This window comes from Rhinolophus sinicus, chromosome 13, assembly GCF_057876585.1.
Source record: "Rhinolophus sinicus isolate RSI-liver-muscle chromosome 13, RSI-T2T, whole genome shotgun sequence".
NCBI classification, from domain to species: Eukaryota; Metazoa; Chordata; class Mammalia; order Chiroptera; family Rhinolophidae; genus Rhinolophus; species Rhinolophus sinicus.
The window spans coordinates 21583672-21725151 of record NC_142513.1 but is presented as its reverse complement, the minus strand read 5'-3'; the positions used below and the strand labels follow the sequence as shown (position 1 = coordinate 21725151).

The 141480-nt window shown below is 49.6% G+C and overlaps 5 protein-coding genes across 5 annotated transcripts; 4 read left to right on the top strand and 1 right to left on the bottom strand.

The window, feature by feature from the left end:
• Nucleotides 1-29412: 29412 nt before the first annotated feature.
• SUN5 (Sad1 and UNC84 domain containing 5) lies at nt 29413-45391 on the bottom strand. The gene is given in 14 exon segments (XM_019715880.3): nt 29413-29438; nt 29441-29567; nt 30517-30603; nt 31122-31289; nt 31843-31958; nt 32890-32968; nt 36852-36960; nt 37535-37569; nt 38862-38911; nt 42216-42277; nt 43461-43527; nt 44576-44650; nt 44863-44921; nt 45306-45391. Coding segments are annotated over 14 exon segments (1146 nt in total).
• Nucleotides 45392-49233: 3842 nt separating this feature from the next.
• Nucleotides 49234-65516, top strand: BPIFB2 (BPI fold containing family B member 2). Its single transcript, XM_088789482.1, has 15 exons — nt 49234-49342; nt 51663-51756; nt 53208-53312; nt 53987-54133; nt 54910-54970; nt 56400-56460; nt 60105-60196; nt 60438-60623; nt 60854-60907; nt 61478-61648; nt 62112-62179; nt 62356-62401; nt 63167-63230; nt 63603-63679; nt 65241-65516. The coding sequence occupies exons 1-15, from the start codon at nt 49234-49236 to the stop codon at nt 65280-65282; spliced, it is 1377 nt and encodes a 458-aa protein (XP_088645608.1). The 3' UTR covers nt 65283-65516.
• Nucleotides 65517-69320: 3804 nt separating this feature from the next.
• BPIFB6 (BPI fold containing family B member 6) lies at nt 69321-83969 on the top strand. Its single transcript, XM_019715878.3, has 17 exons — nt 69321-69608; nt 71238-71295; nt 71891-71998; nt 73291-73390; nt 74498-74602; nt 75067-75216; nt 75375-75438; nt 75904-75964; nt 76743-76834; nt 77642-77818; nt 79030-79083; nt 79450-79623; nt 80347-80414; nt 81880-81925; nt 82711-82774; nt 83194-83270; nt 83937-83969. The coding sequence occupies exons 3-17, from the start codon at nt 71899-71901 to the stop codon at nt 83967-83969; spliced, it is 1365 nt and encodes a 454-aa protein (XP_019571437.3). The 5' UTR covers nt 69321-69608; nt 71238-71295; nt 71891-71898.
• Nucleotides 83970-91323: 7354 nt separating this feature from the next.
• Nucleotides 91324-107822, top strand: BPIFB3 (BPI fold containing family B member 3). Its single transcript, XM_074318021.2, has 15 exons — nt 91324-91435; nt 92144-92300; nt 94116-94220; nt 94702-94842; nt 96332-96395; nt 98132-98192; nt 98945-99036; nt 99174-99353; nt 101026-101079; nt 102873-103043; nt 103947-104014; nt 105264-105306; nt 106052-106115; nt 106632-106708; nt 107536-107822. The coding sequence occupies exons 1-15, from the start codon at nt 91324-91326 to the stop codon at nt 107563-107565; spliced, it is 1419 nt and encodes a 472-aa protein (XP_074174122.2). The 3' UTR covers nt 107566-107822.
• A 5274-nt stretch (nt 107823-113096) lies between these two features.
• BPIFB4 (BPI fold containing family B member 4) lies at nt 113097-141023 on the top strand. The gene is made up of 17 exons (XM_019715874.3): nt 113097-113201; nt 114496-114616; nt 115587-115649; nt 115938-116451; nt 117429-117533; nt 118343-118486; nt 121398-121461; nt 121924-121984; nt 123105-123196; nt 124992-125195; nt 126596-126649; nt 129144-129314; nt 131533-131600; nt 133368-133410; nt 135145-135208; nt 137235-137311; nt 140650-141023. The coding sequence occupies exons 2-17, from the start codon at nt 114511-114513 to the stop codon at nt 140671-140673; spliced, it is 1854 nt and encodes a 617-aa protein (XP_019571433.3). The 5' UTR covers nt 113097-113201; nt 114496-114510; the 3' UTR covers nt 140674-141023.
• The last annotated feature ends 457 nt before the right edge of the window (nt 141024-141480 follow it).

Sequence of the window (141480 nt, the reverse complement as noted above, 5' to 3'; positions counted from 1 at the left end):
TGCCCACAGTTCCTGGCCACGTGGGATTCTCCACTCTGGCTGATTTCAAGGCTCACACCAGCTAGGGAGATAGGAACTCCACCAGGACGGGTGCTACAATCTTATAACACAGTCATGTAATCATGTACACATAGCCCTGTACATCCTGTCACCTTCGCCATATTGGTTACAAGCAATTCACAGGTCCCGCCACACTCAAGGGGGTGGGGATGAGCAATAGGAGGAGGCTATCATGGGGCCTCTGCCACGTATGGCTATGTGTGTTTGTACATGTCTCTAATTGTACTGTCTGTGTAATTCAGACCCTTCTTTTTCTCTTAGTGTTAATACTTTCAGGGCTTTTTCATATTTCATATTCCAAACCATCATTACTAACAAATGCAAGTGTTCTACTCGTTGACCAAGCCACTCCTTTATATTTGGACATTTAGGTTTTATTCAGTTTAAATAACATTGTGAAGCACATCCTTTGTGCATCAAACTTTTTCTCTCTTTAGAGCTTGATTTTTTCCCCTTGGGATGATACAAATAAAGTTAAATAATAGGAGTACTTAAAGGCATCTTTATTTATATCCACTAAACTATGAACACCAACGCTGGAGCCCTCTCTACTCGCCCCATCAATTTCTTTTGAGTCTTACAGCCACGCTGTGATGTGGGCAGGAAAGGATAACACATCCCCATTTATAAATAAGCAAAGTCAGTCTGGGGGGGACCATTTGTGTCTGACCTGCAGATGTTCCTACCTGGAGCTCTTCAGTGTTAGTGTTTGGCAGCCAGGGGTTGCTACCACTGTGTCTTGGAGGACCCCGACAGCACCAGGATGTTGATTGTGTTTGTGTTTGGTTTGAATAGATAATATATTCATGCAGTTCAAAATTCAAAAGGCACTTTTCCATGATACCTTTTTGGTATACAGAGAAATGTCTCCCTTGGCTGGACCCACACTGTCCAGTTCTGTCCATTCAGGCAGTGACAGCTTTCAGTTTCCTGTGACCTTTATAAACACTGAAGTGCAACTAGTTCCTCCCCCCTCTTGTTTATATGCAGTGGCAGCTTACTGCCCACACTTTTCTACTCCTTGTTTTTTTTTTCAGCTTTATTGAGGTGTAACTGACAAATAAAATTATGCTTCATTTAAAGTGTACAACATACTGGTATACATCGTGAAAAGATCCCCACAATTGTCTACTCCTTGCTTTTTTCTTTTTTAACTTTTAAAATTTATTTTAAGTGTGTTTTTCCAGAATCCATCAGCTCCAAGTCAAGTAGTTGTTTCAGTCTAGTGGTGGAGGGTGCAGCTCACAGTGGCCCATGTGGGTATCGAACTGGCAACCTTGTTAAGAGCACCGCGCTCTAACCAACTGAGCTAACGGGCCCCCCTACTCCTTGCTTTAAAAAACAATAAATTTTTATTTATGTTTTTACCAAGTTTCCTCTCTTGCTTTTTATCTAATATGTCTTGGAAGTCTTTTCACATCAGTGTAAAAAAAGAGCTTCCTCATTTTTAAAACACTGGCCATGATTTTAAATGCAGGAAAGGAAAACTCACTTTTAGCTGATTTAGGGTAAAGGAAAACAGGAAAGTCTTTAAAAGAGGAGGCTCTGAGCATCGGCTTGATACCATTTGTCGGGAACCCTGACCACCTATGCCTGCCTCAGTGGAAAAGGGAGAGGCTAGGGTCCTCCTCCCGGCTTAGTTTTTTGGTCAGTTGAACCGAGATCTTTGAGGTGGGTTCATGGTTCTTTAAGAAGAGTACCCACTCATCTCTGGGAAGTCTTGGAAGTGTCCATATGCTCAGGGCCCCACCACCCCTGGGGGCCTGCAGGCTGCTAAGGGGGTTGAGGGATCAGTGCTGAGCTTGGGGTCGGGGCGTGCAACTCCATGCCTGAGAGCCAGTGTGGCCTTCTGTGCAGGTGCTCCTAGGTGAATATCGGTGGCACACTGTCCCCAACAGACATTTTACCCAGCACTGCCAGGTGTGGTAAAAAATCCGGGCATGTGTCGGAACAGAGTTTTACGGGTTATAAAGCCCTCTGTCGGATTTTACTCGGTTCTCACAGGAGCTTTGCAGAGCTGGTGGCAGTGTTCTGACTGTGTAAGGAGCCTGTGCTCTTGGTTCATGTACATCGACAACAGGCTCAAATCGAGTGGCCTGGGGCCTCTGACACCGAAGTCAGTGCTTTCTTGGGCACCCCACACTGTGGGTGGAACCCCAGATACCACAGTAAATGAAGGAAGGGATGTGGTCACGCGGTGCAGTGGCCAGGCTCGGGGTTGTGTTCTAAGAAGATAGGTCTGCCCTCCAGGGCCAAGCATTGTGGAGCCTGTGCTTATCTCCCCCTGGGGGGCAGATGGGAGACTAAGAAATAACACTTTTTCCTTAAATATTTTTAATACAGAATTTATTTTTAAAAATACTTTATATAGAAAACAGAGGTAAATAGTCCATAATCCTAACTCCCAGAGAAAGAAAGAGAGAGGAAGAGAAAGGGACGGGGTGGGGGTGGATGGTAGTGGAGGCACTTGGAAATAGGACTGTGTAAGGTTAGAAACCTGCCTGGAAAGGTGAAGTTGGAGCTTCCCAGGAGGGAAGTTCCAGGTGGGGAGTTCCAGGTGGGCAGTTCCAGGTGGAGAACGGCATAGGAGAGGTGCAGGGGTGCTGCTGGGGGCAAGGTGGGAAGTGAGGGACCCATGGGGGGTGACTCAGGTCAGGAAGGGCCCTGAACTCCGGCAGCGGGGCTGATGGGGAGGTGACACATCTAGACCTATTTGAGAAAGGTAAGTGTCATGGTGGCAAGGAGGTTGAGTGGAATTGGGAGGCCAGGGTTGGTTCTAAGACCCCCGCCCCCATGTGCCTGCCCTGCACAGGGTAGTGGAGATTATAACAGAGCGGAGGGAAGCCTTCTGGTTTCAAAGCCCTGCTGTGCCACTGTGTGTCCTTGGGCAAATTGCTGAACCTCTCCATGCCTCTGTGTCCTCATCTGTAAAATGGGGAGAATGACAGTGCCCCCATTCTAGGATCATAAGATTCTTGTGAGGATTTAGGAGGGAGGGCATTGAAAACCCCTCTCATGTCTTCAGCCTGTGTGACTCAGGGCAGGTGACACCATTAGCAGAGATGGAGAACATAGGAAAGAGGGGCAAGTTTCAGGATAAAGATAAATTGGATTTTAAATATGAGTTGGAAAATCTAGGGCAGGGCTGTCAAAACTGCGGCCCACCAATCCATTGTTAATTGGCCTGCAGCAAATTTCAAAAACATATTTAGTTTACTTAAATAAACCAGGTGAGGCAATACGTACTTCACCTCAAGTGAGTGGCCCGGCTGTTTGTGTATTTTACCGCATATGGCCGTTGGTAAAAAACGTTGAAAAAAGTTTGGACACTCCTGGTCTAGGGGGACACTTGTACATAGAATCAGGGACATGGGAGAGAAGTTCTCTCCTGAGAGGTAGAGATGGCTGAATAGATGAGGTCACTCGAGAATGTCAAGCGGTAAATCAAGGGACAGTGACAAGAAGAGACGGATACCCAGTGACAGGGCAGGGCAGGCAACAGAGCCCAGAGGAGATCAGGGAAGTGGGAGTGGCTAATGGGGTTGTTGCTTATAGGGAGGGGTCCCCAAGACAAGGAAAGGCACTGTCAGGTGTGGTTTGAGGTCATTGGTGGCTCAGTGGAGTGGCTGGCAAAAGTCAGGGAGCCCTCCAAAAAGTTCTTCCTGCCTGATCCTAGTAGCCCCCTCCCTAGGAAGTGATGTTTACACATTTATGCTTTGAGAGCTACCAAGTAACCCTTTGGTGCGAGATGGGTGAGCGCTTCCCTTCAGAGGTCATGATGAGCAGGGATTTTTTCCAAGAGAACATTTCCTTTTCAAAATACCTTTGTGTCTCAAAAAGGGTTTTGATAAACTGTTTATACAAAGTTTATTAAAATAATATGGCAGTGAGTGATGTATATGGTTTCTTAAACACTGTGAAAGGACTCGATCCCTGAAGCGCGCTCTCGAGGAGTTTGTTCACTAAACGCTGCACAAAGGCGCTTTGACTCCCAGTTCCCTCCCGAAGGGAGAGCTGTGTGCTCGTGGACTGTCACCTGACCTCCATGGAAGGACCGTGAAGTGCCACTCAAAACGTGTAAGCCTCTGGCTATAGCTTCAGATAGGCAAGATGGACCCTCCTTTAAGCAGGACATGTTTGGTTCAAGCTTTCATTTGTTCCTTCGTCTAGCAGTAAATACTAACAGTCACAGCTGAAGCACTGTGCTGAGCGTTTTATGAGGAACATAGTGCGGGGTGAAAGCAGGACCTCTGGAGCTAGATAACTGGGGTCAGCCTGAGGCGCCACCACTTCCCAAGCACGTGAGCTTGGGCATGAGACCTTTCCTCTCTGTGTCACAGTGACCTCACGAGCTCCCCCTCATTAGGCGGTCAGTATGCATAAGCACAGATGTGACTGGCGTCCACTTTTATCACCACCACATCCTAGTGCTGACAGAAACACTTGGGGGACCCAGTCATGGAGGGACAGGCTGAGCTTTACACTCGCAGAACTCACAGGCTGGAGTGTGATGAGGGATGTTGGTGGACAGTGGAGCTGGGTGAGGGGTGGGCGGATTCCTTAGGTGGTCCCCAGGAGCGCTTTCTGTGGGGGGAACCCAGACAGTGCAAATGCCCTCAGGTGTGGGAGTGCGCTAGATGGTGTGAGAAACTGTGGGGACTTCGTGGCTGGGGGCAGCGGTGGGAGGTGAGGATGAGGAGAGCTGGGTAATGCAGGGTCTTCAGGCCATGGTGAGAACTCCAAATACTTGGAGAGGGTTTTAGAACCACTTTATAAATACTGTGATTACTTTTTAAAAATCTAGACAGGGGTTATTAACCCATTTGCAGAGAGAGTCCCTTAAGCCACGAAACCCAGCACAGGGAGAATATTTTATCCCCGCCCTCTCCTTATCTCCCCCGCCCTTCTTTCCCTACAGCCAGTTTGTATTTCATAACAATGCTTGATGTTTTTTCTTAGTTTTTTGTTTAGATTTTTTTTTATTGGGGAAGGGAAACAGGACTTTATTGGGGAACAGTGCGTACTTTCAGGCCGTTTTTCCAAGTCAAGTTGTCCTTTCAATCTTAGTTGTGGAGGGCGCAGCCCAGCTCCAGGTCCAGTCGCTGCTGCTCGTTGCAGGGGGCACAGCCCATCATCCCCTGATGGAGTCGAACTGGCACCCTTGTGGTTGAGAGGACGCGCTCCAACCAACTGAGCCATCCAGGAGCTCAGCAGCAGCTCAGCTCAAGGTGCCGTGTTCAATTTTAGTTGCAGGGGGCGCTGCCCACCATCCCTTGTGGGACTCGAGGAATCGAACTGGCAACCTTTGTAGTTGAGAGGATGTGCTCCAACCAACTGAGCCATCGGGAGGCAGCTCAGCTCAAGGTGCCGTGTTCAATTTTAGTTCCAGGCGGCGGAGCCCACCATCCCTTGCAGGACTCCAGGAATTGAACTGGAAACCTTGTGGTTGAGAGACCACTGGCCCATGTGGGAATCGAACCAGCAGCCTTCGGAGTTAGGAACATGGAGCTCCAACCACCTGAGCCACCGGGCCGGCCCCCACCCCTTTCTTTTTAAATATACAAATTATAGCAAATTATAATGCTGCTTTTCACCTTGCTTTTTCACTTAATAATGGATCTTGGCAACTATTCTTTATTGGTATGCACACAGCTCCCACATCGTTCATGTCTGGGTGGTGTCCTGTGGTATGGATTTATGTAAGCCGTCCTTCCAAGGTGGCCTCTGGCCTATTGCTGTCATAGTCATGTGGCAGCGTCTGCCCTTACTCTGTGAGTACATGTGAACATGTCCATAGATGTGTCTTGGAAATGGATCCTGGGATCACAAACTATACACACTTAAAACTTGCATGAGTTTCTCACACTGCTCTAAAAAGGGGTTGTGAAGATGTTGGTTCTTTGAGCCCATTTTACAGATGTGGAAACTGAGACCCTGAGAGGTTATGGCGTTTATCCAAGGCTCCAACATTAGTAGCTGGTGGTTGCACTGGGCCCCATTCCAAGTCTTTGCTTGACATCAGGGCCTTGGGTATCAGGAGAGTGTGCGTGGGGCCCCTGTGCTCCTGGTACACTCTCCTGGCCACGCCTTCCCAGCTCAGGTCTCCTCTACTTTTCCTCTGGCCAGCTTAACCAGATCCTGCCTTTCGACAATCAGCAGATGTGGGTCATCGACATGGTGTGTCTCCATAACCTGAACCTGGTTGCTATTGCGTCTTCTGACCAGAAGATAGGTGAGACCCCGCAGCTGCTCTGGCCTCTTCTCGGCCACTGGGAGTCTTGCATTTGCATTTGGACAGATCTGTTGCCGAGCCGACTGTGAGCATGGATTGCCTCCCCTTCTGTCTCTTCCCAGAGTTCTTTGATATTAGTAACTGTAAATGTGCCCGGGCCTTCACCTTCATCGATCTGGACAGCTGTGTCCTGGTCTTGGACTACTGGTAGGTCTCCTGGGAGATTGTTGCAGGGTCCTGGCAGCAGCCACATCACTTGGTAGGGTTGGGACCCCTAGAAAGCCTCTCTGGAAACAGCCCTGCAAAGATTCCCACCCAGTGTGCCTATATCCTTCCCCCCCAAGTTGCTTCTCTCTCGGGGTCACCTTTCCCAGTCACTCGGTCCTCAGAGGCCTTGACAGCCCCTCTCCCTTCCCAGCCCAGTCAGTCCTCAAATGCTGCTAGAGCTTTGTCCTGCTGTGGCGGAGCACTCTGGGAACGTCGCAGTCCAGTGGGAGGGGGGATGGACAAAGAGCAGTCGGAGGACGAGGGGTTCACTTAGTTTGGTTTAACAAGAAAATCCTGATTTCTTTTGGACCTGGTTCTCTGATGGTCTGGATCTGGGCAGCTGGGCTCACGTTTGTCACCTGTTGAAGGCAAGGCTAGAAAGTTGTGTAGGAAGAGCCCACACCCCAAGGTGGATGAAGGTGTCGGAAGCCAGGGAGGGGGTACACAGCTGACCCCATGGCCTCTTCTGTCTCCCTCTTTCCCAGGTCTGACTATCACAGGGGTGTGTTCTGCTTTGGGGACACCAAAGGCAACGTCATTGTCTTCACCTCCGACAATGTGACCAACGGGCTGTTCAACCCTCGAGTCCTCCCCAGGACCTCCAAATGGGGTAGATGCTGGGGAATGGTGGGGGGGACAAGGCCCTGTTACAGGGTGCTCTTCCCTCTCTCCACCTCCCTGCTCAAGAGCCCTTAGGAAGGCTTGCTCTTGCAGAAGCTCAGATAGCAGTGCACCTACATACTCAGCTCAGAGCAGCCTGTGGGGAGACAGGGAGATTGGATGACAGAAGGAGACGGGAGGGGGCTGAGGAGACAGGCAATCTCTCTGAAGGTGGGAGGTTGTACAGGTAAGAGTCAGGGAGGGTGGGGCTTCAGGACTCTCCTCACCCCAGGAAGAATGGACCTGTGCCAACTGTGTGACCCTGGGGAAGTCACTCACCCACTCTGGGCCTTGGGATGTTGGTGCTGACTTCTGCCATGCTTGTGAGAAGGGTTCTGCTCTCTGGCTGTGACTGCCTTTCGGGGGAGTAGAGGTGCGGTGGAGAGGCTGCCCTGAAAGGGGGCTCTGTGGAGCCTGGCTCCACGTATGCGTGAACAGCACAGCGACAATTACTGAGCTCTCATGTGCTGAGCACTTTGGGCATGTCTCTTACCATCACCCATCCACTGCCACCCACCCATGCTGACAGAGCTACTGTTGTCACAGCCCATTAGGAGAGGAGGAGCAGAGGTTTAGAGGGTGAAGCATTTGCACAGGACAGCTGACATCTGAGGCAGGCAGGCAGTCTGCCCCAGAGTCTATACTTGAACCACTTGCTGTGCTGTCTCCCAAGCCAACCAAAGGCTGAAGGATGCTACTTGCGACTACTCTGCCAAGGGGCACAGATCCTGAGGCCCTAGGGCCTGTCTAGCATGGAACCTTCAATGCACAGTGTTGGGCCGCCAGGCTGCTCCGTTCCATGTAGAGGAGGCTGAGGCAAGCAGAGGCCCCAGCCTACAGGGACACTGACCCCTCTATCCAGGACACCAGAGCGGCCTCTTGGGCTTCCAACCAGAGTTTCTGAGCAGGACACTCTCCAGGGGCTCCCAGACCTCAGTGACACTTCCTGCCAAGCTTGGTGGGGCAGCGTCCCCTACTGGTGGGCTTCCCGTATATTTGTTCAACAAATGAACGAATGAATGAATCTGATACTGAGGGCGTCTGAGTTGCGGGGTCCAGGGTTCCTCACGCTTATTTTTGAGCAGGTTGGGTCATTCAGGCCCTGGAAGCCTCTCAGGAAGAGTCACACACTAGCACTCTTTTTTTCCCATCATCTGTGGGAATCTCATCATGGGCTTGGTTTCCGTCCAAGTTGCTAAGTGTCCCAGGTTCCATTCAGTGCCTTGGATTTGGTGCCTTCACCGTGATACTCAGTGAGACAGCGCATACAAAACCTGGCTAAGGGCCTGACGACCCCTCCAACTCCTCCATTCTTTTCTCAGGGAGGAAAATCTCTGGATTGGGAGGCCAAGCACTGAGTCTGACCACAGGGATGGAGCTCGAGAATTCAGAGCCTGTCCAGCCAGACCACTCCTTGCCTTGTGGGTTTCGGTCATTTGTTGCCCAAGTCGCACCAGATAATATTCTCATGTCCTGATAAACATGGAGGGCAGCAGTGAGGCTTGGAAGCATAGGTTAATCTGTGGTGGGGCTCTGTGAATGATGGGGGACTGTGGGCTACGTAGACTCTAATCCATCCTTTCTCCCGCCTTGGGATGGGGCAACAGACAGTATTAGTAGGGGGCTGACTGACCTGTCCTGTAAGTTATAAATAAGAGTTCATGTGGTCAGAAGTCTTGAGTGCTTTTGAAGCCTTTTCATTGACAAGTGATGGCCACACACCCCTGGTCACAGGACCTGGGCTAGGGCGATCACTTGGTCAGAGCTGTGATCACGAGAAGGGCATTGGACTCAATCTCTGGGTGCCTCCAGCCCCCAACACCTGCCACATTCTGGGGGCCAGGCCTGAAAGGCTGTCTGTCATTGGGTTGGGTCTCCTACCACTGCTGCTCTCTTCCCAGGCTCTCCATTCCAAGTGGTGTCAATAGGTCAAGTTCATTCCCCAGATGAACCTGGTGTCCTGTTCGGCCACTGAAAAGTCCTCTCTGGTGCTGACAATATTGCCACCCAAAGCCCCCAAGAACCCCAAGTAAGAAGCACCTTTCTCCAGGCTAAGGTGGTGGGGCTGGGAGGGAGGTGGGTGGTGACAGTGCCACAGGGGTCTGGCTTTATTTCAGCCACATGTGGCCATTCCTGCCAAGGGTAGGCTCACCTTGGGGACAGTGGCATTGCCTGTGGGCAGTGTTGTATCCTGTAGATCACACCAGGTCCAAGGAAGCACTGTGTGTCCTGTGGGTCAACAGTGGGCTGTGGTAGTTAGAGCATGGGCTTTGGAGTCTGTTTTTTTTTTTTTTAAATCGAGACATAATTAACATATAACATATTAGTTTCAAGTGTACAACAATGGCTCGATATCTGTAGATATTGCAAAATAAGCACCACAATAAGTCTAATTAACATCTATCACCATACATAGTTACACATTTTTTTTTTTCCTTGTGAGGAGAACTTTCATGGAGTCTGGTTTTAATGATCATTCTGGCATTGCCACCAGCAGCAAAATTAAAACAGGGCCTCTTTTATCCACAAATTTCTATGCAAAAATCAGCATAGAAGCCGGTACATAGTGTAAGTAGGCAGTCAGAAAAATATTTTCTAAACAAAGGACTGAATGTGAGTTGCTTCACCTCTGTGAGCTTCAGTTGCCTTGTGTATAAAAGGAGTGATAACCGCACTTCACTTACCTCAAGGATTATTCTACTGAACGTGGTTTGTGGTACGCGCTCAATAACTAGCAGCACTTATTTTTTGGAGAGAGTCCTTATCTATTTCCTTCATTCTAGATTCCTCTATCCCAGAGTGAATTTTTTTCTTTCCTTTCCTTTTTTCCTCCCTCCCTCCCTTCTTACTTGCCTCCCTCCCTTTAAAGTCAGCTGTTAGTCACACAAGTATGTATACACACCTTGTCCATGTAAAAATTAAAATATTATAAATAAAGCTGCCCCTCTTCCCCTTATCTAACCCCATTGTCATTCCATTATCAAAAGTCCCATTTCTATTGTTCTAGTGTGCACCTTTACTCTGCACTTTGCAGTAGGTATTTTCTCCTGTGGTTTCTTTTGGCTGGGTTTCCCGCACCTCTGCAATTTCCTTACTGTCCCAGGTCTTTAGCAGGCTCCCAGTGGAGCCTTTGGGTCTGTGATGTTTTGCTCCTGAGCAGGCTGAGTAATGAACTGCATCCCCCCTTGTCTTGGGGGAACAATAGGAAATTTGAGGCTTGTGTTGTGGGAACAGCTGGGTGAGGTACAGTGGGAAGGCGGAGTGCCATTTAGGCCCCATCTCGGCCTGTTCCTTCCTGTCCTGGTTGTTTTCTAGAGGAAAATTCAATTCTGGGATGATAGGACTAAGTTAGTCCAACTCCTCATTTTACAGACTGGAAACTAGAGGCTTGAGGTGGGGGAGGGGACTGTCTTGGAGCAGACCTTTGACCTCATTGTAAGACCAGTGTCTTATCAACCAGAGTACTCTGTGCGTATTCCCACCCAAGTCCTGGAACTAACTGCAGGTTGGAGGAAGGGGCCTTGGAGAATGCCTGGTTCTATGGGGAACTTTCAGTAGGAAGCCATCTGTGGGATAGCTCAGTGTGGCCACGAGGCCCTCTGTGTCTGGCCCTGCTGCCCTCCTGAACACATCTCTTTTGCCTTCCCACTCCAGACACACTGGCCCCCTGTGGTTCAGGCATGCTCCTGCCCCAGGGCCTTTGCATTACTCCTCTCTGCCTCATATGCTCTTGTTTTTTATATTTTTTGTTTAACATTTTTATTATGAAAAATTACAAACACACAAAAGTAGAGAAAATAGTATAATATTTTAATATCACCGGTACCTAGTCTAAGTTAATCTTTTCCCAAGTATCTCAAAAATATCTTTTTACAATTATTTGGAATTAGATATAAACAGGGTTCTAGGACGGTTTTGAGCAGACGAATGGTGTAGTCTGACGTATAGGAGCACCTTCTGTCTACTCTGTGGCAAGTAAAGTGTGTGTGGGCAGGAGTGGAAATGGGGACAACAGTGAGGATGCCATTGTAGTCATTCAGAGTACATATGATGGTGGCCTGGAGTCGGCCAGTAAGGTGGAGATGGAGGGATTTGAGATATACTTTGGGAGTAGATTGAAGAATATACACATGTGCCCACACACCTTTCCTTCCTGTCAGGATGCAGTACACATAATGGCCGGCAGATGGCACCATTGACTGCTTGATGGTTTCCCGTTCCTGGTGAAGGCCTCTTAAGGCGTGGCTTCTGCAGGTGGGGTGTGGCATTGCCACCCCAAATACTGCCTCTGGAGTGGCTTCAGCCTCCAAGGCAGTGTGGCCCTGAGGGTCTGGCTTCTCCGCAGCCGGCCTGAGCTGAGTACGTCAGGTAGTCGGAGCCTGCGGTGAATCTGATGGAGGAACCTGTGTCAGGGTGCAAAGGACCTGTGCTGAATGTGTGGACTGACCCATAGTGTCTCCCCTGCTTCCCCTCTCTTCTCTCAGTTCTGCCACCACCACCGAGTTGAAACCACACTCATCTCCCACCTGAACTGTTCGCAGTGACCTTCTTCTTCTGACCTTCCAGGTCCTTCTCTGCACCGCAGCCACCTGTAGGCCTGCTTTCCTTCAGCTATGCTGCCAGAGCCACCTGTTTACTTCCCTGCAGGACTTGCCATGATCTGTAAATGTCCATTTCCCTGTCTCAGTTCATTTACTTGCTTATGCTGCTTCCCTCTAGAAGGGAAGCTCCGTGAAGCCTGGGACGTCATATCTATGCCCCTGATGATCCTGGAAGGGTGTAGAAGCCAGTTACTGACTGGCTTCTGAATGAGTGAATCAGCCTGAAATAATTTCTGGTAACGCTTTGTGACCATTCTTCCGAAGATGGCTCTGCACATATACGCGTGGAGAAGGATGTGTCTGTTTTGACGATAAATGAAATTCATGTAGTCAGTCGTTCTTCCTGAAATTTTAATTTTTCAGGGAATCCTGTCTGTGGAGGGGAGAGCAGTTGGAGGGGAGCAAGACTGGAGGTTAAGAGGCCGCGAGGAGGCTGACAACAGAAATGAAGGGGGGGGGGGCTTGAACTAAGCAGCGGCCAGGGCTATGGGAGGATGTGGAATTTGGGAACTGGCTGGATAACGAGAGTGAGGAGAGGGACCCTCCAGGATGACACCAGGAGTGGTGGAGGGGCCAGTTCAAAGGCAGGTTCAGTGAGGGACATGCTGCCTTAAAGGGCTGGGGTGCCCTACAATGAGGGCCTTTGAGCTGAGGGGTTTTGAAATGAAATGTATTGGGGTGACATTGGTTAATAAGATTACATAAATTTCAAGTGTACAATTCTATGATATATCCTCTGTATATTGCATTGTGTGCTCACCACCCAAGTCTAGTCTCCTTCTATCACCATATATTTGACCCCTTTCACCCTCTTTAACCTTTCCCCACCCCCTTTCCCCCCTGGTAACCACCATCCTGTTATCTGTGTCTTTGGGTTTTTTTGTTTGTTTGTTTTGATTGTTCATTTATTGCTTTCTGTTTTCTATCCCACATATGAGTGAAATCATATGGTTCTTGTGCTTTTCCATTTGACTTATTTCGCTTAGCATGATACTCGCGAGATGCATCCATGTTGTCGCAAATGGCAGTTGTTCATCTTTTCTTACATCTGAGTAGTATTCCATGGTGCGTATGTACCACATCTTCTTTATCCAATCATCCATTGAAGGACAGTTAGATTGTTTCCATGTCTTGGCCACCGTGCATAATGCTGCAATGAACATAAGGGTACACATATCTTTACAAATAAATGTTTTCAAAATTTTCAGATAGCTACTCAAAAAAGGGTGAGTTGAGTTTTGAAGGGAGAGTTGAAGTAGAAGGAGCCATACTCAGGCAGGGTCTGGGGTGTGAGCCAGAGCTGAACAGTGGGGTGGGGTCGGGAAATGCAGTGTCTATGTGCTTAGGGATCTGGGGGGCCCAGCCTGGCTCTCCCCAGGGCCTGGAGAGGTGTGGTGGAGATTATGGTCCTGTTTAGGATTCTGGCTTCAGGACTGTCATGTCTGGGGGAAGCTCCCCGTGTGTGTGTGGGGAGGCTGTCTAGGGAGGTGATCAGTGTACCCTCCTGGTTGGGGCCTGGACTGGGAGGGAAAAGTGGCATTTCCGGAATCCACCCATAAATGCCCCACTATGCCCTGCTAGGGTATCTTGTATGATGCGTAAGGGGGACTGGGTTATTTCTGTTCTCACTTCCTCCTGTACTTTTCCCCTTTTGGCCGTGGACACCACTTGTTGTGGTGTCACCCCGAAGGCCCATTCCGGCTTTAATCTGCAAATATAATTCACAGACTGTATGGGTTTCCTAAGTGCCTGCCAGAAGCCCAGTGAAAATCCAAATCACAGTTGTGTTAGGGTGTGGCAGGGCTGCCCCCTTACCCAGGGGAGCAGGGACCTCAGACCAGGGGAGCAGTGCCCTGTAGAGCTGGGTCCTGTGGGCTGTTGCTGAGAGCTGTGAGTGGCTGGATATTCTCCAGGTTCTGAATGTGCTTTTCTCTCTTTTAAAAATGACTTTAAAAACTTTTTAAAGTATATAAATAATGCCAGTTGGTTAAAAAAAAAGAAACTATATATAGAAGCAATATATATGTAAAGCAAAAGATAGAGGTCCCTTATGTGTCACTGCCTGAACCCCCCCCACCCCAATTCCATCCCATCCCAACAGTAGTGGTCAGTCACTCCTAACGGATGGGTTTAGCCTTTGTCTTTTTTAAATTTTTAGACCAGTGATGTGAAATTATAGCCATGTCCTGCTGTTTGCTGTTTTTTTAAAATTTCACTATGTATCATGCGTATGTTTTCACCTCAGTCATTTAGATTCAGCTTATTGTTTTGTTTTCTTATTCTTTTTAATCACCGCATAGTGCCCCATAGTTTGGAAGGATCATAAGCTATTAAGCCAGTCTTCCATTCATAGGCAGGTAACTTAGTTCCAATTTTTAACTTTTATGAGCAGCACTGCAGTAGACATCCTTGCACATACATTTCTAGGCACACGTGTGAATATATAGAAAGGATGGATTCCTGGAAGCAGAATTGCCCAACAGACCTCATCCCTTTCAATTCGTGAATCTGACTGAAGTAGGTGACTGAGAGCCCCACCTTTTGGGTTGGTGACCTAGTTATGAGGGCACAGACAGTTATTCATTGAGCATTTACCACGTGCCAGGCACTGGGGAGGCAGCAGTGAATAAAAAACAGCCCCCCACCCCATGTCCTCACAGAGCTGCTATTCTAGTTAAGTGAGGCAGACAATTAACCAGCAAGTAAAGTAAATGGTGGGTCACATGTGAGCAACTACAGTAGAGAGCAATAAAACTACGAAGAGGGTGGGAGAACAGCACGGGCGAGGGGTGGAGGTGCATGGTGCATCCTGGCCTCCCGACCCTGGCAGGCCCCGCTGGATCTGGGAGTAGGCGACTCACGTAGTGAAGGGCGCTGCTGTTTACATAGGGTGGTCAGGGATGGCTTCACAGAGGACGTGGACATTAGCCTTTTTTAAATTTCTGCCAGTCTGGTAGGTAGAAAATAGCATTTGGGGGAGGGGGTATTTCTTTGACTTTGTGATATTGAGCTTTTTGTATATTTGTTAGACATTTGTATTTATTCAAAGAAATAAATGTATTCATATCCTTTTTCAATTCTTGTTTTTTAAATTAAAAAAAAATTTTTTTTTTATTGGGGAAGGGGAACAGGACTTTATTGGGGAAAAGTGTATACTTCCAGGACTTTTTTTCAAGTCAAGTTGTTGACCTTTCAATCTTAGTTGGGGAGGGTGCCGTTTACCTTCAAGTTGTTGCCCTTTCAGTCTTAGTTGCAGGGGGCGCAGCCCACCATCCCTTGCGGGAGTCGAACCGGCAGCCTTGTGGTTGAGAGGACGCGCTCCAACCAACTGAGCCATTGGGGAGCTCAGCAGCAGCTCAGCTCAAGGTGCTGTGTTCAATTTTAGTTGCAGGGGGCGCTGCCCACCATCCCTTGCGGGACTCGAGGAATTGAACTGGCAACCTTGTGATTGAGAGCCCACTGGCCCATGTGGGAATCGAACCGGCAGCCTTTGGAGTTAGGAGCATGGAGCTCTAACCGCCTGAGCCACTGGGCCGGCCCAACTCACACTTTCTAATTTCTTTTTTTTTTTTACACTTTCTAATTTCAAAACTTACTACAAAGCTACAGTAAAGGTAGTATAGCACTAGCATAAGGATAGACATATAAGTCAATGGAATAGAATGAAGAATGGAAAAATAAATCTTCACATTTCTGGCCAATTGATTTTCAACAAATGTGCCAACACAATCACATCAAGGAAAGAATAGTCTTTTTAAACAAATGATGCTGGGAAAACTGAATATCCAAAGAATGAACTCACAACATACACAAAAACATACTTCAAGACATACATAGAAATTAACTTCAAATGGATCATAGGCCAAATGTAAGAGCTAAAATTACAACACTCTTAAAAACAGGGAGAAATATTTATGACCTTGGGTTAGGCACTGTTTCTTAGATATGCCACCAAAAACAAAAGCAACAAAAGAAAAAAAATAGATACATTTGATTTCATCAAAATTAAAAACTTTTGGCCTGCAAAGGACACCATCAAGAAAGTGAAAAGGCAACCGATAGAATGGGAGACAATATTTAAAAATTATGTCTCTGATATGAGACTAGTATCCAGAACACATGAAGAACTCTTATAACTCATCAATAAAAGACAACTAGCCCAATCAAAATGTGCAAAGGCTCTAAACAGACATGTCTTCAAAGACAATATATAAATCACCAGTAAGAATATGAAAAGATGCTGAACATCATTAGCCATCAGGGAAATGCAAATCAAAACCACAATGAGATGCCACTTCACTCTCATTAGGACGGCTACAGATAATAACAAGTGTTGGCTAAGATGCGGGCAAATTGGAACTCTCATACACTGTTGTTGAGAATGTAAGATGGTGCAGCCACTTAGGAAAACAATTTGGCAGTTCCTCATAGAGTTAAACATCGAATTACCATATGACCTTCCTGAAGTGCTAGGGGTCTGTTTGCAATAATTTTCTTATAGTACAAAGGACTTTCTTTTTTTTTTTTTTTAAGGAGGATGCAGCTCACAGTGGCCCATGTAGGGATCAAACCAGCAACCTTGGTGTTATTAGCACCATGCTGTAACCAACTGAGCTAACCGGCCACCCCCTTTATTACTTCTTCTTCTTCTTTTTTTTTTAAAGACTTTATTGGGGAGGAGAAACAGGACTTTATTGGGGAAACAGTGTGTACTTCCAGGGTTTTTTTTCCAAGTCAAGTTGTTGTCCTTTCAATCTTAGTTATGGAGGGTGCATCTCAGCTCCAGGTCCAGTTGCTGTTATTAGTTGCAGGGAGCACAGCCCACCATCCCTTGCGGGAGTGGAGGAGTCAAACCACAACCTTGTGGTTGAGAGCCCACTGGCCCATGTGGGAATCGAACTGGCAGCCTTCAGCTTTGGGAGCACAGAGCTCCAACGGCCTGAGCCACCGGGCCGGCCCTATTATTTCTTATAGAGTTCATTTGCTAGTGATAAATTCTTTAAGCTTTTATTTATCTGAAAACATCTCTATTTTGCCTTAAAATGTTAAGACTGTTTTACTGGATATAGAATTCTCAGCTGGCAGTTCAGTTTCTTTTAGTACTTAAAAAAGACCATTCCATTGTCTTCTGGCTTTTATATTTTCTCTTGAAAAGCTGCATGTTGATACTTTGAAGGTAATTCTTTTGACAGCTTTTGGTTGTCCACAATTTGACTATAATGTGCCTAAGTGTGATTTTATTTATATTTATCCTGCTTGCAGGGCATTGATTGTTTTCAATCTGTGGGTTGATGCCTTTCATCAGCTTTAGAAAATTCTCTGATATTATCTCTTCAATATTGCTTTGCCCATTGTCTCTTCTCTCATTGTAGGGTTTCAATTACATGTATGCTAGAACATTTGACTCCATCCCATGTCTCTCGTGCTCTATTATGTTCTTTCCATTTTTTTCCCTTCAATGTCTGCATTCCAGTTTGAATATTTTCTGCTGGCTTGCCTTCCAGTTTATTAATCCTGTCTTCTTCTGTATGCAGCCTGATATTAAATCCATCCAATTAATTCTCAATTTCAGATATTGTATTTTTCAGTTCTAGAATACCCATTTGATCCTTTTCTATAGGTTCCAATTCACTGTTGAAATTCTTCCTTTTCTCCTCCATTTTGTTATATTTTTCTTTATTTTATTGAACATTATTTACAATAGTTATTTAAAAGTGTTTATCTGTTAACTTTAATGTCTGAATTATTTGGGGGATCTGAGTCTAATGCCTATTTTTTCTTTTGATTATTGGTTATGTCTTCCTGTCTTTTCAGATGGTATATGCTTAAAAAATCAACAAAAAATCTCCAAAACAAAAAAAAACTTCAACATAAAAGTTTTCTGGGCATTATATAAAAGAAGTGTAGAGACTGAAGTTGGTCTGCTTTCCCTCCAGCACATTTGTTCTTTCCTGTGTATGGGGCAGCTCATCTCAAATAATCAGACACTGAGCTGGGTTGGGACTGGACTACAGCTTTAGGAAGACTCGGTTTACTTCTGTCTTTAGTTGTGTCACGGGTGAAGCCTGTTGTGTTTTTCATAGGCTTCCTCCTCCAGTGGAACTCCACCTTCTAGGGATCTCCTTCTGTCTTCCTAGCCCAACCCCCAGAACTTCAGTTCTTCCAGTGCTCAGCAAATGTTCGCTGGGAAAAAGAGCTATGCCTTCAGGTCTCCACTAGACTTAATCCATCACGCCAGTCAGAATGGCTGTCAGAGGCTCTGCTGGTTTCTTTCTATTCCTTCCCGTAGCTGCCTTAGGCCTAAGCTGAGCTTGATTCTCACTCAGCCTGTGCCCAGACTCACAAATGCTCCCAGAGAAGAAAGTAGCTCCTGATTTTAGTTCTTCTTGGAAAGACTCTTCTCTTTCTGTAATTTTAGTTCATCTGGTCTTTTTTGCTGCTATAGCCCTCTAATGATTTTTAAAAATATGATTTTGTAACATGTCTGTTCTGTTTTTCTTAATTTTTAAAAATTCTGCAGCAGGCAAAGGGCCTGCTACTTACTATATTCCGCCCAACAATAGGACTCATATTTCTCTATTCTCATACCTACTGTCTGCTCCAGCCCTGTTCCTCCCCAGCCCTACCCCTAACCTCATGTCTGATGGACGCCTGATCATTTTGTGCCATTGCCATTTTATACATGAGCTACTTGAAGCCCAACTGAGGATCACTCAGCCATTGCCATAGTACTGTCTCCATCTCAGCCCACATATGGGGCAGGATGTTTTAGGCCTGAGCTCCAAGTAGATCCTAGGGCTAATGTCTGATTCCTCCAGATATTTGTGGAGTAGTCAGCATGATGCCTGCCATATGGTGGGCATCATGAAGTGTGGGCCAGGGGTGACGGGTTGCTGGCTGACTCTTGAGGATGGTTCTATCCTCAAGCGCCGGGACATGAGGAAAAAAATATATATATATTTACTGAGGTCCTGCTAGTTGCCAGACCCTGTGCAAGGTTCTAGAGATCCAAAACAATCTAGATAGGTCTTGTTTCTGAGAACTCACTGTCCACTTAGGGAGAGGGACATGCAAACTCATGGCTGCTATTCTATGTGATAAGTGATGGGACTATTAAGAACAGGGATGACAGAGGACAGTCACCTGATTGGGTGGATCAAGTAAGGAAGGCTTTAGAGGAGAAGAGATTTCAGTGTTGGGTTTTGACATGTGAGTAGGAGCTTGCCAGGTACCCAAAGAGTCCTTGTGGCTTCTATGCTCCTGTCAAGGCATACATCCTTATAGTCCTATGGGGAGATACCAAACAAGGTGGAGGCAGGGTTTCCCTGGGGCAGAGAGAATGTGTAAGTATCCCATAAAGGAAGGTAAGGTCAGGATGGGGTGTCAGGCCTCCATGGAGGAAAGCGCAGGGTTGTGGGAAGTGTCCCAGGACTTGTTGGGTGCCAGTTTAATCTTGGCTTTGCTAATGTCAGAGATGGGCCCTGGACAGTATGGCCTCAGGGGAGGGATCTGAAGGTTGGAGAAGGCCAAGTCCAGGAGGGAGAAATCCTTTTGAGGTTCCTGAGAGGGCTTCTTTGTGGTGCAGATGGTATCTTATGAAGGCAAGCTCCTCACATCAGGGAGGAGCGGGATTTTGCTGAGGCCCTGGTGTGCCAGCGGCGGGAGCAGGTGGCACTCATGGCTGTCCTGAGTGGGAAGGCAGACACAGAGGCTGGAGCTTGGGCCAAGCTGCAGAAGGTAACCCTGACGTCCCCATGGGCTGGAGAGCGCCCCCCAGAAGCCATTGAGAAGAGCTGGTGCAAGTGGGAGTCCCAGGGCAAGCAGGTGAGGCTGGGTGGGGAACACAGGGGTGGAGGGGTCCCCAGCTCTCAGCCCTGAGCCATCACACTATCCCGTGACCCCTGCAGATGAGTAAAGTCGTGGGAGCAGCAATCAAGCCCAAGGAGTGGTCGTGGAGTCCCAGACACCTGTCCACCAACGTGCATTATGGCTGGATGAAGCAGCAGGTGAAACAGGGAAGGGCTGCTCCCCAAGATGCTGTGGCTGGAGGCTCAATCAGTGGCCACTCTGTACCCACAGAGCCCTCCAGTGGCCGTGAGGGGGAACAACTTTCTTTTAACAGGATCCTGAGCCGTAGTTCTGGGATGAAGCTGGTCTGGCTGGTTTGTTTGCCACGGCCCTGGTTGACGCCATGGATACAGGTCTTATCCTTGGGGACAAACGTCATTGCGTCTGTGGGAGAAAGTCCTCCGGGGATCTGGCTCCCATTGATAGCCGTCCAAGCATTTCCCAGAGCCTGTGGCTATTCGTTTGGTAGTGTGTTTACTGCTTGTGTCTCCATACTGCGGGCTGCTCCCAAACAGACACAAGTGTCATGACGCCAGGCTCACAGTCAGGAAGAGGTGGAGGGAGTAGAAGAGGGGCTCTCCTTGGAGGGAGAAAGGAGCGGGCCGTGGGGAAGACCCACTTGGAGCCCCATCCTGCCTCTTTCTCGGGCAGATCCTAGCGTCTCCTTGTCTCTCTCTCCTCATCTGCCAGAGGGGCTCCCTGCCTCTGTGGCGGAGACTCAGAATAAGTCAGGTCACTGCCTTGGGCTGAGAGAGGTCAGTGTGAAAAGGAACCCCTTGGCATCTGTTTATAAGCTGCTCCACCACAGGGACACCTGTTTACAAGCTGCTCTGGCCCTGATGCAAGGGAGCCTCAGAAGTGGGGCGGATGGCAACCCAGCCTGGCTCTGCCGCTGCCTGGCTTTGGAGTCCCTCATCATCTCTGGGCTTATTGTCCCCCTCTGGCTCAGAGGTACCTGTCCAAGCCTCTGCGGGACCACTAGTTTTCTTGGCAGCTCCACATTCCATTCTGGGGCATGTGGGTACCCTGGGCACAGGACCTGCGGCCTGTGGAGAGCCGTGGCACCCACAGTGCTGCGCTAGGCAGGGGTGTGCCAGAGCTGTGGGAGGTGGGCTGCAGGCCTGGTGTCTTGGGGTTTCTCTAACGCTTGTGTTACTGCAGCCCCTCCCACCCAGCCCAAGGCTCAGCCCTAAGACGTGACTAGGTGGTGTCCCATCCCCCTCTCCACTTGCTTCTCCCTTCACACTTCCCGGTGTGAAAGCACAGGCTTCCCTCTACTCTCCAGCAAAGTGTTCCCTGTGTCGCTGTGCCTCCTCCCTGGCACCACCATATTCTCTCTGCTGTGGGGAAACTGAGCTCTCCAAGGCTTGGTTCTTGGAGTAAGGAGCCAGGGGGCACCCAGGAGCCAGGGTTGTTGAGGCCCATTTGCATGCTATACCCCAATATCATCCCCTTGTCCATTTCCCAGGGCTCGCGTAACAAAGTACCACAAACCGGTGGCTTAAAGTAATAGAGATGTATTGTCTCACAGACCTGGAGGCCAGAAGGTCAGGTATCGGCAGGGCCACGCTCCCTCTGAAACTCAGAGGTGGAAGGAAGCGCGGGGGGTGGGGTGGGGGTGGTGGTGGAAAGAAGAAGAGACATGGCAATGACCAGGCCTTGGAAGTGTTTCTTAAAGGCCTCTCTACAGCCCTGACCTGAAGGGAGATTCAAGGTCTCCTTTAGATCCTGAGATCTTGACATGGCCCAGACATGCCAACCTCTGGCAGAGCTTCTGCCTGACTCTGGGACTTAGCCCTCCCTCAATGGACCTAGCCCGTCACAGAAACCCGTTACTGCATATGCCCACATGTTTCAGTTTTGCCACGTTGTAGGCACTTAAAATAATGGTAGAATCTGAATGTCCTCTCCTACCCCAGCTGCTGCCAGACATGGAGCTCTGTCTCTGGCCACTGAGTTCGCAGGCCATCCCTCCAGGCAGCAGGTGCCCAAGATGCAGAATTTCAGGCCCTAGGACAAAATGTGGGACTGAGCGTAGCCAAGACGTGAGCGACTTCTGTCTCTCCTGCTGCCTACGCCCCTCCTGGCGCAGGCCCTGCCTGGAATACTGGGCAGATAGCTCGAGGGCATCAGGGTCAGAAGGAGCTGAGAACCGTGGTGGGGAAATGGAAGCCAGTGTCCTACAGGGGTTGGGTGTGAGGAAGCAGGGCTGGAGGCCCTCTCTCTGGGCATCTCGCAGTACCCTCCCCTTCTCCCCAGTCCCAGGTGTCCACGGAGCTACACCTCCCTTCCTCTCCGTCTGTTCTCTGCCTTTTGCATCCATGCCTTAAAAACATGACTTAGTTTAGCTCTTTTCTGACTCTAAAAGTAGCACAGGCTGAGTATAGCAAATTAGGAAACTATAGAAAAAGCATAAAAGCCAATAAAAACCATCTGGATTCTCTCTCCCAGTCATTTTGGTGCATTTTCTTCTAGATTTTTTTCTGTCTTTATGTGCACTTGGGCACACACCCGTATACACACGCACTCATACCCTCCCATCACTCACACACACACACTCACTCCCTCATACTCTCACACCCACACAACCCATAACCTTGGCATTCAAGCTTGGCAGACAGCATTCCTCATGTGATGTACAAATGGCCCATCACAATTCACTGTAGACCTCGCCCATGAAGGCCGCCTTTAGCTCCTGCCCGGTCCTCTTCTCCAGGACCTAGGGTCACACTGCCACGCCACTCTAGAGAGCAGCAGGAAGGCACACACCTCCTGTTGGCCCTACCACGTACTCTCACAATCAGAGAAAGGGGCAATCATTTATCTCCAGGGAGGCAGTTTTCCTGGGCCTGGCTGGGCTGAGGGTTCATGACCCCACCGACAGACCAAGAATAGGGCACGAGGGCACCAAGGGGCATGTCGGGGCAGCCTTGTCTTCAGAGAGAAGCCATCATTGGCCATGTTTTCTGGTACTTCCATATTTCTGGCACCACTTACTGAGCACCCGCTGTATGCCAGACTTTGTCCTGGGCACTGGGGACCCAGGGTGAGGCGTACCCAGCCTTTTCCCGTTGGCGACACAGATCACTGCTGTGTGGCTGCATCTTCTCCTCAGTTTCTTCACCAGATTATCTTCGCATAAGCACCGCGCATCCAGGGGGAGGCAGGTGGAGCTCATGGGACTGGGTACAGGTAGAGTGGGGACCAGGAGAAGCAATCCGAGATGGCTTTCTGGAGGAGGAAGACTTTAAGCCCAGAGCCAGTCAGGACCTTTGTGTTTGTTGTCTGCTCAGCCTGAGAAGGGCTTGCTCTGCATCAGGGGCCTCCTCCATGCCCTGCTCAATCATCCCCTCAATGCCAGACACCCCTGCCCTCTCTAAGCCCTGCCCTGCTTTATTCTCATCACAGTACTTCTTTGCATGTCTACTTATCACAGTGCCCCCTTCCCCCAGGGCAGGACAAGGTCTGTCTTGTTCATAGTTCCTATGCCTGGCACGGTGCTTGGCACATTGCAGGAACTGGGTAAGTATCTGTCCAATAAATATTCATGATTATTGGCTCAAAGTTTACCTCCTCTGGGAGATCTCCTAAGGTTGTTCTCACCTTGCTTTTTCCTCCTCTGGGGCTGTGTGTTCTCTATTTGCTGGCCCTGGCTGGATTTTGGAGTGTCTCTTCCCCAAAGGGACTACAGACCCTGTCTGTGAGATGCTCCAACTTTGGTGGAGATGCTGGGAAGGGGCAGAGGACCTGACTGGCTCTGGGTCTCTGACTTCGTTCTGGATTCCATGCTGGGTGGGTTTTGACTTGGTTCTGGAAGGGAGGGCAGGTCTTGGATTGGCAGGGAATAAGGGATGGTGTCAGTCAAGGGGTGGGACATTGCAGGAGCAAAGATCAAAGGCAATGAGGGGTCTTGGGAGGTAGGTTGGGGGTAGCCTTGCTCTGAGGGCCTGACTAGCAGGTGGGCCCCTTCCAAGCAGTCAAGGGTCCCAAGAGGATGTGGTGGCTGTTGGGGGGGTCCTTGTGGCTGAGCTCCCCGAAGGGAGAGTACCACCAGTGTCCGTGTTCTGGGAGCAAGGGGCAGACTCAGAACAGTGTGTCACTTGGCCCCCAGGACACATACACATCCCTCATGAGTCCATCGCCCGAGGCAGCAGCCTGGGGCTCAGGGAGGGGAGATGCCAAGCCTACAGTCACAGGCGCTTCTATGGTGAACAGTGGTACCTGGACTTTGTGACAGCTGTTTCCAGACCAGTGCCGGGAGGTCTTTTTCAGGGGCAATAGGGGCGGGGTCTTCCAGCAGAGGGAACATCCAGGGGAGGAGCCTCAAGGTAAGAATGAATTGGCGTTTTCTGCGAAGAGACCAGTGAGGCTCAAGGGAGTGACAGAAGGGGGGAGAGGCAGCTGGGGAGGCCCAGAGGAACCAGTCACTTTGGCTTTTTCCTCTTGGGAATCCTGAGGGCATTTTAATAAAAGGTACAACACAGTCTCGTTGGTATCTTGAAAAGCTCCTTCTGGCTGCCTAGTGAGGTTGGGCTGTGGAGGCAGGACTGGCCCTGGGAGACCCAGGGGTTGGAGTAGAGGGTGGGGGGCGGGGGGCCATGGGTAGCCAGCACCAGAGGGTGGCAGACACTGACGGCCAGGAGCTGGCTGCGGGAGCCTCTGAGGTGTGCAAAGAGGACCTCTGGGCTGCTCTTCCTTAAAAACATTTTTAAAAATTATTTTTATATTAAGAGCTTTTTTAACTAATTTATTTTTAAAAAAGATTTTATTGGGGAAAGGGAACAGGACTTTATTGGGGAACAGTGTGTACCTCCAGGGGCTTCTGCAGGCACCACAGTCAGGCCACTCAGAGCTTCCCATAGCCCCTGGACCCCATGGTCAAAAAAGAGGAGTGGATGGGAGTGTGTAGTGCTCCACTGTGACCACGATGTACGGGGACCAGCAACCTCGGTCCCTCCTGTCCAAGGAGCCTTGGGAAGGTGATTGTGACCTGAGAAATGACCACTGGCCTGCGTGCATGGGGGCTCAGAGCCAGATTTGATCTGAGGAAATAAAGAATGTGATATTTCTCTCACTTTATATGTGGGGGGTTCATACCCATTACTACAGCTGACAAACTTGGGGGTGGTTTGGCGCTCTGTACACCAGGACCTTGGGGGTGTCCGTCCACCTCTTGCCGGGAGGAGGTGAGGACTAGCATCTCTTGGGGAAACTGAAGCTAAGAGGGTCACACTCCCTGCAGATCACACAGTGAGGTAGCACAGGGCAGGGGTGGGGTCTCTGAGTCTCAGAGAAGCTGAGGCCCCACCTACCTGCCCCAGCCCTACCTGGCCTGGTGTCCAGGGATTAACAGATTAGCTCAAATACTGGGGCTCCAGCTAGGTTTATCAGAGGCGCCACTCCGGGAGCCTTGTGGGTGGTTTGGCATACTGTACCTCCGGCTGTCTTTCACCCTGGCTGGCTGCCCACTTCTCTGTCTCAGTCCAATGGGTGGGCCGGATGGCGGGCAGGCGGCCAGCTTTGTGCATTGTAGGGCTGATGGGGGTGGAGGAGCAAAGCGTAGGGGACACCTTTCTTTTCCTGCAGGATGGTGCCCCAGAAATGAGCTCCTCCTCAGCTGGAACAGGCCCCTGCCTCCTGCTGGGCTGAGTAGGTCTCTGCTGTGGACCTTGGAAGGGCCTGGGGTCCTCTCGGGGCCCGGCCCCTATTCAAGTGCACTGTGACCTGTAGTACCCAACCCAGAGCCTATCGACCTTGGGGGACAGGGGCTGTGGGGTGGGGGGCTTACACATATGGGGCAGGTGAAGGGCAACCTGTGGTGAATAAAGAGGGGCCTGATAACCCAGGCAGGGGCCTGAGCCACATGGCCTGGGTACTTCTCATGAAGAACAGGGCTTGCGTGGACTGAGTCCCTACTGGCTCTGCCTTTTCCGTGTGGTCTGTGTGATGGCCTCAGTGTTCCTGTGGTGGCAGGGAGTGAGCAGCCTGCTCTCCAGGGTGCAGCTGGGCCAGAACCCAGGAGTCCTGCTCTCTAGTCACGGCTCCACAGGCGGTCCTCCCAAATCTATTGGAATCTGGAGTTACTGTGGGAAGGGTTGTGGGAGAGCATGCACTTTGGGGCCTGGAAGGTCCGTGTTGGTGTTGCAGTGCCACCATGACTCATTGTACGACCTTAGCAAGTCCCTCTACCGCTGTTTCCTCATCTGTGGGGGTGCTCCATCCCTGCGGTGAGGGAGATGAGGTGACGAGTGTGAACATACTTGTGCATTATGGAGGGCTTGTGGGTGACATGAACGTCCTCCGAGAACTCTAGGAAGAATTTACTTGAACCCTCAAGAGGGTGGGGACCGTGGAGGGCCGAGTGCCACACGAGTGTGTCAAACAGCAGGGATTTGCTCCACAGCAGCTTTAACCACCAACAGTGATACGGAGGGTGATGATTCTGTTTATAATCACCCTAAAGCTGGTAAAATACCCAGGATTGACTCTGACAAGGAAAGTGCAGAATTCATATAAAGAAAGCAAGGGCATTTTATTAAAAACGTTGAAGGAAAACTTGAAGACATGGAGGGAAAATTCCATGTGACCGGAAGAGAAGGACTGACATGGCCAAGAAACCAGGACAGTAATCTCGGTGATCATTTATTCTACACACATGAATCCACAGAACCAGTGCAAGTCCAGCTGTTTAAAAATGCAGCGTGATAAGCTGATTCTGAAGTTTTCCTGGAAGACAAGTGTATGCGGAACAGAGAAATACAGAGGCGGGAGGTTCTTGCTACAGCACATGTTCCCAAACTAGAGGAACTTGGAGAGTATGAGGCTGGAGCAGGACAGGGCAGGAGCCTAAATGAAGCGGAGAAGAGACTAGAAGTTGTGCATTGACTCTTTCAAAGCTACGGAGGAAAGATGGACCATTCAGTAATATACCATATTGTGGCCTTTGGGTAATAACTTAGCAAAAATTAAACTAGATCCCTAGCTCACACCATGCACAAAAATAAGTTCCAGGTGCATTAAAGAGCTTTTATATATCCAAACCTTGTGTGTGCACTAAAGAGCTTATCTATCTATCTATCTATCTATCTATCTATCTATCTATCTATCTATCTATCTATCTAAAATTAGAAGAAGATATAGGAGTATATTGCTATAATCTTGGAACTGTGCAGGTCCTTCTTGTAATGTATACAACTTAACAGCCATAAAGGAAAAGAAAGATTTAGCTACATAAAGTTTTCACACACAAAAAAATCTGTTAAACAAAAGGCACTTTAAAAAAAGTTAAAAGACAAATGATTGGAAGAAAACATGTAGAACAGCTGGAGGAGTGAGACTGGGAGCAGCATTTGGGGGAAGACGTGGGCTGTTTACAGGTTCGCTTTTCATCAAATCTCAGTATGGTGTGGCTTTTTAATGACGAGAATGGTTCTCATAAAAACTACGGAAATAGCGCCTGCTTGGACATGTGTGGCTCCCAGGTCCACTGCTTGCTGGGAGAGAGCAGGGAGTGGCAGGAATATGAGGTGACTGCTTGAAGCCTAACCACCCTGGAGATCGTTGGAGGGCAGGCCCTGGAGCTGGGTGCTGGAGAGTCCACAGGGCTGGCGAGGAGCTTGGCGGATGGCCAGAAGGGCAGATCCTGAAGCAGGGCAAATCCTGTCCAGGTGCCCTCCCAGGAGCTAAGCATATTTCTGATTTATCTGCCCTTCTAATGCCCAGCTGGACCTATGCCAGCCTCTCCACCTGCCTGCCTACCCCTGCCTATATGAATTCCCTCCCTTGCAGGCTTCAGTCCCCGTGCCCTTTCCAGGTTGGCCGCCTGCGCCACTCTGGGGCCCTGCCTAGGGTCAGTGGCACTCCCTCCCAGAGGACTGGGCTTCCTATCGCCTGCCTGGGGTGGGAGGTTGACAGTAACCACCTACTGTGTGCTCCGCTCTGTGCTGACAGCTCCATGGGTAGAGTAGTCATGATAGATTCTGGCAGTTAACTTCTGTAAACTCTCAGGTAAATACTATAACAGGTGGGGCTCAGCTATGATAAAGACGATGCATGCAAAATATGAGTGACTGGTTTAGGGAACAGAAACGTAGTAAAAACATTAAATCTGCATTTCTAATAGTATATAGTAATGACATGGAACATGCATCAGAATTTATAAGATTTCCTTACAGTTTCCAAACATATCTCAGATTTTTAACCTGGACAGGATTTAAGGTATTTTATAACTTTTTCCCAATTTTTATTGTGGGAAAATACATGCAACAGAAAATGCACCATCTTAAGAATTCTAAGTGTACAGTTCAGTGGTATTAAATACATTCATAATATGGTGCAACCGTCACCACCATCCATCTCCATAGCTCTTTCCATTTTGTAAAACTGAAACTCTGTACCCATTAAACAATAACTCCCCAACCCTCCCCCACCCCCAGCCCTAACAACCATCATTCTGCCTTCTGTCTCTATGCTTTTCACTGTTCTATGTATCTCATATAATTGGAATTATACTGTATTTATCTTTTTGTGACTGGCTTATTTCATTTAGCATAACGTCCTCAAGTTACATCCGTGTTGTAGCATGTGTCAGAATTTCCTTCCTTTTTAAGACCAAATAATATGTTACTGTATGTACGTGTTTGTTTATCTATTGACGGGCACCTGGTTGCTTCCACACTTTAGCTGTTGTGAATTATGCTATGAATGTGGGTGTACAAATACCTCTTTGAGACCCCGCTTTCAATTCTTTCAATTCCAGGAGTGGAATTAATTGCTGGGTCATATGGTAATTCTATTTTTAATTTTTTGATGAACTGTCATACTTTTTTCCACAGCAGCTGCACTGTTTTACATTCCCACCAATAGTGTACAAGGGTTCCAATTTCCTCACATCCTATTCAACACTTATTATTTTTTTTTATAGTAGCCATCTTAATGGGTGTGGGTTGGTATCTCATGGTAGTTTAGATTTTAATTTCTCTAACAATCACAGATATTGAACATCTTTTCATGTCCTTATATCTTTGGAGAAATGTCTGTTGAAGATTTGAGCTCACTTTTGAATTGGGTTTTGTTTTGTTGCTGAGTTTTACAAGGTCTCTATATATTCTGGATATTAATCCCTTATCAGATATGTGATTTGCAAATATTTTTTTCCTATTCTGTGGGTTGCCTTTTTATGTTGTTGAAGTTGTCTTTTGATGCACAAAAGGGAACAGAAATGTTTATACCTGGAAAAACTGAGGTCCAGAGAAGGTGTTTGTCCTGCCTACTGCTGCACAGTAAAATCATTTGTATGACGTTGAAACACTCCAAGGTGAGCAGAGGTGGGATTTCCCATTTCCCACCTCATCTGCTATAATAGCCATAATCCTGTCCCCATTGTACAGATGGGGAGACTGAGGCCTTGAGAGGGCTGAACCTGCCCAAGGTCACACCTGGGTCAGGGGCAGAGTTCGACTTAAAGCCAGGGAGATTACTCATGTACAGGCATCCGACTGCCTGGATTTGAATCCTCGTGCTGTCATTTCCTGGCTCTGACGTTTGGCAAGTCACTTTGTTGCTCGGAAACTTCACTGTCCCCATCTGTGAAATGGGGCCTCATGGAGCTGCTGTGAGGGTACATGGGCACCCAGCACATGATCGATACTTGCTAACCGTGGCCTCAGACATCAAATGCTAGCCCACTCTCATTCTCAGGGGCCAAAGACACATAGACTTGGGCTGGGACGTGAAGAATAAACTTTAATCTCTCTCAGGATAGGGGCTCAGTTAGGCTGATCTCTGGGTGGGGTTACAGAGCCGTGCACTCGCACGCGGTACAGGCAGGTGAAGCGCGGGTTCCCCCAGTTGCTTGATATCTTCACCTTGACTGCTCCAAAAGTCCGGGAGGGCTGGTTCTGGAAAAGAGTCACACACATGGGCAGCTCACCCTTCAGCCCCCACTCTGCCTGTCGAGAAGAGCATTTGGGAATAGAAAGGACCCATTTCATAGGAGGGGAAACTGAGGCTCAGAGAGGGGAATGGATAGTCCCAGGGACGCACAGCAAGCTGATACTCAGGGGCTGGGATGGAAGGTGCTGAGGCCAGAAGGACAGACATACTGTGATTGGGAAAGTATCCCAGCTTCAGGGCCCTGGCACATCTGGGCTTTAGTTTTCCTCTCTGTAAGATGGGAATGGTAATATCTGCTTCCCAGGGTTGCTGTGAGTTTGAAAGGAGATCTTGGACTGGACAATTTACCAGCACCTGGCACATAGTAGATGTGCCCACCTCCCAGGGAATTACAGAAGGGGAAACTGAGGCCCAGTGAGGAAGGGAATGGCCCAGATCACACAGAATTTTGGTTAGGTCAGGATTTGGGCCAGTGTTGACCTGATTCCCAAACCTAGACATTTCGCCGAGTCTCAGGGCCATTCCAGCAGTCATCCCTCTGGGCCTGCTTCTGTCTCCAGCTCCCTCCCCTCCAGTCTTCAGCTTCCCCACCTGTGATTGGACCTGGTGCTGATAATGGATCTCCCAGTAGAGAGACATTAAGTTTGAAGCCAGCATCCCTAGCCCCAAACACCCCACCTGCTCAACATCTGATCTGCTGCCCCTGGGAGGCTCCTGGGCAGACGAGGGAAATGGAGCAGTGCCGGAGGCTGGATGGATCTTCTCGGGGTCCCGCTCTTGGCCCGGGACAGTGGGTCCCTCACTCTGAGCCTCACTTTCCTCACATGTCAAGTGAGTGAGTGACAATTGTGTACCTCCTGGGGCTGTTGGGGATGAAGTGGGGTCCCCTGGGTAAAGCCCTGCACACACTGTGCATCCTGTAGGTACTCAGCATAGGTCGCTTTTCTTAGGTACCTGGAGCTGGAACATCTGAATGATGTTTTCTGGCTGAAACTGAAACGCCCCCAGGAACACTTCCTCCCTTGGGGAGCCTTCCATGCCCTGTGGACTCAGAACCAAGGAGAAAGTGATAGGTACAGGAGGTCTTCAGAGGGTGCCACCCGTCTCCAGCAGACTTGCACACTTTTTAGAATGCGAAGCTCCCTACCTTTTTGGGGACCAGTCCATTGAAGCACAGAGTAATGGATATGAAAGAGCACTGGACTGTGAGTCAGAAGGCTGAGGGTCCACTTCTAACTCTGCTACTGACTTGTAGGATTTGGGGGTTTCCCTGACCCTTCTTTGGACCTCAGTTTCTTTATCAGTCAAGTGGGGCTTAGTGGTCTCTGAAGACTAAATTGGCTCTGAAAAGTGTAGGTTGAAATAGGGTAGCTGTTTATCCCCTATCCTTGAAGGCCAAGATCTGACCCTGACCCTGGGCATTCCCAGGCTTACCAAAGCCTCATCCAGGCCCTCTAGACTGCATGGGTTGCACAGACAGTTTATCACAATGCCTGGAATACTGCCATTACGAGGCTGTCCCCTTAGGTAAGTATTGTTCCCTGCCGGGGCGTACTCACATAGATGACGAAGTCCTTGGGGGCAGTGTCCAGGCTGCCCGACAGTGAGATAGTCTTGGGGATATGCTGCAGTGTCAGGTTGGACAGGTAGACCTTCTGGGCCAGTCGGATGGTCACCTGGCCACGGTCACCCGAGAAGGCCCAGCAGTTGCCAGGTGTCACATTGGGCTGGAAGGGGCAGGTGCAAGGGGGCTATGCTGGGTTGGTCATGAGAGTGGATTCCTCATCCCACCTTAGCTCCCCTAGACTTCCTTGGCCCTTCTGGATGAGCCAGATCCTCCTGTCTACAAAGCCTCACTTGAGTGCCACCACCTCCAGGAAGCTTCCCTGACTGCTAGCAGCAAGGATGAGCCCTCCCTCAGCTCTGTGCAGTGAGGAGAGGGGCCTGCTTGGGGCCTTGAGGATTCTCTGGCCCTCAGTCTTGAGGGATGGGTAGGGGGCCCCTTCCAGTGCTAAAGTAGGCTCTCCCTGTCCCTGTGCCTGTCCCCTGCTCCTGCCCAGCCCCATGGGTCCCTGCTGGTTTTGCCTTCTGCCCTTGCCTCCTGACTACTCCCCACCTTCCCCCTTCAGTTGTCCCCTTCCTGTGTTCTCTGCTCCTACCCTGAACCCCACTCCAGGCCCCACTCCCTTCACCCTTACCCACAGCCTCAGCTTCCAGCTGCTGTCCCCAGACCCTGACCACAGCCCTGCCACTTTCCCATTGTCCCGCCATTCCCCCTGCCTCGAGGATCACGTCTGGGGGCTGCGCATAGTTCCACAGGCGGATCCAGTTCCAGTAGGAGCGGGCCTTGTCGTGGTTATATGTGGCTGATGTTTGCTCAAAGTCGATGGATGCCCCTGCGTGAGACATGGAAGGGGACTCAGCAGAGCAGCCCCGGCTTCTGCCTGGTGGAGGGGAGCCTCATTGATTGGGCACTGACTATGTGCTAGGCGAGCACTTTGGACAAGTCACTGGCCCTCTCTGAACCTCAGTGTTCTTTTCTGGGAAATGGGAAGAACAATAGTAACAATAGTAGTAGTAATGCTAGATAGCATCCACTTCATAGGGTTGTTGAGACGTCAAAATGAGTTAATACACCAATGCGTTTGTCCGCAAGCAGTTCCTCGTGCAGAGTCAGCACTCACATCAGCCTCATTATCATTGCTATGGCTACCATTATACCCATTTTCCAGAGGAGGGACCTCTGACCCCACATCTCCTTGGGCCTGGGGATACCTGGGTCAGCTGGGGCTGCTTGGCCGGGCAATCTGCCCAGCGGGCCCCACCTTACTTCCTCTCATGCACCCTCACTTGCTCCGGCTGCATCCTCACAGGGGCACCTCTCACGTAGGTTTCCTGTGTCTGGAATGCTTTTCCCTCCTCACCAGGTTTCAGCCCAAATGTCCTCCCCCACACCTCCCTGCCCAAGGCCCCTCTATCCCAGCCACCTGCTTTATTTTTCCGAAGCACCAGTTCCCAACCGTAATTGGGCCTGTGTTGGTTTTCTAGGTAGTTAGTCTCCCCAACCTGGGACAGGGATGGCTCTGCAGATCTCTAGGTTTGGAGGAAGGTGATGGGTGGAGGAGCGGCGGAGGGCCTCCCCTCCCTGCCTCAGCCCCCATTAAAGAAAAGAGTAAAGCATAGCAAGAAAACCAGCTGGGGAGCAGAGGTTAGCTCTGAGGATGAACTTCCCAGGAGCAGAAGGTGCACCAGATCGAACTGAAATCCGCCCTCTGAAGAGTTTCTGAAGAAACTCGATGTGGGCAATTTGGGCCGGGTATTCCTTACCTATAGACTTCAGGGCAAAGTCCGGCTTTTCTATATAATCTCCTTGTATCATCTTCATTATTTTCTTGGCCATTTTTTGCTGAAAAGGCAGAAAACACAAGCTGTGCACTGGTGTGTTCTTACAGATCATGGTCCACAGGTGTGTTCACACCAGGCGACAGGCAGCTGCAGAACACCCTCTTGTCCCTAACTGCTTATCCCTGCCTGTGGAAACTATGGCTTGTCCATGCACATGACCACCCAGCCTCTATACTGTGAGGAATCCTAGGGGACACAGAGCCACCCTCACCCTACCCATTGGGTCATTTACTCAGTGCTTTCATACCCACTGCTGTGGGGCGTTGGGCTAATTACTGCCCCCCTGAGTCTTAATTTTCTCATCTGTAAAATGGGATGATAATCATGTCCACCGCTCAATGTTGTAATGCTTAGAGTTAAGACTTGTGAAGCTGCTACTATGTGCCAGGACTTCTTAGCATCACATATGTTCACCCTTGACCCTCACAGCAACCCTAGGAGGTATGTACGATTATCATCCCCATTTTAAACATGAGAAGACTGAGGCACAAAAGGGTAACTTGTCCAAGGTCACACAGCTGGTAAGAGGCAGAGCCAAGCAGTTTGGTTCCAGAGTTCAGGCTCTTAGCCATTAGACTCTACTGTCAGATAAAAACAGTAGAGCACTTAGCACATTTGGTGCTCAATAAATGCCAGTTATTATTTTGATTACACCCTTCACAGCTGTGGCAGAATACATTTTCCAAAAATGGCTGCAACAATGTTCCCCATTCCACACTCTTCTTTCAATGTGACTTTGATATTCTCCCCTTTGAGAGGTGAGACTTAAGTTCCTTCCGCATCAATATGAGTGGGCCTGCGATTATAGCAGAAGTGATGCTATGTGACTTCTGACCTAAATCCTAAAAGGTGATACAACACTGCCTGGTTCTCTGGACTGGCACTCATTCTTGGAAGCCAGCTGCCGTGTTCTGAAGAAGCCCAGACCACATGGCAAGGTCATGTTTGTGTGCTTTTGTCAATAGCCCTGAGTTCCCAGCTGACAGCCAGCATCAAGCTCCAGACATGTGAGCATCACCCCCAGATGATTCCAGGCCCAGCTGTCGAGTCACCACCAGCCTTGAAGTCTTCCCAGCTGAGGCCCCAGATGTCACAGAGCAGAGTCCTGGCTGAATTCCTGACCAACAGAATCTCTGAGCATAATAAAATGGTTGTTTTGTACCACTAAGTTTTGTGGTGGTTTGCTATGCCGCAGTAGTAACTTGAGCAACAGGGTGTTACAGGGCAGTGATTATGGCTCCATGTTGTTGATGTGGAAACTGAGGCTCAGAGAGCTTGATGACCTGCTTGAGCCCAAAGGTAAGAAGAGATATTGTATCCGTGAAACAAGAATAGAATTCTATAAAAAGGAACACCCGGGGAACAAAATATAATTATTAGGAATGCAGAATATGTCAGGAATAATGAAAAACTCAGTAAAAGGTTTGGTAGATAAAACTGAGAATATTTTCTCAACTGTAGAACAAAAAGACAAAGAGAGGAAAACAGGGAGAAAAAAACCCCCAGAGGATTAGTTCAGGCATTTGGACATCCAAATAATAGGAGTTTCAAAAATGAGAACAGAGCAACCAGGGCTGGCTGGAAATCACTCATTTAACCCCATGATTAAAGAACATTTCTTAGGACTAAAGGACATGAGTTTCCAGAATGAAAGCGCCCCAAGGGTGGCCAGCCTGTAGGTACATTATCATTTCAGATGTCAGGTAAGATGTAGTGAGTTACAGAGGACCAATGCTCCCACTAAAAACAACTAGGAAAAGCGACGTAGTTTACTAAACCATATTTTAAACCCATCGATGAGCTATGGAAGCAACAAGGACCGGATGGACTAAGATTCTAGAGAGGGGAGAACCATTCTGACATGAGCTAACAAAGTTGCTTTTTTTTTTTTTTAAGTCCCTCGGTGCATTTGATGATTCTGGGTATGGGCTGAGAATCTGGGCTTAAGCTGGACAAGGAAGGAGCTGCTATTGGTGAAACAGAAAAAGCCACGTTTTTAACAGTCATACAGGGCTAAAGGGATAACATTGGAGACTCGAGGAGACACAAATCTTACCAATTTCCCCCATAAAATGTTAACTGAAATCCAAAGCTATGTAAGAGGCTAAAGGGCTACTTTGAAAGCTTCTGAAAGGCAAAGTAAAACTTCCCAGTCTAACAATGCTTAGAAAACAAGGTCCCTTTGAGGGAGCGCCCTCCTCTCCCCACCAAAATAAGCAAGAGATTAAAACCTTAGAACAGCGATTCTCCTTAGTATGTATCAGAATTACCCAGAGGGCTTGTTGAAACACAAATAGTTGGTTCCCATCCTCAAAGTATGTATATGATTTAGTAGGTCTGGGTGGGGTCCGTTAATTTGAATTTCTAACATTTTTCAGGTACTAATGCTGCTGCTGCTGATATGAGGGCCACACTTTGAGAACCACTACCCTAGAAGGAGTTGTAAATCAAAACTGAGTAGTTATAGCTGCACTTGACCTTGGGACACTAAACCAATTTGGGGCACAATTACAGGCTGAGAATCCAAGCTTGCCCCTGGCAGAGAAGGGTGTTGCTAGGGTCAGACCTTTGCATTTGTGCAGGGCTAGGAGACAAAATTGGAACCTTGAAAGGCCTCAAACGTATGGTCAGTCTTTCTCATCAAGACATTTACCAAATTTTTGAAGCTGCATGGCAGGAGGCTAAAGGGTTAAGCTGAAAACCTCTGGCAAAATCTTATAAAAATTACAATCTAGGTCTGAACCAGCTCAATGTATGCCTACATAGAAGTGATCAGTGTTCTTTGTCTTCCTTACAAAGAAAAGGGAGAATTCTCATTGATAGAAGTTACAATTATCTGGAGCATCTACAGTTCTTTTGTATACAATATCCAGAAAGCACTAAAAAATTACTAGACACAAAACCGTCAAGACTGTATGATTGATACCTCAAAGTGGAAAAGAAAAGAACAAAAACAGACAATAGGAGGAGACCTTAGATGATCCAGATATTGAATTTAGCAGACAAAGATTTTAATATAACTATGACCAGTATGTTAAATAAAATAACATAGAAGATGAACAATATAGATGAAATGTCAGAGAGTTTCACTATGGAATTAAAATCTATAAAAAAGAATCAAATGTATATTGTAGAATAAACAATGTAATATGTGGAATTAAGAACTTAATGAAAAGATTTAACAGTAGATTGGACAGAACAGAATACAGAATTATTAGTGAACCTAAGGGAATGTGACTAGAAAATATCAAAACTTAAGGACATTAGAGAAAATGTATGAAAAAATAAACCAGGTAATAGCATAGCAATTATGTGGAACATATAATTGTCTAAAGGTCTAGCATAGATGTAATTGGAGTCGCAGGGGAGTAGATAGACTATAAGGAAGAAGCAAGATTTTAAGACATAGTAGCTAAGAATTTTCCAAAACTATTGAAAAGCATCAATTCATAAATTCGATAAGCTCAGCATCCACCCAAGCAGGTTAAATATGTAACACTGAGGACAAAAAGAATATCCTGCAATCTTCTAAGGATAAAAAAAAACAGATCACATTCAAAGGACCAATAATAAAAGTGCCATTAGACTTCTCAACAGCAACAATATAAACTAGAACACATTAGTGGACTTCCCTCAAAATTCTCAGAGGAAACTATTTCCTAGCTAGACTTCTATACCCAGCCAAACTATCAGTCAAGGGCAAGAGTAGAATAAAGACATTTTCAAATATGCGAGTTCTAAAAAATAAATAAATATACCTCTATTTCATTTACTCTTTTCCAGGAAGTTATGGGGGATGTGCTCCACCAAAACTTGGAATATAGGAAAACAGGGCAACAAAGAGAGAAGTTAGGTGTTTAGGGGCAGAATAGCCAGCATCTCACCTCATCTGACATGGCTTCCATCTCCTGGAGCTTGGCAATGAGCTGGTTCATATTACCTCGGAGGTCCTGGATTTCCCCAGTGTGATCTCGCACCTTTTCCTGATACATTCTTTCAAAGGAGTGAGAATATGAACTGACAGATTTGTGATGCTGCTAATGTCACCCTTCAGCTTCTAACTGCCAGTCAGCCCACAAAAAACTAGCTTCACACTTTTCCTTTTTCCTGGGCCCATCCCTGGACCCAGCAGGTTCTTGTTTCTAAAATATTACTCATGCTCTTCCTCCTGCTTGGAATATCCTTAAATTCAGCTCATTCCTTCCAAATATTCCTGAATATTTTGTCTGCAATTAAGAATGTTGCCACCAGGTTAAAATTTCTTCTCAGCTACTATTTACTGAGCACTACCTATGGGCCAGGAATTATTCAAGATAATATACATCTTCAATACCCATAATTACCTAGAGCAAGGTGGGTGTTATGCCCTATCTCATAAATGAGGAGTCAAAGGCCCAGAGGGGTAAAATGACTTGTATAAGATTAGCCAGGTAGAAAGTATGGTACCTGGGATTTAAACTCAGGTTGGTCTGACTTCAGAGCCCACATTATTAGCCAGTATACACCAGGTCCTGGCTAGAGCTCTGTTTTTAGGTGTTAATAGAACTGTTTAGCAGATTCTTCTTACCTCAAACTCTGCAGTGGACTATGTATGCTGTCATCCTGGTGGGGTGTTGAGGAAAGCAAGAGATCTCCTTCAGATGGTCTAATCTGGGCCCAACAAGGATACATCCATCCATTCTCCCACAACCATAAATCCATCCTTTCACCTAACTTCCTATTTACTCTTCTATCCATCCACCCATCTACTAGACACCAAAAATCCAATTTACCCTCCTTTTTTATCTATTCATCCACATCCACATCCATTCACCCTCACAAACATCCACCCACACTCTTCCATACAACTACTCCATTTATCCAAACTTTCTCATCCATTTACTCTCCCATCCATCTATCTTACATTATCCATCAGCCGTCTCATCAATCCATCTATCCCAACCATCCATCCATCCACCTTCCCAACTATTTACCCTGTCATCTGCTCTTCCTTCCATTCAACCATCCATCCACCCATATATTCCATCGGTCCTCCGATCTATCCATTCTCATCCATCCACTCTTTCATTCATTCATCCATTTACCCGCCTCCACCCCACCCCCCAACCACTTTTCCCATCCATTATCTCTCCATTCACACACCCATCTGGCCATCCAGTCACCCAACATTGAGAATGGCAACCCTGTGCCTGCCCCTAAGGTAGACATTACTGGAATGAATCAGACCTGGCTCTGCCTTCAAAGGCTGCCAGAAACAGTCAATTTTATGGAGAATTACATTCATGATTACAGAAAACTGTGGAAGGAGAGAGAATGTGACCACCACTACTTGGGTGTTTCTGAAGGAGGTAACATTTTAGCTGGATCTTGAAGGACATGAAGTAGCTCATGAGGGGAGAAGGAAAGAGGGAAGGACAGGTCCTTCAGACCTCCTTTCTCTCTAGGCCTTCCGAGACTCTTTGCTGTCCTCAGATAGGGAGCTCTGATCACTGATTTCCTCCTTCTTCCTCCCCAGGAACCACAAAGCAAATGGTCTCATCTCATTTGAGCAGAAAAACAAATTGCCTTGAATAGAGACAGAAATGTGTTCCCCATCGTCACCAGTCCATTTTAGGTAGGGGCCTTGATAAAGGAAAGACAGGTCACCTCTGGGAGTGAGTGACAGGAGAGGCATTGTAGGAGTGACTATTACAACTGGATTTTGAAAGTCACATTTTGGTGGGAGAGATGAGTTCCAGGTGGGTGGCATGGCAAAGGCAGAGATTTAGAGCTGGGATGAGTCAGGAATTAATTAGGGTCCAGATGTGGTGAGAATGAGAGAAACTTATGGAGGTGACATTGACTGGTGGGGTGAGGCTAGTCAGCAGTGGGGCCTGAAGAGAGCACACACTCACCTGCCAGACTTCCATTTTGGATGGTAAGTGCATAGAAAGTATCCAGAATCCTGTGGGACCAGAGGAATAAGAATTATCCATTTAAGGTGAAAGGTGAAGAGCTTGGGTTCTGAAGTTAAGGTATCTGGGTTCAAATCTCAGGTTTGCCCCTTACTAACATTGTGCAACTTTGGGATGACGTACTTAACCTCTCTATCCCTCTAAGATGGGATAACAGTAATATTCATTTCATGATTGGATGATAGCATATATGTAAAGTGTCTTACATAAAACAAATAATCCATGTCTCCTCTTCCTTTCCTGTCCCAAACCTACTGGGGATAAGTGGTAAAGAGAAGAAAAAAGGGGTTGCCTCCTTGCATTTTATGATTTCTGTGCTGCCTGAAATTCTACACTGTTCAAGCCATTAATAAAAGCCTTTAAAGCCTGTTTGTTGTTAATGATAAAATACTCAACAAACTAGGAATAGAAAGGAACTTCCTTAATCTGATAAAGGCTATTTATGAAAACCCACAGCTAATATCACACTGACTGGTAGCAGACTGGATGCTTTCTTCCTAAGATCAGGAACAAGACAGGAATGTCTGCTCTTGGCATTTCTTTTTTTAAATTTTTTATTGCTTTTTTAATTTTAATTTTTTAAAAATGTATTTTTCAATTACCATTGACATAAAATATTGTATTAGTTTCAGGTGTACAAAACAATATGGCTTTGAGACATGTACACGTATATACTTCAAAAAGTGATAACCCCAATAAGTCTGTTACCCATCTGACACTGTACATAGTTATTACAATATTATTGACTGTATTCCCTATGCTGTACTTTACATCCCTGTGACTGTTTTTTTTCAATTATACTTGACATTCAATATTTTTATGTTAGTTTGCTCTTGCCATTTCTATTTAACATCATCCTGGAGGCTCCAGCCAGGTCTTAGTCAAGAAAAAATAAATAAAAGGCAGATTACACGATCTTGCATATAGAATCCTAAAGTGTTCAAGGCTGTGTGTTTTGCCCAGTATCAGAAGTAATAAATGAGTTCAGCAAGGTTGCAGGATACAAGATCAGTACACAGAAACTAATTGAATTTCTAAACACTAGCAGTGAACAATCTGGAAATGAAATTAAGAAAACAATTCCATTTATAATACATCTCAAAGAATAAAATACTTAGGAATAATTTTAACAAAATAAGTGAAAAACTTGCGCTTTGAAAACTACAAAACACATGAAAAGGAATTAAAGAAGGCAGAGATATTCATCAGTAACGGGAAGACAGCCCATGTTCACTGATTGGAAGACTTAGTATTTTTGACACCTTAACAATACTTAACACTACTTCCCAAATTTATCTATGGGTCAATGCAATCCTTATCAAACTCCCAATGGCCCTTCTCCCTCCCCCCCGTGGAAATGGAAAAGTTGATCCTAAAATTCATATTGAAACATAAGGGATCCATCATAGCCCAAACAGTCTTAAAAAGAACAAAGTTGGAGGACTCACACTTCTAGATTTCAAAACTTCCTACAAAGCCATAGCAATCAATCCAGTGTAGCACTGGCAAACAGATAGACATATAGCTCAACGGAGTAAAATTGAGAGTCTAGAAATAAACCCTCACATGCATAGTCAACTGATTTTCAATAGGGTGCCAAGACAATTCAATGGGAAAAAGAATAGTCTTTTCAATAAATGGTGCGGAAACAGCTGGATATCTATATTCAAAAGAATGAAATTGGACCTTTACCTCACACCATATGGAAAAATTAACTCAAAAATAGATCATGGACCTAAGTGTAAGTATTAGCACTATAAAAATCTTAGAAGAAAACATGAGAGTAAATCTTCATGGTGTTGGGTTAGGCAATGGTTTCTTAGATATGACACCAAAAGCACAATAGATAAATTGGACTTCATCAAAATTACAAAATTTTGTGCTGCAAAGGACACTATCAAGAAAATAAAAAGACAACCCACAGAATGAGAGAAAATATTTGCAAATCATATTATCTGATAAGGGACTTAGTAGACTGTATAAGAAACTCTTACAACTCAGTACTAAAAGACAAATAACCCAACTTAAAAATGGGCAAATATTTCAATAGATATTTTCCCAAAGAAGATATAAATTGGCTGATAAGCACATAACAAGATGCTCACCATCACTAATCATTAGGGAAATGAAATAAAAACCACAATGAGATACCACTTCACACCCACTAGGGTAGCTAAAATAAGACAGACAATAACAAGTGTTAATGAAGACGTAGAGAAATTGGAACCCTCGTACTTTGCTGGTGGGAGTGTAAAACAGTACAGCTGCTTTGAAAGATAGTTTGGCAATTCCTCAGATAGTTAGACATAGAGTTACCATATGATCAGTAATTTATACCAAGAGAATTAAAAACAAATGTTCACACAAAAATTTTACAAGAATGTTCATAGTAGCATTATTAATAATAGCAAAAAAGCGGAAATACCCCTAGTATCTATCAACTGATGAATGGATAAACAAAATATGGCATATCCATACATGGAATGTTTTCAGCCATAAAAAGGAGTGAAATGCTCATGATATATGCTACAACATGGGTGAATTTTGAAAACATTATGATAAGTGAAAGAAGCCACAAAGACCACATATTGTATGATTCTATTTATATGAAAAGCCTACAATAAGCAAATCCGTGGAGACAGAAAAGAGATTAGTGGTGCCTAGATCTGGGGGGAGGAGGAATGGGGCATGACTGCCAGGGACTGGAGAGTTGCTTTTTGGGGTAGTGAAAATACTGAAATTTGATGGAGGTGATGGATGTGCAACTTTGTGAATGTATTAATAATGACTGAACAATACACTTTAAAATCGTGATTTTATGATATGTGAACTGTATCTCAACAAAGGGGTTATTTTAAAAGCATCTAATTTGTTGAGTTAAGTTTTCTAGGAATTTCTAATTTCCTAGGATTTCACCCCCTTCCCCTTACGTTTGAGGGGAGGGAGGAGATTCCTTTGCTTGAGAAAGCAGAGCTGTGACGTGGGAGGAGGTGGTGGTAGCCGGAAGGAAGCCACAGAAACCCAGAGAGAGGGAGGAATAGTTATCATGACATGGTTTGGGGAGAGCTTTACACTTTTGAAAGCTTTTCTTAGATTTCAAAAATTTTCTTGGCCATCGTTTCATTTAATCCTCACAGCAACACTCATTAGATAAGTGGGGAAACTGAGGCTCATAGAGAGGCAGTGTGTCATCCAGTGTCACATAGTGTTAGAGCCCTCACTCTTTCTCTCCCTACAGTGGGCGACAGTCAGGGATGCCTCCATCTGGGATGGGGCAGGGCCCTGGGGACGCACCAAAAACACAGACGACCAGGACACCTGTGTTTTCCATGAGCTTCTGGAAGAGCAGCTTGCATCTGGAAGACAGAGAATTGGTGGTGAAGGTGAGGCAGAGCTTTGAACAGGCTGGCCAGTCTCTGTCTGGCCCTCATCCCATTCCCACCCTGAAGGGCAGGTCCTTCTCTGGGCAGTGACACCCTCTCCAAGATGCTGGCCATGTCCTACGGCTCTACAGCATCACAGAGGAAAAGAAAGCTCTTACCCCAGCATCTGGGGCCATCAGAGGTCAACTCACAGTGGTCTCCTGGGTCCTCATCACTCTCTTTCTCCATCTATGGACTGTTTGCTCCCTCCCCTCTTCTCTCCTGGTGAACACATCCCTCAGGGTTCAGCTCAAATGTCCCCTCCTCCTGTGACCTCTGGAGTCACACTTCCCACACCCCCAGCTTGGCACTGGTTTTGGTGTCTGCCTTCCCCACCCGACTGGGAGCTCGTGAGTGATGGGGGCCAAGGCTGAGCCCAGAGTAGGCATTAAGGAAATGTTGAGTGCATAAACTTCAAGTGAATGAATGAGGTGGAAATCTCCGCAAGAATTCAGAGGAGATTGCAGGTGCAGGAAGGGTAGAGGGAGGAATGGGATGGGCATTCCAGGCAGCAAAAACTGTGTGTGCAAAGGTGTGGAGATGGGAATAGAAATAGTGGGTCCAGGCACTGCACTGTATACCTGAAGCTGAAGCTGAATAATAATGAATGTCAACTATAATTTATATATATATAGGATGTCACAGGATGTGGAGTACAGCATAAGGAATAGAGACAGTGGAACTGTAATGCTATATACAATGTCAGAGGGGTAGTAGATTGGGGGAGGGGGTTATCACTTTGTGAGGGGTATAAGTGTCTAACTATTACATTGTTTTGTATACCTGAAACTAATAATAATAATAAAAGAGAAATAGTGAGTTCCGGGAGTGAGAACCCTAGCCTTGCTGGCCCAACAGTTCCCCAGCAGGAAGCAGAATGAGGGCAGCTCAGAAAGAAAGGGTTGGGCAGGATTTCAGAGGGCTGCTGGCTGAGCTGTTGAAGCAATGGGGAGCCACAGTAGGTTTTGGGGTGAGGGGGATCTGATAAAAGCCAGGTTTGGGATAGCTCATCTGGTCTGGAGATCAAGGGGAGGTTCAAACCAGTGAGGGGGCTGCCATAGTCACCAGCTGCACAGTCCCAGCCTCCATCACCCTCCCTTCACCTGTACCTGCTCACCTGCAGTTGTTGAATAGAACTTGATGGGCCTGAGTCCTCAGGAAGCAGGCCAGGCAGGTGACCCAGGCTGCAGAGGAGACAGGAGACCAGTGAATAGATGCACCCTTATCCTGCAATGACTCACTGACTGTCCTGGGGCTGGGGTAGACCCTGGGGTGGGGAGACCCCTCGACTTGCTAGTTGAGTGCAGGGAAGCCCTGCTCTGCTTATGAGTAAGTGCCAGCTGGGAATGAGTCCTATAAGCGAGTACTGCTTGCAGCTGGCAGTTATAGATACTTAAGAGTGACACAGGAGCACAAAAAGTCTGGGATGTGCGAATGCCCATTCCTAGACCCTGGGAGCTTCTCAAGAACAGGGTTCTTGTTTGGTTCGTCCTGGGTGCCCAGTATTGCCCAGCATGGAGCTAGGCAAAAAGTAGGAAATCAGGATGGCTGAGTAAGTGGGTGGATACGTAGATGGACAGAAGAGTGGGTAAGAGAGTGGTTTAGAAGATGGATGAATAGAAAGATGGCTGAGAGGATGGGAAATGAGAGGAAAGATAGAAGGATGGATGGCTGGATGGATGTGAATGTTAACAAATAAAGGTTTGGGTGAATTGAAGGATGGCTCGGTGAATGGATGGATGAGTGAACTCACGGGCTGCATGGATATTACAACACATCGATACGTAAACAGATAGTTGGATAAACGACTTCGTGAATGAATAAGTGGAGGGATGGGTGGATGAACATAAAAGTAGACTGATCTTTAGGGTGTGGTCAGAACCATGTCCCTGAAGTGAGGGTGGGTTGCCTCAAACCATTCCCATGCCTTCCTCAGGGCCTCCTGGCCCAGCAGCCAGGCTGGTGGCAGAGCAGGGGAGGGCTGACAGTTAGGTCCTCCCCCAAATTGCAATTCTCCCTCATACTCCCTCTCTTCAACCACTAAAGAGATTCTGGCTGGAATGGCACCCCAACACCTCTGATGGGAAGACCTCTAAAGCTCACCCTATGGTTTCCTCCCTCCCCTGAGCCAGCACAGGCCTAACCCCCTCCTCCCAGGTCAGTGTGGCCTGAGGCTGGGCCCTTTCCCAGGGCCACGTTGGTGGCCAAGGCGGCTCTTCAGTATATACGTACACAGGCAACCCAGGATGCACTGAGTCAGGCCTGGGGGTGGGCCGTTGAGACGGATTGGCAGCAGGAAGGCATCATCTGCAGAAAACACAGAGCTGTTATGTCACTGCCGTCCTCTGGGACATGGTGGCTGCAGCCCCCTGGGGAACACCCAGAGCTTGGTGAGAGTATCCCTGCCCCCTGCCCTGCTCCTTGCTGGGTGACCCTGGGTTGCCCATCTGACATCTTGGAGCCTCAGCCCCTCACTGTCCACGAAGATCCCAGGGCTCCCTTCTCCCCTCCTTGCTCACGCGTGTTTAGCGAGGACTCCTCTGCTATCCTGCAGGCATTCCGGCCACGTTGGACGACCCTGGGACTGATAAGAGTCACAATGGCATTTTATGTGGTGTTCCCACCTTTTAGATCGAGAAAGTGAGTTGCAGAGACGTTTGCCCAAGACCCCCAGCCTGTGACTCAGGAACAGACCTAGGTCTGGTTGACCCCAAATTCAGCTGTGCTCCCAACACTGCCCAGTGCCTGGCACACAAATTGGCACTCAGTCAACACTGGCCGAAAGGGTGATTGCCCCACCATTTCCTGGCTAGAAGACTTTAGGAAAGCCGCTGTCAAACCTTTCTGACCTCAGTTGCTGCATCTAAAAAATGCAGGTAGTAATGCTCGCTCACCTCCAACGAGAGGGCAGCATTTTGTAAACTGTAAAGGGCTAGGCAGAGGGAGGAGCTGCTGTCCTTACCTCCTGGGCCTGGGATCCCTGCAGGGGTGGGCTGCATTGTCAAGTGGGTCACACGGGTCCCTGGGGCTCCTTGAGGGGCGTGGCATCGGTTTCCTTCTCTAGGATGGGGGAATGGTGGGGCTCTCTGGGAGTTGGCAAGGAGGGAGTGGCTGATACTGCTGCCTCCTAGCGTTCCCTGGAAGGTGCCCTGTGGAATCTGCCTGGGTCAAGTGGAGCTGTTGGCACTGTGACCTCATAGAGCAGGTATGCATGGGGGGGTATTCTGCCCAGTCTCCAGCTCAGCCCTGGAAATTCCTCTCAGAGGAACCCATTCTGACCAACCTTAAAGTTGGAGAAATTGAGGCCTCAAGACAGGAAGGGCCATGCCACGGTCTCAGGGACTGGCAGGGGTGAGAGCTGAGGCTCCAATATCCAGGCCATGCTTTTTCTTGCTCCAAGCCCCCTCCTGCCCCAAGCTTCCCAGACTTGCCACCTTCCTTGGTTGTATGTGGATACATTTTATAATGCTGGGCTTCTCACTGGGGGATGTTTTACATAACACAAAAGAATGTATGTGCGTTGTTGTTTTAATAAAGTTCACGTTTTACTGGGGGAAAACAAAAACAGAGTGGAAATGTCTGATTATGTTTTTTCTGTCAGCCTTACCTGTGGAGAGCCTATTTGGAGTGTGAAGCTGAAATGAATTCACTTTTGCCCCCTGGTGGCAGTTGCTCAAATTGCAGGCTAAATACCTGGGGTGAGTTGAATATAATGATCGCTCCAAAAGGTCTGTGTACTAAAATGTGAGCGTGTAAATATGTTAGGTTACATACAAAGGGGAATTAAAGCTTGCAGATGGGATTAATGTTGCTAATAAGATGATTTTGAGATGGGGGAATATCCTAGATTATCCAGGTAGGCCCAATGTAATGACAAGGGTCTTTATAAGTGGAAGGAGGCAGAAGAGGAGAGAGATGGCAGCCTGAGGAAAGCTCAGCCCAACTTGCTGTCTTTGAAGATGGAGGAAGGGGCCATGAGCTAACGAGTGGAGGCAAGGAAACAGATCCTCTTTTAGAGCCTCTAGAAAGGAAGAAAGACCCTGATTTTAGCCCAGGGAGACCCATTTTGGACTTCTGATCTCCAGAACTGAAAGATAATAATTTGTGTTTTAAGTCACTAAGTTTGTGGCAATTTGTTATAGCAGCAGTAGGAAACTAATACAGTACGCTCAAGAATATTTGGTGAAGGGGAAGCCCTGAAATGCTGCCACTATAATTGTTACAAGGGTCTTTCAATTGTACATTCTTTTATTCATTCAACAAATACGTATTAAGCACCTGGTATGTTCCAGGCATTGGCTGCAGAGGTGAGCAGAACCAGCTCTCATGACTGGGATGAGGGTAAAGTGGCTGGCAGAACACCTGGCACGGAGCAGGTACCACTGAACAATGCTCTCGCCGTTACTGTAGGGAGGTGGGGCAGGTGAGAATCTCCCTCCTTTGTGTCTACTGACTGTCCCCCAGTGTTCCCTTTGCTGGAAATACCAAGGAAGAGGAAGTGTTCATGCGGAGAGCAAACACTGAGAGTGACTTCGGTCAATATTTGAGCCCCTCTACACTGAGTTGGCTGTTTGCCTCAGCTACGGTGAGGGCCCGGAGGGCAGGTCTTAGGCAATGGAGGAACTGAGGCTAGGAGTAGGGTATTAGCATGTAGGTGGCTCTTTTCGTTCCTTTTTGCCTATAGAATAGGGCAGGGGAACTCTGGCTAGGAAGTAGGTCTGGTCCAGGGAGCTCTGGCCTCTCAGCGGAGAGTGTAATGGTGTCTGTGGACTTGTCAGCTCTGTGGGCACTAGTGGGGACCCAGCACAAGGTGGACCTGGGCTCTGGGCATGGTATTTGGACTGGTGTGGAGTTGCTGGGAACCATGGAGGGCTCTGGTGTGGGAGAAGTCCTCAAGGTCCCCTGTGCCTGTACCCCAGGTGAGCCGGAAACGACGGGGTCTTCCCTGCAGTTATGCCACCTCCCATGCCCACATGTACGTACACACACAAACACATATACACCCCTTAATACCGGGAAATAGTCACTATACACATGTACACATCTATACATGCTCTTAACACGGAGTACGCACAGATCTGCAGACACACTCAGTGCACCAAGCCCACGTACACATACTGTACACAGAATTCCCCACACCTGCACTCAGATAGGGTCATGTAAACAGGCATGTAGCACCAGGAACCAATATGTCAGCATGCCCATTTCATGTGCACACACACACACAAACACGTACTGGTCTCTGATGCCAGTAATTATGGCCTCATGCACATGTGTACACGACTATGCACACACATAGTGTAAACACACATGTAACCCTTCTACACACATGTACATATAAACTCCTTTATGTGCACACGGTTCTTTGGGCTCCAGATAGCCCAGGGGGAGCCTGGAATTTGTAGTGTGGAGAGACAGAATGGGCTAAATCCATTGTGAGTGGAATATGCATTTGGAGAGTGGGATACGCTGGGCTGTTACGTAGCAGGGACTGGGTCATCCACACCCTCTTGTCTGTTGTCCTTTGAGTTCAGGCTCAATGTCTGATGAGGATCAGGGCTCAGTCTATGACAAGGGTCAGGGCTCAGTGTGTGACCAGGATCAGGGCTCAGTCAGTCCCTGGAGTTTGGGCTCAGGTAGCCTCCTGCTCCTCCAAAAAAGCTGATGTTTCTGGGTTAGCGTGGAGGCACCAGGCCTGAGAGGTTACTGCAGCCATCCCTTTGACTTTGGGCATCCCCTTCCTCCCGGGTCTGGGGTAATGAGGGGAGCCTCCTTGGAGCAGCCCTCCTTCCAGAGATCTTTTGGCCTTTGAGGCCCCAAAGCTGCCCAACCCCAGGGTCTTGCAGTGGTTGGCAGCTGGGCCTGGCTACGTGGCAGCCCCGTTGCCCATGTGAGATGAGACTCTGGCACAGGCTATGTTTGCAAGGAAAACACTTTCAACCACAAGCAAACCTGTCCCTCCCCACATCCCTTCCCGGTGGGCCCTGCATACCAGGGAGCTTCATAAAGCAGCTTCCGCACCTGCTTGTGGCAGAGGAGGGCTTGGCTGGGTCTCAGAGTCTACCTGTTTCAGAAACCACCTGAGGTAGGACTGGGGATGGACTGGCACTCCTCCAAAGAGGAGCCTCGACTTTTCCATCTGTTTAATGGAGATCCTACTTCCAACTACCTTCTGCAGAAGGGCCCATCCCTGGTCTTGCTGTAGGACTCTGGGGAAGTGCTGCCCACTGATTGAGGAGCGTGGCCTCCCAGGTCGGGACTCAGCCATTCCGAGCAGTGGCCTCTCATTCCCACCTAGCTTCTCTCTCCCCGTTGAACACAGATCTGCCCAATCAGCTGGGCTGGGTCAGGAGAGGCCAGGAGGCTGTGAAGAGGCCCACTTTCTGGACATTCTTTACCTGGCACAGGATGAGATGAAGATAGGAGCCATTCTGATCCTCCCCTGGCTGGGTTCGGGCTAGGGTGTCAAACAGGGCTGGATTCCTGGGATCTGGGTCTCAGGATGGTGGGCCTGGACTCTTTCCTTAGGACAGGAAGCTGTCGTCAGTCTCCCAATCTGAGAGTGTCACCAACTTCCTCCTGCATGGCTTGGGTCCTGCACCAGCTCTAGTTTGCTGTGTGGCCTTAGGCAAGGCCATATCTTCTCTGGGCCTTGGAGGCCATTTCCAGACTGGATCCCTCCATAGTTCCTGATGAAGCAGGCAGGGGAAAGCAATTCTTCCCAATGCAGAGATACTAAACTGACATGTGGGGCTTGGGGTTAGGGTGGGATCAGCACTCAGAGCTTGTGACCTCCAGGCTGTGTGTGTGTGTGGGGCATTCTGGACAAGTTCTCTGATGCTTGTTCCCACCCCAGCCCACAGATCTTAAGGGGCACTGGCCAGGACGCCATGGCTCGGGCATGCGGGCTGGGCCTGCTGTTGGCTCTGTTGCTGCCCGTGGTTGGCGCCTCCATACCGGGCACCGTGGTCAGACTCAACAAGGCCGTGCTGAGTTATGGTAAGAGACATGATGCTGGGTTGTCCCGTGTGTCTCTGTGCATGAGTGTGTGCACGTGAGTCCATGTTTGCCTGTGTGTGTACAGTCCTGTGTGCATGGGTATGTGTGAACTCAAAAGCCCCCTGAGGGCCCGGATCTTCTCTGTCACTGTGTCCCTGGCTCCCACACAGCACCTGGCACAGTGCTGCTCAACAAACATTTATTAGGTGAATTCCTGAGTCTGGCACAGTGCTGCTCAACAAACATTTATTAGGTGAATTCCTGAATGCGGGTGTATGCGGTGTCCCATATTCCAGTGTGCCCGCTCACGGGTCCAGTCGGGTGGGCATGGGTCGGTTTGAGTGGCTACTTTTGCTTGTGTGTGTCTGAGCTTGAAAATTCATGGAGATGGACCCTTGTGTGTACTTGAGTGTTGGATGGGTGCCTACCCATGGGCACATGTGCAAGTGCCATGGTGCCTGGATGTGTGTATAAAGGTGTGGCTGCACAGCCTGGCTGTATGTGTGTGCGTGGGGAGCCTGCGTGCACACGTGTGCGGGGAAGGGATGTCTAGCAGGGGGCATGGAGATAGGTCCCTGCTCTGCTCACAGTGACAAGAACCAACCCCTGACCGGGCCCATGTCGGGCAAGACTGCTGTCCTATGAATCTGCTCCGCCCCCTGGGGAAAGCACAGTGAGAAAACTTAGGCCCAGGAAGGGACAAAATCTGCACAACCCCCCTTTCCAGCTGCTCCTGGGGAGGCTTTTGGGGTCCTACTGAAGGTAGGTCAGGGGTGAAAAATCAGAAGCTGTTTGCCCCGAGGCCAGACCAAACTCAGATTACAGTGTAAGGGACGCAGGTCAGACAGTAGAAGGGACTGTCATTGGCCCAGGCTACATAGGAAGCAGTGAGACAGGGAAGCAGCAGAGAAGCAGCAGGGCCCCTGGTGCGCACACAGCCTCTGGGACCTTGTGTCCGGGAAGATGGGCCGGCACTGAAAGGGGTCAGTGATCCGTGTTCGAGTGTGACTGGAACACGGTGCCACGCACGGATGCCTACAGGCAGAGACATGAGGCCACTGCCCTCCACTGGCCACCCTCTCTCCGCCTGTTCCATGTGAGGCTCCTTTGTCCCCTGAGAGCCCTACTGGTGTACCTGCCTGTGTTTGTTCTTGGCGGAAACCCGGCAGGAGGCCCTATGCCTCTGGAAAGAGGTCTTTTCAAGGCCAGGTTGAGTGGCTTCTTAATGGTGTCTTTCAAATCCCTGTCTGCAAGTCCCAGAGTTCAAGCCCTGTGTTGGGGAGCACTGTAGACAGGTCCAGAGGCCTGGGTGTGAGTCTTGCCTCAGCCACAGATGGTCAGGCTGGAGAGGGGCATTGGGAGCATAAAGACCTTGATGCTCGGGTCTGGGGCAACTGAGGACGAGGGAGGCACAGGCACTTCCCCAGGTTACACAGTGAGTCTGAGCACAGTTCAGGCCTCTTGGCTCAGCCCACGCTCTCTTGCAGCACCACCACCTCTCATTTTAATTCTACTCCTGTTTCATCAGCATCTCCCTATGCCCAGCAACACAGGTACACGAGGAAGTCCAAGGGCTGGGGAGCCAGGTGCCTCAACACAGATCTGACTTCCCCTTGCCACGTGTCCTCACTTCTCAGTAAACTGGGCATAATCCAGTACCTGTGCCATAGACAGAATTGTGAGGAAAAGCAAAGCCCCCAGAACAGGGCCTGGCACAAAGGAGGCCCAATAGAAGTGATAGCCATTATTATCACAAAAATAGAAAGCAACAGGGAGAGCTAACACTGATTGTGCCCTGAGCCGTGGCAAGAACCTTATGTGATGGACACCATTATGACCACTAAATTTATAGGCGTGGAAACTGAGGCACAGAGCAGCCACACAGGTAGTGAGTAGAAGAGCTGGGGTCTGCACCCAGAATCTGAGAGGCTCCAGAGTCTTCAGCTTCTAACCCCCAGGCCCCCCACCCTTGTTTCATGGTCCCCTCTGCTTGGGGACTTGGGGACGTTCCAGAGGAGGTGGGATCCCATCAGAGTCTTGCAAAAGGGCAAAGGGTGTTATTGTTTCTGAGGAGTGGGGTAGCTAGTAGGATTTGGAGAGGCAGAGCAAGAGAGGAAAGGCGTGCCTTGCAGCCCTGGTGTGAGGAGCGCACCCGGGGAGGGTTAGTGGGGAGCCGACTGGCCCCCGTGTGCCCATGGACAAGCCCACCCCTTCCAGTCTGTGAGTCCTCTCTGCTCAGGGTGCAGGGCAGATGGTGGGTGGTGTGGTCTCCCTGGGTGGCTCCTGAGGGCAGCCTGACCTCACCCTCCTCTGGCCGCAGTGTCTGAAATTGGGAAAGCCCCTCTGCAGCGGGCCCTGCAGGTCACTGTCCCACATTTCTTGGACCAGAGAGGAGAGGTGCTTCAGCCAACCAGGTGAGTGCTCCCACCTGCCAGGTGAGTCCTCCCACCCTCTGGGAAAAATGCCCCAGCCCACTAAGCTAGTACCCTCGTATATAGGTGAACGTTTCCCCATCAGCTAGATGAGAGCTTCCTTCACCAGGTTAGATACTCTCACCTACTAGGTGAGTGGTCACAGAGGATTTAGGAGATGGGACCAAGGTGGAAACAGGGAGGCCTGGCGTCTTTGAATTAATAGATTTCTGCCTCCAGGGCCAAGACTGTGGCTCTGAGTCCCCAGGGCTATCAGGACACTTGGCTACTGCTTCCAAAAGCTAGACACTGAATTTAGCCTCAAATCTGAGTGAAATTTACCCCATACCCCCTGTAATGCATGGAGACTCAAAGACAGAGGTAGGTGGGGGTGTCTCAAACTCAGACCCTTCCAGGGGTTGGGAAGGTTGTCATCATCCATGTGGGGACTCAGACTCACTATGCCAGTTCTCTGGAATCCCAAGAGAAGTATATATAAAAAAATCAACTAATTTAAAAACATTTAATACAGGTGGGTAAAAAAAGCTGCTGGCTAGGCGCCCCCCAGTTTGAGGTCCCTAGGATAGGGCTGGAATGCTGCTCATGGCATGGTTGATAATGGCGGAGAACTGGGAATGACAACAATACCTAACAATCGAGGTTCCTAAATGATTTGTAGTCTTGCCACATAAAGGACTATCTACCCCACTGCTCAGCAAGTGACTGTTTGCCTATAGCGCGGAGGGTCCTTGTTTGTTGCTGTGGAAACACATCCAGCATGGTTGTCGAGTGAAAAGAAAACAGGTTCTAGGTCAGCTTGTATCCTAAGGAGAGTTATGGAAGGATGACACTCAAATACTAACGGTCAGAGGGTTTGAGGGTGGACTTTTGATGTGACTTTTAAAATTTATAGTTTGTAGTATCTGAATCCCTACCTACTATTACTGTGCAGGAAAATAAATGAATTTCTTTTAGGAAAAAAAAAGAAATCAAAAATTAGTTGGAAAGTGCTTAGCAATCAGAATAGGCATCTTTGAAGGGAGTGAGTTCCCTGTTGCTGGAGGGCTACAAGCCAAAGCTGTTGACTACAATGTTATGGAGGGGATTTCTGCCTTCTGTAGGTCCTGAAGGCTTTCTTTTCCCACCTTCCCAGCTGTCCAGACTTCAGTCAGATACTGAAATCCCTCCAAGACCTGAGAAATCACCTCACCAATTCCCAACCAGCACTGGGGTCCTCTCTGCATACTTTCCCTGCCAGCTAGTTGTCCATACATGGCTTGCATGCCCCCTATGATGGAGAGCTCACTACTTATTCCGCATCGCATGGTTCCAATAGTCAGAAAGTCCTTTGTAAAATCAACAGTGTGGATATGGCTCAGGGCACCCACACCAGAGTTGATTCCATGGTTTAATGCTCCCCATTAAACCCTGCCACCTCTATTCCTATCCTGCAGAGTTCAGATTCTGAATGTCCAGGTGACCCACCTCCACCTAAACTTCATTGACGGTTTTGGGGTACGCTTGTTGGCAGCAGCCAATTTTACTTTCAAGGTCTTTCGGTGAGTGACTCTTTGTTGGGGGAGGGTCAGGAAGATTTCCAGGGATGATCAGAGTCATTTCACTTCTCCAACACCTTTAGTTGGATGAAACCTCTCAGCAGGGCTATGAGGGTTGCAGCGAATGGATTCATTGCTGTAATTACAATTACATCCCCTCTTTCACAGTGCAAGGCACATAGTAGGTACTCAATAATATAGCTATCAGAATTATTTCTGTGCATCAGTCACTTTATATGCATTTAATTTTCAAACTATGAGCTAGGCCTTCAAAGGGATCTCTTATTTTAACTCCTGTTTCCTCACACTGCTATTTTACAAGTGCTTACTGTGGGACAGGCTCCACGCAGGGTGTTTTCACATGACTACCTCATAGAAAACTCCCTTATGTCCATTATACAGAAGAAGAAACTGAGGCTCAGTATGGGGAATGACTGGCCCAGAGTCTCACAGTGAAAGGATATGGGGAGCCAGAGTTCATACCCATGAGCTGTAACGTCTGTGACCCTAAGTGGAGTTTGGGGGTCCACTCAGATGCGACCATTTCATGCTGAGTGGGGGTCCTGCCTGTGTCAAGTGTAGGGCAGGCATGGGCTGGGGATTTTCAGTGTCTCGAATCGGTCAAGGTGGGCTCTGCTGGGCGGTGTAGCCGGGGCTCAGGACTGACATTCCTGCAGAGTCCCAGAGCCGCTGGAGCTGATCCTTCCCGTGGTACTGCTGGCCGATGCCCGCGTGGACCAGGGCTCCATCGGAACCCCCGTGGTCAGCATTTCCACTTGCCTCTCACTCTTCAGCAATGCCATTGTGTTGCATGGCAATCACAGGTGGGTGCTGGGCTATGGTGCCATTTCTTCACCTTCCTACTCAAGCCTTCATCCAATTGCCACAATGGGTCTGAGACCCCTATTATTACACCTGGTTTATGGCTGAGCATACTGAGGCTCAGAGAGGGGTAGGGACTTGCCTGAGGTCACACAATGAGTGTGCAGCCAGAGCCTGTGTCCTCACTGTGTGACAATGCACAATAGCATTTAATGTACTATTCAGGAAGGGATTCTGGGCTCATGCCTCTATTAGGGACCTCAGAGGGCTCCCCCTCTCTGCAGAGATAGGGAGTCTGAGGCCCAGGGGGCTGGGACCTGCCAAACTGTTACCGTATGAGGTGGCCTCTCATGTCCTCATCTAATGCTAACAGCAGCTCCCGCTTCCAGAGCACCTGCTGTGTGCTGCTCACGTTCCAGGCCCTTTCTGAGCATTGTCTCACACTAATCCTGCCAGGAGGGTGTAAGTATTTCCCCCATTTTACAGGAGAACTGATGGAGGCACAGAGCAGTTAAGTGACTTGCCTAAGATCACACAGCTGGCAAATGCTGGAGCCAGGTTTAAATCCTGACTAACTCACTGCCTGTGAATCCCCTCCATTTTGTCTACACTTTCCCACACATGGGCGGGGGTTGACTGTGAGGTCATTGAGCATTTTGGACTGGACTTTTCCCCAGAGAAAATTTGGATATAAATTACACTGGCGGCTTTGCCAAGAGAGACAGGACCACAAATATCGACCCAGAGCTCAGGAGTCCTTCCCGTGTCTCTCCCTTAGCGTGACTCCCGCACTGCTGGTCCGGGTACAGCAGCACATCAAAGCTGTCCTGCGTAACAAGGTAAAGGATCCCCTGCCAGACCTCTCGGGAAGGAGGGCATCGCTTACCTCAGCAGGTGTGGTGAATGATGCAGGCATGGGGAGATTGGGATGGTTACTGCTCTTATGCATCTATCTATCTATCTATCTATCTATCTATCTATCTATCTATCTATCTATCTATCTATCTATCTAGCTAGCTAGCTAGCTAGCTAGCTATCTAGCTATCTAGCTATCTAGCTATCTAGCTATCTAGCTATCAAGCTATCTAGGGCAGGTTTGGGGGGTGGTGGCAGAGGAGGGAGGCTCGCCCTCTTGGGCCAGCCCTAATTCCATACTAGAAGGCGAGATGGGGGCAATGCTTTCAGGGCCCATGTGGCTCGTGAAAAGGAGACAACATATAAGTGGACAAGGGCATGGGCACTGGAACCAGATCGATGTCTGGTCGGGCCTGGCTTTGAATCCTGACTCCGCTCCTTCCCAGCTTGAACCTTGGACAGGTCGCCTAACCTCCCACTGCTCCCGATTCCACATCGGCAACGCACACAGTAAACATCCTGATAGGCTGGCTTGATGTTGAGCAAATTAACAGCCATGAAGGGTTTAGGACAGTTTGTGCAGAGTGAGTGCTGCTGTTCTTGTTGCTATTTTAGCTCTTGTTCTTAGCTGCCTGTGGCTGACTAGGTGAGAAATGGTGCCCCAGGGGCCAGGGGTCTTCTGCCGAGGGGGAGCCAGCTGGTTCTCCATCTCTGCCCCTTCCCACCTCACCTCCAACTCCTTTAAGGGGCAGTAGTGGAGGCCAAATGAACCCACTGCATCCGTCCCACACCCACCTGTAGGCACGCCTCAGCACTCCCGTCTTGCAGATGAGAAAACTGAGGCCTAAGGGCTAAAGGCGGTATAGCCAGACCTGGTCCACTCCTCTGCTTCCTGGCCTCACCTGGCTCAGCCTCACCAGCTCTTGCCTGGACCAGACAGTGACCACCCTGGCCTTGCATTCTCTCCTTGGCCCCACTTTCTGTCTCAGTGACCCCCAGCTTAATACGCTTCTTTGGCTGCCACTGTGCCTAGGAGAACTCCAGTTTCCCTGGCCTGGCTTGCTGACCTCTGCCTGCCTCCACCTCAGGTAGCACCCTCCCACCAGCTGGCCCTCTGGGCCCTGATGCAACAGGCTCCCTGCCTCGTTGCCCAGGCCCCCCTGTGGCCACCTCTGCTGTGTGTCACGGCCCCTGTTTTTTCCTCAATGCCCACGGGCCCCAACTTCCCCTCTGACACCCTAGTGCTCAGAGGAGGTGCCCGAAGATGCCCTCTGGGTGGTGGAGGAAGGCAGAGATCCCAGGCCTTGATGTCTAGGTTGGGGGAGGCTTTTAGACAGGGATCCTGGATCGTCCCAGCCTTGCCCCCCCCAGCGCTGAGTGCCACCCTAATCCTGCTCCTCTGTCTTGCTGCAGCTGTGCCTGGGCATCTCCAACCTGGTGCAGGGTCTCAACGTCCACCTGGGCACTTTAATTGGTAAGACTTGGGAGCCCAGGGAGAGGGGAAGAGAACTCTGGGGTCCCCAAGACCATTTAAGCCCCCCTCTGGATAATGGTAGATCCCTGGGAGGTCGATGTAGGATGACTGAACAATTATTGACGAATTCTGTGAATCTCTGAATTCTAGAACCATATCTCGGAATGTTTAGTGTGTGTGTGTGTGTGTGTGGGGGGGGAATACATGCCTGGAGATTCAGAGGCCCCCCCTCCTCCTCTGGTTTTGCTCCCTTATCTCTTACATTCTTTGTCAGACTCTCTCCCTTTCCCCTCCATTCAGGGCTCAGACCCTTATATTCCATTTCCTTCCGGACACCTCCTCCTAGAAGTCCCACAGGCTTCTCCCACTCAACATGTCCTTGACAGAACTCAAGGTCTTCTGCTCCCAAGTGCCTTTGCTTCTGTTTCCCTCCTCAGGGACCACCCACCACCCAGAGTCAAGGCTCTCTCTCCTCTCCATCTTCCATCAGGCATGTCCCACCTCTGGATTTTTCAAGGGGTCCCCATTATCCAAGGAGTACTAAGAATATACTAGGAGAAGGCTACTATCTTAGCTAATCCCCCCAGAAACAGACCCTGAGATGAGGATGTTAGTGCAAGTAGCTCAAATGGGCGTGGTCCTAGGGGCCACTGGGTGGGGAGGGAAGCAGTGAGACAGGGACGGAAGGTGTGTTAATGAGCAGCTACACTGCTGCGGGCTCCTGGGGCTCACTCCCATTGGGGGGCTCTTGGAGACTGAGAAGAACACTGTTAACAAGCTCCCAGGGGCAGGAGCTGGGGTATACATCTACTCACTCCCATCAGTCATTGGTCACCTCGCCCCGCCCACACACCTTCCTCCACTACCACAGACGCAGGTGGGGTCCCAGGTGCTTGCAGCTAGTTCACTTAGAGCTGTGGCCGCAGTGCATCCCAAACGAGGCTCTATCAGCACTTCATCTTACAACAGGAAACTAAAAGCTATGAAAGTAGTTCAGCTTCTTTTTAGCAATGTATGTGTTTATCAGTATTTACCAAATACACTGGCAATTCCCCACCCTTCCACAGACTGATCAAAGAATATATTCTGTAGATTTGGGGGTGATACGTTCTCAGTGAGCCCTGAGCATCATCCAGGGCTTCCTCTGTTTTCTCACAAGCCTGTTTGGAAGCTGCTCCTGTTTGAAGCACACCTTCTCTTATCTGTTTGCTTTGCCTGGGAGTCTAGTGTTTCTCCCACGCCGCTGTCATTGACTTTGTGAGATCCAGAGCTGGTGACTGTTGGCAGTTGCACTTTGCAATCAATCCATTGGCTTTGCCTTGAGTCAGGGGTTTGCTTCTAACAGTCTGGGACAGGTGTGTGGGGGTGTGGGGACAGGAGATTTGGGGAGGCAGCAGGCTGGCATTAAGCCAGGAGGGATGCCTGGCAGGGTCTACCTTTATCCATAGTGGAGAGTTCTTCAGTGAATATTTTGATATTAAGGCAGCTTTGGCTTTCTTGTGCAAACTTCTAACAACAGTCCTATGAGATGACATCATCATCCCCAATTTGTAGGTGGGAAAACCAGAAGCTCTGACTCTGAAATCCTCAGCATGGTGCTAGAGCTACCCATGAACCAGCTCACCCTGGTTTTCTCCTCCTCACATCTACCCACTGCTCTGCCCACATTTCATAGCCCAGTTCAAAGTCAGCTTGTCTGGGGAATATTCCTTGATTTCCCCCACTCCCCTCACTGCCCAACCCCTATATTACCTTAATAAGAGGCACCAAGAGGTCAAGGAAACTGGATTTGGAAACAAAGGACATGAGGTTAAAGTCTGGCCCTGCTGCTCACTTGCTCTGTGACCTTAGGGAAGTAACTCCATCTCTCTGAGCCTAACCATTCCAATCCAAAAAATGGGGATCAAAATCCCTGCTTATCCCATGGGTTGCTATAAGCACAGGTTAAGTGCCTGGGGCACAATAGGCTCAACAGATGTTAGTCCTTCCCTTCTTCCTCCTCAGCAGTGTTTTCTCCTTTAAGATTCCTTGTAATTGGGTTCATACCAAAAACCAGCCCTTTCTTGTGTCTTGAGGAATTAAAAAAGCCAAGTAAAAGAAATCTAAGTGTCCAGCCTTGGGAGACTATTTACATGAGTCATGTACACCTAGAGCATGGAGTGACAGGAGCCATTAAAAAGCATAGTTTAAAGGGGCGTTTAATCACCAAGCAACATGCCTGGAAAAATACAATATAATAAAAGCTAATATTTACTGTAGTGTCCTTAGCTCCATTTTACAGATGAAGAAACTGAGGCAGTTTGCCTTGAGAGCCTGTTCTCTTAACTAAGGTATAATGTCATTCTGTAAAGAAAAAAAAAGAAGGACCAAAGCTATATATAGCTTTACTCCAGTTTTAGAGAGAGAGAGAGAGAGAGACAGAGAGAGAGAGAGAAGGAAAAGTTTATTTTTGTATAAGAAAATACTGAAAAAGAAATTAGATTCAAGGTTATATTACTTCCATCTTCAAAAAATTTTTCTATATGTCCACAATGACTAGGTATTATCATTTTAAAATTTTGAATGTTTTTATTCATTTTTAAGACATAGAGTAATTCACCCTTTTTAGTGTCTTCTGTGAGTTTTAACAAATGCATACAGTCATGTAACTACCACCACACTCAAGATACAGAACATTCCACCAGCCCCTAAAATTCCTTTGAGCTGCCCCCCTTTTCCCTCCCCAATCTTTGACAACCACTGATCATATTATACTGCTTTTACAATTATAAGAAATTTCCAAAATATTAGAGAAAATAAAATTAAATCCAGAAGAGACAATAGAAAATCAGAAAGACATTGAAATGGACACACACTTGCACTAAAACCTGTTCTCCTGAGTCTTTGGGGGAGGAGCCACTGGCTTTCCTGACAGTGGGGTGGAGCCTTCACCTGCCAGGTTGTCTAACTTTGCCATGACCAGAGATATGGTTCCTGAAAGTGATTCATGCTTTGTAACCTTCTCAGTCAGAATATTCTGAGCCTTGGGGGAACCCGCCATGTAGGAATTGGGCCCTCAGATGCACCTACCTTAAAGGGTCTTTGGGGTGCAGGCACTGCTGTGCTCTACATTGAATGACCCAGGGGCCTGTGCCTTTTGAGTTTCTGTAGGAGGCATTGTGATACCGCGTGTGTGTGTGTGTGTGTGTGTGTGTGTGTGTATAAAATGGGCTCCTACACTTACAGGACTGTGGTGACGACTGAATGAGACAGTATAAGTCAAATATCTGGACCTTGGTAAATGTGAGCTTCCTTCTTTTTCTGTGGTTCTTTCTTGCCTTTGACAGGGGGTGTTTGTGCCTAGTGTGACCCTTCTCCTTCCTTCTAATTTGGGGTCTCTAGTCTTCTATCCAATGGGAAAGCAGAAACCAAAATTGTGAGAATTGTGTCTAAACTAAGAGTCCACAGGTTGTGACTGCCTGAACTTTGGGTGTGTGCACTTTGCAACTTCAGTTTGCTTCCTCGAGAATCTTTCCCCCTCTCTTTTTCTTGGCCTGGGTCTGGCTAACCAACCTCGTCAGATAACTGATTTTCCTGCATAAATGAGGTACTGGTAGATGATGCTAAGTGTGCCATCTTTTCTTCTTTATTCTGCTTTCATTTAGGCCTCAACCCTGTGGGTCCTGAGTCCCAGATTCGCTATTACATGATCAGTGCGCCCAACATCACTAAGGAATACATTTCCTTGGATATCAACGTAAGTTCCTCCTTGTCAGCCCAGAGCTGGAGGCTTATTGCCTCTGGAGTCCTTGATGTTCTGGATGGTTTTTAAAGGAGCAGGGAAGTTGAAGGGAGAGAAGCTGGAACAGCATTCCAGGTGTGAGACTGGACATGGGGCATCTTGGGGTGGGTGGCATCTCAGAGCCCCGGTTCTATGATGGAGTCACCTCCCTACTGATGCCCCACTGCTTGTCTCCCTCTCCCCCACCTCCCCATAGGCTGTTCTTTTCCTGCTGGGCAAGCCTATTGTCCTGCCCGTGAATGCAACCCCCTTCACGCTGCCAGAGCATGTGGGCACCAACAGTGCCATGGCAACCGTGGGTCTCTCCCAGGACCTGTTTGACTCTGCCCTGCTGCTGATGCAGAAGGCTGGTGCCCTCAACATGGACATCACAGGGCAGCTGGTGAGGGCCGGACCTGCTGCCTGGGGCACATGGGGCAGGCGCACTGTGTGGCCCAGCCAGGGGAGAGCCCACCGAGGCCCAACTAGGGGTGGGTGGGGCGGCTGGAATTTTGGGGCCACAGGGTGGCTGTTTGAAGGGTTAAACGAGAGTTTGGGGGAGGCAAGAGGTGGTCTAGCTTGGGGAGTGGTGCCCTAAAGCCAGTCATGGTGTTGAGGGGGTTTTGATTTCAGAAGTCAGATGACAACCCGCTGAACACTTCCATGCTGGGCCAACTCATCCCTGAGGTTGGTGACATTTCTGGTCATATTAGGGGCCAAGAACCAGGATTGGGCTGGGAGGCTCTCTGGGTTGTAGGATTTCTGCTGACTCATACCTGTCCCAAGAGGGGTTCAGCATCTACTCTTTCATCTGCACCCCTTCCATCGCAGGGATGGCCCCGCTTGCCCACATCACGCTACTTTCTTTTCTCTGTGGAAAAATGCTCAAGCACTGCCCTCTGCTTGGGGTGTTCTTTCTGCTTCCTTTCCCTTATCCATCTTCAAGAACAAGCTTGGGGATTACCTCCTAGGGGAGGCCCAAACCCCTAGTCTGGTCTAGGAGGCTCCCTGAGCTCCCATGGCCCCTGAGTGTCCCTCCCTTTTAGCACAGACCACACAGGCTATGCCTGTTTTCACACCTATTATCCCAGACGGGGTATCCCCGAGGGCAGGGGCCTGTGGTGGCCCCATCTCTGTGGGCTAGTCAGGTACAAAGGGTGGCTTGATCAACAGCAGAGGAATGACAAGTACAGACAGAGACCATCTAGGCTTTGTCTCCAGGTGCCCTCCTTCCTTTCTCCCTCTCCGCTTCCCCAGGTGGCGCGCCAGTTCCCCAATCCCATGCCCATGGTGCTCAAGGTGAGGCTGGGTACCACGCCGGTGGTCACGCTCCATACCAACAACGCCACACTGTGGCTGCAGCCTTTCGTGGAAGTGCTGGCTGTGGCCTCCAACTCGGCTTTCCAGTCCCTTTTCTCCCTCAATGTGGTGAGTGAAGTGGGCTGCGTGGGGCTGTCTGGGAGGGTGGCAACTCGCTTCCTGCCTTACTCTTCTCACTTGTTTTGTTCTGTCCGCACTGGTCTCCTTGCTCTTCCTTCAATGTGCCGGGACATCCCTGCCTTTGCACATGTTGTACCCTGTTCGTAGGGACTCTTTCCCTGGCTCTTGGCATGACTGGCCTCTCCTCATCTTTCAGGTCTCAGCTTAAAGCCTGAGAAAGATGGTCCTCATTAACCCTTTCCATGCCACCACTCTGCCTTCGTGGCTCCTACTACTCTCTGAAAGCATCCTGTTTGGTTACTTTGGTTATTGTTCACCTCCCACACTGGCCTGTGATGCACAAACACCTGAATGAGTGGGGGGACGGGTGGGAGGCGGGGGTCACCGGTGGCCAGCTGAAAGCGCCCACGTGGCTTTGTACCTTTTGACCCTGATCTCCCCACATGTCCAGGGAGTGAACCTCAGCCTCCAGCTCTCTGTGTCCAAAGCGAAGCTGCAGGGGACCACGTCTGTGCTAGGGTAAGCAAGGCCCCTGGACCCAGCAGCCTCAGTGTGTCTCTCTGTACAGTGGGCCCTCAACCACCCATCACGGTGCCACCAGTCACAGGGTCAGAGGAGGTTGGAATACAGGTGCAGTACTGGGGGCTGGGGGTGGGCATTGGGTCCTGTCTCTAACTCTCCTGTTTCCCTTTCAGGGAAGTCCAGCTCACCGTGGCCTCCTCCAATGTGGGCTTCATTGATGTGAGTGTGGGGCTGGGGCCTCCAGAGCCGCCCTCACCGGGTAGGGCAGGCCTTGGGCCTGGGGAAGGGGGACATATATGTCTTCTGTATATGCTGCCATAACCAGGCTTCCTCCTGGGGTGCTTTAGGACAGTGGTCAGTCAGTGGACCCACCCGTTGACAGTCAGTCTTTCCCAGGCTCTGTCCGCTGGTCAGCTGGTCAGTCAGCCTTGGTTCTTCAGTGGGGTCAGTCAGCCTGGCCTGCCTGCCATCCTGCCTGGTGGTCAGTGCCTCACCAGCCAAGAATCACTGAGACCACTGATAATCAGACAAGTCAGCGTCAGACTGCGTTGCTGTGCCTTTGGTCATATGACATGGCTGAGTCACCATCATCAGCCTTTGTTGGTTGGCCTGTCAGTCAGTATCCCCATCAGTCTATCCATGGTCAGCCCATGTGTCCATCGTTCAGCACCAACAGGGCAGCCAGCCTCCTGGCATCAGGCAGTCTGCCAGCCACCTTTTGGTTACACTGTGTCAGTCAGCCGGCTGCTGGCTTTTCACACCTCCCCTCAGGCGAGCAGTTCCTGGGCACCTGACCTCAGAAGGCTGATCTGGCCGCAGGAGGTTGTTGGGCTCTGCTTGAAGCCAGAACAGGGCTGACCTGCTCTCCTCCCTGCCCTTGTGCCTCTGCCATCTGTGTGTCTATGTGGCCTGCCTGTCCATTTCTCCCGGCCCCTCAATGGGGTGGGCCTTTGGGTGCCCATCTCCCTGGCTCCGTGGCTGCAGACGGATCAGCTGCGTGCACTTGTGGGCACCGTGTTTGAGAAGCCGCTGCTGGACCACCTCAATGGTGAGCTCTGCCCTCCACCCCAGGATGGCCCTGCTGTTCCCCTCCTGCGCTACACCCACTCCAGGCTCAGTCCCAGCCCCCTTCCCGCCGCTCAGGCTCACAGGTTAAGAGGGTGGCCTGTGGAATCCAGCTGCCTGTGGGCACATCTTGGTTTGGCTGTTTAGCAACTGTATGATCTTAGCTAAGTTCCTTTCCCTCCCTAGGCCTCAGTTTTCCATTCTGTAAAGTGGGTGTGATAATAATGGCCGCTCCCTCCTGGGTGTCTGGAACTCAGTGTCACGATGCACAGAGGACTTTGGCACTGGCTGCGCTCCACGTGGTGCTCTGGCACCGCCTCCCAGCTGAACTTGTTTACTCCTTTCCTTCCTGCAGCTCTCCTGGGCATGGGGGTTGCCCTCCCCAATGTGGTCAACCTCCACTACGTTACCCCTGAGGTCTTTGTCCTTGAGGTGAGAGTCTGTAGGTGTGACCAGAGGGGCCTCCTCCACCCTTGGTAGGAGGCTGGGCTCAGAGAGGTGGGGGTCACCTCTCTCTCTCCCTACTAGTGTGAACAGTGGGGCCTAGGAGTCAGCCAGGCCTGGGGGTGCCCCCTGCTCCTGCCAAGACCATGCCATGAATGCAAAATTCAGGATGTCGAGAGCCACTGGTGGGAGGGTTTCACCCACTCTTGAGTCCTCATCAAATATCACACCAAGCCACACTCAAGAGCCTTTAATTATCCCTTGATTCTGTACTCTGGGGTAGGCACAGCCCCTTTGGTGTCTGGGGGAGGATGGCAGAAGGGGGTCCTTCCAGCTTTGTACACAAACCTCTGCAGGCTGAATGGGGGAAGGGGCTTCCTGACCCTTCTAAAATCACTTTCGCTGATCAGAAATTGTGGGCCCAGGGTGAAATTCAATCACAACCATTGCCCAAGGTGAGATTCTACAACTTCCTTCTGTTTCACTTGGGATATAAAAAGGAAATATTCTTCCGAATTCACTCAACAAGACATGCATAGGACATAAAGCTCAGCCAAGGACCCTCCAGCCCAACGTCTGAGTGTTATTCATACCCCTCCACTGATGTCTTTCCAGGAAGGATGCCCTTGTTGCTTAAGAACTATGGTCCCAAGGTACTGGGGATACCCACCGCCCTAAGAAGGAAGAACAGGCACATGGAGGAGTCAGGGTTACTAGTGGGAATTTCCCCAAGACATCCCCAAGCAGGCATGGTCAGTGGCTGACCCACCTTGACATTCACAAATCCAGCCAGTTGGGTCCGAAGTTAAAAGTCTCTAGACCAGCACCGTCCAGTAGAACTTCCTGCAAGGATGGACCTCTGCACTGTCCAGCCACTGGACACATGTGGCTACTGGGTACTTGAAATGTGGCCAGTGCAACTAAGGAGCTGAATTTTAAATTAAATTAAATTTCATTTCACCTAAATGTAATTAGCCACTGTGACTAATGGCTACCGCGTTGGACCATGTAGGGGTTACACGTGGGCAGGGACAAGGTGTAGCTTGTTCTCTGCTGGGTCCTCAGTACCTGGTACAGGGTTTGGCTTGTAGAGGCTCAATGAAAACTCGTTGACTGAATGAATGACAGGTCAGCAGGCCCTGCAGGGCATTTCTGCAGCGCAATGCAGAGAGGAAGGGACACGTGGGGGATGCCTGGCTCTACTGGGGAGACTTGGACTTGGAGAAGACACTCAGTGGTTTGGAGTCCCAGTCATAAAAAAGTGGTGGCACCAACCATGTTCGGAGCACGCATCAAAGCGGGCACCATGCTGAGGGCTCTGCCTGCGTGATCTCACTGCATCCTCATAGTAGCTTTTTGAGGTGGGTGCTGTTACCATCTCCAAGTGACAGAGCAGGAAACTGAGCTCAGAGAGGCAAAGGACTGTCCTCAGGACACACAGCAAGAATGGCAGAGCATGAATTTAGAGCCAGGCTGATGGGGTGGCTGGGGGGTCCTACCAGTCCTTGTGTGGCCTCTGACCTGGCCCATGGTTTTCTTTGCCTTTCAGGGCTATGTGGTGGTATCCAGTGGACTCCTTTATCAGCGCTGAGGCGGGACCACTGGGAGAGCTAAGAGTGGGCCAGCTCCCTGCTCTGGAGACCCTCTTGCCTCAAGACACTTGGGAAACTGAGGCAGAGCCACACTTCGTCATCTCCAGCAAGCTGGATGGCTCAGCTGGGCTGTTTAATCTTCACTGCGTGCATGGGTTCCCCTCCTCCACTTCCTCCCATCCTGTCCTTCCCCTGCTTCTCCCCTCCCTCTTCTCTCACCTCCCCCACCTCCTTCTTTCATCCCCCTCATTGTGGGGAGCAAATCACTCCTCCAGGCTGTACAGACCTGTTCTTTCTTGCATTAAACACCGTCTCTGAGCTGTGACTTCCAGCCAGCCCCAGTGAACTCTCTGCATACCTAAGGCCAGTTCCCCACATGATGTCCCTGGGTCCTGCCTGTCCCTGGAGCCACCAAAGCTGCCTGGGAGAGGAAGAAGATGTGACCACATCTCTGTTGACCTTATCTGTTCACTCCATCACCTCCATGCCCGGGGAGCTCATATTTTGAAAGAGAACCCTGGAGAGCAACACGGATGAGCTGGAAGTTATGAATGCCATGGTGACAGTCTAGGCCCTTCTCCCTACCTGGTGGCACATCTCATGTGTGTCTATGTGGCCTGCCTGTCCATTTCTCCCGGCCCCCTCACTGGGGTGGGCCTCTCTACAGTGTCACATCCCATCTTATTCCTAGAACCTCATAAGAGCTGTGTGAGTCAGGCAGGCAGGGTGTGGAGTCCCATTTCACAGATGCAGGGACTGAGGCCCAGCAAGGAGAAGAATGCTCCCAGAATCTCAGAGCTGGGTCCCTAGGCCTGCAACCTTCCTGGAATCCAGACATACGATGTCTAGTTCTATCTTCTATCACCAGCACCCCAACCTGGGGTTTGTCTTTGGGTCACGAGTCTCAGGTGATGGGGAGTTTCCTGCCTTCTCAGGCAGCTTCTCCATCTTTGGTTTACTCAGGTCATGAGCAAGTATTTTGTTTGAAGGAGGCAGGGCCTTCTGGGCCTTTTGGGCCTATGTCCTCACCAAATGTGTCTAATTCTTTTTCCCTCCAAAAGCTCTTTAAACCCAGCAGGTCATATACAAGATGACCTAGAGAAGACCGAGGATGCAAACACTAGCAACCAAAGCCATGTAATTTTCTCCCCTACATAAGCTGGTCTCTTAGCCAGAGATAGTATTCCTTCCTGCCTAGATATAACAATTCATTTTCTGTTCATGTTTCCCTGGGGAGTAAAATGTGCCCAAATTTCTGCCATCAGTAAGCAAAACCTTTGGTACTGTGTAACACCTTTCCTGCCATACGGGTTATAGGTTCATCCCTAAAGTCTCCGTGTGACAGGCTGAGGGAACTGGGACCAGCCCAGAGTCTTGGTGGTGGGGAAGAGATGGGGTGGGGGTGAGAGAGTGGAAAGGGGGAGACAGTAAAATCCAGCCTCATGATTTTGCTCAGGACAGCATGGCTTTTATTTCATTTGGTCGCTTAGTTAATTAATCCATTAATCCTACTTTTATTGGGACTTAACATAGCCTCAGCCCAAGGCTAGGTGGTTTGGAATAGGAGAGACAAAAATTTTAATATACAGACACAGTCAATAAAGGAAGTAATGACCTAGAAAAAGATCATGAGCTCACTGCGCAGGTCGTATCCATTAAGCCGTCTTTCAGTCCAATGGTCCAAACTTCCCTACCTCCCTCCTTCCTCCCTCTATCCCTCCCTACCTCCCTTCCTCCCTTTCTCTCCCTCACTCCCTCTCTCCCCTCCCTTCTTTCTTTCTTTCCTTCCTTCCACCCATCTATTCATCTACCTACCTATCAATCCATACACCCACCCATTCCTTTGTCCCTGCATCGTCTCACTCACACATCCACCCATTTATCCATCATTTTCCAACAGGCTAGATCTTTGTACCCATGATGTGTCTGGACCTATGATATATGTTCTTGTAAGAGGAGGGGGACACAACATCTGAGTCAAGCTCTGTTCCTAGACAGAAGCTATGTTCTGGTCAAAGAGAGCCGGTCCAGATCCTAAGGGACCATTCAGCCATTCAGTTAGGAGCCTGCTGGCCGCTGGCCGCTGGCTGCTGAGAGGCACAGATAAGTGCTGCAATCTGGGTCCATTCAGAAGGTAGAAACCACATGGTAGCTTAAACAGGGAACATTTCATATGAGGAGTTATTATCTGGTGAACGAGTAACTCTAAGCTAGAAGGGAACTCTGGTACTCCAGGGCTGAGGGAGGGCACCCAAGGAAGGGAAAACGTGGAGGAGCTCAGACTGCACTGGAGAGGGTATTGTTGAGCTGGCCCGGAGTTGCTGGGCAAACCATAGGCAGCTAAGACCTCCAGAGCCCACGTGCAAGAGTGCAAGCGGCATGGCGTGAGGGGAGGAGCATCACGGGGAGGGGGCTTGTGCTTGCAGATGTAGCAGCTGCTCCACAAGTGGCCTCGCAGGACTCTGACAAAGGGAGTCCGGTCACTGGGTGGGCAAGAGGCCGTCAGAGTGGATGTACCAGAAAGATGGGGGTTGGTGAGGTCTTTGGTTTCTGTTAGGTAAGGGCCACGTGCAGACAGGCTGTCCCCAGGATGTAGCTGCTAGGTCGCAGAGGGACCACATTCTGGGCACCCCGGGAAAGACTCTGTTTCCTTAAAATAATTTTATTTTTAGGGAGCTTGCCACCTATCTGGCCACTGGAAATTGGTTGGGACCACTTTACTTTGAACTTAAGGGAACAGGGGATGGCATGACTGTTCCTTTTCCTGCCCAGAATTACTATTATTATTCTGTCCTCTCATCATAAAGAGGATAAAACAGTGGCCCAGGGAGGTTGAGGGAGCCGCCCAAGGCCACACAGCTTGTGAGGGCAGTGGCTGGGCTGGGGCCCAGATCCCTGACTCCTCATAAGGGGGTTTCTCACCCCAACCCCATGTCCTTCCGACCTCCGCGTCCGCTCACAATACCCAGGACGGCCCTGGGAGGAGGCAGGGAGGGCCAGGTGACCACAGGCACGCTCTGGTGGATTTGCTTGCTGGAGGAGGAAGTGAGGCCAGCCTGTCCCTCTGTCGCTAGGGGCCGATCCACAGGTATAAAACGATGCTATCTGTAGACTGGCTCCTGCAGCTCAGGGCCCAGATCAGGACCGAGACTGGCTGGGCTGACCTGGGTCCTTCTCTCCCCCGTCCAACCTTGATTTCACCCCGCTGACCTCAGGCAGGTCCTGGCCCCAACCCCCTGCCTCAGTGGCTCCATGTACAAAATGGACAGAGCAGCTTCCTCGATCTTCCAGACCTGTGAGCTCCCTGTGGGAGGGATGAGGAAAACCTTAGCTCTTCAGCAGCCCCCCAGGACTGTTCATCACCCTTGAGGTGACCCCAGCCAGGCCTCCCAAGGGCCTCATGGACAGCAGAGCAGAGGCTGGGCACCCCAAGGCTGGGTTCTAGTCCCAGCTCTGTGGCCAGCTTACTGTGTGGCCCTGTGGTCATCCTGCCTTCATTGCCCTTCAGCTCTGAATGTTGAGAGAAGCTGCCCCCCACCCCTAGCATTTATCACCACCTGGCATGTCTTCCAAGAGCATCCTGAGGCTACCCCACTGGACGATTAGCTCTTCATACGTGACTGTCTGCGGGAGCACAAGGCCTGATGGGTCAGCCAACGTGTCCCAGGCCTTTGCACTTGCTGGCCCCCTGCTGAGACACCTTTCCCCTGGCTTGCAGAGCTGGCTCCAACATCCCCACTCCAGGGGTCCGCGTTCTTCCCTCCCTGCCCTTCCGTCCTCCTGGTTCAGTGGCTGCCATCACCCTTTTCTCCCCAGGAATGACCTGGCTTTGTGATTGCTGACTTGTGGAGCAGCCATCCTCCCCTGGAGGTGCCAGGAGCCCTCTCAGGACAGGAGCCCCAAGTGCCTATTCACCGAGGCATCCCCAGTGCCCTGTACAGTCCCAGCTGCTCAATAAATGTTTGTGGCAGAAACGGATGAATTCCAACTGTGTGCCCAGCCTTTCGGGAGGCTCCGGGCCTAGGGCAACGTGAGCCCTGATGCCCACTGCAGTGACCATACCCCCCACCGCCCAGTGCCCATTCTTGTGCAGTCACCGGGTTTCCCAGACACCTTCATCCTCTGTGCTATTTACGTTGGCACAGACCGAAGCGTCACGTGAACACTGGGGCCCCTACTCTCCAGGCCTCTAGATAATTATCTGGGCCTTATTAAACCCTTAATTATCCAAGCAGCTAATCAGGCTCCCAAATATAAGGGCTTCCTCATCTCCAAGTCCAGACGCAGGGGTCCGTCATCTGCAGGACATCCCCAGGCTCGGCAAGGTAAGGACAGGCCCCTCCTGTGGAACTCTCCCCAGAGAGTGTCTTATCCAGCACTGGCATTTTACAGATGAGAACACTGAGGCCCAGAGAGGGGAAGGGACTTGCCTGAGATCATACAGAAAGTGGGTGGCAGGGCCAGGGCTTGTTTCTATGCCCTGACCTCTGCCCAGCGCTCCTCACCTGATAGGAAGCCGCAGGACATGGCAACCTTCAGATGCTGTAGGACTTGGGCAAGATCAAGGAGACAGCAGATATGAGAGGCCTCCTTGGGCCCCATCTGAGGCTGAGGGGAGACCAGAGAAGTCCTGCTTGGCAGGAGCTCAGAGCTGAGCTGGGGCAACGGGGAAGGGATGGGCGGATGGAGAGGAGGGTCGGTGCATCTAGAAACATTTACCAAGCAGAGAAAGGGACAGAGGGATTCTAGGTGGAGGAAAATGTGTGAGCAAAGAATGCACCTGGGAGCAGCAGGAAACACTCGTCTTGGGGTGGGATGGATTAGGTGTGCAGTCAGGTTCAAACTGTGGTCTTTGAGGATGGGGGTGGTTGGGGGTTAAGGGGTACTTCCTGGTGGGAGGGCAGAGGCTGAAATTAGGGCTTGAGGGATGAGCAGGTCACGGATGGGAGCAGGGAGGACATTCTAAGAGGGTCAGACAGCTTAGGCGAAAACACAAGCACAATCAGAAACAAAACTTTGGCATTAACTGTTGGTCTCAGAAACACCCACCCAACAATGTTACCTCAATCCACTTAGTATTCTAAGAGGGCAAAAAATCCTGCCCAGAGTGGCCTTAAAACCTGGCATCAGTTCTGACCTGGGAATGGGGGGAACTGGGGTAGCATTGTCTCCCCAAGTGGGAGATGGGGCTGCGGCTGGAGGAGACCTTCAGCAAGCTCCTCCCAGCGCTGTCAGTCTGGCACTGAACTCCAGGGTCCCTGTGGAGATGATTTTCTAAGAGATTTGGTATTGGGTGTGCGTGTGCCTGGCACATTCCCATGACACACAGGTGTGTATTCACAGGGTTTAAGGAAACACCAAGATTGATTATTGTAAAGCCCAGATAGACATTTAAAAATTGAACGGGATGAGAGAGAAATACATACTTTCATTTCGTAAATATTGATTATAGGTTCAAATGGTCTCCCCTGGCTTTTTAAATTCTGGCTACTTTCCCATCCTTGATGTTTCAGCCTAAATATCTCCTCTTCAGAGTCCCTCCCTGTTTACCTGCCACCCCCAGCATGCACGGGTGCACACACACAGACACACACACACAGACACACACACACACAGACACACACAGACACACACACACACACACACACACACACAGACACACACACATGCGTATCCCATTCTATTGCTTCCTTTTAGTATTCAGGGACAGCAGATCTATCTCTGCCGTGTCTACCTCGTAGCCCGGCCTGCCTGGCGCACTCAATAAGTGCAAGCTGAATGAGTGAATGAACGCTTGCATGCGTGCATGCATGGGCTCAGAGTAGGCATCCATCTCTGTTTGTGGGCCAGTGGGACCCTCAGTGGCTTGAGCCTGCTGTCAGCAGAAATCCAGCTGGAGCTCCCTCTCCCTGGTAACACAGGCCAGGCCTGTCACTCCTCCTTGATTCTTTCAGCCACAACTCAAACCTGAAATAAACGCTTGGCCTCTGGTTTGGAGAATTTCAGGTCTTGGTAAGTAGGAGGAAGGGATTTCTGGGGGACCAGGGGTAACTATGAGACCGTGGGTGTGTGCCTCAGTTTCCCTATTGGTGAGGCAATGTCTCAAGGAGGCTTAAGGGGTTGTGAGTTGAGATTTTTGGAAGTGAGACTGAGCTGGAAGAAGTGGGGGATGCCATTGGCTGTAGTACCAAGGTGGGGAGAATTGGGGGGTTCCCCACTCCCATGCTGCGGTGGGAATTCCCTGAGTCAGGACCAGGTTGGAATTCCCTCTGTGACCCCAGCATTGCCTGGCAGGCACTGAACTACTCTTGAATTCATGAAAAACTGCAGCTGAACCTCCCACCCACCCCATAGTGGAGAATGGTTACAATGTATCATGCCCACCGATGAGGAAACTGAGGCTTAGGGAGGGAAGTGACCCTCCTGCGGTGACTCCAGAGGCCATGGGTTTAATCTGGACATTCTTTGACCCCTCTGGAAGGCAGTAATAAGATTTGCTGAATTGGCTAGAGCTCATTCAGAGGGCCCAGTCTGCTCTGGAGCATTGGAGGTCTCCAGGGGGAGCAGGGCCTGGTGGTCTGCTCCCAATTCAGGCCCCATGATACAGGTGAAGCCATGCTGTGGATCCTGTGTCTGGCACTCTGTGGCCTGCTGCCCCGCACACGAGCTGACCCCGGGGCACTGCTGCGGCTGGGCATGGACATTATGAATCACGGTGAGCTGGCAGGCCTGGGTGTGGGGGTGGGGGATGGCTAGGAGGCGGTGGCAGGTACGAAGTGACTGCTCATGTATGCATGGCCTTGAGCATCCTGTGATCCTCCTAATACACTTATAAGCTTATAAACAATAGGTAACTATTATTCCTGAGAAAATGGGGTGACTTTCCCAAGGCCCCCCCACAAGGTTGAACCATAGCTGGAAATACTGTTTCCTTGTAGCCTCTCCTTGGCCCCGATGGCAGCAAGTGGGCTGTGGGGGTGACAGACATAAGCTAAATCCCAGCTCTGCCAATAACTTGCTGTGTGACCTCAGGCATTTTACTTACCCTCTCTGTGTTACTCTCTCTGTGTTGCTGTTTGCTCATCTGTAAATGTAAAATGTAAAGAAATGTAAAATAGGGTGACCAGTCTTTATCTGGCAGGATCAAATGAAATAGATTAAAATCGCCTGGAGGGACTTGAGTAAAATTCATTTTCTACTTTTGAGCTCTATAACTTCAAGGGAAATGTAGTCACATCCAGGTGCCAAGGGATAATGACAGTTCTACCAGCTCAGTATTTGTCCCTTTTCTGGGAATTAGCTCAAGATGAATATGGAGGTGTTTCTGGCAGTGTCATTTGGGGTTGGGACCTCCAGGCCTGGGGAATTAGAATGTATTGGCTTCAGGTACAGAATCTGCATTTTAACAAGATCCTAGATGAGTTCCCTAATCACCTGGATGATTGGGATTCAAGGCCTCCATGCTATGACCCCTGCAAACTGCTCCAGTTTCCCTGTCATGTCCCTCCCCACTCTCCAGCCAAGCTGCATTTCTCACTTTTCCCTCACCATGCCACTTCCCCCACCATCCCCACCTTTGTACTTGCTGTGCCCTCTGCCCAGAGTAGCCCCTTTATTCTTTTGCTTCCTGGTGAAAATTCCTATTCCTCCCTCGAGGACCAACTGACATGTCACCTCCTCCTGGAAGCCTTCCCCAGCTCTTTTTTTGCTGGCCCAAACCCTCATGTGATTCCTCCAGCAGCCTGAACTTATTATGGCTTTCATCACTCGTTACTGTCATTGCTGGTCACTCTGCCTTCCCCATGAAGTTGGAAGAGGATATGGGCTGGCATGACTCATCTCTGGGTCCCTGGATCATCCAGCTCAGGGTGGGCCACAGTGACTGTGAGGCATATAGTCTTGCCACCTGTGTGTGGCCTAGGCCTGGGCTACCTGAGAGATTGGCCCGGGACAGGGAAGCAGTAAGGAGCGCAGCTGAGTGTCTCTCTGGACCCTGCCCCATTCCAGAGGTCCAGAGTGCCATGGAGGAGAGTCACATCCTGGAGAAGATGGCAGCTGAGGCGGGCAAGAAACAGCCGGGAGTGAAACCCATCAAAGGCATCACCAAGTGAGCATGGGAAGCGCTTGGAGTGGGGGTGACAGCTTACCACAGGGTGGTGGGGAGCGCTGTGCCTGAACCTGAGAATGCAGGTGGGAGAGCAAGTGCAGGGCATAGGACCTCTTCCCTGCCTTGCTGCTGGCTTGCTCTGTGACCCTGGGAAGGTCACTGCTCCTGCCTGGGCGTCGGTCTCCTCAGTCATCCACCAGGGACAATTTCTGCCCTGTTGTGAGCAGGGTCGTTGGGAGGAGGAAGTGAGGCTGAAAAGTCAAACTCCAACTCCCTGCATGCAGCAGGAGCTCACTGAATGTATGGGCAATTAAACGAAAAAATCCTCAAATGGCAGAGCAGGAAAAGTATCAACAATCATTTAATGACAGAGGCAAATTGGTTCCGTGGCAAGTGCCCTATGGGGTTGATGGCTAAGGACTGACTGGAATGACGTACTGGGGAGGCACTCTCTGGACAGAGCGGGAAATAGGACTGTGATCAATTAGCAATGTCTGCCAAGAGCTCAGGATGGGCAGGTGAGAGTGGATGTGCCACATCACTGTTATCCTGGATCTCAGACTGGTGGTTCCCAACCAGGGGTGATTTTGCCCCAAGGGACATTTGTCAATGTTAGGAGACATTTTTTGTTGTCATGACTTGCAGGGGTGAGGCTAGGGAGGTCCACCTAGTGCCTCTAGTAGGTAGAAGCTGGGATGCTGCTAAACATCCTATAGTGCACAGGACAGCGCCCCACAACAAAAATTTTTCCTGTCCAAAATGCCAAGAGTGCCCCTGTTGAGAAACCCTGATCATAGCAAACCTCCCTATTTTGCCAGTGGGGAAACTAAGGCCCACAGAAGGGAAGAGTGCAGCCCAAGGTCACTAAGTCAGCCAGATATCCCGACTCACACATGATGAGTGTTTTCTGTGCACAGATTGGTTCATATTTTGTGCAGCCTTTTGTTTGTATCTCATGATGGTCTCATGAGGCAGGCTTACCCCAGTTACATGGGATATGGGATTTACCCGAGGCCTCCCAAGCAAGGTGGTGGAGGAGCGATTTGGGGGCCTGGCAAGGTCTCACCTGCCTGGTTCTCATTGCTGTGGATGTCTGTCCCCTCCCAGCATGAAAGTGAAGGATGTGAAACTACCTGTCATCACTCTGAGCTTCATGCCTGGTGGGGGCATCTTCCAGTGCGTGTCCACCGGCATGACCATCACTGGCAAGAGGTGAGTATGGCAGGTGAGGAGAGGAGAGGAGAGGAGGAGAATGGCTCCCTTGTTTCCCTTACATACACATGTATTGAGTACCCACTGCATATGACGTGGGAGCTGTGGTCTGAGATGATGCAAATTTGGTTCCTAACTTTGATGGGAACCAGGACTGAACATAGATGATCACAGATTAAATAATTAGCCTGGGATAGAGGAAGTATTGGCAGAGTGAGGGGATCAGAGACAATGACAGCTGAGCAGGGTTTTGAAGAATGTATAGGAGTTCACGAAAACAAGAGAGAAGAGGAAAGACTTGTTTCGTGACCTTGGGCATGTCCTATCCCCTTTCCAGTCTTGTAAGGGTGGCCCCTCCACCCTGCTCCCCTTCTGGAGCTGCCGAGAATGTGGGCAAAGAGGAGACAAGCTTAGTGGCCACAGTGGCAGAGATGTGCGTGATGCTTGCCTGCCCGTTTCTCCAGCTTCATAGGTAAGAACATGGAGATCGTCGTGGTCCTGAACATCACAGCCACCAACCGGTTCCTGCAGGATGAGGAGACGGGCCTTCCCAAGTTCAAGAGCGAGGGCTGTGAGGTCATCCTGGTCAGCGTGAAGACCAACCTGCCTAGCAAGTGAGAGGTTCTGTGACTGGGGAGGAAGGCTGGGTCCACATCGTCACCCTGGCCCAGCATCCCACTTCCTGGGCCATTGCACTTCCTTATCCATGCCCTGTTTGTCCTGTGCCTAACTTCCTGCCATCTGTGCCCCTGTCCCCACTCTCTGTGTCCAGCATGATGCCTAATGTTATCAACAAGTTCCTGGACAGCACTCTACACAAAGTTCTCCCTGGCCTGGTGAGTGCCCAGAGCACGCCTCTACCCCTCATCCGCGGGAGTACTTAGACCAGGGCTGGCAAGTGCATTTTATCTCAGATGCTGATCTTGATTGACTGATATTGGCTGAGGAGGATTCTGAGGCTGTGGCTGGCTCAGTGGGAGAGAGTGCCGTGATCATCTAGTGATGTCTGCCATGAGCACAGGAGGAGGACATGGCAGCCTGCACATCACAGTTTGCCAACCCTGCTCAGATTTCCAGTTACCAGGGAATGAGTCCTCACTGATCTTGCAGGTTGTGGTCAGGAGAGCTGAGTTCTAGTCCAGGCTCTGCCATTGACTTTCCATGTGACTGTGGCCTCAGTTGTGCGTCCATTCCCTCTCCTGCCAGGGCTCTTGGGACTCCCTATGGAGTACCGTTCAGCTGTGAGGAGTGAGGCCCTCCATGCTTGGGCCCCCTCAGGCAAGCGCCTTCTCTGCTTCCAGATGTGTCCAGCGATTGATGCAGTCCTGGTGTATGTGAACAGGAAGTGGGCCAACCTAAATGGTGAGTAGTCCTAGCCATGCCCTGCTCCCACATGGGGACATTAGAACGGGCATTAGGACTTTGATGCCCCACTCCCCATTCAAGTGCTTGCTCCCAGCCCATCCTTGGGATTAGAGGAGGTCCGAGGTCATGGCATCTGTCTTGATGGAAAATATGAGGCCCTGAGGGTCTCTGGGGTCCTCACCTCTCAGCCCTTCATCCACTGTTCTATCCATCACCCCCATAGCCCAATGACAGCAGCCATTGTGAGTTCATCCACACACCTTGCACTCTGAATAGTAATCCCAAGGGTGGTAATACTTCTTTCCTTTGCCAAGAGGATCTGTTGCCTCCATCATCTCGGGGTCCACAGGTTCCCCAGTGTTGTGGGGAGAGGAAAGCCCAGTGGAAGACAGGTTCATGTCCCTAGCAGTGCGGCCTGGGACAAATCACTTTGCTCTTCTGAGCCTCAGTTTGCTCATCTGTAAAACAGAGCTGATACTCCTGACCCTGCCAGTCTGTGATGAGAACTGAGCTGTGACAACCCTTGGTGAACTCTCAAGCTCAGTGCCTGCAGAATGATGGGAAAGGGCATGATTTTCCGGGTCAGGCACCGTGGTCTCCATTCTACAGATGAAATTACTGAGGCCCAAAGATGCTAAGTAATTTGCCTTGGGTCACACAGAAGGCCAAGGTACCTGGCACCTAAGCCAGGTTCAGGTGGCAGCTGGCTGGTGCCGGCTTCTCTGGGCTGCCCCAAGGTGGGCACTTCTCTGAGTGGAACCTCCTCTCTGCACAGCCCCCATTCCCGTGGGCCAGATGGGCAGTGTTAAGTATGTCCTGACATCCGTACCGACCACCACAGCCAGCTACATCCAAGTGGACTTCAGTGTAAGCGCCAGGGGTCACCTGGGGCCTGGGGTCTCAGGATTACCGGCCTGAGTGGTGGGGGCTGTCTGGAGGGTGGGAGGGCCCCTCAAGCCCTTACAGACCAGGCCCACTATGAGAGTATAGTCACACTGGGGCCCGTTCCCTTTTTCTGCTCTCAACTTGAACCCTGAGTCCCTGAGCTGATTTCCGAGACTGCCAACTCCATACTTACACCTTCTCCCAAGGCTCTCTTCTTCTCTCAATGAGTGGCTCACCCAGTTGCACCTCACCATTGTACAGATGGGAACACTGAGGCCCAGGAAGAGGTAGGGCTCGGCTAGGGTCTCACTGTGAGTTGGTGGTAGAGTTAGGTCCTCACCCAGGTCTCCAGAGTCCCAGATGACAAGGTGAGATGCATCTTCCAGGAAGGGAAAGAGAAATCCTGAAAAGTTACCTCCCTGCAAAGTCTTCCTTCAGCATGATTCCTATAGACCCTGCATTGTTTTCCACTTATATCTTTCTTCTGAGAATAAAACAAAACACATTCTGTGTAAATGAGGGCTCAACCAGAGTCAGATTACTGGGTTTCTTTAAGCTATTGTAGGAGAAACCACCAGTGGATTAGTGACTGACTTGCTTAGCCTCTCAGGCCTCTGTCTACCCATCTGCACCCTGGGAAGGTTGAGCCATTGTAGCCTGCTCTGGCTGTAACATCTGATGACTGTCTGGCTGAGGGCTGGTTTGAGTGCCATTGGTTTGAAGGACTGAGACTCACCCCTGTCCACAATCCCTCATGGCCAAGGCTGAGTTTCTTCCACTGTCTCACAGCCTGTGGTGCAGCAGCAAGACGGCAACACCATTGAACTTGCTGATGCCGGGGTGGTCCCTGTGTTCCCTGAGGACTATGCTGAAGGTTCCTCGCAGCTGCTGCTCTCAGCTGCCTTCCTCACAGCAGAGCTGGCCCTTCTGCAGAAGTCCTTCAATTTGAATGTTCACGATACAATGGTGAGCTTCCCAAAGCTGCCCCCCATCTGCTTCTGCCCCCTGTAATGACAGTCCCTGTCTGGTGTGTCCATTCTGAGAATTATCCTGGGATGTGGGCCACACTAGGACTAGGAGATGCCAGGACTGATTTAGGTTTCTATCATTAGTTCACCCCACCATCTACCATCTCTCTGTCCATATAACCACCATCTACTCATCCATCTATTCACCTGTCCATACAACCAGCTATTTGTTCATCAACCTACAACTCTCATGCATTGGCCAGTCACCTACGTTCCTTTGATCCAATCATCATACACCCATCCACCTATCTGCCTTCCATATGGTCATCCCTAAGCTCTATCCTTCCAGCTGGCATCCATCCATTTGTTCATATCATCCACACAACACCTAGAATAGGACCTGATACTACTGAATGAGTGAATCAATGCATCTGCCATTTATCACCCAAACACCCATATATACCTACCCAACTCTCTATTACCCATCCTCCTAGCCATCCATCCATCCATCCATCCATCCATCCATCCATCCATCCATCCATCCATCCGTCTATCCGTCTAACCATCCATCCCGACTGATCCATCCATTCATCCCTCTACCATGCATCCACCATGCACTCATCCATGTACCTTCCCATCCATCCTTACACCCATTAATCCATCCATTCTTTCACCCATTTATCAGCATCTTCCATCTACCATCTTCCTATCTATCCATCCACCCATTCATCATTCTTTTCATTCTTTTCTTCTACCTTCTCATACACCATTAATAATAAATAGATTATTATTAATTTTCCTACATAAACACTCATCCAACCATCCATGCTCCCATCCACTCACCCTCTTATCTTTTTACCCTTTTCCCCCATCCATCTATCCACCCATGAATCCATCCACTCACCCCTGCCCCCCAGCCCATTACATCTACTCACTTCCATCTATCTGCCCCCCGCCCCCTTTCATCCAACAACATTTTCTCAGCATTTGACCTTGTGCTAGGAGCTCTGGGAATTGGAATGTGCAAGCCAGTGTGTAAGCCAACACAGGGCTACCCAGGAGTTCATTATCTAATTAGTCACAGAGTGACAAGTGTTTTGATGAAGGGCACACCTTCAGAGGGCACACCTTATTGAGTCAGAGGAGATGTGTTGTTAGGATGGTTCAGGGAAGACTTCAGCAATTCTAACTTTGACTTTCATCATGTAGATTGGTGAGCTGCCCCCACAAACCACCGAGACACTGGCTGGCTTCATCCCTGAAGTGAGTGCCCCGCTACCCATGATCACTGTGTCCTGCCCTGCCCTGTTTTTCAGTCAAAGGGACAAGGGACTTGGGAGGCAGTTTTTCAATGCCACATCTCCCCGGTCCAATGTGGAATCATTCCAACTTCTCCATAAGGTACCCTTTGGGTCCAGCATAGAAACAGCTCAGCATTTGTGCATTGTACTTTCCATGTCCAGTATAGAAATAGCCAGATTGGCTGTTTTGTTCCTTTTATTTTCTGAAGACACATCCCAGCCTTTTCATGCCGTACTTCCTGTGCCCTAGATAGAATCACCTATTTCATGATGAATTCCTGGTTTCAACTGAAGCCACTTCTCTGAGGTTTGGACCTGGTTTCTGTAGGTGGTTGAGGCCTATCCCAAGCCGAAGCCCTTGGTGACTCAGATCAGAATAAATAAGCCCCCCAAAGTCTCCATGAAGACAGGCAAGAGCCTGCTGCACCTCCATGGCACCCTGGAGATGTTCGCTGTTCGGCGGCGGGGCAAGGCTCCTGTACCCCTCTTTCTCCTGGAAGCTGTGAGTGGAATCCGTTCCCCATTTAGGCCCAACCTCTTGAAAGGTAGGATTTTAGTTGATAGACAAGTAATGGATTGAAAGGTTCTTAGTTAATCTCAATTGTGTGGTCCTAACCTCTCAGACCTTGTCACCTGATATCTGATCCTTGGCTCTGCCATTGAACCTTTGAATGTCTAGAAAGATCAACAAACTGAGGGTCAATAGTTTAGTCCTTCCTTTTCCCTCCTTCCCTCCATTCCCTCCCTCCTTCCCTCCAACATTCATTAGCATCTAGAAAGGCAGTGAAGGGCTCAACCAGGAGACTCTGGCAACCTAGAGAGATCCCAAATCCAGTTTGAGGAAATCACAGAGGACTTCCCAGAAGAAGTGATGCCTGAGCTATGTTTTGAAGGTTGAACAGGAACGGGCCGGGGAAGGGGTTGATGTTGGGGAGGCTGGTGATGGAAGGTACTCCAGGCAGAGGTTACAGAGTGTACAAAGCCCTAGAACAAGAACATGGTGTGTGTGCGGGAATCTACAAACGTGCCAGGTACAGGGAGGGGTGAAGAGCCTGGGCTGGGGGCATGGGGAAACTGCTAGGTTCAGTTCCTGAAGGTGGGATGGTCACAGAGGAAGACGTCGGTTGTCTTGGCAGTGGTGGTGCTGGGAAGATGGTAAAGCCTCTGGTTTTAACAGTCCTGAAGGGAGGCCCACTGCTTTCTTCCTGCTTCCCCCCCACGCCAGCACTTTAACCTGAAAATCCAGTACTCAGTGCATGAGAACCGGCTACAGATGGCTACCTCCCTGCACAGGTAGGAGTCTGCTGCCCACACTGGCATCCCTGTACCCCTGAATGGGCATTACCAGCACCATTTGTTCCCTTGCTGCAGGGTCTTTCCCTGATCCATCCAGTATACCCCACACTGCCAGGCTGCTCTGGTTACTATTCCTGCTCTAAACCCTCAATGGCTTCCCATTGTCTACACGATCTTTTCTCAAATCTTAGCCTGGCACTCAAGGCTCCTCTCAAATTCTCCCACCACTGCTCCCACTATGCCACTAGGACCTTGCACAGTGAATCTGATTATGGGCCCATGAACCTTTTTCCATTTAAAAGGACTTTGCCCATGCTGTGCAAATCCACCTATCAGCCAGCGCCAGCTAAAATGATACCTCCTCCAGCAGCCTTTCTTTATGCTAATAACAGCTAATATTTATAGAGCTCTGTCTATATGTGAGGCACTGGCTCCCTACATTATGTTCATTATTGCTCTTCAATATCCTAGCCTTACCTTCGGTTGCTCATTACTTTTTGTATCTGCCTTAATCTTTGATCTGACTTGTATTAGGCCAAGATTCTTTCAGTTGCAAGAGACAAGTCCAACTTCAACTAACTTAAGCCCCAAAGGGAATCTTTCGGCTCATATAATTGAAAATTCTAGAGGTAGACTTGCTTTCAGGCATGACTGGATCTAGGTATGCAAATGAACTCTTCAAGAATCTGTCTCCCTCCTCCTTTGGTCCTTGCTGTTCACTTTGTTGACTAAATTCTCAAGCAGCCTCTCCCCAGGTGGTGGCAAAGTGACCCCAACAACAAGAGAGGCCTTTTGTCCAATGGTTCTAACAAAATTACCAAAACTGCTTCTCATTGGTCTACCATGGATTATATGACCAATGCTAAGCCCATCTCTGTGACTTGAGAAATGGAATGCTCTGATTGGCCAGTCCTGGGTCATGTGCTCACCCTGGCGGCTCTGGGTTTAGCCCCACCTGAATGTGTTGGAATGAGAGGGGAAAATGGAGAGTCTGTTACTAGAATAGAGAATAGATATTGGGAAGATAAAGCCACCAGATGACCATCACCTGGCCTGTTCTGGTGCCAACATGTATTAGTGCCTACTGGAGACTGTGCAGGGTATGGGGCTACGTGAGGGATCCTAACTGTCCTGCAAGAATCTGGGACTAACTGCAAATCTCCGCATGTCTCTGCATACCTGGCCTTGGGCAGGAGCAATAGACATGGCAGAGGGAAGAGTCAGGACCAATGGAAGAGGCAGTAGTGTGAGCTGTGGGAAACAGAATGGGCTGTAATAAAAGGTGGTGAGTGCTTCATCAAAGGTAGCATGCAAGCAGAGAACTTGTGAACACCAAGTCAGAAGGCGTAGGGGGGACTTCTGTGTCAGGAACGGGTTGAGATGTTTGAGATTCCCTTTCTCCAAGACCAGAGGCAGTGGCTCTGACTGCCCTTCCCACTCCTTGTTTCCTTCTCCCCCACAGATTGCTGAGCCTGTCCCGGAGGTCCTCATCGATTGGTGCCTTCGATGTAAGTGTCCCAAGTGTTTCTGCCTGGTTTGATAAGACTGGGCTTATTGTCTCTTGGAACTGCTGGGAAGGGCCCTGAAATGGAGGCAGAATAAATAGAGCAGGTCATTGTGGGGTTTGGAGCTCCTGGCTTGCTGTGTGACCTTGGGAAAGTCACTTAGCCTCTCTGAGCCCCTATTTCCTTTTCTGGATAGAATCTGGACATCTCCTTGGATAGATTTTTAAAATGTTGCCCTGCGTAACAGCCTGAGCTGGCTCGTTTGGCCCAGCTGTCATTTTTATTAGTCTCTGTAGCCTCAGGGCCCAGTATAGAACCTGACCCAATGGGTGCTAACAGCAACAACAACATGTACTGAGCACATGCTCTGTGTTATATGCTTTACCCAAACTCATGGAATCCTCATAGGTACCTGTGAGTAGGTGCTGTTATATTCCGCTTTCACAAATGAGGAAACTGAGGTAAAGAGAAATAGTGAATCAAAGCTACTGAGTTTTCTGTAGGAGCAGGAGTGGGGTCCACAAGCCACCCAGTGTCTCCTGAATTCCCCCATGCCTGCACCATGACCCAAGGGCCACATGTCACCCTAACAGGGACTAAGCAGAGATGAAGGGCATCCACCTACAGCCAGACAGGGGTCGGGCTGAGTTTTTATGCTGGCTGAACAAATTATTTGCTGTCTCTAATATTCATTCCTATAGTCCCCAGATCCAGTTGGAGTGAGAACTGAAAAAAATCTGTTGAATTGAATTGAATGATGGGATGTGTGTGTTTTCTCTCTCCCCCAGGAGAAGGAATTGACTGGCTTCATCACTGATTTTCTCCAAGAAGCTTACATCCCAGCCGTCAATGGTGAGGGCACCCACAGGCTTTGATTTAGCTCGTGCCAAGAAGCACTCTAAGCAGGAGGGGATGCTTCCTGAGTGGTCTCAAAGCCCCTCCACTGACCCCAGAAGGGGGAGTCTAAAGGGGAGTGGATGGCCCTTGCTGAATCCTTGCGGCTAACGTCAACTTCATATCACCTGTCTAGGGACAAAGGCCCCTGTCACAGTTGAGATCCTTGACCCTTGACCCCACACCAGGAGCCTGATCATGACCCAGACCTGGGTGGTAAATACTTGGTGATCTGGCCTATGCTTTCTATGCCTGTTCAGCTGGCAGACATCATGAATCAATCACTGCACTGTGGCCCATTATTCTGCTCCAGGCAAGCCACTCCGTAATTAATTTTAGAGCAGTCAGGCTGAAATGACTCTTAATGTATTTCTCAGATGTGCTCCAAGTCGGCCTCCCACTTCCGGATTTCCTAGACATGAACTACAACCTGGCAGAGCTGGATGTAGTAGAGGTGAGGAAAGGAGCTGGGGAAGGCCATGTCAGTCAACACTTTTGGCAAATGAGTGATGAGCCAAAGCCTGCCTCTTTCAACCTGGGGGGAGTAGGGCTGAGGAGGGCAGGGGCCATCAGTACAATCCCTGCAATCCCTTCAACAATACTCCACCCCGCAGAGCCTGCGTCTCCACCCTTGGCCAGGGCGTCCCCAAAAGGAAACATGAATTCTGCTCCTTTCTTTTCCTGCCACCTCAAGCAAATTACTTCCCTTTTCTCTATGCCTCTATTTTTCTGTGCTGAAAATGGGGATGATACTATGGGTATCCACCTCTGAGAGTTGTTGTGAGGATTCATTGAGATAATTCACCTAAACATATACAGTAGGTGCTCAATAAATATTAGCTTTACATTGCATGCCAAGCATTGTGCTCGGAGCATTAAATGTGCATTTTGCTCATTCCATCTCTCCACGCTGGAGGTAGAGGTGCTTGTCCCCACTTGACCATTGAGAAAATTGAGGCTCAGAGAGGTGAAGGGTCACAAGTGAGCCTAATTCATCCCTTGTTCTTAAACACCATGCTGGCTTCCATTCTGGCCACGGCCCTGGTCTGTTGCATCCTGTGCCTGGGTGGCCCCCATCATTGCTCTCTCTACCCCCACCTAATCTCTTGCCTCCTGCCAGAACACCCTGGTGCTGGACCTGAAGCTGGACTGATTGGGGCAGGAGTCACCTGCCAGCTGTCTACACGCCACCAACTGGCTGCACCCCATGGAAGAACCCCTGATTGAAGCCGGTGGGCGGGGCTCCCTACCACAGCTGGCTGCTTCCTTTGACAAGGAGTGAACAGGGCAGGCCTGGGCTGGGGCCTTGGCAATAAAAAGGAGAAAGGCCCTCACAAACATCTAATGTTTTGACCTCGTTATTTGTAGCAAATCAACGTGTGGCTTTTCTTCTCCTTTGGTGGGTTTTGGGGTCTAGGACCATCTTGGGGTCTGAGGGAAGCTGGTCACAGCCTTGGGGGCAGGCTTGAGCATATATCGAGTACCCGCTGAATGCCATAGTCAGGGCTTTACTTGTACGATCTCATTTAATACACACAATAACCCTGTGAGGGGAAGGCACCATGGCCATCCTCACTTTATAGAGGAGGAAATTGCAGCACAGTGAGGTCAACTGCCTTGCCCAAGGTCACACAATTTAGGAAGTGGCAGAGCTCTTCCCACCTCACTTTAGCTGCTTGCCCCCACATCTTGGTAACTTAAGGATGGCCCTATTCATAGGGAACCTGTAGAAGGCCCAGTGTGCTCCCAGGAGCCCTCCCTGTGTCACCTCCTTTAATCGTCATAACAGCTGAGGGAGAAGAGAACTGTCCCCATTTCAAATATGTGGAGCATGAGGCTCAGAGAAGTTGAACAACTGGTCCTAGGCCACCTGGTAAGTCAGGGGCAGAGATGGGATTGGAATTCTGGAGCAAGCCTGCTTCGGTCCACATCCTGGCTCTGCCTCCTCACTGCTGTGTGCCTCAGTGTCTCTAAGCCTCAGTTTCCTCACCTGCATGGGAATGATGACATTACCAAACTCTGCAGGGTTGTCATGAGGATTAAATGAATTACATCATGAAACAGTGCCCGGTACAAAATAAATATTTAAAAAATATTAGCCAGAGGTCAGCTTTTGAGGCCACGAGCAATGTGAACAGGCGTCTGTATTGGAGTGGGGGAGGGTAACGGGGCAAGACCATGGCCCAGCAGCATGTGCTTTTGTGAGCAGCTGTCAGTGTATAAACGGCCTAACATCAGGGCAACCTGGAGCGTCTGTGCAGACACAAATATCCAGCTGTGGAAATTTGCGTGTGAAAAGACCTCTGGCGTCCGTCCGTGTTTGCATGTTCCCACATTCACTCGTACGTTGTCTGTGCCGACGGTGTTTCCTTTTGTCACAGACAACATTCATGTGAGGATTGGCTCCCAATATTTATCATATTTGCTCCATCTCCTCTCCTGGAATTGACATCGATACTATTCTTTAAATTGACTCCGTTTACAAGTAAATGTGTGTTTCTACATAATACAGTTAAAATACATTTTAAAATAACTGTATCCTAAATGAACCCTGAAAAATCACTGTTATTTGCTAGAATGTAATAAAAATACCCATAGCTTTGAAAAAGAAATGCACATCAAGGGCTTTCGTGATCCAGCCCTGGAAATTACTGGGGTGGTGGCTATGTATCAGGGTGGGGTGTCTGGGTGATGTTGCATGAATTTGTTAGAATGTCTTTGTCTCTGTGGGGGTGAGTCTTTGTATGTGGGGGTCTGAGTAGGACTGTGAGGGGAGAGGGTCACCTCTGGCATACAGGTGTCTGTTGATGGTGTGGCCAGGGGTGTGGTCATGAGGCCAGTGCCTGTGGAGCCCATGGGGCCCTAGCAGGTCAGCCCCATCACAGCCGACCTAAGCCCATGCCGCAGAGGAAGGAGGGCCCTCCCTTGCCTTGGCCTGGGTGACAGGGCCGTCCCCTTGTCCCTCACTGTCAGCCCTAATCGCATCACGCATCATTTTCCCGGCTCTGGAACAATAGCAGCCTTGAGACAGGCCTGGCAGACATAGACGCCTGGGTAATCCATGGGCGGCTGAGGCCCAACTCCAGGCATGTCAGAGACACCCCCTTCATTCCCCAAATCCTGCCCTTGGATGTTCTCACAGCCCATTAATGGCCACCTAAAGCCACCTTGCCATCCTCCCCAGGCTCAATGCGCAGATGGAGAAACCAAGGCACAAAGCTGTAAGAGTCAGGAACTCTGGGTTCTCACCTTGGCACAACCAACGGCAAACTACGTGGCCTTGGACAAACTGCAGTTCCTCTCTGAACCTCAGTGTTCTTATCTGTAAAATGACAGAGGGGTTGGCAGCTCTTATCTCTAATCTGATTTCAACATTCTTTGAGTGTCAGTTACCCCAGATTTACCCTGGGCAGGACATGGGGGCTGGGCTGGCAAGGGGAGCCCTGTACCATGACCCCACCTCCTGGGGACGCAATGATGGCGGCTCTGTGCCTGTGGGCACTGCTCACCTTCCAAGATTCTCCCCACCCTAGATGAGGAAGTGGCAGCTCTGAGAGGGCACTCATGTTTGAAGCTGGTGCTTGAACCCCATCTGATGGAATCCAAGTCTCCTCCTTGCTCCTTCACACCACATTCAAAAAAAGGTGCATCATCCTTCTTTAAAGAAACCAAGGTCCAGACGGGTGTGTGACTGGCTCAAGGTCACAGAGCGAGAAGGGAGTAGAGCCAGGTCTTTGACCCTGGGCCCATAGCTATCAACCCTGAGGGGCCTGCCAGGCAGCCCACACCTGGGAAGACAAAGATGACCGGCATCTGTGTCCACACCAGTCACCACCCACACTTCTTCTACCTTCCCAGCCCCCTCTCAGTTCAGGTACCTCTGGGAAAGCCTGCCCGGGATCTGGCTGAATTTCTCTGAATTTTGTCAAATCTCTGGTCTGAATTTCTCTGGCACCCTTGGCACCCCTCCCTTGATGCACGAAAGTCCATTGCCAGGATGCCTGTCCTCACAGTCAGACCAGTCAGGTGAAGGTGGGCACATTTAATATCAACCCATTTTGCAGATGGGGAAACTGCAGCTCAGTGAGGTAGGTCACTAGATAGTGAGTAACAGAGTTGGGGTTTGAGCCCAGGAATTCCAGCTCCAGAGCCTTCACTCTAGGAGTTAAAGCCCAGGGATATTTCTCCTCATTGAGTCCCTTCCGACCTCTGATCCCTTCATTGGCTCCCCATCACCCTCAATAGGGCTCTCAAAAGGGCTGCACATCAAATTGCCCTGGAGGCTTATTAAATATGGCAGTTCTCAGGCCCTCTCTCCTTGGCCTATTGAGTCATGGTTGCAAAGATGTGTATTTTATGATTCCCTTCTCATGGGCAGACCCAATCCCTGACTTGGCTTCCGTGCCTGAGGGGGCTTGCAGGTGCTTGGGGAGCTGGTAGGGGTGAGAGTCTCCTCTGGAGTTGAGTCTGGAAAGAACTGTGGAAGATAAAACAGGCCAGAAGCTAGGTAGCATCTTCCTCCCTTTCAAAAGGCGGGTTGGGAAGTGCTTAAGATGATGAGCCTGACGGCCTGGCTGGACTCCTGTGTGACCTGGGACCAGTGGCTTCCCCTTGCAGAGTTGTAGCTCCTCGAGTGTAAGATGGGGAGATAACAACAGTGCTGACTTCACGAGCCATTGTGGCAACTATACCGATTCACAAGTCAGTGCCTTGTAGACAGTAACGGCTCCATAGATGCCAGGTGCCAGCTTCCGCCCTCAAACAAATGCCTAAAAATACTGGTGTTACCCAGTGCTGGTGGGATGTGGGGCAATAGTGACTGCACAGACTGCTGGTGGAGTCCCAGTGGCAGAGCCACTTTGAAGAGTCCTGGCAGTATTTGGGAAAGCTGAACGTGTGCATGCAGTACTACGATCTGGCACCCCTGTTCCTGGCCAGTTACTCCAGCCAAATGAGAAAGAAAGCATACGTACGCAGAAAGACATGACAATAATGTTCATAGACGCTTTCTCCTTAATAACCAACCACTACAAAACCAGGTGCCCCTAGAGAGGAGAATGGATAACAAACTGTGGTGTGTGGTGTGTGATGGAGTGATATACAGCAAAGGAGAACAAGTGATTGCCTCACACACGTGAGTGAATTTCATAGACATCGAGTGTGAGGGAAGCCACACACCGACTGCACACGTGCCATTCCATTTCTACGACCCTCAGGAGCATACTGGGCTCACCCATCGTGTGAGAGTTCAGGACGGTGGTTATCCTTGGTAGGCAGTGACTTGGAGGGGATACCAAGGGGTTTCTAGAGTACTGGGTGTGTGAAAATTCATCAAACTGTACACTTGTAACCTGGGCCCTTCTCTGTATGGGCTTTCTATTTTAATAAAAAGTTTATTTTAGAAAAAGTATGATGCAGTTGAGTAACCTGACTCAGTTTCTGAAGTCATCAGGATGAACTTTGCATCGTTAGGGGTTCCGAGGTTATGAGGTGAATGAGGCAAATACCATCCTTCTTTCCCATTTCACCAGGCAGGAGCTGAGGGTCCCGTGCAGGAGACAGACCCACAAACATGCAGAAACACGGTTACAGTCCAGCATGTCACAGACTCTGGGAGAGGAAATCCCAGGGGGCTGTGGGGTCCTAGCCAGCTTGGGGGTCAGGAGGGCTTCCTGGAGGAGGGGATGCGTGAACCAGTACCTGCAGAAGAATTGCAAATAAAAGCCAAAGTCTGTAAGTCTGTACGGTAACTTGCGGGGCTCGTCACTTCCTTGGCCCTATGTCCCCCCACTCCTCTCCACCGCTTAGGCCTCCTTGGGGTTCCTGGACACATTGCCTCAGGGCTTTTGTACTTACCCTTCCCTCTGCCTGGCTTGCCCTTCTCCAGCATCCACCTGACTCACCCTCCTCCTGCTCCAATACGAGGCCTTCCCTGACCACCATATTGAAAACTGCACCCCCTCCTCTGCTTTATTTCTGTCATCAGCCTCTGACTTACTGTATCATGTTCTTATCTGTTCCCTCCAGGTGTGCTGTCCCATATGATGGCCATATGAGGTGACTGAGTACTTGAAATGTGGCGAGTCCAAATTTGCTGTCCTGTCATTGGATTTCACGGACTTGGCATGAGCAAAAAAATGTAGAGTATCTTGTTAATAATTTTATACTGATTCAGTGTTAAATGATAATAGTTTGGATATATTGGGTTAAATAAACTACGTTATTAAAATTAATTCACTTGTTTCTTTTTACCTTTTTAAAAAATGTGGCTACTAGAAAATGTTTAATTGCATTGTATTTTCACTGGTCGTTTCCTTCAGGGCAGGGGATTTGTCTCTTTTGTTTACAGCTGTATCCCCAGCACCTAACAAACAGTAGGTGCTGCATAAATGCTTGCTGAAAAATGAATGAATGGATGAATAAATGAATTTCTCTCCACCATCATCTGCACCAGCCTCAGGAAGGGGACAAAGCAGCCTGCTCTGGGACTTGGGAGGTGGAGGTGGAGTGGGTACCCCTCCTTCAAATCAGTCCAGAGTTCCTCACTGCAGGCCCCAGGGTCGGCTCCATGCCAAGCCTGGGGCGGGGGGTGGCAGAGGGTTAGAAGACCCAGAAGACTTAAGCTCCTCCCTTCCCTCCCTGTGCCTTAGTTGGGGTAGGTGGGGAGGCAGGGTGGCTTCTGTGTCACTGGGGTGAACCCTGGGGAACCCTGGAAGGAGACCCTATAGTGGGCTGAATGCTCCACCCCTGGCCCCAGCTCTTGGGGGAGGAGGCTGCCTCTGCAGTCCTGGGCACCCTTCCTAGCACCCCAACTCCCCTTCTCTCTCTCCCCAGAAGGAAGGCTTAGCTAGGCCTGCAGGGAAAACCGCAATTTGCTTCTGACATGACACATTGACGGGTTTCTGGCCGCTGTGCCCCCTTTGTGTCCCCAGAGCTGTTGTGGGTATATAAGAGCCACTCCTAGGTCCAAGAGGGTGAAGGAGCTGACAGGAGGCCAAGAACCCCCACCTGCCTGTCGTGGAGCTGCAGGAGTGGGTAAGGCAGCCTGCAGTAGCTCTGGCCTTATCCAGGCCCCCAACCATTGACCCTGCGACCATCCTGCTGTCCTATCTGAATAACAGAAAGAATTTACCCTAGGAGGGCACTGGGGGTGCCTGGAGGGTGATGGGAGAAAAAGCCCATTTTACAGATGGGAAAACTGGGGCTCAGAGAGGGGCAAAAGCAGGAATGGGAGGACTGAGGACAGAATTACAGTGCTCAAGGAGTGCCCATTTTTCTTTAAGCCAGGGAAACTGACTGGTTTCCCGTTGTGGGAATCTTTCCTTCTGTGAGAGACCCTGAGTTTACTGGAGCCATTCTGGGACGAGCACGCTTAGGGAAAGCAGACAGACACTGCCGAGACTGCTACTGGTTCGCATGGCGCCCATTTGTACCTTGGTGCAAATGAGGAAAAGATGCCCTCTCTGGGCAGACACAGCCGGCGCCAGGGCAAAGGTGGGCAAGCAAAGTGGGATGGGAAGTCCATCCCTTCTTGCCCCCTCAAAAGGCACCCCCTCCAGTATACAACTATGCCTGGGGCTCTGGACATAGTCCCTGTCTCTGGGAACTTACAAGGTAAGCAGGGACACAAATACAATGCATAATTGCAAATTGTGAAAAATGTCTTAAGAATAAATATTCTGGGTGATTTCTAGTGACAGACAGGCTCCTTTAGACATGGTTAAGGAGAGAGGGTTTTCCAAGGAGGGGACATGTATTCAGAACCTGAAGCATTGGGAGTCAGTCATGCAGAGAATCAGAGAAAGAGCCTTCCTGACAGAAGGAACAGTCTGTGCAAAGGCCCCTTGGGTGGGAAGGAGCTTGTCATGTTTAAGACCGACAAGGTCAAAGAGGCAGGTAGGGACCTAGTGTGTATAGGTAAGGAACCTAGGTTCTATCCCAAGAGCAGTGGAGAGTGGAGTTTAAGCAGGGGTCACATGAGAAGATAAAGTATGTGACTGAGCGAGTATATATGGAACTCCACAAAGAAAAATCCTACTCTGTGAAACTAGTAAGTTAGTCACACTCTCACTGCCCACCTCATTCCTTTCTTTAGCATGATTCAGGATGGAGGCAGAGGAGGAGGAGAGAAATGGGACATTTTAAGTCAGACAGACTTGGGCTCAAATCCCGGCCCTGTCACTGATTAGCGCTGTAACCTCAGTCAAGTTTCCCACCTCTCTTGGCCTCAGTTTTCCCATCTGTGAAATGGGATCCAATGAGGGAGAGGCTTGGAAAGTGCCCTGGAGACTGTAGAGTGCAATGGAAGCTGTACCGTGCTATGCAAACGTGAGCCACTACTTGCATTTGGATGGAGAGGGCTTTCCTGGGAGTAAAGCTGGACTTGAACTGTACTAGGCCAGTGGGAAGGCCCCAGGTTGGTGATGGGGCACAGGGAGGGGAAAGGCTTGGGCACGAGGAGTACCTTAGAGTTCCTGCTTCCACCCCTGATAGGTGTGCTGCCTACCATGTTGGGCGTGTGGTCCCTACTTCTCCTCTGGGGTCTGGCGACTCCATGCCAGGGACTGCTTGAGACGGTGGGCACGCTTGCTCGGATTGACCAGGATGAACTCGGCAAAGGTGAGCCCACAGTGGGCAGTCTGTGAGGGGTCCAGTCGTAGTGTAAACAACTCCATTGATATGCTTAGAGCATCTGCTTTCAGGAACAGATGAGAACAGGTTATAATTCTCAACTGCTGAGAGAGTTTAGGGGGTGAAAGCTTTGCTTGCAGGCTCCAGTGGGTGATCAGTTCACTTTCTTCTGAAACGTGGCCTGGATGAGATGGACTCAGGCCATGTGGGGCTGTGCCTTCCTCAGGAAGGAGGATGGGGGTTGAGGAGATCAAGGGAAGGGTGCTGGCTGGGCCAGTATCTCTGCCCCACCTGGCTGGGGTGCGGGAACTCTACTAGACATTTAGTATTCCAGGGCCCAATGGGACAGAGTGACAGTCTCATGGATAGAGTGGAGGAGTCATGGATAGGAAATGCTTTAGGGAGGCCACCCCCACCTGCCCCACCCTCCATGAGGGGGTCCCTTCTGTCTCGCCCTTCTCACAATCTACAGTCAGGCCAGCGGCATCTCGATCAAGCCTTGGTGGCTGAGTGCTCCTTCCTTTGCTTCTGTCCTCCTTTTCGGTGCTGCAGAGGCAGCCCAGGGTCAAGAGCACCAGTCATGCTATTGGCCTCAAACCTGATTTGCTGTGTGACTTTGAGCAAGGCTCTGTCCCTCTCTGGGGCCTAGTTTCCCCACCTGTAAAATGAACCTATCTCTCCCTACCTTCTCTGCAGCCATCCAGAACTCACTGATCGGGGGGCCCATTCTACAAAACGTGCTGGGCTCGGTCACATCAGTGAACCAGGGCCTCCTGGGCTCCACGGGCCTGCTCGGCGGAGGTGGCCTGCTGGGCTACGGAGGGGTTTTTGGTATCGTTGAAGAGCTCTCTGGGTAAGTCCCTGCAGTGTGGCCTCTTGACTACCCACCTACTATGAGCCCTACCTGAAGCCTGGTCTTTTCTTCAGTTCAGGGAATAGAAGAGAGATTGTTTCTTTTTAATTCATTGGCAGGTAATAAAGGTGGTGTGGAGAGTCCTGGATAGGGAGTCCCAGGACCCAAGTCAGAAAATAATGAGTCCAAGATAGGAATGGCAGCATGCCCCTGTGGTTGAGGGTTCCAGCTCTGGGGTCAATTCCAGTTACTCACTGTGTGATCTGGGCAAGTTGCTCAGTCTCTCTGGGCTCATCCAGGTAACCACACAGCTCCTCCCTCCTCTCCTTTAGGCATCTGTTCCAAAGAGCCCTGCTCTGCCCAGCTCCTCCTTATCCCCTCCCCTCCTTCAAGTTCTCCAGGAAACATTCCACCCGCACCCCATAAATTTCACTGGTTTATTTCCTGTCCTCTCTGCTAGATTAGAAACCCCAGGGGGCTAGAAGTTTTGTGTGGTTTATTCACTGATGTGTCCCCAGTATTATAAATAGTGTTTGACACATAATAGATGCTCAAAAATATTTTTGAATGAATGAAATTACGTAATAGTTAATATTTACAACTTAATACCACCTCGCCAGGGTTTTCTGTATGCCTGGCACTGCACTTAGCATTGTAAATGAATTATCCCATAGAATCCAGAGGTTGAACTGTTATCAACCGCATTTAACAGGCGAAGACGTTGAGACCTCAGGCAGTAAAGAGACCTGCCCAAGTTCACCCAGCTAGGGAATGGTGGTAGTGTGGTGTCTGGGTGTTTAATCACAGGTCATACTGCCTGCGCTAAGCAGGTGGAAAACAGCCCACAGCTGGTGGTGAATCAAGGAAAGATCAAATAACAGGCCCCAAATTGAAGACAGAAGGCCAGGAGCCAGGGTATGGGGAAGGATCACTGTACAGGAGGAAATGAGGTGCTGGCAGGGGAGAAGGGAGAATGGATGCCCAGCTCTCAAAACAGCAAATGGATGGCTGGAAAGGGAGATGATAAGGGCTGATGCTGACATTGCTCAAGAATCACTATGTGTCACTCTGTGGTTGGAATTGTCAATATCTCTATTTTACAGATGGAGAAACTGAGGCATGGGGCAGCAATGTGATTTGCCTAAGGTCACACAGTTGGTTAGTGGTAGAGCTAGGATTTGAACTGTCTGGCTCTTACTGGCTGCACTATGAGCAGCTACTCATGGGGTTGTTGTCAGGTCAGTGAATTAATCTGCGTTAAGGAGCTAAAACAGAGGCTGGCACACAGTAAATGCTCAGTAGTATTATTTATTATTTATTATTATTATTATTAATAGCTTCAGTCTCCCTCCCACTGTAGAGTCCTCCCTGCTGGATGAGGCTGGGCCTCAGACATGAATCAGGCATCATCTTTGCCTCAAAGAGCCCCAGTGTGAGGTTGAGTCCAACAGTGATGACCCTGTAAGCTCAGGGCAGTGATGGAGGGAGCCCAGACAGGGTGTGGGAGCTACTCAAAGGAGGGCATTTGCCTGAGTCAGAGAAGCAGGAAGGAGGGCTTCCTGGAGGAGGAGACACCCTAGCTGAAATCAGGAGAGCCCAGAGGTGTCAGCTAGCTGAAGGTGGAAGCAGAGTGGAAAAAGAGTCAAGGGAAAGGTGTTCCAGACAGACAGCACAGCCTGGGGAAAAGCCCAGAAGACAGAGAAAAATAACTATGGGAAGCTATGTTTGAGAACCAACTTGAGTTGCATGTGCATGAGCCTGGAGGGTGGAAGTGGGGAAAAAAATGAGTGACCCTCCCCTGGACTCCCATCCTAGGCTGAAGATCGAGGAACTCACACTGCCAAAGGTGTCGTTGAAGCTGCTGCCAGGGTTTGGGGTGCAGTTGAAACTGCACACCAAGGTGCGCCTGCGTGGCTCTGGGTGAGTGTGCTTCTGGGAACCTCTACCCTACTGCTCCCCACCCCACCTACTGCCCCTTGGGGACCCCTACCCTATTGTCTCCCAATGCGTACTCCATTGCCCCCCTATTTCCTCCCACTCTAGTTCCTCTCCAAGGGACTCCCACCCTACTGTTTCTTCCCTGGATCCCACCCCTGTACCACTTCCCAGAGACCTCCATCCCACTGACCCCCAAGGACTTCCATCTCATGTTTCCTGGAGACCCCTACCCCATTGCCTGGAGCTTACTGGAGGGGTTGGGGGAAGAGGGCCTAGGGACATGCAAAACAGGGGGCATGCAGGGAGATGGGGTGAGAAAAGGGCATGGGGACGAAGCCACTTGCAGGGCCACCCAACTCGCCCCTTATCAGGGTCCATGCACCCCGAGGTGGGCGTGGCTAAGGCCGACCCTGGTGGGTGGGACCTGGCATCCTGGCCACGCCCCCAGCATGGGGTCTTGCAGCCCCCTGGGCGGCCTTCTGCAGCTGGCAGCGGAGGTGAACGTGTCGTCGCGGGTGGCGCTGGGCATGAACGCGCGGGGTACGCCTATCCTCATCGTTAAGCGCTGCAGCACGCTCCTGGGCCACATCAGCGTGCTCTCAGGGTGAGTTCCCGCGTCCGGATCAGCTCCGGCTCACCTCGGGTGAGCGCACTACCATCTCCTGGCTCTCCGGGGTCTCCTGGGAGCGGCCGGCCCTGCGGGGCCTGAATTCACCCCGCCTCCCGCCCATCCCGCGGTTTCAACCTGCTGCACAGACCTGCAGACTAAAACCCACCACAGACTGGGATTCTGGCCCAGCCCACAGCTTGCATCACCTACTCCTGGGCTCTGCCTTCTCTGGTTCCTGCGATCCTGCCGTCGTCTCTCCCAGATAAAGCAGGGATCTCCTGTGGTCCCTTGATCTGCAGACATCTCAGTCCCTGCACTCAGCACATCAGAGATCCAGCTCTGCCCTTAACTTTCTATGTGACCCCAGGAGAACTCCCTCCCCTGTCTGGGCCTCAGTGTCCTCATTTGTATAATAAGGACCTACATTTGATGATCGTGAAGCCTCTGGCACTTTCCTATCTGTCTCTCCCCCAACTGTTCAGAACACAGTGACCCTCCTCACACTGTGTCAAATCATCACTTCCGTGGGACAGCTGAGGCCTGTAGAGGGCAAGGGAAGTGCCCAAGGTCACACACACAGATTGAGGTGGGGATGGAGTGGGCTGGTCTCTGGACTCAGGTCCAGGGATTTCCCCATCTCTCTGTGCCCACCCTCAGTGACACCTACCTCCTCCCCTGCCTCACACTGCACGTCTCCACCATTAATTTCTACGTTCCAGGCTGAATCCCACCCTCGATCCCCTCTTTGTTAGGTGGCCCTGAGAAGAGATGGGTAATCAGACAGCTCTGTGTTAGCGCCCAGGAATAGGGTGAGCCAGGGTGGCTCCTGTCTCCAGAAGGGCGTTAATAAGGGGATTCCAGGTGGTGTCTTTGGATGCTTTATACCCCAGCTTCTCCATCCTGCTCCTCTGGGCTAGAGGGAGCCAATGGTTGGCCAGCGGGATGGTGTTGGTGTCCTGTGGTTGTGGTTCTGTGGTTGTCACCCTTCCCTCTGTACCTCCATAGTCTCCAAACAGACCCGAGCCCACCTACATGTACTTCTCATCCTCAGACCACCCTCTCATTCATTCATTCATTCATTAGTTCAATAAATATTTATTCAATAAATATTTATTGAACCCTCACTCTAAAAGCCAGGTGCTATTCTAGGCCCAAATGTCACTTGCCTACAAACGTTAGAGAACATGAAGGGAGCAGATATTATGAGCACAGATTGATACCTGATACATACACACTCCCATTGAATCTCAGCAGCAACAAATCTGTAAGGCAGGTGCTGTACAGACAGGGAAACTGAAATCCTCCCCTGGGCCCCATGGTGAGGCAGAGCCAAGATTTAAACTCAGCCGGCAAAGCCCCAGCCGATGCCACCAAGAATGGAGACAGGAAATATTCAGAGCCCCCAGTGCCCACCCTGCCCATCACCCATGTTGGCACTGTCCCCGGGTGGTGGCTGCATCCTCATGCTTCTCACTCTGCCCAGGCTGCTGCCTCCGCAGCTCTTTGGGGTCGTGGAACAGACACTCTTCAAGGTGCTGCCGGAACTGGTGAGTGTGGGGGCCTTGGGCCAGGCGTGCCCCTCCCCCAGGCTATGCCTCTCCTCCCCCAGCTTTGAGTAAATCTGGGCGCCAGGCAGGATTAGGATGTCTTTCCGTTCCACGCCCATTGGATAATCCTGCCCTGGCCTCTCCACTGCCAGCCAGGAGCCTCCTGGACTGTGAGCCTGTAGGGGAACAGGCACAATCCCTCCTGAGTCCTAAATTTACAGCTTCAGATGACCTGAGTCCTCTGCTCCCAAATCCAAGTCCCTTATTTACCCCCTGTTCTGCCTTCGCCACCTGTATTATTATTGACTTTATACTTTGCTTTAATCTAGCTTTGAATTAAAATGCGGTCACTCAGTGATTTTCAGCTGAGCTTTGTGCTTGACAATCATGTCCAGAAAATCACATGCCTGTATATTAATACATCACAAGTGAAACATATTATGATTAAACTGCTCCAGAATGCTTGTCCATGACCAGTCCCAGCCATTCTGGCTTCCACAGGGGACACGAACCACACTTGAGAAAAGCTGGTCTGTCCAAAGGCCCATTTCATCAAGACCAGAGAGACGAGGGGCTTGCTGGGGTCACACAGCTGCACAGGGCAGTCAGGCCCCCGGGCCCCCAGTCCTGGCAGAGCCTCTTCTGTGAGTCCTTGTGAAAGACACGTGGAGGTAGCAAGGGTGTGGGAGCCTGAAGTTGGGAAAATGGCCCTGGGCTTGAAGAAGTCCGTGGGAAGCAGCTCAGGGGGAGAAGGGAAGCTCCCAGCAGGTGGGTTTCAATAAGGGAGGTGGTTGCGTCTAAGTTGCGTTCCCTAACTGGAATTGCTGGGACAACGTCCGGCAAGACAGGATTTATGTGACTCAAAAAGCTTTTAAAAATACGAGTTAATTACTAGCATTTAGAGATTGGAGATTTCTCTTAATAATCCTATTTCTGGCTTCTCTTGTGCAATCGGCCACCCTGGCTGCAAGGACCCTCCTTCCTGCAGGTCACATGCTGGTGCCCAGGGAGCTGTTCCTCCCACCCCTCACAGCCCCTCTGGTCTCCTCCTCTCATTTCTGTGACCTCCTGACCCCAGAGGCCTGGACTTCCAGGCCCCAAGTTTACGTGAAAAGGCAGCCTTCTCTTGCCTCTGTGAGGACAGCTGTGACCTTGGCGGATTGTTTTTCTTCTTCAGCCGCTGCTGTGAAAGGAAGGGGCTGGACTGGGTCACCTCTGAGGTTCCTGCTCTGGTGGGCTGTGGGACTCAGGCTCTGTGGTTCCCAGACTCGGGATTCTGGAAGCCGAACCACTTGCTCCCTGTTTATACAGCACAGGGGTTTTCAGTAAACACATGGTAGTGTGTGTAGTGGACACCCCGGGCCCAGGCTAGGTTTCCCAGTGCCCATCTGGGTGGCACGAGGGGCCTGAGATCTCAGAGGGAATAGCTGCCTTTGCCCCCTCAGGGGAAAGCCTTGTCCACACGTCCCAACTGGCCTCTGAAACGTGTCGCCCCCATCCCCCAGCATCCTTTGAGGTTTTCTGAGGGGCTCTCTGCCCCACCTACTCTACTCTCCAACATGTCAAGCTCCAGCCCGCCTGTGCCGCCCACCTGTGTGTCCTCCTGTCTCCACATTCTGCCTTGCCTGAGCCTTGGGACCACATAGCAAGTCATTTGTAGAAAACACAGCTGTCCCCTGTGCCACTTTTGGGGCCCACTTTTATTTTCCTGTAACACCTGTCTCTTCTGGACACAGCTGTGCCCTATGGTGGACAGTGTGCTACACGTGGTGAATGAGCTGTTGGGGACTGTGCTGGGTAAGTTGGGGCCCCACCCCCTTCTCCTATCCTCCTCCCATTACCCCAGTGGGTAGGGGTCCCAGGGGAAGAGGAAAGGGCAGAATGCTGGGACCTTTCACTTCCTCCTCAGACTGATGAGCCACCACATTGAGAAGGCCTAATGGGGGAGGTCTGGGCTGAGGCTGGTTCAGCAGGGTGTGGGCACTCATGGCCATCCAGGTATCCATCTGCTAGGGGCTTCTGGCCACATACTGAGCACCTGTGGTGTGTCTGGCGCTGTCAGAAACATGAGGCAGATATTATTATCTGGACAGACAAGGTGACTGAGGACCAGAGAGTTTAAATGAGGAACCGAAGGCCCCTCAGCCACAGTGGCCCCCAGTCTCTCTGAGCCTTCTGGAGACATAGATGCCTTTTGTGTTCACAGAAGGGCTTTGAAAATTGTAAAAAGTCGTAGCAAGGGTAAGAAAAGAAAAATTGGGACAGATATGTCTCCATATGTGCCATTATGTGAGAAAGGCAGGGTATCAATGTGGTTAGTGACACCAGCTCTGGAAGACGGGAATCCTGGCTTTGCCACTCTGGCTTGTGTGGCTTTGGGCTGGTTGGCTTCCTCTGTCTGAGCCTCAGTTTTTTATCTGTAAAATGGGGATGACAGTAGTGCCCAAGTGAATACTTAGTAGAGTGCTAGGCACTCAATAAATGGAAGTAGGGCCTGTTATTATTGGGGATGGGGCTCGTGGGGACGTCCTCCTTCTCTCCTCATGCAGGTCTGGTGCCCCTTGGGGCTCTTGGGTCTGTGGAATTCACTCTGGCCACCCTGCCTCTCACCTCTAACCAGTACATAGAGCTGGACATCAACGTGAGTGTCCTCCGAGGCCCTGCCCACTGTTGGGGTGTGGTGGGGTACTGGCGGAGGCCACACTGGAGATGCTGGGTCAAAGCCACATGGGTGAGCAGACCTGAGACCCTCCCATGTCCTGTCTCCTGCCCCTGCAGTCCATCGTGAAGAGCGTAGCTGGTGACGTCATTGATTTCCCCAAGGCCCCCAAACCCATCAAGGTGCCTCCCAAGGAGAACCACACATCCCAGGTGACCGTGCCTCTGTACCTCTTCAACACCATATTTGGGCTCCTGCAAACCAACGGTGCTCTTGACATAGACATCACCCCAGAGCTGGTGAGTGCGGCACCCTGCCCTGCTGTGCCCTGGTAATGCTATCCATGACCCAGTCACGTTGTCATTGATCAGCCTTGATGGGCCCTTTTCCCTATAATTGACAGAGCTGGACAAGTTTATAGCATGCACATGCCCACTCTTGTTCTGCGGCAAACATTGCTGATTCATAATGGCCCTCTACCTGGCTAAATCTGAATCTGAATCTGAATCCTTCTCAACAGGGCGCTCCAGGAAGTCACTTTCAATTAGTCAGAACTGGTATAGGAAATGTAGCAACTTTCCATCCTTGCACCAGATGAGCCCATTTAGAATCAAAGCCCAATTTTACGCTCAAGTGTGGATGGCTAACGTTTCTACTGCTATCCCAAGAGCAGACTTGAGTTGAAGAAAACAAAACTAGGGTTGGACCCAAAGGTCATTTGTTCTGAAGCTTCTGAGATCTCTCTGCTTTCATTCTGGACCCTCTCACACCTCACAGAGGTCTGGAAGGCTCAGCCCCCAGAAGCCTCACCCAGAGGCATTTTTTTGGTCTCAGCCTTCTCCAAAGGCAGTGGGCTCTAAAGCCACTTGCCTCTACCCTTCCCCCTACTGCCACCTAACCTGCAGCTCAGACCCAAGCAAATATGGGCTGATCACTCACTTCCTGCATATATGGTCCAGAAAGCACAGGAACAGACTCCTGACCTGGGAGGCGGGTGTCTTCTAACTGGAGAGATGTGGCAGTCATAACCAGGCAGAGTCTCTCAGGGTGAGAGTGTGTGTTTGAGAAGCCTGTGTGTGAGTGTGTGTGTGTGTGTGTGTGTGTGTGTGTGGAGAGAGAGAGAGAGAGAGAGAGAGAGAGAGAGGGATCTCAGAGGCCAGGTGCTATCCTCAGGTGCTGTCCACCCCCACCAAGTGACAGCCTTATGTTGGATGAGAGTCTGGGAATCTTCTGAGCAGGAGAGAGTGCGTCTGTATGTTTATCGTGTGTGAACGGGTCTGTTCTGAGAAGTGGACATGTGTAGTTCAGGGGTCTCCAACATCAGGGCCCAGGGGGCTGGGCCATTATCGATTAGCAGAATAAGAGAAGCAGGCCTGGTGGACTACAGTGAACTGAGAGCCTGCACCTCATTTCTCAGGCAGCTGCCACTCAGCTTCTCCAAGGGTGGGGCGGGGGTACAGGCTCAGTGTGACTACATTTTCCAATTTTTCAGCCCCAAACTGGCAAATTTATATGAAATGTCCTGATTTGTAAATACTGGAAACAAATTCATAGTTTTTGAAAATACTGTTTAGGTAAAAGGCAAAAATGTTTGGGGTCAGATTCCTGGCCTTCAGATTGCGATCTGAGGCACAGTAGTTTGTAGGTTTGGCCTGCCCAGGTCAAATTCTGGTGCCACCACTTATGAGCCTGGACAGGAGCCTCAGGTTCCGTATCTGTAAAATGAGAGTAATCATAGCACCCACATCTTTGAGCTGTTGTAAATGTGAAATTAACAAAGGCGCTGAGCATGAGCCTGGCATGTAGTAAGCGCTCAGTAATCACTGGCCAAAGAAAGGAACATGAATGTTTGTAGAGATGTGTATATAATTGATGGGGGTAGGGGTGTGGCATGAACAAAACTACTTTGGGTGTGCTGAGGGATCCTGTCTCTGTGTTCACCCCCCCCCTCTCATTTGGTCTTGGGTACAGGTTCCCAGCAATGTGCCATTAACAACTACAGACCTCATGGCGTTGGTCCCTGAGGTGAGTGGTGCTCTCATGAGCTCTGATCCTGGTAGCTCTTTCCTGATGAGCCTGAATGGACTCCAGAATCTTTCTCAATACGGTTCTCCACATAGCTGCAACTGAATGTTGAATTTCAATTCACACTAAAATGTGAATGGCTGACATTGTATCCTTTCCTGATAGCAGAGTGGAAAGGACTAGGGTTTAACTGCCCCCGAAGTCAATTGGGTATTTGTCCTACGCTGTTCCTTTTCTATCAGGGAGAGCACAGAAGATTCTTTCTAGGTTACTGAGTCCCCTCCCCCCAACTGTCTTATTTCATCTTGGTCTTCTCTGTCTCCAGAGAGAAGACTCAGGGCACTGGCCTTGGGAAGGAAAGAAAAGGGAAAAGATTCAGGGAGGTTTGACTAGTGGACATCAGTACATGACTGAAGGGCTTGGCCTCAGCTTTCCTGTCCATTCAACTGGGGCTGGACCAGATACTTTCCAGCTACGAGTCTGAATTCTTACTGAAGTTGAAATGACTACTACAAGGTCCTTACATAACAGCAGGTTCTCATAGAGGTTGGAAAGAGGCCCAGAAGATCTGGTTTTGTACCAGAGAAGATGGAGAGGGAAACAGAGTTTGGGGATATGGAAAAACTCTGAATCCTTGAAGGTGATGATTCAAACCAGCCTCAGTGAGTGTGGTTGGAGCCTCTGCTTCTTGGCTAAAGGGCATAGGAGTCTCAGGTAAGGGACGAGATTGGGGCTAGACATTCAGAAGCACCTCCTGAGGGCAGGAGTTGTAAGATGGCGGAGAGGGATGGGAGAGGCAGAGGTGTCAGGAGCAGGGACCCATGAATGCAGCAAGCTGGGCCATATCCCCCCAGTTCAGGGAGCCTAGGCCTGTCTCTGGAAGCTGAAGCCTGTGTTCTCCGATTGCTGGCCTTGCAGTGTCAAAGCCCCATTGCCCCAGTTCTGAATCTGGTTCTGTAGCTTCAGAATCTGTGGATACATGAGGGTGGAATTTGGTGGTTCCCTCGCTGTATGATCCTGCAGCTCTGGAAGTCTGGGCTTGAGGAGTTGGTCCCCCAGATTCTAATATTCAAGTGACTCCAAGCTTCTGTGACTCTGGTTTCCAACACTTCTGTAATTCCATGATGTCATGATTCTGAGACTCAGAATTTCTTGATTGTGTGATTCAATCAGTCAGCCAACTAATGTTCACTGAACACCTACTATGTACCAGGCCCTGTGCCGGGTGCTGGGCATCCAGAAGGGGCAAAAGGTGACAAGTAGACAACAACCTCTGTGTTCAAGGAGCTGCCATTCTGGTGGGGGTGACAGACATTGAGCAAATACATAAGTAGAAGGTACACAGGGTCAGAAGGTGAAAGAGAATGGAGTGGCGAAGGCACATTAGGAGCGCAGAAGTAGTCCTTTTAAACTGGGGGCTGTGAGGAGGTGACATTTGAGCAGAAGGCTAAGGAGATAAGGGAGGGAACCATGCAGGTATCTGGGGAAAACATTTCCAGGCAGAAGGAAGAGCAAGTGCAAAGGCCCTGAGGTGGGAATGTGCCTGGCAGGTTAGAGGACTAGCGAGAGTCTAACTTGGTTGTTCCATGGGTTGGTGTCTCCCCGCCTGACTGTCAGCCCTCTGGGGGCTGAGACCAGGCCTGTCTGGTTCAGGCTGTCACCTCAGCGCTCCACGTGGTGCCTGGTGCCTAGCAGGTGCTCAATGAGTGTTTGTTGACTCGCTGACTGATTCTATTAGTAGTAGGGCCTCGAAGCTGCCCTCATGCCCCCGCTCTGCCCCTGCCTCTCTCCAGGCCCTGGCGAAGTTGCCCCCAGACCAGCAGCTCCTGCTCTCGCTGCGGGTGAAGGAAGCACCTACAGTCATGCTCCAGAACAAGAAGGCCACAGTCTCCATCCCAGCCAACATCCATGTGCTGTCCTACCTCCCTGCAGGGACCCCTGAAGCCCTCTTTGAGTTAAATGGGGTGAGTGGCCGAGATCAGGGAGCCCGGCACGGGTTCTGAGTGGGGATGACCCTCTCCAGGCTGCTGGGGGGTTGTCTTCCCCCTGATTTCAGGTGGCACAGCACAGGGAGTTTCACTGCTTCACTGCCATCGTCTGAGCTGAGACCTCAGTGCCCACTTAGATTCCTGCCTCATTGAACATGTGACCAGGCCCAAGGCCTGTCCACTGCTTCTTCAGGGTCTCAGGAATGACTTCTCATCTCCCCAGCCTCTGGGCTCAGATTTCTCTTGGATGACTCTCCAGCTTCCTCCTGGCCCCCCAGCTCCAGTCTGCTCCCTTCTACCTCACCTCTCCGAGTTTTCCCAGACATACACCTGGGCTAAGACAGGTCCCTCCCCTGCTCAGTCTCTGTCCCAGCTCCCCATGGCCTAACACCATTCACTGCCCCTCTACCTCATTCTCTGCCTCACCTGTCCTTGCACCCTAAGTCTCAGTTACTCAGGGCTACAAGGTCCCACCTCCCTGCCTTTGTTTGTGCAGGGTCCACCACCTGCAGTGCCATCTGCCCCCTTCCCTTGGCTAACTCCTCATCTTTCAAGATTCAGCTCCCGTGTCACCTCATTGGGGACGCCTTTCCTTGCCTCCCTGCAGGCTGGATTGAGGGTCTTTCCAAGCTCCTGCAGCCCCAGAGCTTCTCTCGAACAACACTGATCACCATCAGTTTTAATACTCTGATGATCAACCACCAGAACCTTCCGGGTACCTCCCTATAGCCCAGCATGGACCCTAACACACAGCAGGGCCTCAGTAAGGGTTAGTGGAGAGAATGGATGGTGGAAATTCAGCTGTTGGCCAAGGCAGACCCATCCTCAAGCTCCTTCTGCTGAATTTGAGTGTAACCTCTGCCTGCTCTTCCCCTATAGGTTATGATTTTAAATGCCCAGCTGGCTCCTTCTGCCACCAAGCTGCACCTATCACTGTCCCTGGAACGGTAACGTGGGATCCTGGGCCTTGTCTATAGGAACAAGAGTTAGGAAGCAACAGGAACCTTCTCCCATTTATTGGACACCAACTAAGTTGCAGGTGTTTTACCAGCATCCTGCTTGCCTCCAGGACCTGCCAGGGAGGGGGCAGTGTTAGCCCCTTTTACCGTTGAGGCATCTGGAGCTCAGAGAAACAGCGTCCAGAGCAGGCTTCTTCCACTGCACCCACTCAAAACCTGGTCCTGGAGATAAACCTGCTGCCAGGACGTGGAGTCCAAACTCCTGAGTTATCAGTTCCAGCGGCTAGCCAGGGAGATAACTGTCCTCGAATGTTGTAAAATGCTTTGTAGTTCATGCGGACTGGTTAATTCTCTAATCTTCCACCCCCATGGGAACCAGGCCTCAAGATAATGATAAAAACCAAGATGCTGATGCTGATGACAATCCTTCCTGACACAGGCAAAGCCTAGGCTGACACAGTGGGTTGTCCGCGGAAGTAGGTCTGCAGTCTGGGCCCCACTCTCCAGGCCCAGTGCTCTTACTGTGGCCTGGGGCCTGGCGCCTGTCTGTCCCTCCCCTGCATGCGGGGGCTTTCTTAGGGGTCTCTAAGAGCTGCCCATCCTGAGCCATAGGCACCCGGTGCTCACCGGACCCCATTTTCAGGTCCCATGCAGGTCCCTTGGGCTACTTACTACTGCCCCCACTGTAAAGCTCCACCGCTGCCCCATTTCTAGAACCTCACCCACTGCCTGGGTTTGTCTCCTCTTCCTGGTGGCAGTTCGTACCTCAGGCCTTCAGGAGATAGAGATCAATGTCTAGACTCTGGCCCTGGCCGTGCGTTTGGGCTAGCTGCGATCCACTGATGGGTTGCTGCTTTAGTGAGTGCCAGCTGGATGCAGGGCACCCTGTGTCCAATGCTCAGTCTTGGGAGGACCAATCCTTAGAGAGGTTCAGCCACTTGCCCAGGATCAAACAACTGGGGGTCAGACCAAGGCTTCAGGTCCATGGAGTCGGAGGTAGTGGTCATGATATCTCAGAGGGAGGTTAGATCTCACCGGGTCCATTTTACAGGTGGGAAAACCAAATCTCTGATTCAAGGTTGGAGAGAGGCAAAGTTGGGCCCCTAACCATGTTTCCTGATGCTGGAGAGCTAGGAGTGGGCAGGCCGGGGTGGGGTGGGGTGGGGTGGGACAGAGCACCACTCAGCAGGTGGTCGGGGGAGGCTGAGGCCCCCAACAGCTCTCTTCTCTCCACCAGGCTCAGTGTCAAGCTGGCCTCCTCCTTTGTCCACGCCTTTGATGTAAGTTCTTGGGAGGGTGAGCAGCTTGGTGGTGGTGAGGGTCTTCAAGTGGGGGTGGAAAGGCGGTGTGATGAGACATGAGCCATATGACTGAGCTGACCTCAGTCTGGACTCTGCCCCAACCAGCCAGAATGGACAAACATCAGGGCAGGTGTGTGTGGGTGTGTGTAAAATAGTAATCACCTTCAGACAGTGAATCTCATGATCTTCCAAGGTCTTGGAACCTCGCAAAGTTGTAAACGTCTAGAATCTCACAAGGGTTCAAAATTCTGGAACTTCACATAAGTTAATAAGGTTTCTGAACTCAGAAAGCTTTAACATTTCAGAGCTCCACAGAACCCTTCATTTCCTGCTTCTTACAGAGTTCTGAGGTTCTGAAATCTCACAATGGTCTCAGGTTCTAGAACATTCTAAGGGGTCCTAAACTGATAGGAATTTTAAGATCAGACCGCACAGAGTTCTGCTGGAGCTGGGCACATTTTCCTCTCTCTTTCTCAGGCACAGGCCCCCCTCCAGGCCCCACAGACCCTTCCTCTAGGAAAGCTGCTCTTCCAAGTTCATAGGGCCCAGAGTGAAGACCTCTGAAATGAGAGTCCCCTTTTGGGTCACTGGTGGACAGCCCACCAGCAGTTGTGTCCTCAAGCGTGGGGTAGGCTAGGGCAGCTGGACCTCTGGATTTCCCTCTCTGGGGTGCTCTGCTCCCTGTGAAGCCACACCTCCCCACCCTCCGTGTGGTCTGTTGCAGGCATCTCGTTTAGAAGAATGGCTCAGTAGTGTGGTCCGGGTGGCATATGTGCCGAAGCTCAATGGTATGTACGTGTGGCGTCTGTGGTCTTCTTGGACACGTGGAGTGTCTCAATTTGGAATTGTTGAATCCGCTGCCTCTCTCCGTTCTGCTAGAGACACTGAAGCCAGAGAGCTTGCTCCTTATTTCTAAGATGCAGGAACTGAGGCACCCATGTTTTCACTCAAACAACGTTGATTACATCACTCCCGATTCTGGCCCCGAGAGCTATCGGACCTGGGTCCTGTCCACCACCCACAGGGAAATAGTCCTATAAACAAATGATTAGAATATAGATGACCCAGAGTGTGCAACGGACTGACAGATCCTCAGAGTCTCTGCTGAGGGGAGCCACTAATGACAATACAAAAAAAGGGGTGCTTTTGTTTGGGTTTAGTAGGATGAGTAGGTCTCTGCCAATAAGGGAAACTGAGTCCCCAAGAAGAGAAAGGGCGGACTCAAGGAAAGTGGTGGAATAGGGTCAGCAGGCCCCGCCCTGGCCCTCCACATATCTTTGCTCTCAACCATTCCCTCTCTGCAGTGGATCTGGATGTTGGAATTCCCCTGCCTAAGGTTCTCAATGTCAATTTTGCCAATGCGGTCCTGGAGATCATAGAGGTGAGTTTCCTGTGCAGGTGCGGTCTAGATGGGCCTTAAGCTCATCTCGGGAGAGCCCTGCTTGAAACTCAGGAGGGGAGTGCTCTGTCTCATCATGCGGTTTGTTCCAGCACCGTTTTCTAACTTGCTCAGGGAATTACAAATTACGTAACTTGGGAATGGCAAATAGATGACACAGGTGCTACCATTCCTTCCTTACTTGCCCATGGCAGACATTGTCAATCTATCACAGAGTTCTTTCCTAATGAATTCAGACATGTCTGGCCTATAGGATATAATCTGAGATTCACTCACAGAGTCACAGTTTCTCTGGTCCAGGGGTGGAAAAACATGCTGTCTCTCCTTATCCTGTGCTTGTGGCAGGCATGGCTAACAGATCATGACACTTTTTATTGCTGAATATTGACATGACCTCACAATCCTTTTCAATCCAGCACAACTTTGAGTCTTAGAACAAGTCTGGAATGTGGGCAGAGCAGGGAGTTCTGGTCCCATTTCTCAGATGAGGACCCAGGCTGAAGGAGGTCAAATTTCTGGCCCAAGGCAACATGGTAAATTATCAGGAGAAATGGCACTTGAACTTGGGTCTCTTAACTTCAGTCCTGAAGTCAGTGACCTCTCCACACTGAATGTCATTTATTCCTCATTCATTTATTTGTTCATTCATTCACTTAATGAGTGCCTGCTGTGTTCCGGGTACAGTGCTAACCCCAGGGCATGGATATAGGGGACACAGAGAAGGCTGCAGAGATGGGGGGGGGGAGCGTGGCAGGGGGGGTTGGGCACGAGGACTCAGAGGGCCTAACCAAGACTGTTGCTCCTTGCAGAATGCTGTTGTGCTGACCGTGGCATCCTGAGGCTGAGAGATGGCCACCTCCCCCCACCCCCGTTGACTTCCAGAGTCCTTCCACCTGCCTACTCTGCCTCAATTTCCCTACCAGTCTCTAGCCTATGTCGGTGACAGTATAAGTGTCCCTTATCCACCCAGGCCCATGCATGTGCTTTGGCCCTGCAGTTCAACCCTAGTCTGGGGACTGCAGTGCCACCCAGAGGACTCTGCTTCAGAGAGAGCTCTGGGGCCTCAGTGGCCAGTCCTGAGCTTTCAATAAATTACTCCTCTATGTCAACACCTCCCGGCTGGTCTGTTTCCCGGCCACACAGGGGCCACCTTGGCCTCTGCCTCCAGTGCCCTCTCCGGCTCCAGGCAGGGGTTCCTGGGAGATGAGGGGATTTGGGGCCTCGTCATTGTAACTTTACATCCCAAGCTTACCTGGTTGGCCTGGGAAGCCTCTGTGTCTTGTTCTGTCTTCCTCTACCTCTGCCTCAAGCTCCCCATGTCCCCCTCCTCTCTTCTCTCTATTTTTCTAACTACCTCTATCTTTCATTCTGTCTCTCTGAGTCTGTCTGGGTCTCTGTCTGTCTGTCTTTGTCTCTCTGACTTTGGGACAATTCTCAAAAGTGACATCTGAGTTGAATTTTGAAAGGTGAGTAGGAGTTTTCCAGGGAGAAAAGGAGCCAGCATTCCAGGAAGCAAGGGTGAGTGAGACCTAGTCCTGCCCTGGACGGACTCCTCCTGGCTGCGCATCAGCTGAGGACACACCTCAGAACAAAGCTGTGCCAAGGGCTCATAGTGCGAATGGGGGCACTGATGTCAGAGAGGGGCCTGGTTGGCCCAAGGCCAACAGCGACAGAGTTGGGATGGGAAACTGGGGGTCCTGCCTCCTGCTTCTGGGCTTTCCCCCACTGTTCAGGAGGGGCCTCCTTGGCTCTGGGGAATGGCTCCCAGGTGACACTTATGTGTGGGCCTGAGTGAAGAGGTGCCAACAAAGTTTTGGGAACTGGCTCAGAGGACTTGGGGGGACACAGGAGAGTTGGAGTCCATGTCGAGGTTTGTCCACCAATAACAATGATTCTGTGACCATCCTTCCATCCACCCATCCACTGATCCATCCGTTCTCCCTCCCTCTCTCCCTCTCTCCCTTCCTCCCTTCCCCCGCCTCCCTCCTTTCCATCCACCCACCCTACAATTTTCGTCACCTACTAAATGCCAGGCCGTGTACTGAGTGACATGTTAGGATTTCTTTCTGACTCCTTTCTCACTTCCAGAGTTTCATGACTCCTGTCCAGGACAGTGCAATGGTGAAATGAGTGGCTTGAGTTAGCTGCCTGTGTTCAGATCCCATCCCGGCTGCTGACTAGCCACGTGGCCTCGGGCACATCATTTAATCTCTCTAAGTCTCGATTTCTTCATCAGTAACTAGGGGATGAGAGTAATAAGATTTGAGGGTTAACTAGCACTCGGGATGCTGTCTCGCCCATAGGAAGCCCTCAGCACCCGATAGCTCATGCGACTGCTGCATTTTCCTAAGTCCTCACCATGCTTTCATCTGTTCCCTCCTCTCCACCCACACCTCCTCATTTCTCACCTGTCTGCCCCTCCCTGACTTCCCACCCTCCTCTCTTCCCTCCCATCCTCCTCTAGCCCATGCTTAACCTCATCTGCTCACCTCTCACCACCGCTGACAGCCCTTCAATGACTGGATTCTCACCGCCAACAGGAAATCATCTAAACTCCCAGGTTGGCATTCGAGGCTGCCTATGATCTGGCCTCAGCTGATCCCTCCTGGAGCATGGAGAGGGATCAGGGTGGTCTCTGTGCCTCTCGCTCTTCATCTGTGAAATGGGAACACGATAAACTCACTCATAGATCATTTGAGGATTAAATGACGCAATCATTGTAAAGGACAGAAAAGTGCCTGGCACATGTAAATGTGCATGATGGGTAGTCAGACCTTTGAACAGCTCTTCCCTCTTCCTGGTGCATTCTCTGTCCCCAAGTGTGCCTGGAAAACTCCTGTTATCACTCAATATGCAGGGGACACACAGCTTCTAGCCTCCCCATGCCCTAGGCAGGGTCCGTTACTGCATCTGCCACACTGGATTGTCACTGCCCCCATCCCATTCTCCCACTTGATCAAGAGCTCCTTAAGGTCATGGACAGTATCCGCTTCATTATGGTAAGTCCTGTGGCTGCACAGAGTAACAATAAGAGCAGCTAACCTCCACTGAGCACTCATTTATACTGGACACTGCATTAGATGCTTAACACCCCCTTAGCTCACTTAATTTGCATAGTGGCCAAAATCAGTGGGTATGATCACTCTATTTACATGTGAAGAAACTGAGGCTCAGAGAAATGGAATTGGATAGCTCCTAAGAGGCAGAGCCAGGATTTGAACCAGATCCTTCTGACCCTATTCCAAAGCCTGCACTTTCCACTGCTATGCTATGAAAGTAATTCTGGTTGCGTTTGTTTTATGCTTACTAAGTGTCAGACACAGTTCTAAGTGCTTTAGATACATCATGTCATTGACTTCTTGAATCAACTCTGCTTTCTAGGAACTGTTTTTACCCTCATTCTATAGTTGAGGAAACTGAGGCACAGAGAGGTTAAGTGACTTGTCCAAGGCCACACAGCCAGGACGTGATGAGGTCAGGATTTGAACCCAGGCCCCTGACTCCAGAGCCCAGGCTCTGAACCATCATACTTAGGGTGGGGATATGAAACAAGATGAGCAGGGAACACCTCTGCTGAGCTTCTGACCCTGGAGACTGACAGTTCATGAGGCAGACAAAGGCTGAGTGCAGGAGTTGGTAGTGGGACTGCTTCTGTTTCTTGGTCCTTGTGGCCCCCTGCGTGAGCCCTCCCCCATGGGTCCCTGTTGGCTGAGTTACCTTTGGGTGAGTCACCTCCCAGAGCCTTGTCCCTCCAGTTGCAGACAAAGGTGCCTTTTGGACGCTAAGCCCAGGTGATCTCTCTGGTGCCAGAGTTACACTAATCCTCCTGGGGCCCCAGAGGGCGGGCCAGCCTCGTGGCCACCAGGGCCTGGCTTGTCTCAGGACTGAGGATGGGCACAGAGCCTCCAGTGACTGACAACCACTTTCTTGTGTGCACTGCCCTCTACAGTTTACTATGTGCATTGATCCCCATGGGGAAAGGCACATTGCCCTCTTTGCATTGTATTTCAATTTAAAAGGTAATATATTTGTTTAACAAGCACTTATATCACACTAAGTGCCAGACAATGGGGAGCTGAAAGGGGGTTGCTGTTTACTGAGCCCCCATGAGGCTTCAGGCACAATCTGGATGGTTCCTATGGAATCCCCATGAGGCTTCAGGCACAATCTGGATGGTTCCTATGGAATCCTTGAAACCCTGCTCGGGAAGTGCAGTTATGCCCACTTCTCAGATGGCCACACTGAGTCTCTGGAGGAAAAATGATCTTCTGGGGCGCATAGAGCAGGTGGGAGGTAGAAACAGGGGTGATGACTCTTGGGGCCCCACAGATGGTGGGGGGTCTTCCAGGCCCCCCAGATGGTGGGGGGATAAGGTAGTCCAGGTCCAGGGCTGAGGTGCCTCCTCATACCCTCCACAGCTTTCACAGCCTTGCCGCCACAAGGAGCTAGCAGGGCCCTGGGTTGATGAAGATAAAGATACCATCTCCTGAGCACCTACTGTGTGCCAGCCCCTGTTCTCAGCACTGTGCATAATTAAGTCACTCGACTCTCACAACATCCTTTTGAGGCCAGGTCATTCCTGGTCACCAACTCAAAACCAAAGACACAGAACTTGAAGAAAACTGGCAGCAGAATTCAAACCTAGCATCCAGCTCCAGAGCCTGTTCCGTTAATGTGCCCAAAACAGATGGGGAAACTGGGTCCCAGAGAGGGACTGGCCCAGGAGCCAGTGGTGACATCGGAAAACTTGACGTCAACCGTGCCTGCTTCCAGGGAGGGAGGAGGAAGCATCTCTTTGCAGAGCTCAGGGAAACACATTTATTCTCAGCCTGACTTTAGAGCGGGCCTTGGTGGGGAGAGAGAAATGCCCTCTCATTCCAGAGGAGTTCATAGGGAAACCTAGTGGGGCAGGGAGGAGGCGGCATCAATTAAATACAGAGGTCGGCCCTAGGCTGGGGCTGGGGGATGAGAAACAAGAAGGACTCAGAGAGCTCCCTATCCAGGAAATAAGAGCATTCATTTAGTCACTTACTACACTGGCATTTGTGCTGTGCTGGTCTAGGAGTGGGTTATGGGCCTGCTTTGCTTGGTTTTCCCAGAGTACCATCATCTCAGTATGGGCTGCAGAGGCCCCTGAATGGTCCAGAGGGAGGGTCAAGGTTGAGGGTCATCACAGAAATCTTCCCAAAGCAGCTGACCTCTCTGCACGAGTTTGACCAGTGCAGTCTGGAGAAGGGTATTCTAGCTGACAGGGATGGCAGGTGCAAAGGCCCAGAGGCGGGAGGCTGGGCCAAGGACAGGACTGAGTGTGGAAGGCAGATCCACCTTGAATGCCAAGGAAGAGGTCTGGGCTGTGTCCCAGTGGGTCTTGGAGGGGGCAGTGGCTGGCTTTGAGGGATGGGAGCAGGCACTGACTGGGAAGGGGCAGGAAGGAATGTTCTGAAGTGACAAAGACGCTCTACATTGAGACAGGGTCTGGGCTACATGGCTGTATAAAATTGTCAAAACTCAACAAATAAACACTTAAGACTTGTGAATTTCACTGTATGTACATTTTACATTGAAAGACAAGAATCAGAATGATATACATATTTAAGTGTTTAGAGGGAAATGTACTGTTGCCTGCAACTTACTTTGAAATACATAAAAAAGGTGGATTAACAAAGAGATGGATAGATATGTAATAAAGCAAGTATAACACAATTTTAGTGGTGGAAGTAGCTGGTGGGTATAAGGTGGCAAGTATATAAGTGTTGACTGTACAATTATTTCAACTACAGTATATGTGTGAACATTTCATAATGAATTACTGGGGGAAGAAAGCCCTGCAGGTCAAAAAAAGCCCCGCTGCTTGTTCTCTTCACACCAGCCCCAAATTTGAAGTCAGATCCATATACATCTCCCTGAACCCTCAAGTCAGTCCTGTGAGGCAGATATCATACCCATTTAACAGATGGAAATAACAAGAGGCCCAGAGAAGGGAAGTGGGTAGCCCAAGGTCATGCATTGAGTTGGGGGTTGAGCAGGGTTTGAACCTGGGTCAGCCTGATGCTGAGTCTAGTCTGGGCATAACCTGCCTGCCCAGGTCATCTGGAGTGGGCAGTGCCTGCCTTAAAGCTGGAAATCAAATGTATTTGGGGGTGTTTCCAGTTTACTCATCGGGGCACCTAACTGGGGTCTCCAGGAATGTATCCAGACCAGGGGCTGATAAACCCCAGATCATGTGACACCATCCGGGGCCGAACACAGTTCTTGGAATCAAACACAAACCACAAACCCTTGTGGTTTTGGGGCTCAATGCCTGATTTGCAGAGCAAATCTGGATTCTGGCCTCTTGTAATTATACAGTGTTACCCCCTCTGGGTCTGAACTCAAAATTCCAGCTGATATATAAGGTGCCTGTGACCAGACTCAGCCCAAAGCAAAGGGCCCGGTGAACTGGACCTCTCAAGACGGCTGCAGGGACCTCCCGGGGGTAAGAAGGAGCCCTTTACCTTTTCGGTGTCTGGGCTGGCAGGGGGAGGCGGAGGCCTGCTGCTTGCAGATACCAGAAATCCCTTCATTGGTGCCCATCTTTTTAACTGAAAGTGGAGACACCTCTTTGAACACAGAACTATGGATAGTGGGGTTAGGATGAGGTGAGAAAGACAGAAAAAAAAATTCTTACACATATTAGTCCTTCATATTCTAGTGTAAATGAGTGCCTCTGATACTTTCCTGGGAGCAAACGGAAGTAGGGAAAACCTTGGAGCCTTAGTGAACCTCAAGAGAAATGGAGGCAGGGAAACAGGAAGAGGGTGCATACATGGAGAGGATTGAAACGAACAATTTCACAGTTTGGCCCAGACGGTGATTCTCTGAGGCTGGTAAATGGGTAGACTGGGACAGATAAAGATAGTAGAGGCTGTCCAGCTCATCCCAAAGTGCAGCTTTATCCCTCAAATCTCAGCCCCTTATCTCATAACTTAAGACCTACTTCTTGGAGGTCTGAAATAATGGTCCCAAAACAGTAACAATAGATGCTGCTTATATTGAGTGTCTATTATATACCCCAAACAATGTGCTATGATTAGAAAGCAGAGGTTCAAAGAGGTAAAGTCTCTTGCCTAAGAACCAGAACTGTGTCCTAGAAAGAGGTGGGAAAGTGTGTTTGCTGGCAAGCTACATGCATGGAAGGGTGGCAGGTGGATGCACTCATGGAAGGATGGATGGATGGATGGATGGATGGATGGATGGATGGATGGATGGATGGATGGATATATGGCTGGCTTGCTGGCTGGTTGGATCATGGAGGGATGGAAGGATAGATGGATGAATAAGGGAGAGGATGGATGATTGGATGAGGAGATGGATAAGTGGATGGATGGATGGAAGGATGGATGGGTTGGTGGGTGAATAGATGGGTAGATGCTGGAGCCATTTCCCCAGAGCCTGCCTGCTATTAGATTGCTGTTTTTGTTGGAATCCCTGTGACCTCTCTCCTGAGGCTCCATTTGGGCACTTCATCTTGAGCGATAATTAAATACCCACGCTCTGGGACAGTTTGGTTCATCGGTCTGCTTTGTGTCTCTAGATTATTTCAGTTTGCAAAACCCAAAAGGTGGTATCAGAAATCCTGAAGTTCGCCCCATTGTGTGACCCATGGTCCATTTCCCCAGTCTCTGGGCCGCAGGATCCTGTAAATGACTCTTGGCAGGGGTCCGTAGCTCCCCCTGCTGGCAGGGTGGTGATGGCTGCGACGGCCATCTGATGCAAGGTCTCCTCAGCAGGGAAGTAGTGCCAGCATGTGGACAGCTTGGTATGTGGCTGCTCTGTCCGTGGTGGCTGTGTGTGGCATCCCCCAAGAGACAAACACCGTCCTCAGGGTTACCAAAGAAGTGCTGAGCAATGGTGAGTCCAGCCCTGCAGGGGGGTAGGGGGTGGCATGGGGTGGGCAGGGCAGTCCAGCCAATTCCGAAGTTCCCAAAGACCCTCTTCTTCACTGGCAGATTCTACACTAGGTGGATGGGTGACTTCTCCTCTCTGGGCCTTAGTGTCTCCTTTTCCTTTTGGCGACTGTTTCCTGAGCACCTACTATGTGCCAGATACCATATTGGGGACTCTATACATGAAGCAGTAGAGAACAGTGATTAAGAGTCTTCCTGGGGTTCAAATACTGACTGCGTGACCTTATATCCGTGACTTGAGTTCTCTGAGCCTCAATTTCCTCATCTGCAAAATGAGAGTAATTGCAATCCCTCTCTCAGAGGACTGATATGAGAATTAAATGAGACGGCCTTTTAAAAACTTAGCACAACTCCTGGTACATAGAAAGCCCTCAAAAACGGGAGCTATAATTATTCCTGCCTCTAATCCTTGGGACCTCACTTTTGTCATCTGGCAAACAAGGACACTCTCCCAGCCCCAATTCCCATCCAAGGCTATTATGAGACTGAAGAATGACATCATTTCCTATCGGAGTGTCCCAAGGCTCAGTTTCTTTATCCATCTAATGGGGACAATAATTCTGGCCTTGACTATTTCCCAGAAATCAGTTGGGATATGCATGAGGAAGTAGACTTTATAAGCTGTGAAGTGTGGAATCCTAGGAAGGGCGGGTGAGGAAGGAATTCTATCCAGGTTTGGCTGAACACCATGGAGATCCAGTTAAAGGGCGAGCAGGTCAAAGACAGCAAGCAGCTAAGGAGCTCACCAGGATGTCAGGGCTGGATTGGTCTGGAGGAGTCTTCCCATTGGACCTGGGCATTTCACCTATGGGAGAAGTGGGGCCCAGCGAGCTGAACTGTACTCCAAATGGTGCCTGGGGGTGAAAGGGGAAGCAAGGGAAGAACCCCTGACTGACACCCTTGCTTCTCTGCAGCTGTTTCGGGCACCCTGCAGCAAAGCGATGCTCTCCACTCAGCCCTGAGAGAGGTGCCCATGGGTAAAGCTGGTGGTGACGGTGGTGGGCCTCTCCTGGGGGGCCTGCTTGGTGGACACGGAGGTGGTGGGGGAGGTGGTCTTCTGGGGGGCCTGCTTGGTGGTGGGGGTGGAGGGGGTGGCGGTGACCTTTTGGGTGGAGTTGGAGGAGGCTTATTGGGTGGCAGTGGCAGTAGTGGTGGTGGGCTGCTGGGTGGCAGTGGTGGTGGGCTGCTGGGTGGCGGTGGTGGTGGTCTCTTGGGTGGTGGCCGACACTATTACGATGACTACAGAGGCACTGAATTCCCCCGAGGTGTTGGTGGTGTTCCCTACAACGATTTCCATGTTCGAGACGCCCCCCCTACAAATGGCCACCAGCTTGGTGGTAATTACAAGTATGGTCACATCGAGACCAATGACAACACTGCTCAGCTGGGGGCTAAATACCGATATGGTGAGATCCTTGAATCTGATGGAAAGATCAGGGACCTCGGAAATAGTGACTACCGCAACGCTGAGAATGCATATGGCAGCCAAAGGGGCCATGGGCGGTATAGGTCAGCTGAAGGTGCAGCAACCATGGGCAGGCTTCACCGGCGAGAGCTGCGGCCAGGAGAGATACGACCTGGTGTAGCCACTGGGGCACTGGGCCCAGGTGGTTTGCTGGGCAGTGGGGGCATGCTGGCAGCCGAAGGCATCCTGCCGGGCCAAGGGGGCCTGCTCGGCGGAGGTGGTCTCCTTGGTGACGGAGGACTTCTCGGAGGAGGAGGCATTCTGGGTGTGCTCGGCGAGGGCGGCATCCTGAACACCGTGCAGGGAATCACAGGGTAAGGAGGGGCTGGGTTCTCCCTATCAAACCCCTTGTGATGAACCTCCAGACAGAGGTGATCACCCCCAGAGGCCTAGAGTGGGAGGAGGGACAGTCTTCAGAGCCCCATACACTTCAGGGCTTGGCCTCAAGACTGGACATCTTGAGAATCCCAAATTGTATGGTTTGGGGTCTTGTCATTAAACAGTCTTGAATTTGAGTCTCAGCTCCACATTTTATATTTGTGTGTGACTTTGGGCCGTTCTTTTTCTGTCTCTGAGTCTTGATTGTCTCATCTGCAGAATGGCATAGTACTATAATTTAGGTGGAAAAAGCCCAAGGACCTGAAATCACTCATATATATTATAATTTCAGCTTCGCCCAGCTTCTTCTTATTCACCTTTAATTCAACAAATATTTAGGACTCCTACTATGGTTGGGGCACTGTGTTGTCACTGGAGACGGGGGCCCATAGTTAACCAAGAAAAGACATAATAACTCTTGTCCTTAGGGAGCTTGCAGGCTGGTAGGGTATATGGGCATTGATAAAGAAGCCTGGAAATAATCATACGATTACAACAGTGGTAAGAAGTTCATGGAGAATTGAGAAAGTGTATAGTGGGGAAGATCAGGGGAGGCTTCCTGGAGGAAGAGAGGACCTTGAGCTGAAATCTGAGAATGTGTAGGAGGGAACCAAGCAAAGAGGGGCAGGAACAAGCCAAAGGAATAGTATCTTTAAATTGAAAAAAAAAATCATAAGGAAATACATGGAAATGTAGAGTGGGTCTCTGGGCAGTGGAAGTATGGGTCGTGGCATTTTTAAATTTTTTTTGTGTCCTTAATTTCTCTGTGTTTCCCACAAACCTCTGGTCTCTTTAGAGTCAGGACGACTGAATGGGGTGCAGAGAAGTGGGGGGGGAGGGAGGGTGCTCCCACATGAGTGGAGTGACCGGCAGCGGGGGTGACTGCTCTCTTGTTGCTCTCTGTCCCATGCAGGCTGCGCATCGTGGAGCTGACCCTCCCTCGGGTGTCCGTGCGGCTCCTGCCCGGCGTGGGTGTCTACCTGAGCTTGTACACCCGTGTGGCCATCAATGGGAAGAGGTGTGTGCCCTTGGCCCTGGAGGGGACCCCAGAACCCCATGTCTTGGCTGGAGGTCCTGGGCAGTTCGTTCCCCCTCCCTACACCTCAGCCTCTTTCTCTGTAATGCAAAGACTATTAAGGTCTAATGTGTTACCACCACGTGCATGGCTTCTACCTCTGGGCTCTTGCAGTACCTGTCAGCAGTGAGCGCAGGCTGCGTGATGGTTAAGATCTGGGAAGCTGAAGTCAGGTGGTGGCCTGGGTTCAAATCCCGACTCTCTTTGAAGCGGTGTGAACTCAGGCCAGTGCCCTAATGTCACTGAGCCTGTGTCTTCACCTGCAATGGGCATCATGACACCTCCTTTTCCAGGTGGCTGCGGCCACAAGTGAGGGAAGGCAAGCAGGTGCCTCCCGGATAGTGCCTGCCACGTAGTACGTGTTTATCAGAGGACCTCAGAGGGCGGACTTTTGCATTGATGTCTCCCCGCCGACTGAGGTCATGTCTATAAAGTTAGGTCATTGGTGGTCACCTTGGAAACCAAAATGTATACATAGAGTTCATTTATGGACCCTTATTCCCAGCCTTTGAAGCTCTCACAGACTGAGGGGGGACATAGATTTATTTGTTCACGGATAACTTGACCAGGGAAGTCTTCTGGCTTGGGACCCCTAGAGATGAGCAAGGGGCATAATAGAGGCGTGATAGCAAGGGGCAGGGACGGTAAAGGGCGAAAGGTCAGGGTGCGAGGTGCCAGGTAGGTCTGAGCAGGGCCAAGTTGCCTGGAGGCTGGAGTTGACTCTGTTTCCCTGGCCCCATGGTCTCCTCCAGTCTCATTGGCTTCCTGGACATCGCCGTGGAAGTCAACATCACAGCCAAGGTCCGGCTGACCATGGACCGCACCGGCTACCCTCGGCTGGTCATCGAGCGATGTGACACCCTCCTGGGGGGGATCAAAGTCAAGCTGCTGCGAGGGTGAGTACCAGCAGGCAGTGGAGTGCCTTGGGGGACGTTGGAGTGGTCTGTCTTTGGCAAACCATATGGGTAAGAGCAGAGGTTCTGGAAACATCCTCCTGCAATTCAAACCTCCACTCCACAATTCCTTGCTGTGTGACTTTGAGCAACTCTGTTGCCCTCTCTGAGCTCCAGTTTCTTCATCTATGAAATGGGGGTAATTCTTTCCCCCTTTGGAAGAGATAATGAATGTAAAACACCAGTATGGAATCTGGTACATTTTAAGAGTTTCTGAATACACATTTTGTGTCCATTGGCAACCCAACTCATCAGAAAATTTCCCAATTGGTTCTATCCACTGCAACCTTGGTCAAGGGGTAAGTTTTTTCTATTACACCCTCCCTACAAAGTGACCAAGTCCCCATCCTCTGACCAGAGAGGTTTCAAGTGTGCGTGTATTGACCGGTACGCTGCACCCAGGTGATGGTCTTAGATGAGGGCACATCAGAGCAACTCAGAGCTGAGTCCCTTTCTCTTCACTCCCTGGTCCTCGTCATGACAGATCCCTCTTTGGCTTTTCTCTTTGAGGCCTCTGGCCATCTACTCCTTCCCCTCCCAACTTATCAATCTCTTGGCTCAGTCTTCCCAGCCCTCATTTTATCTAGACTTTGGGAGCAGAAAAACTCATTGTGCAACTTGAACTCAAGAATTTTGGATTCATGTGAGCTTCTCTGAGTTTTTGTTTCTACTCCAGGGTGGGTGGAGACACAGAAAATTGGCCCCTGGTGAGGAGAGGCAGGGAAGGGAAACACAGAAACCTCACAGATTTTTAAATTCACATTTTCACCAGGAAATGTAGTTGCTAATACATGGTTCAAAGACATAAAAAGACAAAAAGGCACAAGTGAAGAGCCCGCCTTCCATCTGCCCCCTTCCCACTAAGCTCACCTTCCAATTCCTTTGTACAAACAAAGCAAACACAAATGTAGATTTTCACTCCCCATCCTCCTTTTAACACAAATGGGCACATACTATAAACACCATTTTGCACTTTTCTTTTTTCCTTTCCTCTATTTGGAGATTTTTCTGTATCCAAACATTGAGAGCTGCCCCATTGCTTAACTTTTTTTTTCTTTTAATTTTGTTTTATTAAATTTATTGGGGTGACAATTGTTAGTAAAATTACATAGATTTCAGGTGTACAATTCTGTATTACATCATCTATAAATCCCATTGTGTGTTCCACCCAGAGTCAGTTCTCCTTCCATCACCATATATTTGATCCCCCTTACCTTCATCTCCCACCCCCCACCCCCCTTACCCTCTGGTAACTACTAAACTATTGTCTGTGTCTATGAGTTTCTGTTTCTCATTTGTTTGTCATGTTCTTTTGTTGTTTTTGGTTTATATACCACATATCAGTGAAATCACATGGTTCTTTGCTTTTTCTGTCTGACTTATTTCGCTCAGCATTACACTCTCAAGATCCATCCATGTTGTCACAAATGTTCCTATATCATCTTTTCTTACCGCCGAATAGTATTCCATTGTGTATATATACCACAACTTCTTTATCCATTGCTTAACTTTTTACAGCTGTATAATATTCCATTGTCTGGACGAACCACCATTTACCGGCCCAGGCCCGTATTGCTAGATACTGCTATATGTCTAATCGTCTGCTTTGACATATATGGTTACAATGAATAGCCTTTTACATACATTTCACATGTGGGCCAATGGTCTGTTGGATGATTTCCCAGGAGGGGAAAACATTCTGTGCCATGAATATATATACATTAATTTCAAACGATTCCCCCCAACACACACACACATGTGCGTGCACACATTCTCATGCACGCACACATGGATAAACACACATGTGCATTCTCACGGGCCTTAGCATCCACGGAGAACTGGAACCAAGACAAGGCCTCCTGAGGTGCGAATCCACTTACAAAGGAGACCAAAATACCTAATAAGATTGGGAGAAATGTTCTAATTAGGATTTTATCTCAAAAAATTCTTTGCTTTGTCAAACTGGCCCCACATTGGGTAGTCAGCTACAACCTGGGTGGGGGCATAGCAGGGCAAGTGTTCAGCAGGGTTGGGGGGGACCGATTTTGAAGGGGTCAAGCTGTCAATCATACTTTTGTGTTAGCATAGCCATGTTTCCCTCATCTTCACATCACTGCAGGGCCTCAGGAAACAAATACTTGCATTACAAGTCTGTCTGTCTGTCTGTCCATCTGTGTGTCTTGTTTAGGCATCAATAATCTCTTTCTCCCTTAACTAATTATTTAGGAGAGTGAGTTAAGAGCTGGATAATGGACTGAAGTACTAGCTCTGGGTCACTTCTCCAGACCCCAGTTTCCTTGTCTGTAGAATGAATCATATCTCCCAATCTCAGCACCTTGCTTTCTTTTATGGACCCCATGGGCACAAATTTTCTCCAGTATTTCTCCTTCTCTCCCTTTCCATAAACATATCTTGAGCATCCACTATGCACAAGATACCATGCTAAGTGCTTGGATAAAGTAATACACTCATTTTCCCTTTGGGAAGATTATGCAAAGCTGCAGCAAAGAGTCCATTAAGGAGCAGATGTGCAGGAGGGAATGACATTTGCAGTTACAAATCAGGAATATCCCAGCCTGGGCCTGGCCCATTGTGGAGCTCAAGAAGCATTTGTTTGTTGAATGAATAAATGAATGGATAGATGGATGGATGAGTGAATAAATGAATGGAAAGCCAAGCAATTTGGCTGGGTAGCCTGTCCAGCCAGATCTAAGGTGAAGGTACACTGCCCTTCCAGCTGTCAGAATAATTTCCAGCACCAGCAGGTTCTCGCTCTTCAGACAGAGCCTGGGTTAGGACCCTGAGTGTGGACAAGATTCGCGAGATGCTCCTCATCCCGCCCCTCTCTCCTCAGGCTTCTCCCCAACCTCGTGGACAACTTAGTGAACCGAGTCCTGGCCAATGTCCTCCCTGACTTGGTAAGAACCTATCCTGGGATGGGGAGGAAGAAGCACAGACTTATGCCAGACAGAAGGGCCACAGTCCAACCTCCATCCCTGTGGGCATGCAGGTGACCCAGAGGGATGGAGGGAGCCAGGGGGCGGGGGCATGTTCTTGGGTCTGGGAAGGACCCCAAGGAACATGGATGGACAGATTAATAAAGGGATAAGGAAGTGGAACTTGAGAATCACACAGTTCTGGGTTTGAATCCCAGCTCGGGCACTTCCAAGCTGTGTGAGAAATCACATCACCTCTCTGAGTCTCGGTTTTCCCATCTGTAAAATGGGGATTATGAGAGCGCCTCCCCATGGGGCTGTGGGGAGGACAGTGCCAAACACAGAGCAAGTCAGTAAACATTAGCCATCGTTGTTATTATTCATGTATCCCCTGCCCAATCCTCTGCCCTGTCACCAGAATGACACGCCTTCTCTCCCCTACAGCTCTGCCCCATTGTGGACGTGGTGCTGGGTCTCGTCAATGACCAGCTGGGTCTTGTGGACTGTAAGTCCTTCCTGCTTTGCTTCATTCGGCCAACATCTATTAGCACGTGATTGGGGCCCAGCCTATGGAAGGCCCTCCTGCCATGTCTGGAAGGAGGGCCCAATGTGGTGGGGGCGGCAGACCCACCCTCTGGCCCTTGGTGTGTTGTGTGACTGACGCCCTGAGAGAGAGTCTACCTGGCCTTTCCTCTTGTCCCCAATCACCACTACCCCCAAGTCTCAGGGGAAGGAGGCTCCCCACTGGCCCCAGGGGGCTACGGCTTTGGACTGCGAGTCAGGAGGTTGAGTTTAAGCCCTGGCTCTGCCCTGGCATGTTTGCACTTGGAGAGACTCTATCCCATTTTCTCATCTCTAAAACAAAGAGGTCGGCTTCAACCCCTAGAGGGACTGGAGAATGAGTAGCAGGAGACACCATGGAGACTGTCCAGGTCCTCAGCACCAGGCTCCAATGCCACCTCCTGACCCAGGGAACATTGCTGAAGGCCAGCCTACCCCATATGGCTGTGCAGTTCCTGCACTGCATGATTCCAGGGACCTCCTTTCATATAGAGCACAGCATAATGGCGGCACCTGAGTTGTGCAGTGCACAACCTCTACAGCCTTATAGGGCAGCCCTCTCTGATGCTGCTCCCATTTCTCTGTGACTCCAGGCAGTTTGAGGATGGCTCCCCAGACAAGTAAAATTCTCTCTGTTTGTGGCCAGAAACAAGGGAAGAGGAGCCCAGGCGGTGGGGCTATTCATCACAAGCAGTCAGGGAGATGGCCAGATCCAATGAAGTACCATGTTGTAGAAACTTAAAACTTCTTCCCGAGTCCACAGCACTTCACAGTTTATAAAGCTTATCAATATCTAGGATCTCATTTCCGCACCCCCAATATAGTCCAAGGAGTTATGTTAAGTCTGTTCTACAGAGGTGGAACCTGAGATTCAGAGAGATGCAGTGCCTTGCCAGAGGTCACACAGCAAGGAAAAAGCAGTTCTGGGATTTGAACACAGAATCCTTGCTCTTTCCATGGTGTCTGGAGCTGGAGCCTTGCTGCCCCCTCCCCTTGGGTCACAAAGAAGGCAGGTCTCTGGGAGTGTAAGGGGATCTCCTTGTGACCCCCCACTTTGCCTGCAGCTCTGATTCCTCTGGGGATATTGGGAAGTGTTCAGTATACCTTCTCCAGCCTCCCACTTGTGACTGGAGAATTCCTGGAGCTGGACCTCAACGTGAGTGCCTGGGCTTCCGAGCAAGGGGAGGTGGCTCTGTCCAAGGCAGGGGTAACAGTGAGAGTCCCCCAGAGCTTCTGCTGAATGCCTAGGAAGCAACATTTGAACAAGACGCTTTTATGAGTACGTGAGGACTTTCTAGGAGGAGTGTTAGAAATGCAATCACAGCCAACATGTACCAAGACCTTACTGTGTCCCAGGCACATTCCTGGTCTAACCTCACAGCAACCATGTGAGGTAGCCACTCTTATTGAGGAAACTGAAGCACAGAAAGGTTAAGCCACTTGCCCAAGGTCACACAGCTAATAAATGTGAACCTTGGATCTTAACCCAATCTGGCTTCTAGCTATTAGAGCTGTGGCTATGAACTTGGGTTTCCTGGAGGAATGAATCTGGCCAGTAGTGTGCTGGAAACCATTAACAACCGAGTCTCCATGATTCAAAGGAAAAAGTCCTGATTTGTAGCATGTGCTGATTTCAATGGTACAAATACTCCCACCATGGCCAATTTCAAGCTACCAACATGACTCACTGAACATAAAGTTGGGAAGAGATGTGCGGAATCAGGTCTTGTGAGCTGGCTCCAGCACACCCCTGAATCTGGCCCCTGACGGCACAGGGTGCGCGCGCACACGTACTTCCCCTGGGCTGCATGAACATGGATGCTTCCCCACTTGCTCCATCACATGTAGAGCTACAAGCGCACACTCATGCTCCCATGTACACTGCATGCCTGTGCACACATATACATGCACACCTAGCGTATTCATAAACACATAGCCATTCAAGAGCTATTTGTTCCCTGCTGTGTGCTGGGCCGCTGGGACTAGAGTTGCAGTGGTGCCTAAGGCAAAACTTCTGTCCCGAGGGAGCTTGCAGTCCTTTGGAGGGACAGGCCATCCAAGAATCACTCGAACAAATGTACAGTTATAGATCGTGAGCACCATGAAAGAAGGTCCCCGGCTATCAGAGTCTAAAGCAGGGGATATGACGTATCCAGGGGAGTCATGGAGGGCTTCCTAAAGGAGGTGACACTTGAGTTGCCAGATGAACGGGAAGTAAGAAGAGAGGAGTGTGGAGGAGGGGACAGAGTGTGGGAGGAGTCGTGGTGGGGGTGCTGAGGTGGTGGCAGGGGCTGACAAGGGCCCGGTGGCTGCACGGTGGAGGGTGGTTGAGGGAAAGAGTGGCTCAAGGTGAGGGGGAGAGGCCCGCTGGGGCAGACAGTACAGGACCTTGCAGGCCATGGGGAGGAGTCTGGTCTGGAGAGAGTAGATGCACCAAAGTGTATTGCATGGGTGCGTAAACATACTGACTCTTTATGGCAGAGCCGGGGGTGGGCAAAGAATCGATGTCATACTTGTATTTAAAATATATTGTAATATACCATGGCTATAATTGTAAATGGTGTGGGGAGCCATGGTTACAGGAAACTCTGAGCTTTGCAGAATGGCTCAGTTTATGCTACCTGTTTCCTCCCCCTGAGGCAATTGTCTCAGGGGGAGGAAACAGGTAGCATAAACTGAGCCATTCTGCAAAGCTCAGAGTTTCCTGTAACCATGGCTTTGCAGAATGGCTCAGTTTAAAATGGTCATAAAGTAGGAACTGCAAGAAGTTCCATTCCATCACAAATTGAAGAAGAGCTGGGGGCTGTAAGTGAGTCACTCAGACCCAGTAGGTTTAATCAAGGAAGGCTGGCTGGAGGCAGATTCAGGGCCATACCCCAGCCTTCAGCCTCCTTCCTCTAATCTGTTCCCTGCGCCCCTGCTCGTGACCTTTTTCCTCTCTGCTGCCCCAGACTCTGGTTGGGGAGGTTGGAGGGGGCCTCATCGACTATCCACTGGGACGGCCAGCCATGGCTCCCAGGAAAAAGATGCCAGAATTGCCCCCGATGGGCGACAACACCAACTCCCAACTGGCCATTTCTGCCAACTTCCTGGGCTCGGTGCTGACTCTCCTACAGAAGCAAGGGGCACTGGATATTGACATCACTGATGGCATGGTGAGTCATGGCTCCGTCTGAGGTAGGGCAGGCTAGGCAGCAACAGCTCCCTATTTATCCTCTAGACCCCAGGGCCTTGAGGAAATTGCTTTAAGGTGAGAGCTATAGACTGGCCACCCTTTGGCTCATCTTCAATTCATGGATGTGTGTCAATTATATCAGTGCATGGTGCCTAGGAGGATTTTAGGTGATTCACAGACATGGTGATCAACAAACAGCAAATCATATGATGAGACAGTTTCTCCCTATTCAATTCTATTTAATTGTATTCCAATCCCTTTTTAAAAGTATAATATCTATTCATTTATATGTATCTCTATATAAATGTTTAGAATTCTTTCACCTGATAAACACTGACACTAAGTAACTAAAAGATACATAAGAATAAAATACTCTTAGTTCTGGAGTCATTTTCTCTCCAAACCTTCTCTTTCGAGAAACTTCAAGCCTTCAGAAAAGTTGTAAAATAGAATAATTAATGCCCAAATATCCTTCACCTCGATTCACCAGTTAATATTTTGCCATCTTTCTTCATCTCTTTCTATTCATCCATCTGCCCACCCACTTACCTATCCATCCATCCATCCATCCATCCATCCATCCATCCATCCATCCATCCATCCATCCAACTAATCTATCTATCTATCTACCTATCTATCTATCATCTATCTATTGTTTAACAATTTTTTGATGACATTATAACATTTTACTCCGTAAACTTCAGTATGTATCTCATAAGAACAAGATGTTCTCCAAAAAACCACCACACAAATTATGTCAATCTTTGATTCCAGTCAGAGGAAAGCCTCCATTTTGTGCCAGTATGTAGTTAACCCTCTCTTGCACTTTTAAGTGTCGTCTTTTTAACCCATGCCCATACCCCTCCGTGCAGAACGTAATGGCATTGCTTTGTTTTTGTTGCATTTAGTTTCACAGTTGCCATCTCTGTAAAGTGACACTGGATTTCCACTTTTTAGTAGTTGAGGTTTTAAAAAGTAAGCCGATTTAAAGAAGATATTAAGTAAAGAATAGTACAGGTGTTTCAGGGATATGGCAGAATCATGCATTTAGTGGACGCTGGGTTATGTACATGCACGCGTGGATGCTCACCTTGTTTTAACACAGGGTGACATCTGTAGAGGGCCAAGAGTCAGGTCTTGCCTCCTGCCGGCTAAGTCATGCCTGTGGTGAGCTTAAGCGGCTGGCCTCCACTTGACCACAGAACAGCTGCGGTACCTGGTGGCCGCTATTGGATAGGTAGGGCCTCCCAAGGTATCTTAAGGGGGAGACAATGCACCCGCTGGTTGTCTGTGAGTGCATAGGAGTTAATCACTGTGTTAGCAACTCCTGTCTGATCCCATCGCCTCAGGGACTCACATGACTCTTTTCTTATCCTGCAGTTTGAAGAGCTTCCTCCACTCACCACATCCACGCTGGGAGCCCTGATTCCCAAGGTACGTAAAGCGTGAAGCGGGTGTGTCCCCTTGTTTTCAGCCTCACCCTCCTCCCAGGAGCGGCGCTGGAAGGGAAGGTGCTCAGCACGAGGGTGGGGTGCTCTGACACCCCCTCCTTGGGAGTGCAGTGACAACAGCTTGGAGACCAGACCCTTATGAGAGGGGGCACAGAGGATTGAGGTGGAAAGCTCCTGAGCTCTAGCAGTGGACTGGCCTGCACAGGTCTAACCCTGGCCTGGCCACTTCCTTGCTGTGTGTCTTTGGGCAAGAGTCTTGACATATCTGAGCCTTAGCTTCCTCATCTGTCGAAAAGGCTGCAAACTCCTAGTCCACAGACTCATCTCGGAGGGTAAAGGAAATGTTGACATAGGGCACATGTAGGTACATGGTAGCTTCGAGGGAAAATGTCAGATCTTTGGAGCAGGCAAACATGAATTTGAATTCCCACTCAGACATCCCAACCATACTACCTTAGGCAAATGACTTCTCTCTGAGCCTCAGTTTTCTCACCTGGAAAATGGAAGCAACAATGCTCCCCTCACAGGGTGGCTACGGACCTGGGATTAGAACCCAGGCAAAGGGTAGGCATTTGATAATGTTAACTATTATTGTTCTTCTTAATAATAACAAGTTCTTTTTTTTTTTTAACGAGCAAATACGCTCTTGTCAGATCAGTGGCCGTTATACAGTTGGAACAAAGGCCTTTCTGATCCCAGTCCTTTTCCCACGCTTCTGGCAGCATAGAGCTTCTTAACGTAGTAAGCGTTATACAGATTTGAAAGATTGCTGTGATCTACAGCCGTTTGAGACATTTTTCATGTCTTGTTTATTTGTCCTGTCTAGTTCTGGGTGGAATTCAAAGGAGGCAGGAAGAGAGACCAAAGTCAACAAGTGGTCACTATCGCCCTCATGTGGTGGAAAGAGGAATGGCAGAGCACCATGACCTAATATCATAAACAGTGTCAGCTCTAGTAGGCGGGCAAACCCCTCTCACTGGACCTTTTATTTATTGGTCTGCTTCTTATGAGCACTGCACTTTACAGTTTATGAAAGTTTTTAAGAATTCACTCTTTCATTTGGTTTCAATCGTCCCCCATCCACGGGGCTAGAAGGGATAACCACTTTTACATATAGGGAAACAGGTGCAGGGAGGTCACAGGATGTGATAGCAGCAGAGCTGGACTAGAGCAGGAACTCAGGCCTTGAAATGGGGCTGTGTCTGCAGCAGAGGGATTCAGGCTAGACACTAGGGAATGTCTCCTGGAGACTCAGGCTGGGGTGGAGTCACCAGGAGAGGCTTGACCAGAGCTGGAGTCCTGGGGCAAGACCAGAGCTGGGATGGGCATCCTCGGGGTCCTGATGCTGTGGGGCAAGAGTTCAAGGTAACCTCTCAGGGTCCCTGGAAAGGAAGGTTTGCTAATTCTTGGAGACTCTGTATGTTGGGGTTGGGATGGTTGGGACACCACGTCCCTCTGGGGAAATATCCTAAAAACCCCTTTGTGAAAAACCAGTTCACCAAATCATTGATTTGTTTGAAAGCCAACTTGCGAACGTGTGAATTCACTGACTGGCCAATTGGATGAATTTACTAAAACTGTCAATAGACCAAGAGCCTGCCCAGAAGACTTTGCTTTGAATGTGTTCAAGAAAATGAATAGAGTCTTCTTAGGACCAGAACCCACACTGCAGCATTGCATAGGGAAGTTTCCATTTAAATGGATTTTTAAAAAAGTAACTCTGTGGTTTTCCCCTTATATTTATGCTCATTTAATATATTTAAGAAAATTGTTCCTTACAATAAAGTTTTTGGTAAATAAGTTATTTAGCAATTATGGGAAACCGGTCATTTGCTGAGTTACCCTTTAGCAAATTAGCCGTTGTAACAAACTGGCTCAGATCCCTCCTACCGTGGGTTTCTGGAGATCCCAGCAAATTCGGGGGTGGGGGCAGGAGACAGGCTGTGTCTTGCTCCAGGACTTCATGGTGAGACACCCTGAATTGTGGATTTTCTCATTGCAGGTGGGGCGTCTAGAGACAGTGGGAGGGAGAAAGGGCCTGGGCTTCTGAGTGACACAAACCTGGGCTGGAATCGCAACTCTCCTGCTGGCTTTGGACAATTTGCTTGGCGTTTCCCTCTGATCCTTAGTTTTCTCATCTGTAACATGGAGAAAAAATACCCTATGGAGTTGTTGTGATAATTCATTGATGTCGTGAATGTCCAGGTGACCCCATCTCACTTGGTACCAGGTTTTGAGCATTTCTATGCATCAGTCATTGAGCTCGAAGCGTTGCTGACATCATCGCATTTAATTCTCACAATAATCCTATATGAGAGGCTCAGAGAGGGCAGCTCCTTCCCCAAATCCAGCAGCGGGTTGGAGCCTTTGCATGTGGTTTGTAAGACTTAAGTGATGTTATTGTGTCCAAAAGTAGCCAGTGTGAGACTCTCCAATACCCAGGGCCCCACTCACTCCAGCCTGGTGTCCACCCACAGGTGTTCCAGCAGTACCCTGAGTCCCACCCACTCACCATCAGGATCCAGGTGCCAAACCCACCTTCAGTGACGCTGCAGAAGGACAAGGCACTGGTGAAGGTGTTTGCCACCTCTGAGATCCTGGTGTCCCAACCCAATGACGTCGAGACCACTATCTGCCTTATTGATGTCGTGAGTATCTGGGGGTGTGGGTAACCACATGGTCTATCACAGTCCACAGATGCTTTCAAATCCCCACTCCCCACCATAGTGACTACAAGCTTGGCTTTGGGGCCAGATGATCTGATTCAAACCCAGTCTTCTACCTATGTGAACTTGAGCACGTCACTCCCCCTCTCTGGGCTTGATATTCTTCTCTACCACATGGGAATGGCAGTGGGACATTAATAAGATGCTCAGAGCAGTACCTGACATACTGTAAGGGCTCCAGAAGTGTCAGCTATTATTATTCGCATGGGTTGTACCACAGTGCGTGGCATAGTAGGCTTTGGTCATCCATCAGCAATATTTATTGCGTACCTACTATGTGTTATGCTTTCTACTGGATGCTGGAGGAAGGGGAAACTAGACAGATGGCACTGGCCCTCTTGTCCTTCGTACCTAGCAGGGGACAGATACAAATACAATTTCCACAACTATTTCTTCTAGAAGAATCCTCTTAAAATTATGTTATTCTCCTTCTCAAAAGGCTTGCTTTCAATTATGAAACATAAATGAATCCTCTCACACTGGCCCACAAAGTCCTTCAAGATCACCCCCTGGTCACCTTTTAGCTCCTCAATCTTTCTTCCAACGTGCCAGGCACGGTACCGCCCCAGGGCCTTTGCACAAGCTGTTCCTGCTGCTTGGAATGCTCTTCCCCCAGAGAGCTGCATGGCTCACTCTCTCATTTCCTTTAGGTCTCCGCTCAAATCTCTCCACCTCAGAGAGGTCTTCTTGTACCACCGGTCTAAAATATCTCCACCCTTCCCATCTCTCTCTCTGTCTCTGCCTCCCTTGCTTTACTTTGTTAATACCCTTAACCTGACATTATAAAATGCATTTGTTTGTTAGTTTATTTGGGGGCATAGGTGTGAATTGTCTTCTTTACTGCCAGATCCCCAGAGTCTAACCCAGGATCCAGCACATACTAGGTGCTCAGTAAATATTTGTCAAAGGAATGTGTTGTATGAGGTGCCATTTCCCCCTCCAGGGTTAAAGCTCTGGACTCAGACATTTGGGTTCTGGCCCATCTTCTATGTCTTCCCAGTCTCTCCTCCGAGGGCTCGAGACCAAAGGAGCCACCTCTAGTCTAGGAGCATGCCAAGCCCCAGTGTGTGTGGGTCGGGGGTCTCTCATCATGAAATGAGAGATTAAAAGGGCTGATTCTCACCCAGAAAGGGGAGCCTGCTGCCCCGATCCAGTCCCTTGTCGACTATTCCCTACTGCGTGGAGATTTTTCCATCAACCGTCCAAATGTTCGTTTGATCCTGCTCAGAACCCTTCCGTGTGCCCCCAGGATGCAGCCCCAAGTCCTCTCCAGCCCACTACGCTGCCTGGTCTAGTTCCATCCCACTCCAGGCTCTTGGAGTCCTGTCACCTCCTCGCTCGCTAGCCTTCTCTCTGTCCTCTAATGCCAGCCTCTTTCCAGACCCGGGCCTTTTGGACATGCTCTTCCCTGGACCACTCTCACACTCTGGCCAAGTCCCCAGGCCTTAGTTCAAATGCCATTTTCTCAGGGATGGATGGAATGCTTTCCATGCCCACACAGGTCCCTGCCATATATACCTAGAGCCCCTTCTACATCTTCCCAATGATTGTTATTATTGTTATTACCCATAACGTTTCCTGCATTTGTTGGGAGCTTCCTTTTTTTCATAACACCAATTTATTTTATTTTATCTTGAAGGAAGACAGGGATTTTCCTAAAACAAAGCTTCTGTTTGTGAGAGGGGGATGAGTCTGAACCTCTTATTCCCTCCATGGGGCGGGGCAATTGTGATTGACAGTGATAATGCCCAATCCTATCTACGCATCTGAAGCCGATTTCCTAGGCTGCAGGCCACTCCACGCCCTCTGACACAGCTCAGAGCAACAACCCATGCCAATTGTTGGCTTCCTGTGACTGTTGTCTTTCTGTGAAGTGTTCACTCAGCCCTTTCTGTGACTTACTGGTGAACAACAGTTAGTTAGAGAAATTTATTATTCTTAACCCCTTCCCTCCGGAGGGGAGATATCCATTGTATGGTGAGGGCTGTTGGGGGTCTTGGCTTATAACAGGGTTTGACTACGACCTCAGGGAATAGCCTGCTATTATGTTTAGTGTTAACGAAGCACCTAGCCAACGCCTGGCAATGGCCAGTCAGTATATGACGGCAGCGACATTTCATTCTCCCTCCTTTTCCTCCAGGACACAGAACTCTTGGCCATGTTTTCCGTGGAGGACGATAAGCTCATGATTGACGCCAAGCTAGACAAGTAAGTGGGTTACGGCTCCTGTGGTCCGACAGGCTTCTTTGGTGCAGCAGTGTCTGGTGCCAGCTCATGGAGGGGCACCAGCAAGGACGTAGAGGTCTCCTGGTGTGGCTGTCACGGCTGGATAAATCCAAGAGGCTGAAAAGGTGAAAATGGGCAGTGACAGGAGTCAGTCAGGACGGGTGAAGCCTGAGCTTAATGGGAAAAACCTACTGCCAACAATGTAACATCAATAATAACAATGATGGCAGCGATGACAATTGGCCAAGCTCTGCAGGAGGTAATTCTCTGTGTTGTCTTGTTTAATTTCCCAATGGTCCTGCGGAGTCAGGGTTATCATTCTCCCATCTTAAAGAAGAGAAAAGTAAGGCACAGAGAGGTGGATTTATTTACTTAGGGCCACACAGTGAGTATAGTGAGACGCTATGAGCCCATCCAGGTCTGTCTAACCTAGAGCTGTGTTGAATGGTTACAAACATGGGCTTTGGAGCCAGGCAGTATGGGTTCAAATCCCAGTGAGACCACTGACTGGCTGTGTGATGTAGGCCAAGTGACTTTGCCTCTCTGAAACTCAATTTTCTCATCTGAAAATGGGAATAATCGCCCCTGCCTCATAGGGCTCATAATAATAATATTATTTATTGGATGCTTTATGTGCCAAGCATTGAATTAAGCCTTCACTGTGTTTTAATTCATTTAATTCTTGACATCAGCCTATAGCAGTAAGTAAATATTATTATTCTCACCTCAAGATAAATGAGATTGTATATAAAATTTTCAGGACGTGCCTCATTCATTGTAAGGTTTTCTTCTTACTACAAATATTTCGCAAGCCCAACAATGGGAGGTACTCATAATGATACTTCATCAGAACCATCCAGGAGTTTCTAAGGAGGTGAAGTTCAACCTACAGCCTGGAAGAGGAGAAGGTTCCAACTGCATGAAAAGCAGCAAGACCAGTGCGGACAACCTTGGAGGGGCAGGAAAGAGCTTGGGTGTTGGAGATAGAGGGGCCGAGGGGGAAGGAGGCATGGGAGTAGAACTCAGGTAACAAAACATTTGTTTCTCTCCTGCTGGACGCCAAACGGCTCCAAAGACTGCCCCACAGGCAAGTCTGTTCTGGCCTCTCAGGTAGGACTGTCGATTTGCAGGTGAGATTCAGGTGCAGCGAGACTGAGGCCCTCACAGTGCAGAGCGAAACCTCGAACCCGGGCCTCGGTCCTTCCTGCTCAGAATAGCACAGCAGCCAAGAGCACAGGCTCAGGGTGTGAATCCTGGGCTCTCCCTCCCGAGCTCTGTAGCCATGGCAACTTACCCTGGAACCTCAGGTTCCTCTCCCACAGGGTTGCTGAAAGGGTTAAACAAGGCAGTGATGGTCACCAACATGTGCTTGGCACTCACCAGGAACCAGGCAAGGCTCTAGGGCCTTACTTGAATGATCTCATTTAGTCCTTGCAGCCACTCACTTTGCAGAGGAGGAAAGTGGGGCATAGAGAGGCTAAGTACTTTGGCCAAGGACACATAGCTAGTCGCTGGTGCAGCTATGATTTGAGCCTTAAGTATGTGGTATATAAAGCCTTGGCATTGTGTCTGGCACCTGGTTGTTGCTCAACACTTGGAGACCAGCATTGCTCTTATTAATTCCCCTCCGGTCAAGAGAGGTCCTTGTGAGGATGCTGAGGAGGGGCTTCTGATAGCTTAGTGACGTTCCAGCCCTTTGTGATTCTCAGGCCTTCACTACTTCTGACTGGCTATTTACTTTATTTGCAGGACAAGCCTCAACCTTAGAACCTCAAACGTGGGCAATTTTGATGTAAGTACCAAGGTCCAGCCCCAGAGCGAGATCTTCTTGGAACGGCATCCCCGTGAGGCTGGCTGGGGCCTGGGTGGTTTCTGAATTCCAAAGCGTTTACACCAGTGCTGTCAGGCCTCATTTCACAGGTGGGGGAACAGGCCCACAAAGCCAGAGATGGCCAGAGTGCAGACTCACAGCTCCAACTCTACCTGTAGGGCTGTCACATTTTAACTGACTGACCCCATGGAAGCCCCTTGGCCCAATTCCTTCACTCCAGCGTGGGGATGTGGGGAGGGCAGCCATGTCCTATGGGACCCCTTTCTCTCTGGATCAGGCAGCTCTGCTTTGCCACTGACTCCCTTAGGACCTTGGTAATACCAACCCACTCTGAGCCTCAGTTTCCTCATCTGTAATACAAACAGACTTGGATTTATTTCTGACCTCCCTTTCACCCCCATGTTTGGAATCCTGCTTTCCTAATCTGAGACACCCATATTCTAAAGTTTAGTCTGTTTCAACTCTGTTCGTTCTTGGGTCCCCAACCCCACCTAAGGCTTTAGAAGTTACCCTCTTTTCTTTCATAAATTGACAATGAAACAGACACTTGTTTCCTAGGACAAGCTTGGGTGATTTCCACATGTGCAGAGAAAGTCACATTTTTGAGCTTTTTAAACCCAAACAACTACAACCCATGGAGTTGGGATCAGCTTCATTGTATAGATGGAGAGACTGGTGCCCAGAGGAGGGCAGTGACGTGACTCAAAGCTGGTTGGGGCAGAGCTGGGGCTAGAACGGGAATCTCTGGACTCCAAGTAGAAAAAGATGCTAACACTTAATGTGAAATTAGTGAATATTTGTGAAGCAAAAGCGATTATGCTGTTATTTTTTAAAAAATTTTTTTCTCATTTAATCCTCACAACAAACTAATGATTTAGGTACAATTATTAGCGTATTTTCCAAATAAGGGATTCAAATACAGAGAAGTTAAGTGACTTGCCCAAAGTCACAGAGCTAGTAAGAGACAGCGCTGAGATGTAAGTAAATCCCCGTGCTCTTGTCACTGTAGTACCACATGGCACTACGCTTCAGCAGGTTTTCTACATATTGGAACTTAGTTTGATTTTGACAACCACCCTATGAGGGAAGGATTATTCACTCCCACTTTCAGATGTGGAAACCCAGGCTTAGAGAAATTAAGAGAAATCATATACGAAAAGGCTCAAGGCCAGGCACTTTCATGATCTGCTCCTAATCCTCACAGCATCCTTGCAAGCTGAGCTTGTTGATTCATTGTTCAGATGAGAAAACTGAGAGCCAGAGAAGTGAGGGAACCTTCTCAGAGGCCCATGAAGGCTGAGCTGGGATGGAAACCGGCAGTGCTGTCTACCGGGCCCAAGGGCCTTCCGTAACACCGTCATGGTTTCAGAATGAGCCATTAGTGGCCCCGTGCCCTGTGCTTCCTGGGGAAGAACTGGCCCTCCTTTAGTCCCTGCCTCCTATGGGCCTTGGACCAGCGCTGGCGCTGCCCTGGGTCTCAGCCTTCCCATCTGGACAGAGAACAGGTGGACCAGCTGTGCCTTGGAGCTGTCCAGCTCAGTGGTGCTGGAGTCACAGGATGTCTGACTGCCAGCTCCCAGATTCCCCCAGAGCAGCTCTGTAGCTTCCGCTTGGACCATAGGATCAGAGCAAACCTCAGCCCTTTGGATCAGAGCAAACCACTGCCTAGGTTGAGTTCTCATTCTTTCCCTTCAGGTTGGCCTCATGGAGGTGCTGGTTGGGAAGATTTTCAACCTGGCATTTATGCCCGCAATGAATGGTGAGAGAGGGTGCCTGGGGTTCCTGGGGCACATGGCCTAACCTGGTGGTTACTGGTTTGTTGGGCATATTTGACACACAGCCATTCTACCTCACTAGTATTTCTGAGAACTTCATTCTAAGCTTATTTATTCGAGCTTCTGATGCAAATGTTGCCCCAAGGGTCTAACAATTTCCCTATCTGCTGCTTTTGCTTTATTCTATTTCTTTCTTATTTCACCGATTGTTTTGTTTTCCTGATTATCTGTGTCAAATTCTGATTGTACATTAAAATTATATGTGTGTAAATTTTAGAAAGTCCAGAACACTTTAAAAAAGAAAATCTCACCTCCAGGAGATATTAATCTCAACATCTGAGAGTATTTCCTTCTACACTCTTCTTTTTCCATTTGTTTTCCCAGTACAGTCCAAGGTATTTCCTGATTTATTTTTTTATGTGTTTATTTTTAGTTGTGGTAAATACACATAACATAAAATTTACCTTCTAAACCATTTTTAGTGTATGGTTCAGTTTTGTTAAGTATATTCACCTTGTTACATTCCTGACTTATTTTTAATCACGTGTATATTTTTACAGGAACTTCATGTACACATTATTGTTGTAAAAAGTTCAATCAGTACAGATAAAGCTAAAGTTGTTCTCATCGATATCCCCAACCTCCTAACCCAGAATCCACCTCTTAGGCAGCCACATTATCAGTTAGAGGGTTTTCTTGCCCAACTTCATCAGTAGAAAGACAGAGTCTGGTTCTGCCTCTCCAGAAGTTACTTGTTAAACTGTGGAGCCATCTGGAAGCTGGGACAGCTGCTCCATCAACTGGGCAACCAACTCCATTGTGATTGAAAACCTCTGTCCCCAAGTCCTCATGCTACTTGGCCCTAACCTCTCTCCCCACTTCTGCTTCATGGAAGAAAAGAGGAAGAGGGGCTGGTGTCAGCTGTCGCAGCCGAGGATTGTTTGGAAAGCTCTTGATGTCAAACAGATCCTTATTATGGCAACTGTCGCCAGAGGAGGATGAATCTCAATCACAGGAAAAGGGCTGGTCACAAAGCCCATGCACATTCCTAGTGGGAGAGGATGACAGCAGGCGCTGAGCTTGGCTGGGTTGACTGAGGAGGCAAGAGATGGAGACATGTGTCCTGGCCGGGTCACTAATAGGTGGTTGAACTTGGCAGCAAGTTTCTCAGTCTCACTATAATGCAATTTACCATCCTCAAAAGTGAGAGATTGGATTAAGTCCATGATTCTCAAAGCAGGTTTCCAGGGAAAATTAGTCCCATAAAATAGTCTGAGAAAAAGTTTCTGTGGAAAGCAAGTTTGGAAAACATTGAATATATTCCTCTGGGGTACATTCACAATGTCCCCAGCTCTCTGAAACGTCCCGCTGGAATCAGGAAGTCTTTTAAAATTAATTTAATCCAGTTCCCCCCACCTACCCTCTCCTGCCTCACTTCCTCATTTCCTCTTCTTTCTATCGTACTTATTTTTTCTAGAACATTACTAGCAGTCTACCTAGGCTCTGACCATCTAAAAGCAAACAGTACATCCCATAGCCGTCATTTGTTGGGGCCCCATGTGCGTCCTTCCATGCCTTCATTCAGCAAGCTTCTCTTCTCTCTGCAGCGCCTGGCCCAGGGCTGGGTGATTCTGGGGACACGGTGTTTGCCTGCAGAAACGCACAGTCTAGTAGAGGCGATGGATGCTGAGACACAGAATTATCATTTTGTGATTTCTGTGATGAGTTGTTTGTTTAGGAGGAGCAACAGGAGCCCAGAGTTGCTTGGTCTGAGGTGGAGGAAGCTTCGTAGAGGAGGAGACATCCAAACAGAGTCTTGGGAAAGGCTCAGCTCTCAGCAGGCGGGCAAGGATGAGGGAGTGTGCTCTGGGCAAGAGGAAGTACAAGCACGGAGACCCAGAGGCTTGAATGAAATGTCTAGTCTTCTTGTAAATACTGGTGGCTTTCCATAGGCTGACACCTCTTGGCCACGCTGACTATGCCTGACTGTTTTGGGGTTTTTTCCCACAGCTGTGCTGGGCTCTGGTGTCCCTCTCCCCAAAATCCTTAACATCGACTTCAGCAATGCAGACATTGACGTCTTGGAGGTAAGAGGAGATAAAACTTTGTCTGCTTTCCCCTCCACCCTTAGGAAGTGGGAGGAGGAAGAAAATGGAAGGGAAGGGTGGGGCAACAGGGGCCTCTTCCTTCAAAGGATGGGGCCGAAGGAACAAGAAATAAAGCTGTTAAGCCTCAAATGAAGTTTTCACATCCACGATTTCATCTAGTCCTCACAACAGATGGCATTGCCCCATCTTACAGATGGGAATACTAAGGCTCAGAGCAGTAAGGGGTGTGTCCAAAGTTGAAGTGTGATGCTGTTTATTGGAAAACTTTTATTGAGCACCTACTGTGTGCCAGCCAACAAGGGGCTGGGGATACAGCAGTGAACAAAACATGTATAATCCTGGCCCTTGCAAAGCTCTCCCAGCCAGTGGGGAGATGGGCCTTTGGGTAAATATTACCGAAGTAATTGCTGATTATAATCGTGGCAGTTTCCTTGAAATTCAAATGCAGGTGGTCTTGTTTCTGCTATAAAAACATGTGCTCAGGAAAATACAGAAAAGATTATATATATATATATATATATATATATATATATATATATACACACACATATATATATATATACATATATATGTATATATAAAATCTTTATATATATATATATATATATATATATATATATATATATATATATATATATTTGCAACCCAGAAATAATTATCACTTAGATCATTTCCTGTTTTTCATTCCCATCTTTCTGGAGTTTTATTTTTAAACATGGCTTTGATCAGGGGGTCAGTAGAGCACTGGGATAAAAGAATGAGGGCACTGGAGCCCAGTGACCTGAGTTCAAATCCTGAGTCTGCCAGTTTCCAGCTGGGTGACCTTGGGCAATCTACTTAACTTCTATGGGTCTCAGTTTTCTCTTCCGTAAAAAGGGGCTAACCATAGTACTTACCTATAGGGCAGTTTTTAGGATAAAATGAGGTTCTGTGTGTAAAGTGCTGTGTACAGCCCCAGGTACATAGTAGGCATTCTAGAAGCGTCCATCACTATCAATGCCTTCATTATAATAAAGAATGCTGCAGTGAACATCTTGGTGCATGAAACGATTTCTGGATTCAGGATTTGGTTCCCTGAAACACATTCCCAGAAGTGGAACGAATGAGCCTCTGCCCCAGACTGACATTTCCTTACCAACAGGTGGCACCATTTGCACTGCTCCACACAGTCACGCCAAGTTTGGCCCTGGCTCAGGGGGTGACCTCCCACCACCTTAGCAGAGCAAACAAGGAAGGTGGCAGTGGCTTTAAATGGGCAGTGTGGGCAGGTGTCACATGCAGGCTCGGGGACAGTCCACAGGGGTCTGGTCCTGGTGCCTTCTCTTGAGTTTCTGCAGGACCTCAGCACTGCTCTGACCCATCAGATGAGTTTCCTCCTCTGAAAATGGGGAAACACAATACCTACCTCATGGAGTTTCTGGTGAGAAATTCAATGAGATACAGCATTTTAGTGTTAACTATTATTATTCGTCTTTATAAGGAGGTTAGGAAATATGAACGGGACTGGCACAAACGCATCATCATCTCCGTTATCATCATCATTTCTACCATTTACTGAGCATGTGCGGTGCCCCATGCACTGCTTCATATGACTTTGGGCCTTACCACGACCCTGGATGATGCTTGCCCTCACGTCATAGGTGTAAGACCTGGCTATCAGAAAGGATAGGCCACTTGTCCGAGGTCACCCAGCTGGTGAGAGGTAGGGTTTGCACTGAAATAATGGCGCTCAAATCAGTGGTTCTCAATTGGGGCTGTATTACCACCCCCCTCCCCAACCCGAGGGTCTTGTTGACATTAGTGGGGATGAATTTTTCTTTCCTGAATAATCATGCTTGAGTAGTTCAGCTCAAAATACATGTTTTATTGTAAATTACTTACCTTTTATTCTTTGTATTCCAGTAAGGGAATTATACTGGTTTTTAAAATAGATGTGTAAGTAGATCATATAATCTATGAATTTTATTTCAGAATAATAAAAGAGATAACACAAGGACCTGTAATAAAATGTAAAATGGGGTGTTGGGTCTGAAAGATGGAGTACCACTGATTTAAAGAAAGACTCAGAGGGTCTTGTAGGACCTCTGTAAATGGTAGCTATTATTATTATTATTATTATTATTATGAATCATTTATTTTAATTTTTTATTTTGAAATAATTTTAGACTTACAGAAAAATTGCAAAAATAGTACAGAGAGTTCCAGAATACTCTTCCATCAGCTTCCCCTAATGTTAGCATCTTATATAACCAGAGTACAATGATCGAAACCAGGACATAAACATCGGTACTAAGCTCTTATATTAGCTAATCGGCAGCCCTTATTCACCAGGTTTCCCACTAATGTCCTTTGTCTGGTTCAGGATCCAGAATCCCACTTTGCATTTGATTGTCACCCCTCCTTAGTGTCCCCCAATCTACGACAGTGCTTCAGCTTTCCTTGTGTTTCACGACCTTAACATTTCTGATGAGTCTGGCCTGTTTTGGGGGATGTCCCTCAATTTGGATTTGACTGATATTTCTCATGATTAAACTGAGGTTCTATTTCTGGCAAGAACGCCACCAAAGTGATGCTGTGCCCTTCTCAGTGCACCATATTGGGGCCCATGGTGTCCGCGTCTTATTCCTGAAGACGCTGACTTTGATCGTGTGGTTACGGTGACTCCTGACAGGTGTTTGCCCCTAAGTTACAAGTTTTCTGTTTGTAATTAATATCTCCTGGGTAGATACTTTCAGACTATACAAATATCCTGGTTTTCGTCACACTTTCTCCCACTAATTTTTGCATTCGTTCATGGTTCTTGCCTGCAAGTTATTACTGGGGTGTTTGCCTAATAATGATTTTCTATTTCTGTAATTCCTTTTACATGTATTAGCTGGAATTCTGCTGTAAGAAAAAGCTGTCGCTTCTTCCTCATTTATTTATTTACTCATTTATGTCAGTGCAGACTCATGGGTATTTCTTTTGGTCTATGGGTCAAATCTATTACTTTATTATTAGTTTTGCTGTTGATATTTCAGTTATGAAAACTGAGTTTTAGAAGAGTGTGGTGAGGGGCTCAGGCCTACTTTTGTTATTTGGGGGAAGAAGGAGATGAGGGCCAGGGAAGGAAGTGTCTTGCCCAACGTCCCCTGTACAGGACAAGCTAATGGCACGGCTGGGGTGATCTTCAGGTCCCTTGGATCCCACTCATCTCCCTGTTCAGAGTTACTGCTTCCCAGAAATGGGACTTGCTCGATCCAAAGGCAGGTGACTGCTGAGGCTGCGGCCAGAAGCCACCCCACCCACTAACTGGGCTCTCTGTTCTGCCCTCCAAGGACCTCCTCGTGCTGAGCGCCTGAAGGACAGAAGCAGAGACGCAGCAGCTGCATCCCCAGAAAAAGGCAGAAGCAGCCCTGGAAAGGCTCGGCCCGACCCAGTCCCTGGACCCAAGTCCCTTCAGTTCCCACAAGAGGTCCCTCCCCAGCCTTCCGACCCCCTGCCCACCTGTCCCCATCCAGAGAAAAGATCCAGCCGTTGCTTCCATTGGCAAACAATCCCATCCACAGTCACCCCACGGTCAGCAGCCCCCAGGGGGAGGGAGCCCACCTGGAGGACAGAGGCCTCTCAGACTCCATACTGGACTCTACGCTGTGTACTTTACGCTTTCAATAAAAGATTCCACTTTCCCTGCAGTCGGGACATGTCTCCATGAAGGACCCTCCCTCAGTGTCTGGGTGTTTCTTCCCTCCATGGCTGCACTGGGGGCACCTAGCAGTTGAAGCTACAACTAGATGGAGAATTGGTTCAGTTTATGACTGAAAAATGTTAGATACCTCTGAGAGCCCTGAGAAGGCAGGAGGGGGCTTGAATTCAGTTCTCACTGCCTTTGTTCAGTGCTCAACTTGGCTGATACCTCTTGCCTCAGTTTTCCCCACCACTCCTCAGAACATGGGAAGGACCAGGACTCAGAAGCTTCAAGTTCAAAATCATCAGGCTTCCACTGCCAGAGGGATTTCTTATAGCCTAATTCCTATGTGCCATGATGACAAGGGTCTCCTCTCCTTTCTCAGCTTTCAATTTCCCTCTCTCCTTCCCCTCTTCTTCTGGTTCCCAGCGTGTGACTTACTCAGGTCCAGAAGGGTAAATGGGTGCATCCCAGGTCCCAG

Coding starts and splice junctions, on each gene's coding strand:
- BPIFB4 (XM_019715874.3), top strand. CDS start 114,511: ATGTGGACAGCTTGGTATGTGGCTGCTCTGTCCGTGGTGGCTGTGTGT. Junction 129,315..131,532: donor CTATCTGCCTTATTGATGTC/GTGAGTATCTGG, acceptor CTTTTCCTCCAG/GACACAGAACTCTTGGCCAT. Junction 131,601..133,367: donor ATTGACGCCAAGCTAGACAA/GTAAGTGGGTTA, acceptor CTTTATTTGCAG/GACAAGCCTCAACCTTAGAA.
- BPIFB6 (XM_019715878.3), top strand. CDS start 71,899: ATGCTGTGGATCCTGTGTCTGGCACTCTGTGGCCTGCTGCCCCGCACA. Junction 75,439..75,903: donor ACAAAGTTCTCCCTGGCCTG/GTGAGTGCCCAG, acceptor CTCTGCTTCCAG/ATGTGTCCAGCGATTGATGC. Junction 82,775..83,193: donor TTACATCCCAGCCGTCAATG/GTGAGGGCACCC, acceptor TGTATTTCTCAG/ATGTGCTCCAAGTCGGCCTC.
- BPIFB2 (XM_088789482.1), top strand. CDS start 49,234: ATGGCTCGGGCATGCGGGCTGGGCCTGCTGTTGGCTCTGTTGCTGCCC. Junction 56,461..60,104: donor CCACCTGGGCACTTTAATTG/GTAAGACTTGGG, acceptor GCTTTCATTTAG/GCCTCAACCCTGTGGGTCCT. Junction 62,180..62,355: donor GGGACCACGTCTGTGCTAGG/GTAAGCAAGGCC, acceptor TTTCCCTTTCAG/GGAAGTCCAGCTCACCGTGG.
- BPIFB3 (XM_074318021.2), top strand. CDS start 91,324: ATGTTGGGCGTGTGGTCCCTACTTCTCCTCTGGGGTCTGGCGACTCCA. Junction 94,221..94,701: donor GTGCGCCTGCGTGGCTCTGG/GTGAGTGTGCTT, acceptor GGGGTCTTGCAG/CCCCCTGGGCGGCCTTCTGC. Junction 101,080..102,872: donor TCATGGCGTTGGTCCCTGAG/GTGAGTGGTGCT, acceptor GCCTCTCTCCAG/GCCCTGGCGAAGTTGCCCCC.